The following is a 144,179-nucleotide window of genomic DNA, read 5'->3' as shown; positions in this document are numbered from 1 at the left end:
TGATAGCTTTACCTGTTGCTGGTACATAAGGGCTCGGATCTCTTTCTGGAGCACCCTCCTCTGCCTTGGTCTGGCAGTGTCAGCCATCTGTTGGAGCAAGAACACTTCTCCCAAACAGTTACTAACAATATTTGTGCCAAGTACCATATACAAGTCTGTATCATCAGGATTAGTCTCTACTACAATTAGTCCCTGGTCCTTCAGTTTCACTCTTCCCACCTTTACTGCCACATCCTTAACCCCGACTAGGTTAAAGGGGAGGCCATTAGAGGCATACACGGAAAGGTTTGGATCTGGCGGGTGAAGTTCGTCTAGGGACCAGAACCTTTTGTAGAGGACATCAGGCATGATGGTTACCTGAAATCCTGTGTCCAGCAGGGCAGGTGTCGCAATGCCATCCAGCACAATTGACAGGAAAGGTCTTCCTCCCTCGAACCGGCGGTACCAGTTTTATGGGCCTGGTTGGTCTACTCCTGGGTGTCGGCCCTCGGCCCCAGGGTTTCCTCGTTTAAATGGCAGGTCCGCGTGGTGTGGCCTGCTTTATGGCAGCGGTAGCAGATGAAGTCTTCTGGAGGACGCCGTTAGTCATTGGTCCTCCCACGGGGTGGCGTTGTCCTCCTCCGGGGTGGCGTTGTCCTCCTACATGGTGGCGTTGTCCTCCTTCTTCTTCTCATCCAGGGGACATCCTCAGGGCTGTCGGCTAGCAGGATCCTTCCTTCCGGCTCAGGCTCCGTCTGTAGCTGCAGGGTGCTCATGACAGTGGCCAGGGTTTTACTTAACTGGCGCACTTCAGAGCATAAGCTGTCCAGCTCGCTAGGGGGCACTGTTTGCATCCTTGTTTCAGCCGTCAATGAAGGAGCGGTGGGCTCTGCGGGCACTGGGGTGGCCCCACCCTGGTAACGCTGGATAGCAGTGTCTGTTGTTTCCAGGGGCTGCAGCCCCTTTATAGCCATGTCCTTAAGGGTGTCAAAGGTGGCATCTGGATGGTCTAAGGCCCACCACCGTACAGTTCTGCTCTCTTCCTGGGACTTCAACCCCCGGATGAATTGTTCCGTCAGCATTTTATTTTCCTCATGGATGCTGGCTGGATTAACCTGTTTCAGGGCCCACAGGGCCTCCTGTAAGCGCCATGCATAGTCCCGGATACTGTCCTGAGATTTCTGGACACACTGGTAGAACCTCATCCGGAGATCTGTCTCAGTGCAGTTTTCAAACGCTGTTTGCAATCTTTTAAAGATGATGGACACTGATTCTTGGTCTGCGCCTGGCCAGGTTTCAACTTCTCGCTCAGCGACACAAGTCAATTGTCCTAACACTACAGCGGCACTCTGCTTGTCCGTCATAGAATACATATCCAGTATGACGCATATTTTCCTCTTCAATCCGGACAGTGTGTCTGGCTTACCATTATACTGGGGGAACCACTTCGCTCCAGGGATATACGGCAGGGCCATAGGTATCAACGGAGTTACGACCCCTGCTGATGGAGCCACCGCTCCGGCCTGTGCGGCGCCGGGGCACAGATTGGGTCTCACGAGCGCTAACCGGCGCTGGGGCGGCTTGCTGGTCATCCGCCGTTGTTGCGCCCCCCTAGTGAACCGGAGCCTACCTTCTTCACTTTCTTTTCAGGTAGGTCGCAGCTCCGTGGACAGCGGTGTTCTTCCAGGACCTTGCGTCGCTCGCGTCTGACGTCAGGGCGTCCTCTGGCTCCATCCAGGACCTGACGCTTCCTGGTACGACGTCAGGGGCGCGGTGTGTCCTCAACTTTGCGCGCTTCTAGCAGTTACGCCTCCCAGGTTCCCGCGGTTATGCCCTTCTTCTTCCCGCGCTGCAGCGCGATAATGACGGCGTTCCTCACCGCAGTTTAACACACAGTTCAGTTCAATAAAAGCGCACACTACCCGGTGGCAATGGGCATGGAATCCTGTCCGTGATGCCAGAAGCTGACTCGCCCCCAGGGCCATGGGGTGCTCGGCAGCCGGGCCTCTGGCTACTTGCTGGGGATATCACGGTGGCTGGCCCGGTCCGTTGCCCAGGGCGGTCACTAAAAGAAGGGGGAATATTTGTAGGGGATTTGTTGTGATGCCACCTGTGGTGTCTGGTGAGGATCACCAGCGCTGCGACAGTCCTCTGAGGCAGGTGTTAGGGCAGCTTGAGATTGAACGGCTCCCCACAGGTGGAGCAGGCCTCAGGACAGTGAAGGGGATGTACTGGATGGTGTTGCAGGGGAGAGACGGCAGGTCGGTCCCGGAGGAAGGATGGACACTCACACAGGGGTAAGCTTCAGTACCTTTACTGGTGATGCTGCAGGCACGGTCCAGGGTACTCCAGGTGAAGGGCGCACTTCTGGACTCTCCCCAGTGAGCGGGTATAGGGAATCCTGATCCGTTGCTTTACTCTCTAGGCTTCTGGCCTGCATGGAACTAGGCCTAGCTCGGTTACTGTCTCTCTTAGCACCTGCTGACCTGGTGGTAGGGCCTTCTCTTTGGAGATCACTTTCCCTGGCCGTTGGGACCTCTGTGACTCCTGACTCTGGTATTACAATCAGCATTAGGTGGACCTGGGACCTGTAGTTCTCCAGGGGTTCAGGTGGTTCCTACTGGGTATAAGGAGTCCCTGTAGGCGCGGACCCGGTGTCCGGTATATATATCGGGGTGAGCTTACTATGCTCCTCTGCCCCCTGAGTTCCACTCTCCTTTTCTCCTCGCCGTCGACCACACTCAGGGCCCTCACTACTTGGCAGGTGGCGTGCTGCGTCTTCACCGCTCTCTAAGCGTCGGCACGCTCTCTGCTCACTCAGAGCTGTGTTCCTCTCTGAACACTCACTAAACACTGATCACTAACTGAGCTGCCTAGCTCCACCTACCCTACATATGTCCCTAACGGGCTCCCTCTGCTGGTCTGAGGTGGAAGGTGGAGGTGTATGAATGTAGTGAGGGCCTCTTGTGGAGAAGTCCATTCATGCACCCTTCTGGGTTCTGTGGCACCAATGCGCAGCAGGGCGCCACATGGACTGACTGACCACAGCATTCACATTAGGTGTGGACTGTCTGACTACAGCATTCACACTAGGTGTGGACTGCTTGACCACATTTACAGTACACAAGACTGTGGGCCAAACTCTGTCTTCTAAGGTGAGGAATCCCATAATCTATTTCATAGAATATCCTTGTAATTAGCGGTGTAACAATCAATACCACGATTATAAGGCACTGATCAAACTATTAAGACTACACTGTGGACTGAATGACCACAGCATTTAAAAGGACTGACAGTCCACAGCTTTTGAATTAGTTGTGGACTGACTGACAACAGCATTTACACTAGTCTAAGGATTGACTGGAAGACAGCAATCACTGGAAAAGGAAATCATACTTTGAAGTATAGAAGGAAGAAAGCAAAGAGTAAGACCAGCAACCAATCCAATGGATTGATTTTATCAAGATAATGGTGAAGAAGACCATAGTGAACCGATCTAGTCTTGCACAAGACTGATCTTCCTAAAGATCATTAATTCATCAAGTCGTCATGGCTCGAGTTTCAACCGAAGGCCGTTAATAATAATGAATGGACTGACTGACTGACTGACTGACCACAGCATATACACTAGATGTGGACTGCCTGACCACATTTACAGTAGACTGTGAACCGATTGAGCATAAAATTTAAAATAGACTGTGGACTGTCTGACTACAATTTTTATAATAAAATGCTGACCGACTGACCACAGTCTTTATCTTTGAAATAAGTAATTTTGGCCCTAGAGTGTTATACTTTTTGGTGTGTATAGCATGTAGCAGGAACATATTATCACTCTTTTGAATATTTACAGGTGACTGACGCCCATTGACATGGTGGGATTTGAAATGTTTCCTTGTGGACTCCAAGAAAAGAATGTGGAAAGTCACATAACAGGTAATTAATATTCATTTTAATTACTGATAATAGTCAGTCTAGGCATAAGTTCTAGACCTGCGGAGGTGTGACAACACCTTTCTGATACATGAGAATATACTGTTAGTGGTTTACATATGTATATTTTCTATACACAACTCCTAGTATAACACAACCATATCTTAGGTAGAGACATAAGGAACATTTCTTTTCCTTATCCTATGTCTTCTAAAGTGAGGAATCCGTTATTCTGTTTCATAGAATAGCCTTGTAATCAGCGGTGTAACAATCAATACTGTGATTACAAGAGACTGACCATAGAATTAAGACTACACTGTGGACCAATTGACCACAAAATTTACGAGGACTGACAGTCCGCAGCATTTAAATTAGGTGTGGACTGACTGACAACATCATTTACACTAGTCTATGGATTGACTGGAAGACAACAATTACTGGAAAGGGACATCATACTCGGAAGAATAGAAGGAAGAAGGCAAAGAGGAAGACCAGCAACCAATCCAAAGGATTGACCCTATCAAGATAATGGTGAAGGAAATCCAATGTACCCATCTAGTCTTGCGCAAAATTGATCTTCCCAAAGATCGCTAATTCATCCAGTCTTCATGGCTAGAGTTTCAGCCGAAGGCCGTTAATAATAAAAAATGGACTGACTGACCACAGCATTCACACTAGTTGTGGACTGCCTGATCATATTTACAGTAGACTGTGGGCCAACCTCTGGCTTCTAAAGTGAGGAATCCCCTATTCTATTTTGTGGAATAGCCTTGTAATCAGCCGTGTAACAATCATTACCGCGATTACAAGACATTGACCACACTATTAAGAATACACTGTGGACTGAATGACCACAACATTTAAAAGGACTGACAGTCCACAGCGTTTGAATTAGTTGTGGACTGACTGACAACAGCATTTACACTAGACTAAGGATTGAATGGAAGACAGCAATCACTGGAAAAGGACATCATAGTTTGAAGTATAGTAGGAAGAAAGCAAAGAGGAATACCAGCAACCAATCCAATGGATTGATACTATGCAGATAATGGTGAAGAAGACCCTAGTGGACGGATCTAGTCTTGCACAAAATTGATCTTTCTAAAGATCGTTAATTCATCCAGTCGTCATGGCTCAAGTTTCAATCGAAGGCCGTTAATAATAAAAAATGGGCTGACTGACCACAGCATTCACACTAGGTGTGGACTGCCTGACTACAGTATTCACATTAGGTGTGTATTGCTTGACCACATTTACAGTAGACTAGACTGTGGGCCAACCTCTGTCTTCTAAAGTGAGGAATCCCCTATCCTATTTCATAGAATAGCCTTGTAATTAGCGAAGTAACAATCAATACCGTGATTACAAGAGACTGACCGCAATATCAAAATTACACTGTGGACTGAATGACCACAACATTTAAAAGGACTGACAGTCCACAGCATTTGATTTAGTTGTGGACTGACTGACAACAGCATTTACACTAGTCTAAGGATTGAATGGAAGACAGAAATCACTGGAAAAAGACATCACACTTTGAAGTATAGAAGGAAGAAAGCAAAGAGGTAGACCAGCAACCAATCCAAAGGATTGACACTATCAAGATAATGGTGAAGAAAACCCTAGTGGGCCTATCTACTCTTGCACAAAATTGATCTTCCCAAAGATCGTTAATTCATCCAGTCGTCATGGCTAGTGTTTTAACCGAAGGCTGTTAATAATAAAAAATGGACTGACTGACCACAGCATTCACACTAGTTGTGGACTGCCTGATCATATTTACAGTAGACTGTGGGCAAACCTCTGTCTTCTAAAGTGAGGAATCCCCTATTCTATTTCATGGAATAGCCTTGTAATCAGCGGTGTAAATGATGCGCCCCCTGGGCCGTGTGTGGTTGGGGAAATACCCGGAACCGAGTCTGTGGGCAGACCGCTGAGGCTTATGTTGTGTGCGCAGCAGGAGGTAGCATAACTCAGCACGGGAGGAGTGTAGCCTCAGGGCAATGAGTGCAGATGGTGGGGGGTGATGGCGCGGGAGTAGCAGTAATGACTCAGAGTCCAGTGATGCAGTTCAGGGTCTTTACTCACAGTCTTACACTCCAAGCCACTTCTGGAGATGATGGCTGCCCACGTCGTGCTGTGCTCACCAGGTGAGGGGCTCGGCCAACTCCCAGGTACTTTTGGAATGCTTTCCATGACCCCCTTCGTGTGTCCTTTCTCTGGCCTGTCGTACCCCACAAGTGACCATGTGACGCCTCTACTCAGAAAGCCCGTGTTTTACCCTGGGTGTTGGGGGACTCGGTGTCGGGCCCTGCGTCGAAGAGATGGGATGCAGCTATGGCCCGGGCCCGACCCGTGCTCAGGGCCGTCACATTAGAAAGAGATGGTGTGGGCTATTCTGGGTTGAGTGGCTGATTAACGACTGCGCCACCTGTGGTGTCCGGTGAAGGGCCACCAGCGCCGCTAGCAGTCCGCTGAGGCCCGATGTCATGGCGGCCAAAGTTCTCGCTGCTCCCCACAGGCAGAGCAAGGCCTCAGGGCAGGCAAACAGGATGAAGGGGGGTAGCAGTAGCGCGGTGAGTACGGGCACCGCGTCGCGTGGTATGGCACGTAATGAACAGTCCGGAGGCCATAGGCATGAACATCCAAGGCTTTACTCACTCAGAGATGTCAGCGGGAAGGCGACTCCCTGCTCCTCGCGGAGTCCTGCGGCCACCAGGGACGGGGGTCCGACTACCTCCGAGGAAGTCCAGTGTTCGGTAGCGACCCTACACCAGAACGTTCCTGCACTGCAGACTTCACCCTTTCCCGTCTGTGCGTGTGTAGATAGGCCAGGTCTCCCTCTGAGCTCCTCTCAGGTGTAGGGGTTGGGTGGCAATTCCTCTCCATCCGACGCCCAGCGGGATCCTCAGGGCCTAACCGGGCTTTCCCGTCCTGGACATAGAGTACAAGGTCGGGTGTCGGGGGCCGGTACCCCTCTTGCAGCCGGAATCCCTCTGAATAGATCAGGTAGGCGAGGACAGGTGGCGTGCTCCGCTCCGTCTGCATCCTCCCTGGGACCCATTTGCTAGGGAGCCACACTCTAAAGCTCCCGGGCCTTCTTGATCCTGGTCCTCAGCCGGGTTGAAACATTCCTTGTCTGCAACCTACCTCTCGTCCCAAAGGTCGGGATACGAGGGCTGTGTCCCATGCCGGTGCAGGCCCACACAGGATCTGCGCTCCCGGAGGGAAGTCACATTACACACAGTATTTTGATAGCACAGTACGACCACTAGATCCTATGACTTAGGATTAGCAAGAAGGACCAGAGAAGAACTCTGAACAAAAAGGACCAGAAGAACCAAGATCAAAGATGGCATTCTATTATATACTAGATTTGAAGTGTCACTAACTAGTTGTTCCTCCACCCACACCCACTAACTGGTTCCTACCACTTTGTGTTCCCCAGTCTCCCTGTAACCAGGGGAGCAGCACCTAGTGCATACTAGCTCCCTCTGGTGGAAATGTGGTGTTGGATGCAAAAGGTTAGGTCACAACCATCACACTGGCCTTACCTCAGAGGAGGAACACCACACTCCATTGAAGAAGTGCAGCATTCCTGTGGCGGTCGAACCCTCAGGGGCGCCACAACCACGTTTCTGTCCAGCGGCCTCGGGCCTTGGCTGGCAAACGTATGTTCCTTTTCCCTGGGTCCTATGTGGTGCCTTCCTAACGGGTGTAGTGAGGGGCCGTGCATGTATAATGCCACGGCCTCCGGTTAATAGCTGAGGGTAGTTGCCCTCCTCCACTAGATTAGGGATCCGGTTCCCTTTTTTTTGGCCTGACCCTCCTACTCTGGTAGCGGCGGGCGTACGGCCAGCTTGCTGCATGGCCCGTACCCCTGAGGTCCCTTCACTCCACTCCTGAAGCCTTTCCTGCTCTCCTTCTTCTCCTCTCTGCTCTTTCTCCTCTCAGTCTGGGGCCTCACAGGCTAGGCCCGCCTCCTGGAGCAGAGCTCCACAGAGCCCTGCTCTGTCACTTCTCCCCTCTGACTGAACCCTGTTCTTAAGATGGCTGCCCTCTTTTATACCTCTCTCTCCAGTGCACCCAGGATCTACTATCCCCACCCACACACTACCGGGTTCCCCCTTTCTAGGTGTTCCCTCCCCCCACTCCAGCCAGGGACAGGGACTGCTGTGCTCACACCCGGGAGCATTGTCGCCCTGTCCCCCGGAAATGTGGTGCAGTGCATGTGGGTGTTAGGGTCCTGTGCCACACTCCATCCTTACCTGGAAGTGAGATACCACACCCCTGGGTGAGATGCAATACCTCTGTAGCGCCCGAACCCTCGGGGCGCTACATAATAATCAATACCGCGATTACTAGAGACTAACCACACTATTAAGAATACACTGTGGACTGAATGACCACAGCATTTAAAAGGACTGACAGTCCACAGCGTTTGAATTAGTTGTGGAGTGACTGACAACAGCATTTACACTAGTCTAAGGATTGCCTGGAAGACAGCAATCACTGGAAAAGGACATCATACTTTGAAGTATAGAAGGAAGAAAGCAAAGAGGAAGACCAGCAGCCAATCCAAAGGATTGACACTATCAAGATAACGGTGGAGAAGACCCTAGTGGGCCTATGTAGTCTTTCACAAAATTGATCTTCCTAAAGATCGTTAATTCATCCAGTCGTCATGGCTCGAGTTTCAACCGAAGGACGTTAATAATAAAAAATGGGCTGACTGACCACAGCATTCACACTAGGTGTGGACTGCCTGACTACAGCATTCACACTAGGTGTAGACTGCTTGACCACATTTACAGTAGACTAGAAAGTGGGCCAACCTCTGTCTTCTAAAGTGAGGAATCCCCAATCCTATTTCATAGAATAGCCTTGTAATCAGCGGTGTAACAATCAATACCGCGACTACAAGAGACTGACCACACTGTTAAAATTACACTGTGGACTGAATGACCACAACATTTAAAAGGACTGACAGTCCACAGCGTTTGAAGTAGTTGTGGACTGACTGACAACAGCATTTACACTAGTCTAAGGATTGAATGGAGGATAGCAATCAATGGAAAAGGACATCATACTTTGAAGTATAGAAGGAAGAAAGCAAAGAGCAAGACCAACAACCAATCCAATGGACTGATACTATCAAGATAATGGTGAAGAAGACCCTAGTGGACCTATCTAGTCTTGCACAAGATTGATCTTCCTAAAGATCATTAATTCATGAAGTCGTCATGGCTCGAGTTTCAACCGAAGGCCATTAATTATAAAGTATGGACTGACTGACTGACCACAGCATATACACTAGATGTGGCCTGCCTGACCACATTTACAGTAGACTGTGAACCGATTGAGCATAAAATTTAAAATAGACTGTGGACTGTCTGACTACAATTTTTATAATAAAATGCAGACCGACTGACCACAGTCTTTATCTTTGAAATATGTAATTTTGGCCCTAGAGCGTTATACTTTTTGGTGTGTATAGCATGTAGCAGGAACATATTATCACTCTTTTGAATATTTACAGGTGACTGACGCCCATTGACATGTTGGGATTTGAAATGTTTCCTTGTGGACTCCAAGAAAAGAATGTGGAAAGTCACATAACAGGTAATTAATATTCATATTAATTACTGATAATAGTCAGTCTAGGCATAAGTTCTAGACCTGCGGAGGTGTGACAACACTTTTCTGATACATGAGAATATACTGTTAGTGGTTTACCTATGTATATTTTCTATACACAGCTGCTAGTATAACACAACCATATCTTAGGTAGAGACATAAGGAACATTTCTTTTCCTTATCCTCTGTATTCTAAAGTGAGGAATCCCTTATTCTGTTTCATAGAATAGCCTTGTAATCAGCGGTGTAACAATCAATACCGCTATTACAAGAGACTGACCGTAGAATTAAGACTAAACTGTGGACCAATTGACCACAAAATTTACGAGGACTGATAGTCCACAGCATTTAAATTAGGTGTTGACTGACTGACAACAGCATTTACACTAGTCTATGGATTGACTGGAAGACAGCAACTACTGGAAAGGGACATCATACTCGGAAGTATAGAAGGAAGAAAGCAAAGAGGAAGACCAGCAACCAATCCAAAGGATTGACACTATCAAGATAATGGTGAAGAAAACCCTAGTGGACCTACCTAGGCTTGCACAAAATTGATCTTCCCAAAGATCGTTAATTCATCCAGTCGTCATTGCTAGAGTTTCAACCGAAGACCGTTAATAATAAAAAATGGACTGACTGACCACAGCATTCACATTAGTTGTGGACTGCCTGATCATATTTACAGTAGACTGTAGGCCAACCTCTGTCTTCTAAAGTGAGGAATTCGCTATTCTATTTCATAGAATAGCCTTGTAATCAGCGGTGTAACAATCAATACCGCGATTACAAGAGAGTAACCACACTATTAAGACTACACTGTGGACTGAATGACCACAGCATTTAAAAGGACTGACAGTCCACAGTGCTTGAATTAGTTGTGGACTGACTGACAACAGCATTTACACTAGTCTACGTGTGGCGCCCAGGGGATAGGGACTTCTCGGCGCCCGGGCCTTAATGCCTGGTCTTGGGGGATGTCGCGGTGGTCGGCTCCCGGGCCCGTACCCTGGGGTCTCTCTTAAAAAGGGGAAAATGAAATGTCAAAGTTGGTGACTCCACCTGTGGTGTCTGGTGAGGATCACCAGCGCTGTGGCAGTCCACTGAGGCCGGTGTTATGGCAGCGTTGATGGTGTAGCTCCCCACAGGTGGAGCTAGGCCTCAGGGCAGTGATGTTTCACGAGGTGCACGATATGGCGGTGACCTACCCGGGTCCAAGGAAGGACAGGGGACACACACACGGTTTGCTTCTGTACCTTTTACTGGTGGAAATGCAGGTACCATCCGGAGCACTGTAGGGTGAGGGGTGCACTGCAAGACTCTCCCTAGTGAGCAGGTGTAGGGCCTCCTGTTTCTTCGCCGCTTAGTGTTAGTCTCTGGCCTGCCTGGAGCTAGGCCTAACTTAGTCTCTGTTCTGCACCGGCTGATCCTGTGGTAGGGCCTTCTGTTGGAGTACACACTCCCTGGTATATGTGGCCTCAGTAACTCCTGACCCTGGTATAACAGTCAGCGTTTGGTATTCCTGGGACATGTAGTTCGCCAGGGGTTCTGGTTGTCTTCTGCTGGGTGTAAAGAATCCCTGCAGACTCGGACCCGGTGTCCGGTATGTGGTTTCTGGGGTGAGCTGGTAAAGCTCCTCTGCCCCCAATGCTACTCACTCATCTAGCCTTTGGCCTACTCTGGGCCCTCGCTTGGCTACACACACTGGCAGTTAGCTGGCTGTCTCTTCTGCTGCTCTCTGACGTCAGCAACGCTCCTAGCTTACTTAACTCGAGCTGCTTGAGTCTGACTGACCTCCACTGCAGACTGACCTGTTGCTCTGTGTCTCACTCTGCAGGAACTGGCTGTGGACTCCAGACTGTTCTGTCTCCACTCACTTCTTGAGGAGAACTAACTAACAGACTGACTCTGCCTAGCTGCACCCTCGGTATTTATATCCCTATCCGGGCTCCCTCTGGTGGTCTGAGGTAGGGTGGAGGTGTGTGTATGCTCTGAGGGCCTCTTGTGGAGAAATCCTGAAATGCACCCCTCCAGGATCTGTGGCTCCATGCACAGCAGGGCGTCACATTCCCCCCTAGTTGAACTCAGCTCTCCCGGGCTGAAGCACATTTTGTAACAACAACAATAACAAGCTTCCCTTTATGGGAGGTTAGGATACTTGAACGTTGCATAACCAGATCATGGATAAATATACATATATAGTTCAATAAACAGTAGGCAATGAGCAACCAGAAAGTCCAAGTCTCTTCCGGAGAGGTTGCTCAAAGGGGCACTCCAGGGAGCGCAAATATTTACAGCGCAAAGTCTTTGGGCTGCACATAATCCTCAGCCACAGAGTTCTTAGATACCCAAGTGGGTAATGGGAAGCAAATAAGTAAAGCGTCCGTTTCACTTGGATTGTCCATTAGAGGGGCAAAATATAAGTTAAAGGCCTGTAAAAGGCAATAAATACATAGCAATACATACACAGGATAATGCAATAATATACTGTATTATACAATACAATACAATACCCCAGGGGTAACTATCTACATCTGTCAGGGTTTAACTATTTTACTTAGCGTACCTGACAGGGAGTTGACCTTTCGTGCTACGTGTAGATCTGCGTAGTGCGGTGGTCTGTAGTGTAAGTGTTTCTCTCAGCTACCCTGTTTGTTCTACTAGCGATGGTATTGAAAAACTGCCTTAACCTAGCTACTGGGCTGGCAAGTTCACCATTGGCTGGGCCTTCTTGCTCTGCTTCTGCCGGGGATCCTTCTTCCTCAGCAGGCTCTTCTGCGGCACTAGCCTCTTCTGCTGCACTTACAGGTTCAACTTGCTGTGAAGGGTCTTCTGGCTGTTGGATGAATTGGAGTACTGGAATTATGACTGCTCCTCCGATTTGAGGCCAATCTGCTGGGAAGTCTTCTAAATCAGTATGTATTACTGCTTCATCAGGTTGCTCCGGGAAATGAGAGGCACTTCTTCTTGGGGTTTTAGCAGATCTGGACACAACTTCAGATGGTCCCTAGATACTGTTGCAGTTGTTCTTCCTTCATCTTTGCTGATCAGACACGTCTTCCTGTTGTCAAACCTTGAATTCAACACAGTGTAGGGTTCTCTTTCCCACTGGTCATCAAGCTTGTGGTTCCTCCGCTTCCTTTTCAATACCACTTCTCCTGGTGTGAAGGGTTCTGCTGGTGCACTTCTGTTGTATTGTGCTTCTTGTTTATCCCTCACCCGAGTGAGACTGTCTTCGACACAGGCTTGTACTCTTCTGTACTGCTCCTGTCTGGTCGTATCCCAGTCCTCAGTGGTCAAATCAGTCTCAGGTTCTACAACACCAAGCTCCATGTCCATGGGCAACTTCCCAGGTCTTGCCCTCATTAGATATGCCGGAGTGCAGTTGGTGGAACTTACTGGTATATGATTGTACAGGTCTACTAGGTCAGGTAGTAGGTCTGGCCACTGGTTTCTCTCCTCAAGTGGTATGGTCTCCTGCAGGTCGATGATGATGTTATTCATCTTTTCACAGAGACCGTTAGTTTGGGGGTGGTACGGCGTAGTCCTGATCTTTTTACACCTGTACAGATGGCAGAACTCTTTGAACAATTCAGCCTCAAAGGCCAGGCCTTGGTCAGTCAGTACCTGCTCAGGGTATCCATGGGGTCTGCAGAAGTACGCTTGGATCTTCGCTGCTGTCTCTGCTGTCAGGTCTTTGACAGGGGCGACCACCAGGAACCTGGAGTAGTGATCCACCATGGTCAGGGTATAGGTATATCCTGACCGGCTGGGTGACAACTTGACATGGTCCAGGGCCACGATCTCTAGGGGTCGAGTCGTCTTGATGGGTTGGAGGGGCGCCTTCTGGCTGCTGTAGTCTTTTCTTCTTAGGCTACAGGGTCCACAGTCTCTGCACCACCTCTCAATGGAGCTGCGCATTCCCACCCAGTAGAATCTACACTTCAACAGGGTCTCTAGCTTTTTCCAGCCAAAGTGCCCCGCCTGATCGTGGTAGGCCTCCAACACCATCTGGATGTCCGTCTTGGGGACCACTATCTGCCATACCATCTCGTGGGTCTTGGGATTGACGTACCTCCGGCACAACTTTTCATGGTAGATAAACAGCCGGCTTCTCTCATTCCACAGCTGCTTTGCTTGGAGAGACACATCCTTCTCCAGGGAGGAACCTTCTTGGGTTATCAGCTCCTTGATACAGCTGACAACCGGGTCGCTATCCTGGGTCTCCTTCCAGCTGTGGAGAGGCAGGGGGTTTAACGTCTTACCGCGTTGCCTCCTGGAGGCTCGTAGCTCGTGGATCATCCCATTCCGGTGGAAGGCAGGTAGTTCAATATCTTCCAGGTCATCCACTTCTTCTTCTGTGTCTGACTGGTGAGGCATCCTGGACAGGGCATCGGCATTGGCGTTCTTGCGGCCCGCCCGGTACTTAATTGTGAACTGGTAGTTTAACAGCCAAGCCATCCATCGTTGTTCCATGGCTCCCAGCTTGGCTGTTTCAAAATCAGTTAAGGGGTTATTGTCAGTGTAGGCAGTGAACTTGCTGGAGGCTAGGTAGTGCTTGAACCTTTCTGTGATGGCCCAGACCAAGGCCAGGAACTCTAACTTGAAGCTGCTATAGTTCTCTGGGTTCCTCTCGGTCGGGCGGAGCTTCCTGCTTGCATACGCGATGACTTTCTCCTGGCCATTCTGCTTCTGACTTAGGACAGCTCCCAACCCTTCATTGCTGGCATCAGTATACAGCAGGAATGGTTGGCTGTAGTCAGGGTAGGCTAGGATCTCATCACCTGTCAGGATCTCCTTCATTTCTTGAAATAATTCAGCCTGTTCTTTACCCCAGTGGAATTGGGGATTTCTGCCTTGGGGGACTGTCCTACCAGGAGGTCTTGGAGAGGCGCTGCTTTCTTAGTGTAATCTTTTACAAACCTCCGGTAGTATCCTACTAGTCCCAGGAAATGACGCACCTCCTTGAGGTTCTTCGGCTCCGGCCATTTCTGGATGGCAGTGACCTTCTCCGGGTCTGGTGCTACTCCCTCCGGACTGACGATGTGCCCCAGGTACTGTACCTTTCTCTTGAGCAGGTGGCACTTTGAGGGCTTCAACTTCATCCCATACAGGGACAGTGACTCAAAAACCTTCGCCAGGTGCTTCAAGTGGTCCTCATACGTTTTGGAGTACACAATCACATCATCCAGGTATAGTAACACGGTCTCGAAGTTGCGGTGTCCCAGGCAGCACTCCATCAATCTCTGGAACGTTTCGGGGACATTGCAGAGTCCAAACGGCATACTGTTGAACTCGCAGAGTCCCATCGGGGTGGTGAAGGCCGTCTTCTCCCGATCCTCCTCAGCCACAGCTACTTGCCAGTACCCACTAGTGAGGTCAAGGGTGGAAAAGTAATTTGCAGACTTCAAGGCAGCCAGGGATTCCTCAATACGTGGTAAATGGTATGCATCTTTATGTGTAATGCGATTTACTTGTCTGTAATCTACACACATTCTCATGCTTCCATCCTTCTTCCTGACTAGGACTAGGGGAGCTGCCCAGGGACTTCAACTATCCCTTACTACCCATGCCTTCTTCATGTTGTGCAACATCTCCTTAGCTTTCTGGTAGTGTGCTGGAGGTATAGGCCTGTACCGTTCCTTGATGGGGGGAAGGTTGCCTGTGGGGATGTGATGTTGTACCCCCTTAATCCTCCCAAAGTCAAGTGGGTGTTGTTATGATCTGCTACAAGCACTAAGGAAAGACAGGAGATCTGTCCCTACAATAGAACTAAGCTTGGTCCCTACGATGTAACGGGGAACCTGATCCTGTGATCAGACCAGCTAAAGTCCTAAGCTAGTCTGTACGAAGACCTATAGATGTGAGGAAGGGATCCCTGCAAGAACTAGGGACTGGGAGTAAGATGGACACCTTCTAGCAGAAATTGTAGCAGAAAAGGACAAACAAACAACATAGAAAATAGAGGTCAAGAGACCTAGCTAAACTGACGGAGTAAGGTAACAAAGCACCAGGCTAGCTTAAGAGTTGAAATTACAATGAAGTCCAGCAAGGCCAGAAGGGCGGAGCAGGATTAAATAGGCAAAAAATGTCATGTGACCAGCAAACTAGAAATAACCTAACAGGAGAGTTCTAACAGTACCCCCTCTTCTATGAGAATCCTCCAGATCCCCTAGGCCCAGGCTTATCAGGAAACCTCCTGTGAAATGCTCTGACAAGTCTGGAAGCAGAAACATCATCCGCCCTCACCCATGAGTTATCATCGGGACCGAAACCCTTCCAAGCGACGAGATACTGCAAACTCCCTCTATACCGTCTAGAATTAAGGATGCGGGAAATTTCATATTCCCCGTCCTCCACCACCGGAGGAACAGTGGCAGTGGCGTCTCTATCAGATACATCAGCTTTTTTCAATAGAGAAACATGGAACACCGGATTAATCTTCCAGGAGGTGGGAATCTCCAACCTAACAGCAGATTGGTTAACTACCTGAAGCACCTTAAAGGGCCCTACAAACTTGGGACCCAATTTTTTAGAAGGAATCCTCAACCGCAGATTCTTAGAGGACAACCAAACCATGTCACCAGCCGTAAACAAAACCTCTTGACATTTCCTGTCAAAGTACCTCTTAGATTTTTTGTTAGCCTCCTGCAGATTACCACGCACATCCGTCCAAACTCTTTCCAAATCACCGGAAAAACTCTCCTCCTCAGGCACAGCCGATACCAACTTAGAGAATGACCCAAAAGACGGATGTCTCCCAGAACAACAAAAAAAAGGCTAACACCCAGCAGAAGAGGATGTATGGTTGTTAAGAGCAAATTCAGCAAGCGGCAGAAACTCAGACCACCCTTCTTGATTGTCTGCCACAAAACAACGCAAGAACTGTTCAACATCCTGGTTCTTCCTTTCTGTCTGGCCATTAGACTCAGGATGATATCCAGATGAAAATGACAAATGAACTCCCAACTTGTCACAAAAGACACGCCAAAAACGAGCCACGAACTGAGGTCCCCTATCAGAAACAATGTCAGTAGGAAGACCATGGAGTCTGACAATCTCCTTGACAAAGGCCTTAGCGAGTGTCTTAGCGCAGGGCAGTTTGATGAAGGGAACCAAGTGACACATCTTGCTAAAATGGTCCACGACCACCCAGATGACCGTGAAACCCTCAGAGGGGGGAAGGTCAGTAATAAAGTCCATAGCCAGATGTGTCCAAGGTGCACTAGGAACCTCCAGAGGGCAAAGCAACCCCGCAGCAGGAGCATGCGAAGACTTAGCTCTAACACACACAGTACATTGACGCACCCACTTAATGACTTCCTTCTGCCATCCAGGCCACCAAAAACTGCGACCCACAAGTCTCTTGGTCTCAGAAATTCCTGGATGACCTGCCAACCGAGACTCTCAACAAATAAATCTCTCCTAAAGGTCCTAGGCACAAACAACCTCCCATGGGGAGTGTTAGATGGGGCATTCTCCTGTGCTTTAAGAATCTCATCTTCCAAAATGGAGTCCAATGCAGCAATCACAACACCTTCTTGTAAAATGCTCTCCTCCTCCTCAGCACCGACCATGGGAGAAAAGCTGCGAGACAAAGCATCAGCTTTAACATTCTTGGTACCCGGGATGTAAGTAACGGAAAAATTAAACCGCGAAAAAAAAAGTGCCCACCTAGCCTGACGGGCATTCAAGCGCTTGGCAGCATCAAGATAGATCAGATTGTTATGATCAGTGAAACCTGAATGGGAAATTTAGCACCTTCCAAGAGATGACGCCAGTGTTCAAATGCGAGTTTAATAGCCAGCAATTCCCGATTACCAATATCGTAATTAAGTTCCGTCTCAGAAATTTTTTTTGAAAAAAAGGCACAGGGATGTACTCCATCCTTGATTTCCTGAGACAACACCGCACCGACCCCCACAGAAGAAGCATCAACCTCAACCAAAAACGGCTTAGTCACATCAGGCTGCATAAGGATGGGGGCAGAGCTGAACCTCTCCTTTAGAAACACAAAAGCTTCAATGGCCTCAGTAGTCCACTGAACCGTATTAGCACCTTTCCTGGTGAGATCGGTCAGTGGTTTAACAATAATAGAAAAATTTTTAATGAATTTTCTGTATTAATTGGCGAAACCCAAAAACCTCTGTATCAATTTCAAACCAATAGGCCTAGGCCATTCCTGCACAGCCTGAACTTTCACCGGGTCCATCTCAAAACCCTCACTGGAGATAATGTAGCCCAAAAAACTAATTCTCTGTACAGCGAACTCACATTTCTCCAGCTTAGCAAAAAGCGAATTGTCAATCAATAACTGTAATACCTCACGTACGCTCTGCCAATGAGACTCCAGATCAGGCGAATAAATCAAAATGTCATCCAAATACACAACCACATTTTTGCCGATCAAAGGTCTAAGGATGTCATTAATAAGATTCTGAAAAAATGCTGGTGCATTGGTAAGACCAAAAGGCATCACCAGATTCTCAAAATGACCCACAGGAGTGTTAAAAGCAGTTTTCCATTCATCACCCTCCTTCATGCACAACAAATTGTATGCCCCCCGGAGATCAATTTTAGAGAACCATTTGGCCCCCACTAACTGGTTAAACAAATCAGGAATCAATGGCAGTGGGTAAGGATTGCGTACAGTTATTTTATTAATCTCGCGAAAGTCCAGACAAGGACCTAAACCGCCGTCCTTTTTTTTAACAAAAAAAAATCCAACAGCCACAGGTGACTTAGAGGGTCTGATATGACCGGCGGCCAAGCTCGTCTGTATGTATTCCTCCAAAGCCTTTCTCTCAGGAATAGTAAGATTAAATAAACGACTTTTAGGGAGAGTCACTCCAGGGACAAATTCAATGGTACAATCATAGTCTCTATGAGGGGCAAAATTTGCGACTTGCACGCAGTCTCCTGTTCACCCCTATAGCTAATTGCATTGCCTCCTGCAAGTTTCCAGGTGTAAGATAAGCAATCAGAAGATCCTTAACCCTTTCACCTAGCCCTGCAAGAAACAAACTTTTCAGAGCAGAATCGTTCCACCCCACCTGAGCAGACCACCGATGGAAGTGAGTACAATAATTTTCCACATTACCTGATCCCTGCCTCAAATGTCTCAATTCCGTCTCAGCTGATGAGACACGATCAGGATCATCATACAACAACACCAAAGCAGAAAAAAAACTATCCACTGATCTAAAGCACGAATCACTAGGTTGGAGAGAAAAGGCCCATCCCTGTGGTTCCTTGCGCAAAAGTGACATTATGAACCCTATGCGCTGTGATTCATCACCAGAGGATCTGGGTCTTAAATGAAAATACAATAAACAAGCATTTTTAAAGGAAAAAAAATCTTGTTGTTCACCAAAAAATAAATCAGGCAAACGTACCTTTGGCTCTACAAAATGCGCTCCAGCACAGCTACTCACGTGTTGTTGGAGCTCGGCCACCTCCAGAGAGAGTCCCTGCAAGCGTTGAGCCAAATCCTGAACAGACACCATGATGGAAACTGGAGGTCTTTCCTTAGAGAAATTTTTGGGCTGGACTTAGTGTTATGATCTGCTACAAGCACTAAGGAAAGACAGGAGATCTGTCCCTACAATAGAACTAAGCTTGATCCCTACGATGTAACGGGGAACCTGATCCTGCGATCAGACCCGCTAAAGTCCTAAGCTAGTCTGTACGAAGACCTATAGATGTGAGGAAGGGATCCCTACAAGAACTAGGGACTGGGAGTAAGATGGACACCTCCTAGCAGAAATTGTAGTAGAAAAGGACAAACAAACAACATAGAAAATAGAGGTCAAGAGACCTAGCTAAACTGACGGAGTAAGGTAACAAAGCACCAGGCTAGCTTAAGAGTTGAAATTGCAATGAAGTCCAGCAAGGCCAGAAGGGCGGAGCAGGATTAAATAGGCAAAATAGGTCATGTGACCAGCAAACTAGAAAAAACCTAACAGGAGAGTTCTAACAGGTGTTTGCTGAATACCTGCGCGTATTCCTGAACCACCCGGTGTACTCCCTGTTTCTGGTGGGCTGGAGTGGTGTCTGTCCCAACATGGATCTGCTGACACCAGTCCTCCACCTGGGTTGCAGGGTCATTATCCTCCATTTGGTCTGGGGAGGTTAAGGACTCCGCCGTGTGAATAGAGTTATTATTTACAGTGTATAGTTTGGCAACAGTGGCATAACGTGGTAATCTGACCTCGTCTTCCCCATAGTTGAGAAGACGGACGGGCACCCTACCATTGCGTACATCTACTACCCCCCTGGCAGTTAAGAGTGTAGGTCTGTGCTCTGAGCTAAGGGGTTCTACTACCGCGTGGTAGCTCTGTCCTTTAAGACCTATTGCTGCTCAACACCAGATAAGCATTTCACTCATTGGGGGAATCACAATGGGTATGGGGTCTGTTACCCGCACATTACCAATCTCACCACCGGTCAGCTTCACTTGCTGCTGGTACATCAGGGCTCGGATCTCCTTCTGGATCGCTCTCTTCTGCCCTGGTCTGGCAACGTCAGCGATCTATTGGAGTAAAAACACAACCTCCTCCAAACAGTTACCAACAATGTTAGTGCCTAGTACCACCTTCAGTCCATTTTCCTCATTGACAGTCTTCACTACAATGAGTCCCTGGTCCTTTAACTCCACTCTCCCCACTTTTACTGCTACATTCTTAACCCCAAGTAGGTCAAGAGGGAGGCCGTTAGAGGCATATACTGAAAAGTCTGGGTTTGGGGGTTGGAGACTGTCCATAGACCACTATTTGCTATAGAGGATATCAGGTATGATTGTTACCTGGGATCCGGTGGCAGGTATCGCAATGCCGTCCAGTATGATGGATAGGAAAGGTCTTCCTCCCACGAACCTGCGGTGCCAGTCTCAGGGGCCTGCTGAGTCTATTCCTGGGTGTTGGCCCTCGGATCCAGGGTTTGCTTGTTTAAAGGACACTGGTGCACTGTGTGACCTGCCTTCTGGCAGCGGTGGCACACAAACTCTTGGTGAGGATGGCGCTGGTTGTTGGTCCCTCCTGGGGGCGTCGTTGTCCTCCTCCGGGGTGGCGATGTCCTCCTACGGGGTGGCAACGTCCTCCTTCTCCTCCGGTTCATCCAGGGGACATCCTCAGGGCAGTCGGCTAGCAGGATCTTTCCCTCCATCTCTGGCTCCGTCCGTAGTTGCAGGGCACTCATTACAGTGGCCAGGTTTTTGGTCAGCTGGCGCACTTCTGGGCGCAGACAGTCCAGCTCAGTAGGGGGCGCTGCCTGCACTTTGGCTTCAGCAGCCAGCGGGGAAAAGGTGGATGCTGCTGGCATTAGAGTGGCCCCACCCTGGTAACGCTGGATAGACGTATCTGCTGTCTCCAGGGGTTGCAGTCCCTTCATAACCATATCCTTAAGGGTGTCAAAGGTAGCATCTGGATGATCCAAGGACCACCAAAGCACAGTCCTGCTCTCCACTTGGGACTTCAGCCCCCGGACAAATTGTTCTTTTAGCATTTTACTCTCATTAGGTATGCTAATTGGACTAATCTGTTTTAGAGCTCGCAGGGCCCCTTGTAAACGGCAGGCATAGTCCCGAACGCTGTCCTCCGGTTTCTGAGAGCATTGGTAGAACCTCATCCGGAGGTCTGCCTCAGTGCGGTCCTCAAAGGCAGTCTGTAACTTTTTGAAAATTGCGGACACTGATTCCTGGTCTGCGGCCGACCAAGTCTCTACTTCTCTCTCCGCAGCCCAAGTCAATTGTCCCACAACAACTGCAGCTCTTTGTTTGCCCGTCATAGAATACATGTTCAGGATGCTGCTTATTTTGCGCTTGAAGCCAGACTGGGGGAGCCACTTTGCTCCTGGCATGCATGGTAAAGTCAATGGTACGATAGGGGCTACAGGCCCTGGTGATGGAGCGGCTGCTCCGCCTTGCGCGGCGGCGGCCGCGGCGGCCGCGGGGGCATCATCAGGGTTGTCAGCCTGGGCCACGAGGTCGGGTTGTTGCTGCAACATCTTGGTGCCCCCCTAGTGAACCGTGGCCTACCTTCCTTCTGTAGGCCGTAGCTCCGCAGGTGACGGTCTTCTGGTAGGACCTTGCGTCACTTACATTCCACGTCAGAGTGTTCGCTGGGGCTTCCTGCCAGGACCTGATGCTGCGTCAGTGCGTGGGGCGTGTCCTCGACTTTGCGCTCTTCCAGCGGTTACGCCCCTCTTCTTCCCGCGCAGCGACCCGAAAGATGGCGGCCAGTGGCGGGAAACTTCAGAAAATGGCGGGAAAAGCTTCACCACTGTGAGTTTTACAGTTTCTTAAGGCGCACAGTACCCGGTGGCAACGGGCACGCAAACCTGTTCGTGACGCCAGTTAGAGAGATGTGGCACCCAGGGAATGGGGACTACTGAGCGCCCGGGCCTTAATGCCTGGATTTGGGGGATGTCGCGGTGGTCGGCTCCCGGGCCCGTACCCTGGGGTCTCTCTTAAAAAGGGGAAAATGAAATGTCAAAGTTGGTGACGCCACCTGTGGGGTCTGGTGAGGATCACCAGCGCTGCGGCAGTCCACTGAGGCCGGTGTTACGGCAGAGTTGATGGTGTAGCTCCCCACAGGTGGAGCTAGGCCTCAGGGCAGTGATGTTTCACGAGGTGCACGATATGGCGGTGACCCAGCCGGGTCCAAGGAAGGACACGGGACACACACACGGTTTGCTTCTGTACCTTTTACTGGTGGAAATGCAGGTACCATCCGGAGCACTGTAGGGTGAGGGGTGCACTGCAGGACTCTCCCCAGAGAGCAGGTGTAGGGCCTCCTGTTTCTTCGCCGCTTAGTGTTAGTCTCTGGCCTGCCTGGAGCTAGGCCTAACTTAGTCTCTGTTCTGCACCGGCTGATCCTGTGGTAGGGCCTTCTGTTGGAGTACACACTAATCACATTAGTAGACCAGTCCAATAAAGGATTGTGCAGTTTTAACCAAGGCAATCCTAGAACAACTGGAGAGGGTAAATTATCTAAAACAACCAAGTCCAAAATTTCTTGGTGAACTCCATTGATAGTGAGGGGAAATGCAGCAACCTTGTGAGTAATACATTTCAAGGGAGTGTTATCAACAGCAATCACAGAAATAGGTGATGACAAAGGTTTGGATTTCAATTTAAGGTTTTCCAAAAACCCTTTATCAATCACATTAAGTGTTGAACCACAATCCACAAATACCTGAAATTCAATCAAATCTCCCTGAAGTGTAGTACTCCCAGAAAGAAATACTCCTGCAGAGCGTAAACAAGCTATATGGGTGTAACTGACCTTTATTTTTTCTTTTCTTAAACGACGCTCACAGTACTTAATCAAATGGTCAGCTTTACCACAAAAAGACACAATCCCTCGGTAAACCTCCGGTCTCTTTCCTGAGAGCGGAGTGACATCGCCCCAACCTCCATCGGTTCTCCGCCGTCAGAGCAGATTTTCTGGGGACTAGGACCTGGCATTACAGGAGTCTTTACCTCATTGAGCCTGCACCTCAGTCTCCTGTCTATACGAACAGCTAACTGCATAGCATACTGCAGAGTCTCAGGTGCAGGGAATACAATTAGCAAATCCTTAACCCTTTCACTCAGACCAGCAAGAAATAAACATCTCAGCGCAGGATCATTCCACTTAACTTCTGAAGCCCATCTCCTGAAGTGTGTGCAATAATTTTCAACATCATCTGACCCCTGATTCAAACGCCTGAGTTCTGATTCAGCAGATGAGATTCGATCAGGATCGTCATATTATAGCCCCCATAGCAGAAAAAGATTCTTCAACAGACCTTAAACACGGATCATTAGGCTGGAGAGAAAAGGCCCACCCCTGTGGTTCATTGCACAAAAGTGACATAATAAAACTAATGCACTGTGATTCATTCCCAGAGGACCTTGGTCTCAAACAAAAATATAAGAAACAAGCATTTTTAAAGGAAAAAAAATCTTGCTGTTTGCCATAAAGACATCAGGCAGTACTACCTTGGGTTCAACAAAATGCGCTCCAGAACAGCTACTCACGTGTTGCTGAAGCTCGGCCACCTCCAGAGACAATCCCTGCAGGCATTGAGCCAAATCCTGGACGGAAACCATACTGATCCACGAATTTCTTGCCTTTTAGTTTTTTGGGCTAGACTTACTGTTATGATCTGCAACATGTATTAAGGAAAGATAGGGGAAAGCTGTCCCTACAGTAAGACTAAGCTGAATCCCTACGATGTAGCGGGCTGCCTGTTCCTAGTGAACAGACCAGCCTTAGTCTTTGACTAGTCTGAACGAAGACCTATAGAATTAAGGTAGGGGTCCCTAAAAGAACTGAGGACTGGGACAAAAATGGGACACCTCCTAAACAGAGAAGTTGTTGCAGAGCACAAAAAGACAAACTGACAAAAATGTACTAGAGGTCCCAGACGACCAAGCGAGCTTGACAGAGAAAGGCACCGAAGCACCAGGCTAGAGAAAAGGTCAAACACTGAAATCCAGCACAGCCACAAGGGCGGAGCTGGAATATAAAGGCAGATGGTCACGTGACTGCAAAACACAAGATGGAAAAAACAGACAGGAGGGTTCTAATAGTCATGGCTCGAGTTTCAACCGAAGGCCATTAATAATAAAGAATGGACTGAGTGACTGACCACAGCATATACACTAGATGTGGACTGCCTGACCACATTTACAGTAGACTGTGAACCGATTGAACATAAAATTTAAAATAGACTATGGACTGAGACTACAATTTTTATAATAAAATGCAGACCGACTGACCGCAGTCTATCTATGAAATAAGTAATTTTGGCCCTAGAGTGTTATACATTTTGGTGTGTATAGCATGTAGCAGGAACATATTATCACTCTTTTGAATATTTACAGGTGACTGACGCCCATTGACGTGATGGGATTTGAAATGTTTCCTTGTGGACTCCAAGAAAAGAATGTGGAAAGTCACATAACAGGTAATTAATATTCATATTAATTACTGATAATAATCAGTCTAGGCATAAGTTCTAGACCTGCGGAGGTGTGACAACACCTTTCTGATACATGAGAATATACTGTTAGTGGTTTACATATGTATATTTTCTATACACTACTCCTAGTATAATACAACCATATCTTATGTACAGACATTAGGAACATTTCTTTTCCTTATCCTCTGTCTTCTAAAGTGAGGAATCCCTTATTCTGTTTCATAGAATAGCCTTGTAATCAGCGGTGTAACAATCAATACCGCGATTACAAGAGACTGACCACAGTATTAAGACTACACTGTGGACCAATTGACCACAAAATTTACGAGGACTGACAGTCCACAGCATTTAAATTAGTTGTGGACTGACTGACAACAGCATTTACACTAGTCTGTGGATTGACTTGAAGACAGCAATTAGAGGAAAGGGACATCATACTCGGAAGAATAAAAGGAAGAAGGAAAAGAGGAAGACCAGCAACCAATCCAAAGGATTGACAATATCAAGATAACCGTGGAGAAGACCCTAGTGGACCTATGCAGTCTTTCACAAAATTGATCTTCCTAAAGATCGTTAATTCATCCAGTCGTCATGGCTCGAGTTTCAACTGAAGGCCGTTAATAATAAAAAATGGACTGTCTGACCACATCATTCACACTAGGTGTGGACTGCCTGACTACAGCATTCACACTAGTTGTGGACTGCCTGATCATATTTACAGTAGACTGTGGGCCAACCTCTGTCTTCTAAAGTGAGGAATCCCCTATTCTATTTCATAGAATAGCCTTGTAATTAGCGGTGTAACAATCAATACCACGATCACAAGAGATTGACCACACTATTAAAATTACACTGTGGACTTAATGACCACAATATTTAAAAGCACTGACAGTCCACAGCGTTTGAATTATTTGTGGACTGACTGACAACAGCATTTACACTAGTCTAAGGATTGAATGGAAGACAGCAATCAATGGAAAAGGAAATCATACTTTGAAGTATAGAAGGAAGAAAGTGTCGCACCCCCGTGGGCCTTACTGTTTTGGGGACAGTATATATCTATATCATGGTGGCTAGCCCAGGGCGAACAGTGCACAAAAATGGGTAACGATTATTAATAAAAGTTCTGAGAATTTCGTGACACAACCTGTGGTGTCTGGTGAAGGTCACCAGCGCTGCAGCAGTCCACTGAGTCAGGTGACAAGGCATCTAAAGATGGTACAGCTCCCCACAGGTGGAGGGGGCCTCAGGGCAGTGTAGATAGATAGATGGTGGGTGCGCTGGGCATTGTGGTGCAGGTAGAGATATAATGGAGCGGCCGGAGTAACGGACAGAGACAGGGGGTTTTGCTTCGTTACCTTTACTGGTACAGCTTGTAGATATAGTCCAGGGTACTCTATGTGAATGGCGCACTTTTGGACTTCTCCCTAGGGAGCGGGTATAAGGCCTCCTGATCCATGTCTGCCTCTGTATAAGCTTCTGGCCAGCCTGCAACTGTGCCTAGCTTATGTGTCTTGCTTTTTTTCTACCTACAAAAGACAAAAAATATATCTCATACCCTACCATCATTATATATAAATGTAAAGCAAAGTTGCATATGAAATATAGGGTACTTAGTGAACTATTTTTGATCAAAAAAAGTATACAATCCGTCCCACCAGCGACAAGGTGACCCTAAATTGGGACGGTCCTACACTATGCATTACTTCAACTTTGATATACAGTAAGGTTTTTAATATAGACAGTGTAGGACCATCCCAATTTAGGGTCACCTTGTCGCTGGTGGGACGGCTTGTATTCTTTTTTTGATCAAAAATAGTTCACTAAGTACCCTATATTTCATATGCAACTTTGCTTTACATTTATATATAATGATGGTAGGGTATGAGATATATTTTTTGTCTTTTGTAGGTTTTGCATCTTTTTGCTAGTGTGAACATGCTCCTATTTCTTGCATGTGTACCATCTTAGACCTCAGTTCACATTGTTTGGTTCTTTTTCTCTACCTGTTGCTCTGAAGTAGGACCTCCGGTTGGTAACCACTTTCCCTGGACGTCGGGGCCTTCGTGGTTCCTGGTCCTGTATGTGTCTAGCTCCGGGTTCGCCAGGGACTTGTAGTCCTCCTGGGATTCCGGTTAACCCTACTGGGTGTCCCTGTAGGCTCGGACCTGGTGTCCGGTGTATATACTGGGGTGAGCCTGGTATGCTCCTCTGCCCCCTTTATGACTCACTTCTTCCTCTCGCCTTCGGCCACACTCGGGGCCCTCACTAGGCTTCAGTACTGCTGGAGGCCTAGCTTGCCTCACACAGCAGCCTGCGTGCTCCTCTCTGAACACTAACTGTACTGAAAACTATTCTATTCTGAGCTGCCTGGCTCCACCTTCCCTTTATATATTCCTAACAGGGCTCCCTCTGCTGGTATGAGGTGGAAGGTGGAGGTGTTTGCATGTAGTGAGGGCCTCTTGTGGAGAAATCCGTACGTGCAGCCTTCTGGGTTCTGTGGCACCATGCGCAGCAGGGCGCCACATTCTCTCCTAGTAAAACTCGTTACTCCTGGACTGAAGCATTTTTGCAAAAAACAAGTTAAACAACAATAATAACAATTACATTAATATTTACAATAATAACAATATGGTTACAGCAAGTCCCGTAACCTGGTGTCATTTTTACCAAAAGTACATTGTAGCATGAGGGACCCATTCGCAAACCCTCCTTGCAGGCCCTGGGCGTGGCTGCAGGGCATAAGTGATCCAGTTGATGGACCACGTCTTCCACCACGCCAAACGGGTTTTTGTTCAGTGGTCTGTAACCAGGCACTCCAGGGAGTGCAATTATGTACATGAATAGTTTTTGGGCTGCTCACAGTCCTCAGCCACAGTCCTTTTATATATACCCTTACAGGTGACTAAATACAATAGAAAAGTGTCCATATCACCTAAATTGTCCATCACCAAGGCAAAACAAAACAATGATTAAATACATGGCAATTTCACAGTTATAATATACCCCAGGGGCAACTATTTATACTGCAGGTTTTTCTGCTTATTCGCTAAACCTAACAGGGGCCTGGCCTTTGGTGCTACGTGAGGATATACGTAGTACGGGAGTGTGGATGGTATCTGTGTTTGTTACCCTGTCAGTTCTATGTGTGGGTCGGTTGTAATACTGCCTTAACCTCTCCATGGGACTGGCAAGTGTACCATTGGCTGGGCCTTCTTGCTCTGCTCCAACCGGGGATCCTTCTTCCCGAGATTCTTCTTGAGCAGGCTCTTCTGGAGCACTTATAGGTTCTTCTTGCTGTGGAGGGTCTTCTGGCTGTTGGAATAAGGGGATTACAGTTATTATTACTGCTCCTCCTATTTGGGGCCAATCTGCCAGAAAATCTCCTAATTCAGTGTGTATCACTGCTTCTTTAGGCTCTTCCGGTTCAGTGAGAGGCACTTCCCCCTGGGGCTTTAGCAGACCTGGACACAACTTCAGGTGGACTCTTGATACCATTGTCGTCGTTCTTCCTCCGTCCTTGGTAATTAGACAGGTCTTCCTGCTATCAAATCTTGACTTTAACACAGTGTAGGGTTCTCTCTCCCACTGGTCATCAAGTTTATGGTTCCTTCTCTTTCTTTTTAACACCACTTCTCCTGGTGTGAAGGGTTCTGCTGGTGCACTTTTATTGTAGTGAGATTCCTTCTTATCTCTTACCCTATTCAGACTGTCTTCGACACAGGCCTGTACTCTTCTGTATTGCTCCTGTCTGGTCGTGTCACAGTCCTCAGTGGACATATCTGCTTCTGGTTCTACTATACCAAGCTCCAGGTCCATGGGCAACTTTCTGGGTCTTGCTCACATGAGATATGCTGGAGTACAATTGGTGGAACTCACAGGTATTTGGTTGTACAGATCTACCAGGTCAGGTAGCTTGTCTGGCCACTGGTTTCTCTCCTCTAATGGTAAGGTCTTCAGCAGGTCGATGACGATGTTATTCATCTTTTTACAGAGACCGTTGGTTTGGGGGTGGTACAGTGTAGTCCGGATCTTTTTACACCCGTACAGATGACAGAACTCCTTGAACAATTCGGCTTCAAAGGTTGAGCCTTGATCTGTCAGCACCTGCTCCGGGTTTCCATGGGGTCTGCAGAAGTACGCCTGAAACGTCTTTGCAGCAGTTTCTGCCGTCAGATCCTTGACGGGGGCGACCACCAGGAACCGGGAGTAGTGATCCACCATGGTCAGGGCATAAGAGTATCCTGACCTGCTGGGTGACAGCTTGACATGATCCAGGGCCACGATCTCCAAGGGCCGAGGTGTCTTGATGGGTTGCAGGGGTGCCTTCTGGCTGCTGTAGTCTTTCCTTCTGAGGTTACAGGGTCCACAGTCTCGGCACCATCTCTCTATGGAGCTCCGCATTCCAACCCAGTAAAACCGACCTTTTAGCAGGGTTTCTAGCTTCTTCCAGCCAAAGTGCCCCGCTTGATCGTGGTAGGCCTCCAACACCATCTGGATGTCTGTCCTGGGCACTACGATCTGCCACACCATCTCATGGATCCTCGGGTTGAAGTACCTTCGGCACAGCTTCTCCCTATAGATGAATAGCCGGCTTCTCTCACCCCACAGTTGCTTGGCTTGTAGAGACGCTTCCCTCTCCAGGGAGGAACCTTCCTTTGTTATCAGTTCCTTGATACGGCTGACAACCGGGTCGCTGTCCTGGGTCTCTTTCCAGCAGTGGTGAGGCAAAGGGTTTAGCATCTTACCGCGATGCCTCCTGGAGGCTCGGTGCTCGTGGACCATTCCATTACTGTGAAAGGCAGGTAGCTCAATCTCTTTCATCCACTTCTTCTTCAGTGTCCGACTGGTGAGGCATTCAGGACAGGGCATCGGCGTTGGCGTTCTTGCGGCGCGCCCGGTACTTCATAGTGAATTGGTAGTTTCACAGCTGAGCCATCCATTGTTGTTCCATGGCTCCTAACTTGGCTGTTTCCAGATGAGTCAAGGGTGTAACGGGTCTGGGAGGCGGAACCTCTGGGCTACTATACAAGGGAGCGGTCCTTGTAAGGGAGCGGGTGGCAACCAGGCAGGCAGTCACAGCAGGTGACCGGGACAGTCTCTGGGTGTACGGGCAGGAGGTCACGGCAAGTGATCAGGGCAGTCTCTGGAAGAACGGGCTGGAGTTCACGGCAAGTGACCGGGGCAGTCTCTGGAAGAACGGGCTGGAGGTCACGGCAAGTGACCGGGGCAGTCTCTAGGTAAAGGGTAGGTACGACCTGTGATGGCTGAACCTCCAGGTAGGCTAGCAAGGCAGATGGAGGATGTGTGCTCCCAGGTGAGCAAGTGAGAGTCTCTGGAATAGCAGGTGGTCACAGCACGTGACGGCGGAGCCTCCAGGTAGGCAAGCAGGCAGGTAGCGGAGAAGCGCTCCCAGGTGAGCGGGCAAGAGTCTCTGGAATAGCTGGTGGTCACAGCACGTGACAGCGGAGCCTCCGGGCAGGCAAGCAGGCAGGTAGCGGAGAAGCGCTCCCAGGTGAGCGGGCAAGCTGGTCCATAGACAGACTGACCGGAGTTGTAAGGCAGACCGTCGGACCTCAGGCAAGCAGGCAGGTAGCTGATGTGCGCTCCCAGGTGAGCGGGCAAGTTGGTCCTTAGACAGACTGACCGGAGTTGTAAGGCAGACCGTCGGACCTCAGGCAGGCAGGCAGGTAACAGGAAATCAGGCAGGATTAGGACAGCAAGCTGGCAGGAATCTGGCAGGTAACTGGCAGGTAACTGGCAACGGGACCTGAGGGCTGAAGCAGAGTAGAACGGTGCAACAACATTGCTCGGGCACCTCCATTTTGGAGGAGGTGCCTTATATATGGTAAAGTCCTCCGGCCATTGGCCGGGGACTCCTTAGGACGGCGCGCGCGGCCCCTTTAAGAGAGAGGGAGGGCGCGCGCGCTGCCAGCAGAGCGGGAGAGGGACGCCGGGCACGGAGCAGAGCGGTGAGGGGAACAGCGTCCCTGCCTAGCAGAGGGCAGGGACGCCGGCACTACAGTACCCCCCCCTTTAGGCCCCCCCTTTTTTAGGCCAGATAGAAATTTAGCTAGGATGAGAGGGCATGGATGTTCTCCCGGGGCTCCCACGTTCTCTCCTCAGGACCAAACCCCTTCCAATCTACCAGAAAAAAAGGTCTTTCCTCTTACCCTTTTGGTGGCAAGAATGTTCTCTACCTCAAACTCGTCCTCAGCAGAAACCGGAGCAGGAGGCGTACCTGTAGACTTGGAAAAAGAGTTAAGCACCACGGGTTTGAGGAGAGATACATGGAAGGAGTTAGGGATCCGTAAGTTGGCCGGGAGTTTCAATTTATAGGCCACCGGGTTGATCTGACTGATGACCTCCAGAGGACCGATGAACCGAGGCCCTAACTTGTAAGAAGGTATCTTGAGTCGAACATATTTAGATGAGAGCCAGACTTTAACTCCTGGACGAAATTGTGGAGGATCCAGGCGTTTTTTGTCAGCGTGTCTTTTCATACGCTCGGATGACAGAAGGAGTGCGGACCGGGTACTCTCCCATATGGAGGAAAATTTGCTAACGAGAGATTCCGCAGCCGGGTTGTCCACAGAGGTGGAGACAGGAAAAGGAATCCGAGGATGCTGACCAAAGACTACAAAAAACGGGGATTTGGAGGAGGATTCGCTCTCGTGATTATTATAAGAGAACTCGGCCCATGGTAGGAGATCCACCCAGTCAGAATGGTGGGCATTAACGAAGTGCCGGAGGTAACTGGTCAGGTTCTGATTGATCCGCTCCACTTGACCATTGGACTGTGGGTGGTAAGCGGAAGAGAAGTCCAGGGTGACGTCTAGTAGTTTACAAGTGGCTCTCCAGAAACGTGAGGTGAACTGTACCCCACGATCCGACACGATGTGGAGGGGCAGGCCATGAAGACGGAAGATGTGGCGGATAAAGTCTTTAGCCAGCTCGGGTGCAGACGGAAGGCCTGGCAGGGGAATAAAGTGAGCCATCTTGGAAAAGCGGTCAGCGACCACCCAAATGACCGTACAACCGGCAGAGACGGGGAGATCAGTTATAAAGTCCATTGCTATATGCTGCCAGGGGGCAGCAGGTACAGGAAGCGGAAGGAGGCGTCCGGCTGGCAGATGTCTCGGGACTTTGTTGCGGGCGCAGGACACACAGGCAGAAACAAAGTCTATTATGTCCTTGTGCAGGGTAGGCCACCAATAGTGCCGGGCAATAAGCTGGAGGGTCTTTTTCTGACCGGCGTGGCCAGCTAGTTTAGACGAATGGCCCCAGTGTAGGATCTTCTCCCGATCAGGTACTGAAACAAACGTCTTACCGGGAGGGAGACGATTTAGACTCACGGGAGCCACCTGCAATACTCTGGCGGGATCGATGATATGTTTAGGTTCTTCCTCGAGATTGGACACCAGAAAGGATCGGGACAAGGTGTCTGCTTTGACGTTTTTGTCAGCCGGGCGAAAATGAAGAACAAAATCAAAGCGAGCAAAAAACAAGGACCACCGGGCTTGGCGCGGGTTAAGTCTCTGGGCATGCTGGAGGTAAGCCAAGTTCTTGTGGTCAGTGTAAATTATTACCGGATGAAGAGCCCCCTCGAGTAGGTAACGCCACTCCTCCAACGCCAGCTTGATGGCCAATAACTCTCGGTCTCCTATGGAATAGTTGCGCTCAGAAGAGGAGAAGAGTTTGGAGAAGAAGCCACAAGTTACCATTCTCCCGGAAGATGATTTTTGAGTAAGTACCGCTCCGGCTCCAGAGGAGGAGGCGTCAACTTCCAGGAAGAACTGCTTGTTGCCGTCCGGGCGATGCAGCACCGGGGCGGAAGAGAAGGCCTGTTTTAGGGAAAGAAAGGCCTCCTCTGCTTCGGGCGGCCACTCTTTGGGATTAGTACCCTTACGGGTGAGCGCGGAAATTGGGGCAGTCCGGGAAGAGAAGTGCGGGATGAAGAGGCGGTAATAGTTGGCGAAGCCCAGGAACCGTTGAATAGCCTTCAACCCCTCTGGTCGGGGCCATTTCTCGATGGCAGACAGTTTCTCAGGATCCATTTGTAGGCCGGTCTGAGAGATAATGTAGCCCAGAAACGGAAGCGAGGTCTGCTCAAAGAGGCACTTCTCATATTTAGCGTAGAGATGGTTCTGCCTGAGCCTGAGCAGGACCTGACGAACATCCCTCCGGTGAGTCTGGAGATCCGGAGAGAAGACCAAGATGTCGTCCAGGTACACCACTACGCAGGAGTAGAGAAGGTCCCGGAAGATGTCATTGACCAACTCTTGAAAGACGGCAGGAGCGTTACAGAGGCCAAAGGGCATTACCAGATATTCATAGTGGCCGTCCCGGGTGTTGAATGCCGTCTTCCATTCATCCCCCTGACGGATACGAACCAGGTTGTACGCCCCACGGAGGTCCAGTTTGGTGAAGATTCTAGCCCCCCTCAGACGATCAAATAACTCCGGAATGAGCGGAAGGGGGTACTTATTCTTCACCGTGATCTGGTTAAGGCCTCTATAGTCTATACAGGGACGGAGAGAGCCGTCCTTCTTTTTGACGAAAAAGAAGCCTGCTCCCGCCGGGGAGGTAGATTTCCGGATGAATCCCCTGGCCAGATTCTCCTCAATATATTCGGACATCGACCGGGTCTCAGCAGCGGATAATGGATAAATACGCCCACGGGGAGGAGAAGTACCAGGTAACAGGTCGATAGGGCAGTCGTATGGTCTATGAGGGGGTAGTGTCTCTGCCTCCTTTTTATTAAAGACATCAGCATAAGACCAATAAGGAATCGGAAGTCCAGGTAGATTAGCTGGGGTAGGAGAAGGACGGACGGGATGAACGGGAACCAGACAGGTCTTATGGCAGCCCTGTCCCCAGCGAAGGACTTCTCCGGTCTGCCAGTCAAGAACGGGTGCATGTTTCTGGAGCCAAGGTAGGCCTAGCAAGAGGGCGTGAGAGAGTCCAGGCAGAACATGGAAGGAGATACTTTCAGAATGCAGCATTCCCACCTGCAGAGTAATGGATTCGGTGATGAGTTGGATGGGGCGTGGTAAGAGCCCCCCATCCACGGCAGCAACAGACAAGGGTACAGCCAGAGGTTTGGTGGGGATGCGGTATTTCTCTACCAGGGACTGTGAAATAAGATTCCCGGCTGCTCCAGAGTCCAGTTGGGCTAGTTCGAAATAACGGTTCTCCCCGTAGACGATTGAAACTGACAACAGCAGGGATGGAGAGGATTTATTCTTGTCTAGGTGGACCTCTCTGAGCGAACCTAGACACAGGCGTTTCCCGACCTCTCCGGGCAGGCACGGATCTGGTGCTCCTTACTGCCACAGTAGAAGCAGGTCCCCTCGGCACGGCGTAAGTCCTGACGGGTCTTGACCATCTTGGTCTGGTCGACCTGCATAGGCTCAGGAGGGTGTACCTGGTTAGAGACAGAAGGAGTGACGGGTTTCTGAAAAGTAGGAGCTAGACGTGGTAACCTCCTCTCACGGGTGACCTCTCTGGCACGCTCCTGGAACCGTAGGTCAATCCGGGTGGCAAGAGTTATTAAGTCATCGAGAGTGGTAGGAATGTCCCGACCGGCAAGTTCATCTTTAATACGGCCGGACAGACCCTCCCAGAAGACGGAAACCAGAGCGTCGTTATCCCAGGCCAGCTCCGAGGCAAGGGTACGGAACCGTATGGCATATTGGCCCACGGTGAGACTTTCCTGACGGAGGCGTAGCAACGATGATGCGGATGAGGTCTTCCGTCCGGGTTCGTCGAAGACTTTCCGGAAAGCCGTGAGAAAAGCAGGCAAGTTGGACACCAGGGGGTCTCCTCTCTCCCATAGAGGATTTAGCCAGGCCAGGGCCTCCCCGGTGAGATGGGACATGATGAATGCAATTTTGGCTCGGTCGGAGTTAAACTGGTGGGACAATAGTTCAAAGTGCAGGGTGCACTGATTTATGAAGCCCCGAGCCTGGCCTGATTCGCCTCCGAAGTGAGGAGGTGCAGAAAGCCGAGGTCCGGGGTAGGATATCATGGTGTTAGTGGACAGCGGAGCTGCCGGATTGCGAGACATGGCACTGGCGGAGGTTGTTGGTGGAACAGTCAGAGTGTCCAGGCGAGTATTGACATTCCGCAGGTGACCCAGGATGGACTCCTGTTGGGACCTTTGACGGGACAGTTCATGACACAGGTCCGAGAGCGAGGGAGCTTGGGTGCCACCGGGTTCCATGGCCCGAGCAAACTGTAACGGGTCTGGGAGGCGGAACCTCTGGGCTACTATACAAGGGAGCGGTCCTTGTAAGGGAGCGGGTGGCAACCAGGCAGGCAGTCACAGCAGGTGACCGGGACAGTCTCTGGGTGTACGGGCAGGAGGTCACGGCAAGTGATCAGGGCAGTCTCTGGAAGAACGGGCTGGAGGTCACGGCAAGTGACCGGGGCAGTCTCTGGAAGAACGGTCTGGAGGTCACGGCAAGTGACCGGGGCAGTCTCTAGGTAAAGGGTAGGTACGACCTGTGATGGCTGAACCTCCAGGTAGGCTAGCAAGGCAGATGGAGGATGTGTGCTCCCAGGTGAGCAAGCGAGAGTCTCTGGAATAGCAGGTGGTCACAGCACGTGACGGCGGAGCCTCCAGGTAGGCAAGCAGGCAGGTAGCGGAGAAGCGCTCCCAGGTGAGCGGGCAAGAGTCTCTGGAATAGCTGGTGGTCACAGCACGTGACAGCGGAGCCTCCGGGCAGGCAAGCAGGCAGGTAGCGGAGAAGCGCTCCCAGGTGAGCGGGCAAGCTGGTCCATAGACAGACTGACCGGAGTTGTAAGGCAGACCGTCGGACCTCAGGCAAGCAGGCAGGTAGCTGATGTGCGCTCCCAGGTGAGCGGGCAAGTTGGTCCTTAGACAGACTGACCGGAGTTGTAAGGCAGACCGTCGGACCTCAGGCAGGCAGGCAGGTAACAGGAAATCAGGCAGGATTAGGACAGCAAGCTGGCAGGAATCTGGCAGGTAACTGGCAGGTAACTGGCAACGGGACCTGAGGGCTGAAGCAGAGTAGAACGGTGCAACAACATTGCTCGGGCACCTCCATTTTGGATGAGGTGCCTTATATATGGTAAAGTCCTCCGGCCATTGGCCGGGGACTCCTTAGGACGGCGCGCGCGGCCCCTTTAAGAGGGAGGGAGGGCGCGCGCGCGCGCCCTAAGCACAGTGGCCGGGAAGGAGCGCGCGCTGCCAGCAGAGCGGGAGAGGGACGCCGGGCACGGAGCAGAGCGGTGAGGGGAACAGCGTCCCTGCCTAGCAGAGGGCAGGGACGCCGGCACTACAAAGGGGTTATTGTCTGTGTAGGCAGTGAACTTATTGGAGGCTAGGTAGTGCTTGAACCGCTCAGTGATGGCCCAGACCAGGGCCAGGAACTCCAACTTGAAGCTGCTATAGTTCTCTGGGTTCCTATCGGTCGGGCGGAGCTTCCTGCTTGCATAGGCGATCACCTTTTCTTGGCCATTCTGCTTCTGACTTAACACAGCTCCTAATCCCTCGTTGCTGGCATCAGTGGACAGCAGGAATGGTTGGCTGTAGTCAGGGTAGGCTAGGATCTCTTCGCCGGTCAGGATCTCCTTCATTACCTTAAAGAAATCAGCTTGCTCCGTACCCCACTGGAACGGGGGTTTCTGCCTCTCCCGGACTGTACTATCAGGAGATCTTGCAAAGGAGCCACTTTCTTGGTATAGTCCTTCACAAACCTCCGGTAATACCCGACTAGTCCCAGGAACTGACGTACCTCCTTGAGGCTCTTCGGCTCCGGCCATTTCTGGATGGCTGTGACCTTCTCTGGGTCTGGTGCTACTCCCTCTGGACTAACAATGTGCCCCAAGTACTATACCTTTCGCTTGAGCAGGTGGCACTTTGAGGGCTTCAGCTTCATCCCATACCGGGACAGTGACTCAAATACCTCTGCCAGGTGCTTCAAGTGGTCCTCATACGTTCTGGAGAACACTATCACGTCATCCAGGTATATTAGTACAGTCTCGAAGTTGGGGTGTCCTAGGCAGCACTCCATCAACCTCTGGAACATTCCGGGGGCGTTACAGAGTCCAAACGGCATACCGTTGAACTCGCAGAGTCCCATAAGGGTGGTGAAGGCCGTCTTCTCCCCATCCTCCTCAGCAACAGCTACTTGCCAGTACCCACTAGTGAGGTCAAGGGTGGAGAAGTACTTTGCCGACTTTAAGGCAGCCAGGGATTCCTCTATACGTGTTAAAGGGTATGCATTTTTATGTGTAATGCGATTTACTTGTCTGTAATCTACACACATTCTCATGCTCCTGTCCTTTTTCCTGACTAGAACTAGGGGAGCTGCCCAGGGACTACAACTATCCCTTACTACCCCTGCCTTCTTCATGTCGTGCAACATCTACTTCGCCTTCTGGTAGTGTGCTGGTGGTATAGGCCTGTAACGTTCTGTGATGGGTGGATGGTCACCTGTGGGTATATGGTGTTGTACCCCTTTAATCCTCCCAAAGTCAAGTGGATGTTTACTGAATACCTGCTCGTATTCATGAACCACACGGTGTACACCCTGCTTCTGATGGGCAGGAGTGGTGTCTGTCCCAACATGGAGCTGTTGACACCAATCCTCCACCTGGGTTCCCGTGTCATTATCCTCCACTTGGTCTGGTGATGTTAAGGACTCCGCCGTGTGTATGGAGTTGTTATCTACTGTGTACAGTTTGGCAACAGTGGCATAGCGTGGTAATCTAATCTCATCCTCCCCGTAGTTTAGAAGGCATAAGGGCACCCTCCCATTGCGTACATCCACTACCTTTCTGGCAGTCAAGAGTGTAGGTCTATGTTCTGAGCTAAGGGGCTCTACTACCGCCTGGTAGCTCCGTTCTTTGAGACCTATTGCTGCTCTACACCAACTCAGCATTTCACTAATTGGGAGAATCACAATGGGTATCGGGTCTGTCACCAGTACATTACCAATTTCACCACCTGATAGTTTTACCTGTTGCTGGTACATAAGGGCTCGGATCTCTTTCTGGAGCACCTTCCTCTGCCCTGGTCTGGCGGTGTCAGCCATCTGTTGGAGCAAGAACAACACTTCTCCCAAACAGTTACTAACAATATTTGTGCCAAGTACCATATACAAGTCTGTATCATCAGGATTAGTCTCTACTACAATTAGTCCCTGGTCCCTCAGTTCCACTCTTCCCACCTTTACTGCCACATCCTTAACCCCGACTAGGTTAAGGGGAAGGCTATTGGAGGCATACACGGAAAGGTTTGGAGCTGGCGGGCTCAGTTCATCTATGGACCAGAACCTTTTGTAGAGGACATCAGGCATAATGGTTACCTGAGATCCTGTGTCCAGCAGGGCAGGGGTCGCGATGCTCTCCAGCACAATGGAGAGGAAAGGTCTTCCTCCCACAAACCAGCGGTACCAGTTTGTTGGGCCTGGTTGGTCTACTCCTGGGTTTCGTCCGTCGGACCCAGGGTTTTCTCTTTTAAAGGACACCTCCGCGTGGTGTGGCCTGCTTTATGGCAGCGGTAGCAGATGAAGTCCTCTGGCGGGCGGCGTTGGTCGTTGGTCCTTCCACTGGGTGGCGTTGTCCCCCTCCGGGGTGGTGTTGTCCTCCTTCTTCTTCTCATCCAGGGGACGTCCTCAGGGCTGTGGGCTAGTGACATCTTTCCTTCCGGCTCAGGCTCCGTCCGCAGCTGCAGGGTGCTCATGACAGTGGCCAGGGTTTTACTTAGCTCGCGCACCTCAGAGTGTAGGCTGTCCAGCTCGCTAGGGGCACTGTTTGCATCCTTGTTTCAGCGGTTATTGAAGGAGTGGTGGGTGCTGCTGGCACTGGGGTGGCCTCACCCTGGTAACGCTGGATAGCAGTGTCTGTGTTTTCCAGGGGCTGCAGTTCCTTTATAGCCATGTCCTTAAGCGTGTCAAAGGTGGCATCTGGATGGTCTAAGGCCCACCACCGTACAGTTCTGCTCTCTTCTTGGGACTTTAACCCCCGGATGAACTGTTCCATCAGCATTTTATTTTCATCATGGATGCTTGCTGGACAAACCTGTTTCAGGGACTGCAGGGCCTCCTATAAGTGCCAGGCATAGTCCCGGATACTGTCCTCAGGTTTTTGGACACAATGGTAGAACCTCATCCGGAGATCTGTTTCAGTGCGGTTTTCAAACGCGGTTTGCAGTCTTTTAAAGATGGTGGACACTGATTCTTGGTCTGCGGCTGGCCAGGTTTCAACTTCTTGCTTAGCGGCACCAGTCAATTGTCCTAACACTACAACGGCTCTCTGCTTGCCAGTCATAGAATACATGTCCAGTATGCCACATATCTTCCTCTTGAACCCAGACAGGGTGTCCGGTTTGCCATTATACTAGGGGAACCACTTCGCTCCCGGGATATACGGCAGGGCCATAGGTATGACAGGGGTTACAGGCCCTGCGGGTGGAGCGGCCGCTTCAGCCTGCTCAGCGCCGAGCGCAAGTGGGACATCGGGGCGGATAACCGGTATTCCAGCACTCTGCTGGGCTTCTGACATCGTTGCGCCCCCCTAGTGAACCGGAGCCTACCTTCTGAAGTTTTCTTTTGGGTAGGCCACAGCTCCGCGAGCGACGGTCTTCTTTCAGGACCTTGCGTCGCTTGCTTCTGACGTCAGGGCGTCCTCTGGCTCCTTCCAGGACCTGACGCTTCCTGGTACGACGTCAGGGGCGGGGTGTGTTCTCGACTTCGCGCACTTCCAGCGGTTACGCCCCTCTTCTTCCCGCACGGCAACCCGAAAATGGCGGATAATGGCGGGAAACCACGGCAATTGGCGGGAAAAACTTCACCATGGTATGATTTACAGTCTTTTAAGGCGCACAGTACCCGGTGGCAACGGGAACGCAATCCTGTTCGTGATGCCAGTTGGGATGTCACTCCCCCGTGGGCCTTACTGTTTTGGGGACAGTATATATCTATATCACGGTGGCTGGCCCAGGGCGGACAGTGCACAAAAAGGGGTAGCGATTATTAATAAAAGTTCTGAGAATTTCGTGACGCCACCTGTGGTGTCTGGTGAAGGTCACCAGCGCTGCAGCAGTCCACTGAGGCAGGTGACAAGGCAGCTAAAGATGGTACAGCTCCCCTCAGGTGAGCGGGCCTCAGGGCAGTGTAGATAGATAGATGGTGGGTGCGCTGGGCGTTGTGGTACAGGTAGAGATATAATGGGGCGGCCGGAGTAACGGACAGAGACAGGGGTTTTGCTTCATTACCTTTACTGGTACAGCTGGTAGATATGGTCCAGGGTACTCTAGGTGAAGGGCGCACTTTTGGACTTCTCCCCAGGGAGCGGTTATAAGGCCTCCTGATCCGTGTCTGCCTCTGTGTAAGCTTCTAGTCAGCCTGCAACTGTGCCTAGCTTATGTGTCTTGCTTTTTCTGTACCTGTTGCTCTGAAGTAGGACCTCCGGTTGGTAACCACTTTCACTGGACGTCGGGGCCTTCGTGGTTCCTGTTCCTGTATGTGTCTAGCTTCATTTTCGTCAGGGACTTGTAGTCCTCCTGGGATTCCGGTTAACCCTACTGGGTGTAAAGGGTCCTTGTAGGCTCGGACCCGGTGTCCGGTGTATATACTGGGGTGAGCCTGGTAAGCTCCTCTGCCCCCTTTATGACTCCTTTCTTCCTCTCGCCTTCGGCCACGCTCGGGGCCCTCACTAGGCTTCAGTAATGCTGGAGGCCTAGCTTGCCTCACACAGCAGCCTGCGTGCTCCTCTCCGAAAACTAACTGTACTGAAAACTATTCTATTTTGAGCTGCCTGGCTCCACCTTCCCTATATATATCCCTAACAGGGCTCCCTCTGCTGGTATGAGGTCGAAGGTAGAGATGCTTGCATGTAGGGATGACCTCTTGTGGAGAAATCCGTCCATGCAGCCTTCTGGGTTCTGTGGCACCTTGCGCAGCAGGGCGCCACAAAAGCAAAGCGCAAGACCAGCAACCAATCCAATGGATTGATACTATCAAGATAATGGTGAAGAAGACCCTAGTGGACTGATCTAGTCTTGCACAAGATTGACCTTCCTAAAGATCGTTAATTCATCAAGTCATCATGGCTCGAGTTTCAACCGAAGGCCATTAATTATAAAGAATGGACTGACTGACTGACCACAGCATATACACTAGATGTGGACTGCCAGACCACATTTACAGTAGACTGTGAACCGATTGAGCATAAAATTTAAAATAGACTGTGGACTGTCTGAATACAATTTTTATAATAAAATGCAGACCAACTGACCACAGTCTTTATCTTTGTAATAAATAATTTTGGCCCTAGAGTGTTACACTTTTTGATGTGTATAGCATGTAGCAGGAACATATTATCACTCTTTTGAATATTTACAGGTGACTGACGCCCATTGACATGGTGGGATTTGAAATGTTTCCTTGTGGACTCCAAGAAAAGAATGTGGAAAGTCACATAACAGGTAATTAATATTCATATTAATTACTGATAATAGTCAGTCTAGGCATAAGTTCTAGACCTGCGGAGGTGTGACAACACCTTTCTGATATATATGAGAATATACTGTTAGTGGTTTACATATGTATATTTTCTATACACAACTCCTAGTATAACACAACCATATCTTAGGAGGAGGCATAAGGAACATTTTTTTTGCTTATCCTCTGTCTTCTAAAGTGAGGAATCCCTTATTCTGTTTCATAGAATAGCCTTGTAATTAGCGGTGTAACAATCAATACCGCGATTACAAGAGACTGACCACATTATTAAGACTACACTGTGGACTGATTGACCACAAAATTTACGAGGACTGACAGTCCACAGCATTTAAATTAGGTGTGTACTGACTGACAACAGCATTTACACTAGTCTATGGATTAATTGGAAGACAGCAATTACTTTAAAGGACATCATACTCGGTAGAATAGAAGGAAGGAGGCAAAGAGGAAGACTAGCAAACAATCCAAAGGATTGACAATATCAAGATAATGTTGAAGAAAACCCTAGTGGACCTATCTAGTCTTGCACAAAATTGATCTTCCTAAAGATCATTAATTCATCAAGTCGTCATGGCTCGAGTTTCAACTGAAGGCCATTAATTATAACGGATGGACTCACTGACCACAGCATATACACTAGATGTGGACTGCCAGACCACATTTACAGTAGACTGTGAACCGATTGAGCATAAAATTTAAAATAGACTGTGGACTGTCTGACTACAATTTTCATAATAAAATGCAGACCGACTGACCACAGTCTTTATCTTTGAAATAAGTAATTTTGGCCCTAGAGTGTTATACTTTTTGGTGTGTATAGCATGTAGCAGGAACATATTATCACTCTTTTGAACATTTACAGCTGACTGATGCCCATTGACATGCTGGGATGTGAAATGTTTCCTTGTGGACTCCAAGAAAAGAATGTGGAAAGTCACATAACAGGTAATTAATATTCATATTAATTACTGATAATAGTCAGTCTAGGCATAAGTTCTAGACCTGCGGAGGTTTGACAACACCTTTCTGATACATGAGAATATACTGTTAGTGGGTTACATATGTATATTTTCTATACACAACTCGTAGTATAACACAACCATATCTTAGGTAGAGACATAAGGAACATTTCTTTTCCTTATCCTCTGTCTTCTAAAGTGAGGAATCCCTTATTCTGTTTCATAGAATAGCCTTGTAATTAGCGGTGTAACAATCAATACCGGGATTACAAGAGACTGACCACAATATTAAGACTACACTGTGGACCAATTGACCACAAAATTTACGAGGACTGACAGTCCACAGCATTTAAATTAGGTGTAGACTGACTGACAACAGCATTTACACTAGTCTATGGATTGACTTGAAGACAGCAATTACTGGAAAGGGACATCATACTCGGAAGAATAGAAGGAAGAAGACAAAGTGGAAGACCAGCAACCAATCCAAAGGATTGACACTATCAAGATAATGGTGAAGAAAACCCTAGTGGACCTATCTAGTACAGATGAGCGTTGTTCTACTCGAACTGTTCGCCAATCTCAAATTCGAGCTGTTTTGGGCGGTGTTCGAGCCGGTCGGCGAACACGAACAATTTGAGAAAAATTCGGCTGTTCGAGGTTATGTTCGATAACTGTTCGTGCACCAAAATCATAACTGGATTTTTTCTCAGTAATGATGAAAATTAATGTTAATACGCAGTTTGAGTGTACAGCGGGGCGGGGGGAGGGGCAGGGGATGGATCTCTGCAGGAACAATGAAGATCTCCATTTTTTTTTCTCTTTCCCGCATTTGCAGTGGGGAGGTGCAATCTGTCAGCCTATCAGCAGCGCACACACGGAGCGAAGTGCTTTTTTTCACACAAGCAAGGGCATGTGTGATTGGCAGTGTATGTCACATGTCCTTGCCCTATAAGACCAAGCCATTTTCCCCGTCGCCACCATTTTCTCACTGCTGCAGCTGCGTGTTAGACGGCACCGCTGTTGCTGTGTGCGCTATACCTTGTTAATTTCAAGCCAATTTTCGCACAAATATACAGATAGCTTGGGAGTAGGGAATAGTTGTGATTGCAGTCCTTTTAAGGACTAGGTTACAGCATTTCCTACGACTTTTATCAGGCAGGTCTGTGCTCTTAAATAGATAGATTGTGGGAGTAAAGACTAATTGTAATTGGAGTCCTTTTCAGGACTAGGTTACATCAGTTCCTATCAGTTTTTGCCAGGCAGGTCTGTGCCAGTGCTGTGCAAGTTTTTTTCACAGCATTTGGCTGAATCTAGCAAAGCTAATCCTTTTTGGCCTATTGCAGAGTGTGTTAGTCAGTGGAGTAGCCTATCTGTGTTGCAAGATATACCACCTGTGTATAGAATACCAATTTTTTTACTGCACCTAGTGAAGTAAAATCTTTTGGGCATAGCATCATTCTATTAGTCCATCTATACTGACCTCCATCAGGTTGCAAACTGAATATAATTTTTTTCTGCATCTAGCTCTGAAAAAATATTTGGGCTTCTAGCAGTGTGTGGGACTTGGTCTATTAGTCCATCTATACTGACCTCCATCAGGTTGCAAATTAAAAATAATTTTTTTCTTCATTTAGCTCTGAAAAAATATTTGGGCTTCTAGCAGTGTGTGGGACTTGTTCTATTAGTCCTTCTATACTGACGTCCAGCAGGTTGCAAATTAAAAATAATTTTTTTCTGCATCTAGCTCTGAAAAAATATTTGGGCTTCTAGCAGTGTGTGGGACTTGGTCTATTAGTCCATCTATACTGACCTCCATCAGGTTGCAAATTAAAAATAATTTTTTTCTTCATTTATCTCTGAAAAAATATTTGGGCTTCTAGCAGCGTGTGGGACTTGTTCTATTAGTCCATCTATACTGACCTCCATCAGGTTGCAAATTAAAAATATTTTTTTTCTGCATCTAGCTCTGAAAAAATATTTGGGCTTCTAGCAGTGTGTGGGACTTGGTCTATTAGTCCATCTATACTGACCTCCATCAGGTTGCAAATTAAAAATAATTTTTTTCTGCATCTAGCTCTGAAAAAATATTTGGGCTTCTAGCAGTGTGTGGGACTTGGTCTATTAGTCCATCTATACTGACCTCCATCAGGTTGCAAATTGAATAAAAAAAATTTCTGCATCTAGCTCTGAAAAAATATTTGGGCTTCTAGCGGTGTGTGGGACTTGGTCTATTAGTCCATCTATACTGACCTCCATCAGGTTGCAAATTAAAAATAATTTTTTTCTGCATCTAGCTCTGAAAAAATATTTGGGCTTCTAGCAGTGTGTGGGACTTGGTCTATTAGTCCATCTATACTGACCTCCATCAGGTTGCAAATTAAAAATAATTTTTTTCTTCATTTAGCTCTGAAAAAATATTTGGGCTTCTAGCAGTGTGTGGGACTTGTTCTATTAGTCCTTCTATACTGACGTCCAGCAGGTTGCAAATTGAATATAATTTTTTTCTGCATCTAGCTCTGAAAAAATATTTGGGCTTCTAGCGGTGTGTGGGACTTGGTCTATTAGTCCATCTATACTGACCTCCATCAGGTTGCAAATTAAAAATAATTTTTTTCTGCATCTAGCTCTGAAAAAATATTTGGGCTTCTAGCAGTGTGTGGGACTTGGTCTATTAGTCCATCTATACTGACCTCCATCAGGTTGCAAATTAAAAATAATTTTTTTCTGCATCTAACCCAGCCAATAGTTTTGGCCTAATACCACAGTTTGGCCACTCAGCTCTGCTCGGTTACCATCCATTGTTTTTTTGTGCAAACAACTCCAGAGTTGTGAATTAGTTAACCACCAAAATGAGTGGAAAAAGGCCTGCTGCTGGTGGAAAGGGGAATAGGCGTGTTGGGAAGGGGAAAAAAGGTTGTGTCCGTGGGGTAGGTGCAGAAGAAAGACCATCTTCCAGCCAAACTAAAATGTCTACTTCTTTTAGCGGACAATGTGATAAGATCCCTTTCTTACGGCCACGCCAATCGCTACAAATTCCAGATGAGGCACAAAAACAGCAGGTGCTTCAACGGATATCAAGTGCTCCTTTAAGTGGGCTCTCCTCCACATCAACTTCAACATCACAAATACTCCAGTCCTCAAAGGTGTCACCCAAATCGCACTTGCTTCCTCACAGCTCCCAAATCTCCAGCTGCCCGTCTGAGTATGAGGTAGAACAGATGGTTGAGTCTGCAGAGCTGTTTACTCATACTATAGCCTGGGAATCAGAGGTCGACTCCAGCGCTTCTGTGAATCCAGACGAGGAAATGATCTGCACTGATGCCCAGAATCTTTATGAGTCGGATCCAGGACCAGACGCAGAAGGTTCTGACCATAATGTAGACCCTCATTCCCAAACTGTAACTCCTGTTGGTGGAGACAATGAGGAAGACGATGATAAGACTCAAATACCTGATTGGAGCGACAACTTTAGTTTTTTGTCAGGGCAGGAACAGGTTGGCTCTGAGGACGACGGGTGTGATAACGCACAGGGTGATGATGATGAGGTCGGAGATCCCACTTACTGTCAACCCACAGTCAGCCAAGAGATGAGGTCAGCAGAGGAGGTGGAGGAAGATGCTAGTGACGACGAGGTCAGGTTGCGCCTTCCTGGACAGAGACGTAGTACTGGAAGCACGTCAACAACTGCATCCTCAAACACAACTCTGCCTCTCACCACAAGTCGTGGTGGCTCTTCAGGTCGCATGGGTGCTAAGCCTTGCATAGCCTGGGCATTTTTTCAGATCGATAAAGATGACCCAACTCGTGTTATCTGAAACATTTGTCAGCAAAAGCTAAGTAGAGGCCAAAAAATACATAGTTTGAGTACTTCATGCATGAACCGGCACATGGACATGAAGCATAAGTTGCAGTGGGAAGCTCAGTGTGCTACAATGCGGTCTAGCCGGCCGGGCCAACCACCGTCTGCCATATCTTGTGCATCCGCGGCCTCTTCATCCTCTGTGACTGGGGGGACAGCAGTCACACCTGTTTTGGGGCGCAGACCTGCCACCTCTTTACCCGCAACAGCCAGCGTGATTGGCAGGTCATCATTTTCTTTGGAGGTGGTAACACCAGCTGGTCTTGAGCGCTGTCCGACATCGATAGCACCACCTTTGGATCAAGGCAACCTAACATGTCCGCCTGCATCTTCCTCACAGACCGGCAGTTTGCCGGGGACACCCTTATCAACCCCGTCTAAGCACAATAGCCAGCCCTCGGTCCCTCAGATGTGGACAAGTAAAAGACCATTTCCTCCTAGCCATGAGAAAGCTAAGAGGTTGAATTTCACCATCTGCAAGCTCTTGGCTACAGAAATGCTGCCTTTCCGCCTGGTGGACACAGAGGATTTTCGAGACCTTATGTCCGTCGCAGTGCCCCAGTACCAGATGCCCAGTCGGCACTACTTCTCAAAGAAAGGTGTGCCTGCGCTCCACCAGCATGTCGCACACAACATCACCGCTTCTTTGAGAAACTCTGTGTGTGACGGTGCATTTCACCACAGACACTTGGACGAGTAGGCATGGACAGGGGCGTTACATGTCGCTGACTGGGCACTGGGTAACTATGGTGACAGCAGGACAAGGGGCTGCTGTCCAAGTCTTGCCGTCCCCACGAGTTGTGCGTCAATCCTCTTTATGTCATTTTTCCTCCACTGCTTCTGCCTCCTCAACCTCCTCTCGGTCTTCCACCTGCACCCAAAGCCTGTCTGGTCATGCCACAAGCTTTCTAACTGCGCAGAAGGGATCCTGCACACCTCCTTACTATGCTGGCAGTAGGGCTCAACGTCATCAGGCGGTTTTTACATTGAAATGTCTGGGAAATGTGAGTCACACAGCTGAGGAGTTGTGGTCAGCTCTGGAGAACCAATTTCATGAATGGTTGTCTCCACTGGACCTGAAACCAGGGAAGGCCGTGTGCGACAATGCTGCAAACCTGGGTGCGGCCCTTCGCCGGGGCAATGTCACACACGTGCCTTGTATGGCTCACGTGTTGAACCTGGTTGTCCAGCAATTTTTAGCCCACTATCCCAGACTAGATGGCCTTCTGCAGAGGGCACGGTCGCTGTGTGCTCACTTCCGCCGTTCGCATCCCGCAGCTCAGCGACTTACATCTCTACAGAAGTCGTTGGGCCTGCCACTTCACCGGCTAAAATGCGATGTGCCTACCCGGTGGAATTCAACTCTGCACATGTTGCAGCGACTGTGGCAGCACCGACAAGCCCTGGTGCAATACGTTCTGACGTATAGCCTGGGCCAACGAGATTCAGAGGTGGGGCAAATCACGCTGGAGGAGTGGTCTCAGATCAGGGACCTATGCACCCTTCTGCACAGTTTTGAAATGGCGACGAAGATGTTTAGTGCTGACGATGCCATTATCAGCATGACTATTCCGGTGATTTACATGCTGGAGCACATGTTAAACAGAATTCGGAGTCAGGTGGTGGCACAAGAGGAGGTGGAGGAAGTAGAGGAGGAGGAGTTGTATGCGGAAGGGCTAACATCTGCAAGGTCCAGATGGTCGGCAGCACCAGGGCGGCAGGCATGTGAGGGTGGGGGAGATGATTTTACCAGGGCGCATGGTAGCAGCCAAACTAGTGAGGAAGGTGCAGGAGCCCAGGAAGAAGTGGAGGACGAACTGATGGAAGACTCATCAGATGAGGGAGACCTTGATCACATTTCTGTTGTGCGAGGTTGGGGGGAGAGGACAGAGGAAGGAAGCATGATTGTTACCTCGCCACCAACACAACAGGGACTTGGTGCTCCTGGATGCGCAACACACATGAGTGCCTTCTTGCTGCACTACCTGCAACATGACCCTCGAATTGTGAGAATTAGAAATAATCCTGACTACTGGGTTGCCACACTGTTAGATCCCCGGTACAAAAGTAAATTTGCAGAAATTATTCCTGCCATAGAAAGGGATGCACGCATGCAGGAGTATCAGCAGAGACTGTTGCAGAATCTTACATGTGCTTTTCCACAAAACACCAGTGGTTCACGTAGTGAATCTTACAGTTCTAACTTGCCAACCGTGGTCTGTATGGAATTGTTCAATAAAGGGCCCAAAATTAAGATAACATAGATGGGAGAGGTCTCTATGAATAGGAATTCCTAAGTATTTGATACCCTGTGAGGGCCAGGCAAAGGGAAAGTTGGACTGGATGGAATCCTATATGGATTTAGGGAGGGAGACATCGAGGGCCTCAGACTTCGCTGCATTGATTTTAAAATTTTACCATGTAACAAAGTAATCTATTTCAGCCATAACAGCAGGGATGGATATATGTGATTGAGTGATATATACTAGGACATCATCAGCAAATAGAGAGCACTTGTACTCGGTGCCTCCCACCTCAATCCACCTAATATTGGGGTTATGGCGAATTGATGAGAGCAGGTGCTCCGTCACTAGGATGTATAAGAGAGGGGACAGAGGACATCCCTGCCTTGTCCCATTGGTGATTGTGAAAGGTGATGAAAATGTTCTGACGCACCCCCTGGGCCTTGGGACACCCGGAGCCGGACCCTTTTTGGTGGATGCTGGTGGTTGTAGTCTTCGTGGCGGCGATCCGGTTCCGTGGCTCAGGGCGGTCAAACCAGTGGCGGAACTATTTATGTGGTTTTGATGTTTAAATGTCCGACTACGCCACCCGTGGATTGCGGTCAGAGTGAACCGCCGCTACAGGGCAGACCGCTAAGGCTGGTGTTGTGGGTGCAGCAGAGCGTAGCATAACTCCCCACGGGAGGAGTATAGCCTCAGGGCAGTGTATGCGGAGGATGGGGGTGATGGTGCAGGGCAGCAGCAGTAACGACACGGAGTCAGTGATGCAGTTCAGGGCCTTTACTCACAGTTCTTATTATCCAGACCACGTCTGCAGGTAACGGCTGCCCACGTCGTACTGTGCTCACCAGGTGAGGGGCTCAGACAACTCCCAGATAACTTTGGAGCGCTTCACAGGACCCCCTTTGTGTGTCCTTTGTCTGGCCTTTCTTACCAACACTTCTGTCCGGCTGCCTCGGGCCTCCTCTTGGTAAACTTGGCGCCAGTTTCCCTGACCCTATGTGGTGCCTTCCTAGCGGGTGGAGCAAGGGGCTGCGCCACATAAAATGTCAGAGCCTCCGGTTTCTAGCTGAGGGTCGTTTCCTGCCTCCACTAGTTCGGGGACCGGTCTCCCCCTTTGGCCTGACCCCTCCACGCAGGTGGATTCGGGCGTGCGGTGGCGACTCGCCCGTCCGCACCCCTGGGATCCCTTCATTCCTCGTTCCTGGAGCCTTCTCCGCTCCTCTTCCTTCCTTCTCCCTCTTGCAGGCCTGGGCCTCTGTTACTAGGCCCGCCTCCGGAGCAGAGCTCATGCAGAGCCCCTGCTCCCTGCCACTTCTGCTCAGACTTCTCTGCACTGAACTAAGATGGTGCCCACCTTTTATACTCCCTTCTCAATGCACCCAGGAACTGCTTCCTCCCTGCTCCTGCACTGCAGGGTTCCCCTTCCTCAGTGTTCCCTCCCCCCACTCCAGCCAGGGACAGGGACTGTCGTGCCCATCTCAGGGGCATATTGGTCGCCCTGCCCCACGGCAATGTGGTGTAATGCATGCAGGTGTCGGGTCCTGATCCACACTCCATCCTTATCTGAGAGTGAGATATCACACCTCTGGGTGAGGTGCAATACGTCTGTAGCAACCGAGCCCTCGGTGCTACAGTTCCATTTATCTTCAGCCTAGGTGACGTATTGTGATACAGGGCCGTGATTTTGGCTATAAAAGGGTCCCCTAGACCCCTACCCCAAGCTTTTTAAGAGAATCATATATGGCGTGCCAGGAGACTCTATGGAATGCTTTCTCAGCATCCAACGAGAGTATCTACTTACAAATTTTTAACTGCATCTAGCCCAGGAAATACTTTGTGCCTAGAAGCAGTGTCTGCTAGTCAGCGGATTATCCCGGCTGTTAAGCAAGCTACACCACCTGTAGTTTGGACACTTAATTTTTTCAAAGGAAATGCTTCGGGACCACGGGATACTTAGTGAAGAGCATCAGGAGGCACCCCAAGGCATAGGGGCTGGGACTGGCACTAGGATGCCTTGCGGTGGACAGCCGAGCTCGATCCTTATAAAAGCTTTTTAACTGCAGCAGCTTTAGTGGACGCTACTGGAGCTGGAATTATGCGGCTGCTGGCATGAGACTTGCCCTCCAATAGATCCTTGTAAATGGATTTAAAGTGTATTCATTCAAATTAGAGGGACAATTTAAATTAAAAAGCTTAGAGCTGCCTCCACCACAGGGGGGCTCTCTCGACCCACCAGCGGACAGGCACCAGTATTGGGAGAGGGGGGCTGGCCGTCAGGGTTCACCGCGGCTCTGGCACAAACCCGGCGACACGGAGGTGGCACGGGCAGGAGCGGACTGGCCGTCTCGGCTTCTCACTTTTTGGATTTTAGAAGGGCATGACATGCCTATATCTGTGTCTCCCCCTCCTTTTACTCCTCCACCTCTTTTCTTTTCGCATGACTATATGTACTTGTCACTTTTCCATGTGTTAGTTGTGTCTTCTGAGCAGTTTGTCAGCTTTTGGACACCTTTGAAGGTGTTTTCTATGTGTTTCTATGTGTTTTTGTTTGCCTGCCATTGGTTTTAACGGTGTTCGAAGGTGTTCGACGAACAGTTCGACGAACCGAACCGAACTCGAACACTACGGGGGTGGCTCAACACTACTATCTAGTCTTGCACAAAATTGATCTTCCCAAAGATCGTTAATTCATCCAGTCATCATGGCTAGAGTTTCAACAGAAGGCCGTTAATAATAAAAAATGGACTGACTGAGCACAGCATTCACACTAGTTGTGGACTGCCTGATCATATTTACAGTAGACTGTGGGACAACCTCTGTCTTCTAAAGTGAGGAATCTCTTATTCTGTTTCGTAGAATAGCCTTGTAATCAGCGGTGTAACAATCAATACCGCGATTACAAGAGATAGACCACACTATTAAAATTACACTGTGGACTGAATGACCACAACATTTAAAAGGACTGACAGTCCACAGCGTTTGAAATAGTTTTGGACTGACTAACAACAGCATTTACACTAGTCTAAGGATTGAATGGAAGACAGCAATCAATGGAAAAGGACATCATACTTTGAAGAATAGAAGGAATAAAGCAAAGAGCAAGACCAGCAACCAATCCAAAGGATTGATACTATCTAGATAATGGTGAAGAAGACCCTAGTGGACCTATCAAGTCTTGCACAAAATTGATCTTCCCAAAGATCGTTAATTCATCCACTCGTCATTGCTAGAGTTTCAACCGAAGGCCGTTAATAATAAAAAATCGACTGACTGACCACAGCATTCACACTAGTTGTGGACTGCATGATCATATTTACAGTAGACTAGACTGTGGACCAACCTCTGTCTTCTAAAGTGAGGAATCCCCTATCCTATTTCATAGAATAGCCTTGTGATCAGCGGTGTAACAATCAATACCGCAATTACAAGAGACTGATCACACTATTAAGACTAGACTGTGGACTGAATGACCACAGCACTTAAAATGACTGACAGTCCACAGCATTTGAATTAGTTGTGGACTGACTGACAACAGCATTTACACTAGTCTAAGGAATGACTGGAAGACAGCAATCACTGGAAAAGGACATCATACTTTGAAGTATAGAAGGAAGAAAGCAAAGAGGAAGACCAGCAGCCAATCCAAATGATTGACACTATCAAGATAACGGTGGAGAAGACCCTAGTGGACTTATGTAGTCTTTCACAAAATTGATCTTCCTAAAGATCGTTAATTCATCCAGTCGTCATGGCTCGAATTTCAACCGAAGGCCGTTAATAATAAAAAATGGGCTGACTGACCACAGCATTCACACTAGGTGTGGACTGCCTGACTACAGCATTCACACTAGGTGTGGACTGCTTGACCACATTTACAGTAGACTAGACTGTGGGCCAACCTCTGTCTTCTAAAGTGAGGAATCCCTTATTCTGTTTCATAGAATAGCCTTGTAATCAGCGGTGTAACAATCAATACTGCGATTACAAGAGACTGACCACACTATTAAAATTACACTGTGGACTGAATGACCTCAACATTTAAAAGACTGACAGTCCACAGCGTTTGAATTAGTTGTGGACTGACTAACAACAGCATTTACACTAGTCTAAGGATTGAATGGAAGAGAGCAATCAATGGAAAAGGACATCATACTTTGAGGTATAGAAGGAAGAAAGCAAAGAGCAAGACCAGCAACCAATCCAATGGATTGATATAATCAAGATAATGGTGAAGAAGACCCTAGTGGACCCATCTAGTCTTGCACAAGATTGATCTTCCTAAAGATCATTAATTCATCAAGTCGTCATGGTTCGAGTTTCAACTGAAGGCAATTAATTATAATGGATGGACTGACTGACTAACCACAGCATATACACTAGATGTGGACTGCCAGACCACATTTACAGTAGACTGTGAACCGATTGAGCATAAAATTTAAAATAGACTGTGGACTGTCTGACTACAATTTTCATAATAAAATGCAGACCGACTGACCACAGTCTTTTTCTTTGAAATAAGTAATTTTTTCCCTAGAGTGTTATACTTTTTGGTGTAAATAGCATGTAGCAGTAACATATTATAACTCTTTTGAATATTTACAGGTGACTGACGCCCATTGACATGGTGGGATTTGAAATGTTTACTTGTGGACTCCAAGAAAAGAATGTGGAAAGTCACATAACAGGTAATTAATATTCATATTAATTACTGATAATAGTCAGTCTAGGCATAATTTCTAGACCTGCGGAGGTTTGACAACACCTTTCTGATACATGAGGATATACTGTTAGTGGTCTACATATGTATATTTTCTATACACAACTCCTAGTATAACACAACCATATCTTAGGTAGAGACATAAGGAATATTTCTTTTCCTTATCCTCTGTCTTCTAAAGTGAGGAATCCCTTATTCTGTTTCATAGAATAGCCTTGTAATTAGCGGTATAACAATCAATTCCGGGATTACAAGAGACTGACCACAGTATTAAGACTACACTGTGGACCAATTGACCACAAAATTTACGAGGACAGACAGTCCACAGCATTTAAATTAGGTGTGTACTGACTGACAACAGCATTTACACTAGTCTATGGATTGACTTGAAGACAGCAATTGCTGGAAAGGTACATCATACTCGGAAGAATAGAAGGAAGAAGACAAAGTGGAAGACCAGCAACCAATCCAAAGGATTGACACTATCAAGATAATGGTGAAGAAAACCATAGTGGACCTATCTAGTCTTGCACAAAATTGATCTTTCCAAAGATCGTTAATTCATCCAGTCATCATGGCTAGAGTTTCAACAGAAGGCCGTTAATAATAAAAAATGGACTGACTGAGCACAGCATTCACACTAGTTGTGGACTGCCTGATCATATTTACAGTAGACTGTGGGACAACCTCTGTCTTCTAAAGTGAGGAATCTCTTATTCTGTTTCATAGAATAGCCTTGTAATCAGCGGTGTAACAATCAATACCGCGATTACAAGAGATAGACCACACTATTAAAATTACACTGTGGACTGAATGACCACAACATTTAAAAGGACTGACAGTCCACAGCGTTTGAAATAGTTTTGGACTGACTAACAACAGCATTTACACTAGTCTAAGGATTGAATGGAAGACAGCAATCAATGGAAAAGGACATCATACTTTGAAGAATAGAAGGAATAAAGCAAAGAGCAAGACCAGCAACCAATCCAAAGAATTGACACTATCTAGATAATGGTGAAGAAGACCCTAGTGGACCTATCAAGTCTTGCACAAAATTGATCTTCCCAAAGATCGTTAATTCATCCAGTCGTCATTGCTAGAGTTTCAACCGAAGGCCTTTAATAATAAAAAATCGACTGACTGACCACAGCATTCACACTAGTTGTGGACTGCATGATCATATTTACAGTAGACTAGACTGTGGACCAACCTCTGTCTTCTAAAGTGAGGAATCCCCTATTCTATTTCATAGAATAGCCTTGTGATCAGCGGTGTAACAATCAATACCGCAATTACAAGAGACTGACCACACTATTAAGACTAGACTGTGGACTGAATGACCACAGCATTTAAAATGACTGACAGTCCACAGCATTTGAATTAGTTGTGGACTGACTGACAACAGCATTTACACTAGTCTAAGGAATGACTGGAAGACAGCAATCACTGGAAAAGGACATCATACTTTGAAGTATAGAAGGAAGAAAGCAAAGAGGAAGACCAGCAGCCAATCCAAATGATTGACACTATCAAGATAATGGTGGAGAAGACCCTAGTGGGCCTATGTAGTCTTTCACAAAATTGATCTTCCTAAAGATCGTTAATTCATCCAGTCGTCATGGCTCGAATTTCAACCGAAGGCCGTTAATAATAAAAAGTGGGCTGACTGACCACAGCATTCACACTAGGTGTGGACTGCCTGACTACAGCATTCACACTAGGTGTGGACTGCTTGACCACATTTACAGTAGACTAGACTGTGGGCCAACCTCTGTCTTCTAAAGTGAGGAATCCCTTATTCTGTTTCATAGAATAGCCTTGTAATCAGCGGTGTAACAATCAATACTGCGATTACAAGAGACTGACCACACTATTAAAATTACACTGTGGACTGAATGACCACAACATTTAAAAGACTGACAGTCCACAGAGTTTGAATTAGTTGTGGACTGACTAACAACAGCATTTACACTAGTCTAAGGATTGAATGGAAGAGAGCAGTCAATGGAAAAGGACATCATACTTTGAGGTATAGAAGGAAGAAAGCAAAGAGCAAGACCAGCAACCAATCCAATGGATTGATATAATCAAGATAATGGTGAAGAAGACCCTAGTGGACCCATCTAGTCTTGCACAAGATTGATCTTCCTAAAGATCATTAATTCATCAAGTCGTCATGGCTCGAGTTTCAACTGAAGGCAATTAATTATAACGGATCGACTTGACGCACCCCTGGGCCTTCTGTGTCGTGCGGCATCGCGCGCACGGGGCTTACCCGGAGCCAGATCAGATGGGGGTAGTAGTCTCGTGGCGGTGACCCAGTCCGTGCCCAGGGAGTCAAACTAAGCGGCGAGTCTATTAGCAGTAGATGTTAGAATGTGTGTCGACTACGCCACCCGTTGATTTGCGGTCACAAGGCCGCCGCTGCAGAACAGTCCGCTGAGGCCGGTAGTATGTGTGCAGCAATGGTGGTATAACCCCCAATGGGAGGGGTATGGCCTCAGGGCAGCTGGTGCGGATGATGGAGGTAGTGGTAGTGCAGAAAGGAGAGTCAGAGACGTGAGATGCAGTTTCAGGGTTTTTACTCACTGATGTTGCTTTAGTCACTCTGGCCTTGAGTGACCACCCGAGCCGTGCTGCGTCCACCAGGTGCGGGGCTCGGCTAACCCCCAGGCAGTTCCGGAGCGTGGTCCTGAGCTCCCCTCTCTCTCTCTCTTTCTGCTGGCCGTCCCCACCAGGGATCCACCTTTGTCCGGTTCCCTTGGTCCTTCTGATGGCAAAACCTTCTCTGGCTTTCCTGACCCTACTCTTGGTGTACCTTCCTGGTGGATGTGGTGAGGGTCGTGGCAAAGCTTGCCCACGACCTCCGGTTCCTGGCTAAGGGTTACTTTTGCCTCCGCCAGCTTGGGATCCGGTGCCCTTTTCTGCCAACCCTTCACCCTTTTTGGTCTGATTCTGGGATCTTAGGGTTCCCTCTGGCTCTGCCTCCCTGGGTCCTTCTTCCTCCTCTTTCTTCATGCTTGGCCCTGGAGCTGGGCCCAGCCGGAGCCACAGCTCCCTGTCAGCCCTCCTGGCTGAGCTCCTCTGCTCTGCTTCTCCTCAGGCTGAACTTGACTAAAAAGACCCTGTCTCTAGATGGTGCCCACCTTATATACTCCCTCTATGTGTGAGCCCAGGTGACCAGCACCCAATGGGCTCCTAGCTTTACCCAGAGTACTCCCCCTATCTGCCCCTACACTACTGGGATGTTCCACCCCCCCTCCCACTCCAGCCAGGGACAGACGCTGTCGTACCTGCACATTTAACTGGTGGGAGTACCGTAGTTCTGTCCCCCGGAAATGGGATGTATGTAGTGCATGCAGCCTACTGAGCTCAGTCCCACACTCCATCCTTACCCGGGAGTGGAATACCACACCTCTGGAGTGAGGTGCAATACCCCTGTAGCAGCCGAGTCCTCAGGGTGCTACAGACTGACTGACTAACCACAGCATATACACTAGATGTGGACTGCCAGACCACATTTACAGTAGACTGTGAACCGATTGAGCATAAAATTTAAAATAGACTGTGGACTGTCTGACTACAATTTTCATTATAAAATGCAGACCGACTGACCACAGTCTTTTTCTTTGAAATAAGTAATTTTTGCCCTAGAGTGTTATACTTTTTGGTGTAAATAGCATGTAGCAGGAACATATTATAACTCTTTTGAATATTTACAGGTGACTGACGCCCATTGACATATTGGGATTTGAAATGTTTCCTTGTGGACTTTAAGAAAAGAATGTGGAAAGTCACATAACAGGTAATTAATATTCATATTAATTACTGATAATAGTCAGTCTAGGCATAAGTTGTAGAGCTGCGGAGGTTTGACAACACCTTTCTGATACATGAGAATATACTGTTAGTGGTTTACATATGTATATTTTCTATACACTACTCCTAGTATAACACAAACATATCTTAGGTAGAGACATAAGGAGCATTTCTTTTCCTTATCCTCTGTCTTCTAAAGTGAGGAATCCCTTATTCTGTTTCAAAGATTAGTCTTGTAATTAGCTGTGTAACAATCAATACCGGGATTACAAGAGACTGACCACAGTATTAAGACTACACTGTGGACAAATTGACCACAAAATTTACGAGGACTGACAGTCCACAGCATTTAAATTAGGTGTAGACTGACTGACAACAGCATTTACACTAGTCTATGGATTGACTTGAAGCCAGCAATTATTGGAAAGGGACATCATACTCGGAAGAATAGAAGAAAGAAGACAAAGTGGAAGACCAGCAGCCAATCCAAATGATTGACACTATCAAGATAACGGTGAAGAAGACCCTAGTGGACTTATGTAGTCTTTCACAAAATTGATCTTCCCAAAGATCGTTAATTCATCCAGTCATCATGGCTAGAGTTTCAACCGAAGGCCGTTAATAATAAAAAATGGGCTGACTGACCACAGCATTCACACTAGGTGTGGACTGCCTGACTACAGCACTCACACTAGGTGTGGACTGCTTGACCACATTTACAGTAGACTAGACTGTGGGCCAACCTCTGTCTTCTAAAGTGAGGAATCCCTTATTCTGTTTCATAGAATAGCCTTGTAATCAGCGGTGTAACAATCAATACTGCGATTACAAGATACTGACCACACTATTAAAATTACACTGTGGACTGAATGACCACAACATTTAAAAGGTCTGACAGTCCACAGCATTTGAAATTGTTTTGGACTGACTAACAACAGCATTTACACTAGACTAAGGATTGAATGGAAGACAGCAATCAATGGAAAAGGACATCATACTTTGAAGAATAGAAGGAATAAAGCAAAGAGCAAGACCAGCAACCAATCCAAAGGATTGACACTATCAAGATAATGGTGAAGAAGACCCTAGTGGACCTATCTAGTCTTGCACAAAATTGATCTTCCCAAAGATCGTTAATTCATCCAGTCGTCATTGCTAGAGTTTCAACCGAAGTCCGTTAATAATAAAAAATCGACTGACTGACCACAGCATTCACACTAGTGACAATCAATGCCGTGATTACAAGAGACTAACCATACTATTAAGACTACACTGTGGACTGAATGACCACAGCATTTAAAAGGACTGACAGCATTTGAATTAGTTGTGGACTGACTGACAACAGCATTTACACTAGTCTATGGATTGACTGGAAGACAGCAATCACTGGAAAAGGACATCACACTTTGAAGTATAGAAGGAAGAAAGCAAAGAGGAAGACCAGCAGCCAATCCAAAGGATTAACACTATCAAGATAAAGGTGGAGAAGACCCTAGTGGACCTATATAGTCTTTCACAAAATTGATTTTCCTAAGATCGTCAATTCATCCAGTCATCATGGCTCGAGTTTCAACCAAAGGCCGTCAATAATAAAAAATGGGCTGACTGACCACAGCATTCACACTAGGTGTGGACTGCCTGACTACAACTTTCAAACTAAGTGTGGACTGCTTGACCACATTTACAGTAGACTAGACTGTGGGCCAACCACTGTCTTCTAAAGTGAGGAATCCCCTATCCTATTTCATAGAATAGCCTTTGAATTGATGCGCCCAGGGGATGGGGACGGCTCGGCACCCGGGCCTTGCTGTTAGTTTTGGGGGATGCCGCGGTGGGCAGCTCCCAAGGCCTTACCCTGGGGTCACTCTATAAAAGGAAGAAGGAATGGTGGGAAAAAGTGTATGGGAAATGATAAAGTTTGTGACGCCAACCGTGGTGTCTGGTGAGGATTACCAGCGCTGCTACAGTCCTCTGAGGCCGGTGGTCCGGCAGCTTAGGTGTTGCGGCTCTCCACAGGTGGAGCGGGGCCTCATGCCAGCATAGGAGAAAGGATGCAGGACAGAGGGGACCCAGCCGGGTCAGAAGAAGAATAGGCACACACACGACAGTTCACTTCAGTACCTTTGTTTCAGGCATGGTCCAGGGCACTGTATGGTGAAGGGTGCATTTCAGGACTCTCCCCAGTGAGCGGGTGTGGGGCCTCCTGTTTCTTGCCTTTTCCTAGTAAGTTTATGACCTGCCTGGAGCTAGGCCTAACTTGGTCTCTGTCTTGCACCGGCTGACCTGGTGGTAGGGCCTTCTATTGGAGTTCACACTCCCTGGAATTTCGGGCCTCAGTGACTCCTGACCCTGGTATATCAGTCAGCTTTAGGTGTTCCTGGGACATATAGTTCTCCAGGGGTTCCGGTGGTTTCTGCTGGTCCTAGAGATCCTTGCAGACGCGGACCCATTGTCCTGTATGTGGTCTTGGGGTGAGCTGGCTAAGCTCCTCTGCCCCCTATGTAGCTCGCTACTCCACTTGCCTTCGGCCGCTCGGGGCCCTCACTAGGCTTCACACTGGCAGTAGGCCTCGCTACTCTTCACCGCTCTTATGGCGTCGGTGCGTCATTGGCTCACTAGTCTGAGCTCTCTCTAGACTGAGCTCCACTGCAGGCTGACCTCTCTCAGGCTCATCTACTGCCGGAACTGACTGCCTAGCTCGACCTTCCCTTTTTAAATCCTAATCCAGGCTCCGTCTGGTGGTCTGAGGTGGAAGGTGGAGGTGTGTGAATGCTATGAGGGCCTCTTGTGGAGGAATCCGTCCATGCACACCTCTAGGATCTGTGGCACCAATGCGCAACAGGGGCACCACATTATCAGCGGTGTAACAATCAATACCGCGATTACAAGAGATTGACCACACTAATAAAATTACACTGTGGACTGAATGACCACAACATTTAAAAGGACTGACAGTCCACAGCGTTTGAATTAGTTGTGGACTGACTGACAACAGCATTTACACTAGTCTAAGGATTGAATTGAAGACAGCAATCAATGGAAAAGGATATCATACTTTGAAGTATAGAAGGAAGAAAGCAAAGAGCAAGACCAGCAACCAATCCAATGGATTGATACTATCATGATAATGGTGAAGAAGATCCTAGTGGACCTATCTAGTCTTGCACAAGATTGACCTTCCTAAAGATCATTAATTCATCAAGTCGTCAAGACTCGAGTTTCAACTGAAGGCCATTAATTATAAAGAATGGACTGACTGACTGACCACAGCATATACACTAGATGTGGTCTGCCTGACCACATTTACAGTAGACTGTGAACCGATTGAGCATAAAATTTAAAATAGACTGTGGACTGTCTGACTACAATTTTTATAATAAAATGCAGACCGACTGACCACAGTCTTCATCTTTGAAATAAGTAATTTTGGCCCTAGAGTGTTATACTTTTTGGTGTGTATAGCATGTAGCAGGAACATATTATCACTCTTTTGAATATTTACAGGTGACTGACGCTCATTGACATGGTGGGATTTGAAATGTTTCATTGTGGTCTCCAAGAAAAGAATGTGGAAAGTCACATAACAGGTAATTAATATTCATATTAATTACTGATAATAGTCAGTCTAGGCATAAGTTCTAGACCTGCGGAGGTATGACAACACCTTTCTGATACATGAGAATATACTGTTAGTGGTTTACATATGTATATTTTCTATACACAACATCTAGTATAACACAGCCATATCTTAAGTAGAGACATAAGGAACATTTCTTTTCCTTATCCTCTGTATTCTAAAGTGAGGAATCCCTTATTCTGTTTCATAGAATAGCCTTGTAATCAGCGGTGTAACAATCAATACCGCGATTACAAGAGACTAACCACACTATTAAGACTACTCTGTGGACCAATTGACCACAGCATTTAAAAGAACTGACAGTCCACAGCGTTTGAATTAGTTGTGGACTGACTGATAACAGCATTTACACTAGTCTAAGGATTGACTGGAAGACAGCAATAACTGGAAAAGGACATCATACTTTGAAGTATATAAGGAAGAAAGCAAAGAGGAAGACCAGCAGCCAATCGAAAGGATTGACACTATCAAGATAACGGTGGAGAAGACCCTAGTGGACCTATGTAGTCTTTCACAAAATTAATCTTCCTAAAGATCAATAATTCATCCAGTCGTCATGGCTCGAGTTTCAACCGAAGGCTGTTAATAATAAAAAATGGGCTGACTGACCACAGGATTCACATTAGGTGTGGACTGCCTGACTACAGCATTCATACTAGGTGTGAACTGCTTGACCACAATTACAGTAGACTAGACTGTGGGCCAACCTCTGTCTTCTAAAGTGAGGAATCCCCTATCCTATTTCATAGAATAGCCTTTTAATCAGCGTTGTAACAATCAATACTGCGATTACAAGAGACTGACCACATTATTAAAATTTCACTGTGGACAGAATGTCCATAGCATTTAAAAGGACTGACAGTCAACAGCGTTTGAATTAGTTGTGGACTAACTGACAACAGCATTTACAATAGTCTAAGGATTGACTGGAAGTCAGCAATCACTGGAAAAGGACATCATACTTTGAAGTAGAGAAGGAAGAAAGCAAAGAGGAAGACCAGCAACCAATCCAATGGATTGATACTTTCAAGATAATGGTGTAGAAGACCCTAGTGGACCTATATAGTATTTCTCAAAATTGATCTTCCTAAAGATCGTTAATTCATCCAGTCGTCATGGCACGAATTTCAACCGAAGGCTGTTAATAATAAAAAATGGGCTGAATGACCACAGCATTCACACTAGGTGTGGACTGCCTGACTACAGCATTCACACTAGGTATGGACTGCTTGACCACATTTACAGTAGACTAGACTGTGGGCCAACCACTGTCTTCTAAAGTGAGAAATCCCCTATCCTATTTCATAGAATAGCCTTGTAATTGACGCGCCCAGGGGATGGGGACGACTCGGCGCCTGGGCCTTGCTGTTAGTTTTGGGGGATGCCATGGTGGCCGGCTCCCGAGGCCGTACTCTGAGATCACTCTTTAAAAGAAAGAACGAATGGTGGGAAAAGGTGTATGGGAAAGGACAAAGTTTGTGACGCCACCCGTGGTGTCTGGTAAGGATCACCAGCGCTGCTACAGTCCTCTGAGGCCAGTGGTCCGGCAGCTTAGTTGTGTGAAGGGTTCTGCGGGCGCACTTTTATTGTAGTGGGCTTCCTGCTTGTCCCTCACCCGAGTGAGACTGTCTTCGACACAGGCCTGTCCTCTTCTGTACTGCTCCTGCCTGGTTGAGTCCCAGTCCTCAGTGGACATATCTACTTCTGGTTCTACTACACCAAGCTCCAGGTCCATGGGCAACTTCCCAGGTCTTGCACACATGAGATATGCCGGAGTACAATTGGTGGAACGCACAGGTATGTGGTTGTACAAATCTACCAGGTCAGGTAGTAGGTCTGGCCACTGATTTCTCACCTCTAGTGGTATGGTCTTCAGCAGGTCAATGATGATGTTATTCATCTTTTCACAGAGACCGTTGGTTTGGGGATTGTACGGTGTAGTCCGGATCTTTTTACACCAGTACAAATGGCAGAACTCCTTGAACAATTCGGCCTCAAAGGCTGAGCCTTGGTCTGTCAGCACCTGCTCCGGGTACCCAGGGGGCCTGCAGAAGTACGCCTGAAATGTCTTCGCTGCAGTTTCTGTCATCAGATCCTTGACGGGGGCGACCACCAGGAACCGGGAGTAGTGATCCACCATGGTCAGGGCATAGGAATATCCTGACCTGCTGGGTGACAGCTTGACATGATCCAGGGCCACGATCTCCAAGGGACGAGTTGTCTTGATGGGTTGCAGGGGTGCCTTCTGGCTGCTGTAGTCTTTTCTTCTGATTCTACAGGGTCCACAAATATCCCAGCACCACCTCTCAATGGAACTGCGCATTCCTACCCAATAAAACCGACACTTCAGCAGGGTTTCTAGCTGATTCCAGAAAAAAGTGCCCCGCCTGATCGTGGTAGGCCTCCAACACCATCTGGATGTCTGTCTTGGGCACCACTATCTGCCATACCATCTCATGGGTTTTGGGGTTGACGTACCTCCGGCACAGCTTTTCTGTATAGATGATCAGCCGGCTCTTCTCATTCCACAGCTGCTTGGCTTGGAGAGACGCTTCCTTCTCCAGGGAGGAACCTTCCTGGCTTATCAGTTCTTTGATACGGCTGACAACCTATTCGCTGTCCTAGGTCTCCTTCCAGCTGTGGTGAGGCAGGGGGTTTAACGTTTTAACGCGAGGCCTCCTGGAGGCTCGTTGCTCATGGACCATCCCATTCCGATGAAAAGCAGGTAGTTCAATCTCCTCCAGATCATCCACTTCTTCTTCAATGTCCGACTGGTGAAGCATCCTGGACAGGGCATCGGCGTTGGCGTTCTTGCGGCCCGCCTGGTACTTAATAGTGAATTGGTAGTTTGACAACTGAGCCATCCATCGTTGTTCCATGGCTCCTAGCTTGGCTGTCTCCATATGAGTCAAGGGGTTATTGTCTGTGTAGGCAGTGAACTTACTGGAGGCTAGGTAGTGCTTGAACCGCTCGGTGATGGCCCAGACCAGGGCCAGGAACTCCAACTTGAAGCTGCTATAGTTCTCTGGGTTCCTCTCAGTCGGGCGGAGCTTCCTGCTTGCATAGACGATCACCTTTTCTTGGCCATTCTGCTTCTGACTTAACACAGCTCCTAATCCCTCGTTGATGGCATCTGTGTACAGCAGGAATGGTTGGCTGTAGTCAGGGTAGGCTAGTATCTCTTCGCCGGTCAGGATCTCCTTCATCACCTTAAAGGATTCAGCTTGCTCCGTACCCCACTGGACGGGGGGTTTCTGCCTCTCCCGGACTGTCCTACCAGGAGATCTTGGAAAGGCGCCGCTTTCTTGGTATAGTCCTTCACAAACCTCCGGTAATACCCGACTAATCCCAGGAACTGACGCACCTCCTTGAGGCTCTTCGGCTCCGGGCCATTTCTGGATAGCAGTGACCTTCTCCGGGTCTGGTGCTACTTCTTCTGGACTGACGATGTGCCCCAGGTACTGTACCTTTCGCTTGAGCAGGTGGCACTTTGACGGCTTCAACTTCATCCCATACCGGGACAGCGACTCAAATACCTCTGCCAGGTGCTTCAAGTGGTCCTCATACGTTCTGGAGTACACTATCACATCTAGGTATAGTAGTACAGTCTCGAAGTTGCGGTGTCCCAGGCAGCACTCCATCAACCTCTGGAACGCTCTTGGGGCGTTGCAGAGTCCGAACGGCATACTGTTGAACTCGCAGAGTCCCATCGGGGTGGTGAAAGCCGTCTTCTCCCGATCCTCCTCAGCAACAGCTACTTGCCAGTATCCACTAGTGAGGTCAAGGGTGGAGAAGTAATTTGCAGACTTTAAGGCAGCCAGGGATTCCTCTATATATGGCAAAGGGTATGCATCTTTATCTGTAATGCGATTTACTTGTCTGTAATCTACACACATTCTCATGCTTCCGTCCTTTTTCCTGACTAGAACTAGGGGAGCTGCCCAGGGACTACCACTATCCCTTACTACCCCTGCCTTCTTAATGTCGTGCAGCATCTACTTCGCCTTCTGGTAGTGTGCTGGTGGTATAGGCCTGTAACGTTCTTTGATGGGTGGATGGTCACCTGTGGGGATATGATGTTGTACCCCTTTAATCCTCCCAAAGTCAAGTGGGTGTTTACTGAACATCTGCTCGTATTCCTGAACCACCCGGTCTGTCCCAACATGGAGCTGTTGACACCAATCCTCCACCTGGGTTTCCGGGTCATTATCCTCCACTTGGTCTGGTGAGGTTAAGGACTCCGCCGTGTGTATGGAGTTGTTATCTACTGTGTACAGTTTAGCAACAGTGGCGTAGTGAGGTAATCTAATCTCGTCCTCCCCATAGTTTAGGAGGCATACGGGCACCCTCCCATTGCGTACATCCACTTCCCCTCTGGCAGTCAAGAGTGTAGGTTAATGTTCTCAGCTAAGGGGCTCTACTACCGCCTGGTAGCTCCGTCCTTTGAGACCTATTGCTGCTCTACACCAAATCAGCATTTCACTCATTGGGGTAATCACAATGGGTATCAGGTCTTTTACCCATACATTACCAATTTCACCACCTGATAGTTTCACCTGTTGCTGGTACATAAGGGCTCGGATCTCTTTCGGGAGCACCCTCCTCTGCTCTGGTCTGGCGGTGTCAGCCATTTGTTGGAGCAAGAGCAACACTTCTCCCAAACAGTTACTAACAATATTTGTGCCAAGTACCATATACAAGTCTGTATCATCAGGATTAGTCTTTACTACAATTAGTCCCTGGTCCTTCAGTTCCACTCCTCCCACCTTTACTGACACATCCTTAACCCCGACTAGGTTAAGGGGAAGGCCATTGGAGGCATACATGGAAAGGTTTGTAGCTGGCGGGCTCAGTTCGTCTATGGACCAGAACCTTTTGTAGAGGAAATCAGGCATGATGGTTACCTGAGATCCTGTGTCCAGCAGGGCAGGGGTTGCGATGCCGTCCAGCACAATGGACAGGAAAGGTCTTCCTCCCACGATCCGACGGTACCAGTTTGTTGGGCCTGATTGGCCTATTCCTGGGTGTCGGCCCTCGGCCCCAGGGTTTTCTCGTATAAAGGACACCTCCGCGTGGTGTGGCCTGCTTTATGGCAGCGGTAGCAGATGAAGTCTTCTGGAGGGCGGCGTTGGTCGTTGGTCCTCCCACGGGGTGGCGTTGTCCCCCTCTGGGGTGGTGTTGTCCTCCTTCTTCTTCTCATCCAGGGGATATCCTCAGGGCTGTCGACTAGCAAGATCCTTCCTTCCGGTTCAGGCTCTGTTCGCAGCTGCAGGGTGCTCATGACAGTGGCCAGGGTTTTACTTAGCTGGTGCACCTCAGAGCGTAGGCTGTCCAGCTCACTAGGGGGCACTGTTTGCAACCTTGTTTCAACCGTTAATGAAGGAGTGGTGGGTGCTGCAGGCACTGGGGTGGCCCCACCCTGGTAACTCTGGATAGCAGTGTCTGTGGTTTCCAGGGGCTGCAGTCCCTTTATAGCCATGTCCTTAAGGGTGTCAAAGGTGGCATCTGGATGGTCTAAGGCCCACCACCGTACAGTTCTGCTCTCCCCTTGGGACTTTAACCCCCGGATGATCTGTTCCATCAGCATTTTATTTTCATCATGGATGCTGGCTGGACTAACCTGTTTCAGGGACCGCAGGGCCTCCTGTAAGCGCCAGGCATAGTCCCGGACACTGTCCTCAGGTTTTTGGACACAATGGTAGAACCTCATCCAGAGATCTGTTTCAGTGCGGTTTTCAAACACGGTTTGTAGTCTCTTAAAGATGGTGGAGACTGATTCTCGGTCTGCGGCTGTCCAGGTTTCAACTTCTTGCTCAGTGGCACCAGTCAATTGTCCTAACACTACAGCGGCTCTCTGCTTGCCGGTCATAGAGTACATGTCCAGTATGCTTCATATTTTCCTCTTCGCGCGCTTCTAGCGATTACGCCCCTCTTCTTCCCGCGCAGCGACCCGAAAATGGCGGATAATGGCGGGAAACAGCGCAAGTTGGCGGGAAAAACTTCACCACAGTAAGATTTACAGTCTTTTAAAGGCGCACAGTACCCGGTGGCAAGGGGCTCGCAATCCTGTTCGTGATGCCAGTTGGGATGTCTCGCCCCCGTGGGCCTTACTGTTTGGTGACAGTATATATATCTATCACGGTGGCTGGCCCAGGGCGGACAGTGCACAAAAAGGGTAGCGATTATTAATAAAGTTCGGAGAAATTCGTGACGCCACCTGTGGTGTCTGGTGAAGGTCACCAGTTCTGCAGCAGTCCTCTGAGGCAGGTGACAAGGCAGCTAAAGATGGTACAGCTCCCCACAGGTGGAGCGGGCCTCAGGACAGTGTAGACGCTGGGCGTTGTTGTGCAGGTAGAGAACGCAGCCAGAGTAACGGACAGAGACAGGGGGTTTTGCTTCATTACCTTTCCTGGTACAGCTGGTAGATACGGTCCAGGTTCCTCTAGGTGAAGGGCGCACTTTTGGACTTCTCTCCAGGGAGCGGGTATAAGGCCTCCTGATCCCTGTCTGCCTCTGTGTAAGCTCCTGACCTGCCTGGAGCTAGGCCTGGCTTCTATGCTAGATCTCTCCTTCACCTGCTGACTTAGTAGTAGGACTTTCTTTCCCTGGACGCTGGGGCCTTCGAGATTCCAAGTCCTGTATATGAGTTCAGCTTGGTGTTCCTGGGACCTGTAGTTCTCCAGGGGTTCCGGTTGGCCCTACTGGGTGTGAAGGGTCCCTGGAGGCTTGGCCCGGTGTCCGGTGTATATACTGGGGTGAGCCTGGTGTGCTCCTCTGCCCCCTTTATCACTCCTTTCTTCCACTCGCCTTCGGCCACGCTCGGGGCCCTCACTAGGCTTCAGTACTGCTGGAGCCCTAGCTTGCCTCACACAGCAGCCTGTGTGCTCCTCTCACTCTGAGCACTCACTGTAAACTGATCTCAAAACTGACTGAGCTGCCTGGCTCCACCTTCCCTTTATATATCCCTATCAGGGCTCCCTGTGCTGGTATGAGGTGGAAGGTGGAGGTGTGTGCATGTAGTGAGGGCCTCTTGTGGAGAAATCCGTCCGTGCAGCCTTCTGGGTTCTGTGGCACCTTCCGCAGCAGGGCGCCACAACTGCCAGACCACATTTACAGTAGACTGTGAACCGATTGAGCATAAAATTTAAAATAGACTGTGGACTGTCTGACTACAATTTTTATAATAAAATGCAGACTATGAAATAAGTAATTTTGGCCCTAAAGTGTTATACTTTTTGGTGTGTATAGCATGTAGCAGGAACATATTATCACTCTTTACAATATTTACAGGTGACTGACGTCCATTGACATGGTGGGATTTCAAATGTTTCCTTGTGGACTCCAAGAAAAGAATGTGGAAAGTCACAAAACAGGTAATTAATATTCATATTAATTACTGATAATAGTCAGTCTAGGCATAAGTTCTAGACCTGCGGAGGTGTGACAACACCTTTCTGATACATGAGAATATACTGTTAGTGGTTTACATATGTATATTTTCTATACACAACTCCTAGTATAACACAACCATATCTTAGGTAGAGACATAAGGAACATTTCTTTCCTTATCCTCTGTATTCTAAAGTGAGGAATCCCCTAGTATAACACAACCATATCTTAGGTAGAGACATAAGGAACATTTCTTTTCCTTATCCTCTGTATTCTAAAGTGAGGAATTCGTTATTTTGTTTCATAGAATAGCCTTGTAATCAGCGGTATAACTATCAATACTGCGATTACAAGAGACTGACCACAGTATTAAGAATACACTGTGGACCAATTGACCACAAAATTTACGAGGACTGACAGTCCACAGCATTTAAATTTGGTGTGGACTGACTGACAACAGCATTTACAATAGTCTATGGATTGACTGGAAGACAGTAATTAGTGGAAAGGTACATCATACTCGGAAGATTAGAAGGAAGTAGGCAAAAAGGAAGACCAGCAACCAATCCAAAGGATTGACACTATCAAGATAATGGTGAAGAAAACCCTAGTGGACCTATCTAGTCTTGCACAAAGTTGATCTTCCCAAAGATCGTTAATTCATCCAGTCGTCATTGCTAGAGTTTCAACCGTTAATAATAAAAAATGGACTGACTGACCACAGCATTCACACTAGTTGTGGACTGCCTGATCATATTTACAGTAGACTGTAGGCCAACCTCTGTCTTCTAAAGTGAGGAATCTCCTATTCTATTTCATAGAATACCCTTGTAATCAGCGTTGTAACAATCCATACCGCGATTACAAGAGACTGACCACACTATTAAAATTTCACTGTGGACAGAATGTCCATAGCATTTTAAAGGACTGACAGTCAACAGCGTTTGAATTAGTTTTGGACTAACTGACAACAGCATTTACAATAGTCTAAGGATTGACTGGAAGTCAGCAATCACTGGAAAAGGTCATCATACTTTGAAGTATAGAAGGAAGAAAGCAAAGAGGAAGACCAGCAACCAATCCAATGGATTGATACTATCAAGATAATGGTGAAGAAGACCCTAGTGGACCTATATAGTATTTCTCAAAATTGATCTTCCTAAAGATCGTTAATTCATCCAGTCGTCATGGCTCGAATTTCAACCGAAGGCTGTTAATAATAAAAAATGGGCTGACTGACCACAGCATTCACACTAGGTGTGGACTGCCTGACTACAGCATTCACACTAGGTGTAGACTGCTTGACCACATTTACAGTAGACTAGACTGTGGGCCAACCACTGTCTTCTAAAGTGAGGAATCCCCTATCCTATTTCATAGAATAGCCTTGTAATTGACGCGCCCAGGGGATGGGGACCACTCGGCGCCTGGGCCTTGCTGTTAATTTTGGGGGATGCCATGGTGGCCAGCTCCCGAGGCCGTACCCTGGGGTCACTCTTTAAAAGAAAGAAGGAATGGTGGGAAAAGGTGTATGGGAAAGGAGAAAGTTCGTGACTCCACCCGTGGTGTCTGGTAAGGATCACCAGCGCTGCTACAGTCCTCTGAGGCCAGTGGTCCGGCAGCTTATTTGTTGCGGCTGCCCACAGGTGGAGCAGGGCCTCAGGGCAGCATAGGAGAAATTATGCAGGACAGAGGGGACCCAGCCGGGTCAGAAGAAGAATAGGCACACACACGACAGTTCACTCCAGTACCTTTACTGGTGGTGTTTCAGGCATGGTCCAGGGCACTGTATTGTGAAGGGTGCATTTCAGGACTCTCCCCAGTGAGCGGGTGTGGGGCCTCCTGTTTCTTGCCTTTTCCTAGTAAGTTTATGACCTGCCTGGGGCTAGCCCTAACTTGGTCTCTGTCTTGCACTGGCTGACCTGGTGGTAGTGCCTTCTGTTGGAGTTCACACTCCCTGGAATTTCGGGCCTCAGTGACTCCTGACCCTGGTATATCAGTCAGCTTTTGGTGTTCCTGGGACATATAGTTCTCCAGGGGTTCCGGTGGTTTTTGCTGGTCCTATAGATCCTTGCAGATGCAGAGCCCGGTGTCCGGTATATGGTCATGGGGTGAGCTGGCTAAGCTCCTCTGCCCACTATATAGCTTGCTACTCCACTTGCCTTTGGCCGCTCGGGGCCCTCACTAGGCTTCACAATGGCAGTAGGCCTCGCTACTCTTCACCGCTCTTATGGTGCCGGCGCTCCGTTGGCTCACTAGTCTGAGCTCTCTCAAGACTGAGCTCCACTGCAGGCTGACCTCTCTCAGGCTCATCTACTGCAGGATCTGACTGCCTAGCTCCACCTTCCCTTTTTATATCCCTACCAGGCTCCCTCTGGTGGTCTGAGGTGGAAGGTGGAGGTTTGTGAATGCTATGAGGGCCTCTTGTGGAGGAATCCGTCATGCACCCCTCTAGAATCTGTGGCACCAATGCGCAGCAGGGGCGCCACATTCCCCCCTAGCAAAGCTCAGTACTCCCGGACTGAAGTACTTTTTATAACAACAATAATAACAATCTTCCCTTTATGGGAGGCAATTTGGCTTGAACGTTGCATATAAAACATTATAAAGAACAAATATATGTATACAATTTAATAAGCAACCCCAGAATCCAAGTCTCTTGTGGTGAGGTTCCCAGACAGGATGTCCATCTCACAGGGCAGAGTACTTGGTAGCTTGAGGGACCTGTCCCAAACCCTCCACGTAGGCCCTGGGGTGGCTGCAGGGCATGGAGATCCTGAGTTGGACCTCCGTTAGTGCCACACCAGACAGGTTTTCCTTCTGAGGTCACCTAAAGGGGCACTCCAGGGAGTGCAATTATGTACAAGAGATAGTTTTTGGGCTGCACATAGTCCTCAGCCACAAAGTTCTTTTATGTACCCTGACGGGTAGTTAGAGGTAAACAAGAAATGTGTCCATTTCAGTAAGATTGTCCATTATAAGGCAAAACACAAGTTAATAAATACATATACATGAAAATACACAATATAATACAATACAATACAATATCCCAGGGGCAACTATCTACACTGTCAGAGTTTACTTCTTACTCTCTGTATCTGACAGGGGTCTGACCTTTGGTACAACGTGTGGACCTGCGTGGTACTGGGATACGTGAGGCACTAGTATTTGCACTACCTCCCATTCTGTCAGTACTAGGTGTGGAGCGGCTACAAGACTGCCTTGGCCTCTCTGCGGGACTGGCAAGTATACCATTAGCTGGGCCTTCTTGCTCTGCTGCAGCCGGGGATCCTTCTTCCGGGGACTCTTCTTGAGCAGGCTCTTCTGGGGCACCTACAGGTTCTTCTTGCTGTGGGTAGACGGTGATTACAGGTATGATTACTGCTCCTCCTAGTTGAGGCCAATCTGCCGGGAAATCTCCTAAGTAAGTATGGAGTACTGCTTCTTTAGACTCCTCCGGTACGGTGAGAGGCACTTCCTCCTGGTGTTTTAGCAGACCTGGACACAACTTCAGATGGTCCCTGGATACTGTTGCAGTCGTTCTTCCTCCGTCTCTACTAAATAAGCAGGTCTTCCTATTATCAAACCTTCAGTTTAACACAGCGTAGGGTTCTCTCTCCCACTGGTCATCAAGTTTGTGGTTTCTCCTTTTTTTTTTAACACCACTTCTCCTGGTGTGAAGGGTTCTGCGGGCGCACTTTTATTGTAGTGGGCTTCCTGCTTGTCCCTCACCCGAGTGAGACTGTCTTTGACACAGGCCTGTACTCTACTGTACTGCTCCTGCCTGGTTGTGTCCCAGTCCTCAGTGGACATATCTACTTCTGGTTCTACTACACCAAGCTCCAGGTCCATGGGCAACTTCCCAGGTCTTGCACACATGAGATATGCCGGAGTACAATTGGTGGAACGCACAGGTATGTGGTTGTACAAATCTACCAGGTCAGGTAGTAGGTCTGGCCACTGATTTCTCTCCTCTAGTGGTATGGTCTTCAGCAGGTCAAAGATGATGTTATTCATCTTTTCACAGAGACCGTTGGTTTGGGGGTGGTACGGTGTAGTCCGGATCTTTTTACACCCGTACAAATGGCAGAACCCCTTGAACAATTCGGCCTCAAAGGCTGAGCCTTGGTCTGTCAGCACCTGCTCCGGGTACCCAGGGGGCCTGCAGAAGTACGCCTGAAATGTCTTTGCCACAGTTTCTGCCATCAGATCCTTGACGGGGGCGACCAGCAGGAACCGGGAGTAGTGATCCACCATGGTCAGGGCATAGGAATATCCTGACCTGCTGGGTGACAGCTTGACATGATCCAGGGCCACGATCTCCAAGGGACGAGTTGTCTTGATGGGTTGCAGGGGTGCCATCTGGCTGCTGTAGTCTTTTCTTCTGAGGCTACAGGGTCCACAAAAATCCCAGCACCACCTCTCAATGGAACTGCGCATTCCTACCCAATAAAACCGACACTTCAGCAGGGTTTCTAGCTTCTTCCAGCCTAAGTGCCCCGCCTGATCGTGGTAGTCCTCCAACACCATCTGGATGTCTGTCTTGGGCACCACTATCTGCCATACCATCTCATGGGTTTTGGGGTTGACGTACCTCCGGCATAGCTTTTCTGTATAGATGAACAGCCGGCTCTTCTCATTCCACAGCTGCTTGGCTTGGAGAGACGCTTCCTTCTCCAAGGAGGAACCTTCCTGGGTTATCAGTTCTTTGATACGGCTGACAACCGGCTCGCTGTCCTGGGTCTCCTTCCAGCTGTGGTGAGGCAGGGGTTTTAATGCTTTACCGTGAGGCCTCCTGGAGGTTCGTTGCTCGTGGACCATCCCATTCCGATGAAAAGCAGGTAGTTCAATCTCCTCCAGGTCATCCACTTCTTCTTCAGTGTCCGACTGGTGAGGCATCCTGGACAGGGCATCGGCGTTGGCGTTCTTGCGGCCCGCCCGGTACTTAATAGTGAATTGGTAGTTTGACAACTGAGCCATCCATCATTGTTCCATGGCTCCTAGCTTGGCTGTCTCCATATGAGTCAAGGGGTTATTGTCTGTGTAGGCAGTGAACTTACTGGAGGCTAGGTAGTGCTTGAACCGCTCGGTGATGGCCCAGACCAGGGCCAGGAACTCCAACTTGAAGCTGCTATAGTTCTCTGGGTTCCTCTCAGTCGGGCGGAGCTTCCTGCTTGCATAGACGATCACCTTTTCTTGGCCATTCTGCTTCTGACATAACACAGCTCCTAATCCCTAGTTGATGGCATCTGTGTACAGCAGGAACGGTTGGCTGTAGTCAGGGTAGGCTAGTATCTCTTCGCCGGTCAGGATCTCCTTCATCACCTTAAAGAATTCAGCTTGCTCCGTACCCCACTGGACGGGGGGGTTTCTGCCTCTCCCGGACTGTCCTACCAGGCGCCGCTTTCTTGGTATAGTCCTTCACAAACCTCCGGTAATACCTGACTAGTCCCAGGAACTGACGCACCTCCTTGAGGCTCTTCGGCTCCGGGCCATTTCTGGATAGCAGTGACTTTCTCCGGGTCTGGTGCTACTCCTTCTGGACTGACGATGTGCCCCAGGTACTGTACCTTTCGCTTGAGCAGGTGGCACTTTGACGGCTTCAACTTCATCGCATACCGGGACAGCGACTCAAATACCTCTGCCAGGTGCTTCAAGTGGTCCTCTTACGTTCTGGAGTACACTATCACATCTAGGTATAGTAGTACAGTCTCGAAGTTGCGGTGTCCCAGGCAGCACTCCATCAACCTCTGGAACGTTCCGGGGGCGTTGCAGAGTCCGAACGGCATACTGTTGAACTCGCAGAGTCCCATCGGGGTGGTGAAGGCCGTCTTCTCCCGATCCTCCTCAGCAACAGCTTCTTGCCAGTATCCACTAGTGAGGTCAAGGGTGGAGAAGTAATTTGCAGACTTTAAGGCAGCCAGGGATTCCTCTATACGTGGTAAAGGGTATGCATCTTTATCTGTAATGCGATTTACTTGTCTGTAATCTACACACATTCTCATGCTTCCGTCCTTTTTCCTGACTAGAACTAGGGGAGCTGCCCAGGGACTACAACTATCCCTTACTACCCCTGCCTTCTTCATGTCGTGCAGCATCTACTTCGCCTTCTGGTAGTGTGCTGGTGGTATAGGCCTGTAAAGTTATTTGATGGGTGGATGGTCACCTGTGGGGATATGATGTTGTACCCCTTTAATCCTCCCAAAGTGAAGTGGGTGTTTACTGAACACCTGCTCGTATTCCTGAACCACCCGGTCTGTCCCAACATGGAGCTGTTGACACCAATCCTCCACCTGGGTTCCCGGGTCATTATCCTCCACTTGGTCTGGTGAGGTTAAGGACTCCGCCGTGTGTATGGAGTTGTTATCTACTGTGTACAGTTTAGCAACAGTGGCATAGCGTGGTAATCTAATCTTGTCCTCCCCATAGTTTAGCAGGCATACGGGCACCCTCCCATTGCGTACATCCACTACCCCTCTGGCAGTCAAGGGTGTAGGTCTATGTTCTGAGCTAAGGGGCTCTACTACCACCTGGTAGCTCCGTCCTTTGAGACCTATTGCTGCTCTACACCAAATCAGCATTTCATTCATTGGGTATCACAATGGGTATCAGGTCTTTTACTCATACATTACCAATTTCACCACCTGATAGTTTTACCTGTTGCTGGTACATTATTGCTCGGATCTCTTTCGGGAGCACCCTCCTCTGCCCTGGTCTGGCGGTGTCAGCCATTTGTTGGAGCAAGAGCAACACTTCTCCCAAACAGTTACTAACAATATTTGTGCCAAGTACCATATACAAGTCTGTATCATCAGGATTAGTCTTTACTACAATTAGTCCCTGGTCCTTCAGTTCCACTCTTCCCACATTTACTGACACATCCTTAACCCCGACTAGGTTAAGGGGAAGGCCATTGGAGGCATACATGGAAAGGTTTGTAGCTGGCGGGCTCAGTTCGTCTATGGACCAGAACCTTTTGTAGTGGACATCAAGCATGATGGTTACCTGAGATCCTGTGTCCAGCAGGGCAGGGGTTGTGATGCCGTCCAGCACAATGGACAGGAAAGGTCTTCCTCCCACGATCCGGCGGTACCAGTTTGTTGCGCCTGGTTGGCCTATTCCTGGGTGTCGGCCCTCGGCCCCAGGGTTTTCTCGTATAAAGGACACCTCCGCGTGGTGTGGCCTGCTTTATGGCAGCGGTAGCAGATGAAGTCTTCTGGAGGGCGGCGTTGGTCGTTGGTGCTTCCACTGGGTGGCGTTGTCCCCCTCCGGGGTGGTGTTGTCCTCCTTCTTCTTCTCATCCAGGGGACATCCTCAGGGCTGTCGGCAAGCAAGATCCTTCCTTCCGATTCAGGCTCCGTTCGCAGCTGCAGGGTGCTCATGACAGTGGCCAGGGTTTTACTTAGCTGGTGCACCTCAGAGCGTAGGCTGTCCAGCTCACTAGGGGGCACTGTTTGCAACCTTGTTTCAACTGTTAATGAAGGAGTGGTTGGTGCTGCAGGCACTGGGGTGGCCCCACCCTGGTAACTCTGGATAGCAGTGTCTGTGGTTTCCAGGGGCTGCAGTCCCTTTATAGCCATGTCCTTAAGGGTGTCAAAGGTGGCATCTGGATGGTCTAAGGCCCACCACCGTACAGTTCTGCTCTCCCCTTAGGACTTTAACCGCCGGATGAACTGTTCCATCAGCATTTTATTTTCATCATGGATGCTGGCTGGACTAACCTGTTTCAGGGACCGCAGGGCCTCCTGTAAGCGCCAGGCATAGTCCCGGACACTGTCCTCAGGTTTTAGGACACAATGGTAGAACCTCATCCAGAGATCTGTTTCAGTGCGGTTTTCAAACACGGTTTGTAGTCTCTTAAAGATGGTGGACACTGATTCTCGGTCTGCGGCTGTCCAGGTTTCAACTTCTTGCTCAGTGGCACCAGTCAATTGTCCTAACACTACAACGGCTCTCTGCTTGCCGGTCATAGAGTACATGTCCAGTATGCTTCATATTTTCCTCTTCGCGCGCTTCTAGATGTTACGCCCCTCTTCTTCCCGCGCAGCGACCCGAAAATGGCGGATAATGGCGGGAAACAGCGCAAGTTGGCGGGAAAAACTTCACCACAGTAAGATTTACAGTCTTTTAAAGGCGCACAGTACCCGGTGGCAAGGGGATCGCAATCCTGTTCGTGACGCCAGTTGGGATGTCTCGCCCCCGTGGGCCTTACTGTTTGGTGACAGTATATATATCTATCATGGTGGCTGGCCCAGGGCGGACAGTGCACAAAAAGGTTAGCGATTATTAATAAAGTTCGGAGATATTCGTGACTCCACCTGTGGTGTCTGGTGAAGGTCACCAGTTCTGCAGCAGTCCTCTGAGGCAGGTGACAAGGCAGCTAAAGATGGTACAGCTCCCCACAGGTGGAGCGGGCCTCAGGACAGTGTAGATAGATAGATGGTAGGTGCGCTGGGCGTTGTTGTGCAGGTAGAGAACGCAGCCAGAGTAACGGACAGAGACAGGGGGTTTTGCTTCATTACCTTTCCTGGTACAGCTGGTAGATACGGTCCAGGTTCCTCTAGGTGAAGGGCGCACTTTTGGACTTCTCCCCAGGGAGCGGGTATAAGGCCTCCTGATCCCTGTCTGCCTCTGTGTAAGCTCCTGACCTGCCTGGAGCTAGGCCTGGCTTCTATGCTAGATCTCTCCTTCACCTGCTGACTTGGTAGTAGGACTTTCTTTCCCTGGACGCTGGGGCCTTCGTGATTCCTAGTCCTGTATATGAGTTCAGCTTGGTGTTCCTGGGACCTGTAGTTCTCCAGGGGTTCCGGTTGGCCCTACTGGGTGTGAAGGTTCCCTGTAGGCTTGGACCCGGTGTCCGGTGTATATACTGGGGTGAGCCTGGTGTGCTCCTCTGCCCCCTTTATCACTCCTTTCTTCCACTCCCCTTCGGCCACGCTCGGGGCCCTCACTAGGCTTCAGTACTGCTGGAGGCCTAGCTTGCCTCACACAGCAGCCTGCGTGCTCCTCTCACTCTGAGCACTCACTGTAAACTTATCTCAAAACTCACTGAGCTGCCTGGTTCCACCTTCCCTTTATATATCCCTATCAGGGCTCCCTGTGCTGGTATGAGGTGGAAGATGGAGGTGTGTGCATGTAGTGAGGGCCTCTTGTGCAGAAATCCATCCGTGCAGCCTTCTGGGTTCTGTGGCACCTTGCGCAGCAGGGCGCCACAACTGCCAGACCACATTTACAGTAGACTGTGAACCGATTGAGCATAAAATTTAAAATAGACTGTGGACTGTCTGACTACAATTTTTATAATAAAATGCAGACTATGAAATAAGAAATTTTGGCCCTAAAGTGTTATACTTTTTGGTGTGTATAGCATGTAGCAGGAACATATTATCACTCTTTTGAATATTTACAGGTGACTGACGTCCATTGACATGGTGGGATTTGAAATTTTTCCTTGTGGACTCCAAGAAAAGAATGTGGAAAGTCACATAACAGGTAATTAATATTCATATTAATTACTGATAATAGTCAGTCTAGGCATAAGTTCTAGACCTGCGGAGGTGTGACAACACCTTTCTGATACATGAGAATATACTGTTAGTGGTTTACATATGTATATTTTCTATACACAACTCCTAGTATAACACAACCATATCTTAGGTAGAGACATAAGGAACATTTCTTTTCCTTATCCTCTGTATTCTAAAGTGAGGAATTCCTTATTCTGTTTCATAGAATAGCCTTGTAATCAGCAGTGTAACTATCAATACTGCGATTACAAGAGACTGACCACAGTATTAAGAATACACTGTGGACCAATTGACCACAAAATTTACGAGGACTGACAGTCCACAGCATTTAAATTTGGTGTGGACTGACTGACAACAGCATTTACACTAGTCTATGGATTAACTGGAAGACAGTAATTACTGGAAAGGTACATCATACTCGGAAGAATAGAAGGAAGTAGGCAAAAAGGAAGACCAGCAACCAATCCAAAGGATTGACACTATCAAGATAATGGTGAAGAAAACCCTAGTGGACCTATCTAGTCTTGCACAAAGTTGATCTTCCCAAAGATCGTTAATTCATCCAGTCGTCATTGCTGGAGTTTCAACCGTTAATAATGAAAAATGGACTGACTGACCACAGCATTCACACTAGTTGTGGACTGCCTGATCATATTTACAGTAGACTGTGGGCCAACCTCTGTCTTCTAAAGTGAGGAATCTCCTATTCTATCTCATAGAATAGCCTTGTAATCAGCGGTGTAACAATCAATACCGCGATTACAAGAGACTGACCATAGAATTAAGACTACACTGTGGACCAATTGCCCACAAAATTTACGAGGACTGACAGTCCAGTCCACAGCATTTAAATTAGGTGTTGACAGACTGACAACAGCATCTACACAAGTCTAAGGATTGACTGGAAGACAGCAACCACTGGAAAAGTACATCATTCTTTTAAGTATAGAAGGAAGAAAGCAAAGAGGTAGACCAGCAGCCAATCCAAAGGATTTACACTATCAAGATAACGGTGGAGAAGACCCTAGTGGACCTATGAAGTCTTTCACAAAATTGATCTTCCTAAAGATCGTTAATTCATCCAGTCTTCATGGCTCGAGTTTCAACCGAAGGCCGTTAATAATAAAAAATGGGCTGACTTACCACAGGATTCACACTAGGTGTGGACTGCCTGACTACAGCATTCACACTACGTGTGAACTGCTTGACCACATTTACAGTAGACTAGACTGTGGGCCAACCTCTGTCTTCTAAAGTGAGGAATTCCCTATCCTATTTCATAGAATAGAGTTGTAATAAGTGGTGTAACAATCAATACCGTGATTACAAGAGACTTACCAAGGTATTAAGACAACACTGTGGACCAATTGACCACAAAATTTGCGAGTACTGACAGTCCACAGCATTTAAATTAGGTGTGGACTGAATGACAACAGCATTTACACTAGTCTATGGCTTGACTGGAAGACAGCAATTCCTGAAAAGGGACATCATACTCGGAAGAATAGTAGGAAGAAGGCAAAGAGGAAGACCAGCAACCAATCCAAAGGATTGACACTATCAAGATAATGGTAAAGAAAACTTTAGTGGACCTTTCTAGTCTTGCACAAAATTTATCTTTCCAAAGATCGTTAATTCAACCAGTCGTCATGGCTCGAGTTTCAACCGAAGGCCGTTAATAATAAAAAATGTGCTGACTGACCACAGCATTCACACTAGGTGTGGACTGTCTGACTACAGCATTCACACTAGGTGTGGACTGCCTGCTCATATTTACAGTAGACTGTGGGCCAACCTCGGTCTTCCAAAGTGAGGAATCTCCTATTCTATTTCATAGAATAGCCTTGTAATCCGCAGTGTAACAATCAATACCGCGATTACAAGACACTGACCACACTATTAAGACTACACTGTGGACTGAATGACCACAGCATTTAAAAGGACTGACAGTCCACAGCGTTTGAATTAGTTGTGGACTGACTGACAACAGCATTTACACTAGTTCTAAGGTTTGAATGGATGAAAGCAATCAATGGAAAAGGACATCATACTTTGAAGTATAGAAGGAAGACAGTAAAGAGGAAGACCAGCAGCCAATCCAAAGGATTGACACTATCAAGATAATGGTGAAGAAAACCCTAGTGGACCTATCTAGTCTTGCACAAAATTGATCTTCCCAAAGATCGTTAATTCATCCAGTCGTCATTGCTAAAGTTTCAACCGAAGGCCGTTAATAATAAAAAATCGACTGAGAAACCACATCATTCACACTAGGTGTGGACTGCCTGACTACAGCATTCACACTAGGTGTGCATTGCTTGACCACATTTACAGTAGACTAGACTGTGGGCTAACCTCTGTCTTCTAATGTGAGGAATCCCCTATTCTATTTCATAGAATAGCCTTATAATTAGCGGTGTAACAATCAATACCACGATCACAAGAGATTGACCACACTATTAAAATTACACTGTGGACTTAATGACCACAATATTTAAAAGGACTGACAGTCCACAGCGTTTGAATTAGTTGTGGACTGACTAACAACAGCATTTACACTAGTCTAAGGATTGAATGGAAGACAGCAATCAATGGAAAAGGAAATCATACTTTGAAGTATAGAAGGAAGAAAAGTGTCGCATCCCCGTTGGCCTTACTGTTTTGGGGACAGTATATATCTATATCATGGTGGCTAGCCCAGGGCGAACAGTGCACAAAAATGGGTAACGATTATTAATGAAAGTTCTGAGAATTTCTTGACGCCACCTGTGGTGTCTGGTGAAGGTCACCAGCGCTGCAGCAGTCCACTGAGGCAGGTGACAAGGCAGCTTAAGATGGTACAGCTCCCCACAGGTGGAGCGGGCCTCAGGGCAGTGTAGATAGATGGTGGGTGCGCTGGGCATTGTGGTGCAGGTAGAGATATAATGGCGAGGCCGGAGTAACGGACAGAGACAGGGGGTTTTGCTTCATTACCTTTACTGGTACAGCTGGTAGTTATGGTCTAGGGTACTCTAGGTGAATGGCGCACTATTGGACTTCTCCCTAGGGAGCGGGTATAAGGCCTCCTGATCCGTGTCTGCCTCTGTGTAAGCTTCTGGCCAGCCTGCAACTGTGCCTAGCTTATGTGTCTTGCTTTTTCTCTACCTACAAAAGACAAAAAATATATCTCATACCCTACCATCATTATATATAAATGTAAAGCAAAGTTGCATATGAAATATAGGGTACTTAGTGAACTTTTTTGGATCAAAAAAAGTATACAAGCCGTCCCACCAGCGACAAGGTGACGCTAAATTGGGACGGTCCTACACTATGCATTACTTCAACTTTGATATACAGTAAGGTTTTTAATATAGACAGTGTAGGACCGTCCCAATTTAGGGTCACCTTGTCACTGGTGGGACGGCTTGCATAATTTTTTTGATCAAAAATAGTTCACTAAGTACCCTATATTTCATATGCAACTTTGCTTTACTTTTATATATAATGATGGTAGGGTATGAGATATATTTTTTGTCTTTTGTAGGTTTTGCATCTTTTTGCTAGTGTGAACATGCTCCTATTTCTTGCATGTGTACCATCTTAGACCTCAGTTCACATTGCTTGTTTTTTTGTCTTGTTTGTATTCTGTGCAAATTAGGGGTGTGTCATCCCCCTTGTTGAGCTGGTTAGTATATATGTAGCTTACCACGGGCTTAGGTGGTCTGATATTGGGACCCGGTTCTATTTGTCTACCCTTTTATATGCATTACTTCAACTTTGATATACAGTAAGGTTTTTAATATAGACAGTGTAGGACCGTCCCAATTTAGGGTCACCTAGTCGCTGGTAGGAAGGCTTGTAAACTTTTTTTGATCAAAAATAGTTCACTAAGTACCCTATATTTCATATGCAACTTTGCTTTACATTTATATATAATGATGGTAGGGTATGAGATATATATTTTGTCTTTTGTAGGTTTTGCATCTTTTTGCTAGTGTGAACATGCTCCTATTTCTTGCATGTGTACCATCTTAGACCTCAGTTCACATTGCTTGGTTCTTTTTCTCTACCTGTTGCTCTGAAGTAGGACCTCCGGTTGGTAACCACATTCCCTGGACGTCGGGGCCTTCGTGGTTCCTGGTCCTGTATGTGTCTAGCTTCGGGTTCGCCGGGGACTTGTAGTCCTCCTGGGATTCCGGTTAACCCTACTGGGTGTAAAGGGTCCCTGTAGGCTTGGACCCGGTGTCTGGTGTATATACTGGGGTGAGCCTGGTATGCTCCTCTGCCCCCTTTATGACTCCTTTCTTCCTCTCGCCTTCGGCCACACTCGGGGCCCTCACTAGGCTTCAGTACTGCTGGAGGCCTAGCTTGCCTCACACAGCAGCCTGCGTGCTCCTCTCTGAACACTAACTGTACTGAAAACTATTCTATTCTGAGCTGCCTAGCTCCACCTTCCCTTTATATATTCCTAACAGGGTTCCCTCTGCTGGTATGAGGTGGAAGGTGGAGGTGTTTGCATGGAGTGAGGGCCTCTTGTGGAGAAATCCGTCCGTGCAGCCTTCTGGGTTCTGTGGCACCATGCGCAGCAGGGCGCCACATTCCCCCCCTAGTAAAACTCAGTACTCCTGGACTGAAGCATTTTTGCAAAAACAAGTTAAACAACAATAATAACAATTACATTAATATTTACAATAATAACAATATGGTTACAGCAAGTTCCGTAACCTGGTGTCCTTTTTACCAAAAGTACATGGTAGCATGAGGGACACGTTCGCAAACCCTCCTTGTAGGCCCTGGGCGTGGCTGCCGGGCATAACTGATCCAGGTGATGGACCACGTCTTCCGCCGCGCCAAACGGGTTTTTGTTGAGTGGTCTGTAACAAGGCACTCCAGGGAGTGCAATTATGTACATGAATAGTTTTTGGACTGCTCACAGTCCTCAGCCACAGTCCTTTTATATATACCCTTACGAGTGACTAAATACATTAGAAAAGTGTCCATATCACCTAAATTGTCCATCAGCAAGGCAAAACAAAACAATGATTAAATACATGGCAATTTCACAGTTATAATATACCCCAGGGGCAACTATTTATACTGCAGGTTTTTCTGCTTATTCGCTAAACCTAACAGGGGCCTGGCCTTTGGTGCTACGTGAGGATATACGTAGTACGGGAGTGTGGATGGTATCTGTGTTTGTTACCCTGTCAGTTCTATGTGTGGGTAGGCTGTAATACTGCCTTAACCTCTCCATGGGACTGGCAAGTGTACCATTGGCTGGGCCTTCTTGCTCTGCTCCAACCGGGGATCCTTCTTCCCGGGATTCTTCTTGAGCAGGCTCTTCTGGAGCACTTATAGGTTCTTCTTGCTGTGGAGGGTCTTGTGGCTGTTGGAATAAGGGGATTACAGGTATTATCACTGCTCCTCCTATTTGGGGCCAATCTGCCAGGAAATCTCCTAATTCAGTGTGTATCACTGCTTCTTTAGGCTCTTCCGGTTCAGTGAGAGGCACTTCCCCCTGGGGCTTTAGCAGACCTGGATACAACTTCAGGTGGTCTCTTGATACCATTGCCGTCGTTCTTCCTCCGTCCGTGGTAATTAGACAGGTCTTCCTGCTATCAAATCTTGACTTTAACACAGTGTAGGGTTCTCTCTCCCACTGGTCATCAAGTTTATGGCTCCTTCTCTTTCTTTTTAACACCACTTCTCCTGGTGTGAAGGGTTCGGCTGGTGCACTTTTATTGTAGTGAGCTTCCTTCTTACCCCTTACCCTATTCAGACTGTCTTCGACACAGGCCTGTACTCTTCTGTACTGCTCCTGTCTGGTTGTGTCCCAGTCCTCAGTGGACATATCTGCTTCTGGTTCTACTATACCAAGCTCCAGGTCCATGGGCAACTTTCTGGGTCTTGCTCACATGAGATATGCTGGAGTACAATTGGTGGAACGCACAGGTATGTGGTTGTACAGATCTACCAGATCAGGTAGCTTGTCTGGCCACTGGTTTCTCTCCTCTAATGGTAAGGTCTTCAGCAGGTCGATGACGATGTTATTCATCTTTTTACAGAGACCGTTGGTTTGGGGGTGGTACAGTGTAGTACGGATCTTTTTACACACGTTCACATGACAGAACTCCTTGAACAATTCGGCTTCAAAGGCTGAGCCTTGATCTGTCAGCACCTGCTCCGGGTATCCATGGGGCCTGCAGAAGTACGCCTGAAACGTCTTTGCAGCAGTTTCTGCCGTCAGATCCTTGACGGGGGCACCACCAGGAACCGGGAGTAGTGATCCACCATGGTCAGGGCATAGGAGTATCCTGACCTGCTGGGTGACAGCTTGACATGATCCAGGGCCACGATCAAGGGCCGAGGTGTCTTGATGGGTTGCAGGGGTGCCTTCTGGCTGCTGTAGTCTTTCCTTCTGAGGCTACAGGGTCCACAGTCTCGGCACCATCTCTCTATGGAGCTCCGCATTCCAACCCAGTAAAACCGACCTTTTAGCAGGGTTTCTAGCTTCTTCCAGCCAAAGTGCCCCGCTTGATCGTGGTAGGCCTCCAACACCATCTTGATGTCTGTCCTGGGCACTACGATCTGCCACACCGTCTCATGGGTCCTCGGGTGGAAGTACCTTCAGCACAGCTTCTCCCTATAGATGAATAGCCGGCTTCTCTCACCCCACAGTTTCTTGGCTTGTAGAGACGCTTCCTTTTCCAGGGAGGAACCTTCCTGGGTTATCAGTTCCTTGATACGGCTGACAACCGGGTCGCTGTCCTGGGTTTCTTTCCAGCAGTGGTAAGGCAGAGGGTTTAGCGTCTTACCGCGATGCCTCCTGGAGGCTCGGTGCTCGTGGACCATTCCATTACGGTGAAAGGCAGGTAGCTCAATCTCTTTCATCCACTTCTTCTTCAGTGTCCGACTGGTGAGGCATCCAGGACAGGGCATCGGCATTGGTGTTCTTGCTGCGCGCCCGGTGCTTAATATTGAATTGGTAGTTTCACAGCCGAGCCATCCGTCGTTGTTCCATGGCTCCTAACTTGGCTGTTTCCAGATGAGTCAAGGGGTTATTGTCTGTGTAGGCAGTGAACTTATTGGAGGCTAGGTAGTGCTTGAACCGCTCAGTGATGGCCCAGACCAGGGCCAGGAACTCCAACTTAAAGCAGCTATAGTTCTCTTTGTTCCTCTCGGTCGGGCGGAGCTTCCTGCTTGCATAGGTGATCACCTTTTCTTGGCCATTCTGCTTCTGACTTAACACAGCTCCTAATCCCTCGTTGCTGGCATCAGTGGACAGCAGGAACGGTTGGCTGTAGTCAGGGTAGGCTAGGATCTCTTCGCCGGTCAGGATCTCCTTCATTACCTTAAAGGAATCAGCTTGCTCTGTACCCCACTGGAACGGGGGGTTTCTGCCTCTCCCGGACTGTCCTATCAGGAGATCTTGCAAAGGCTCCACTTTCTTGGTATAGTTCTTCAGAAACCTCCAGTAATACCCGACTTGTCCCAGGAACTGACGTACCTCCTTGAGGCTCTTCGGCTCCGGCCATTTCTGGATGGCAGTGACCTTCTCCGGGTCTGGAGCTACTCACTCTGGACTAACGATGTGCCCCAAGTACTGTACCTTTCGCTTGAGCAGGTGGCACTTTGAGGGCTTCAGCTTCATCCCATACCGGGACAGTGACTCAAATACCTCTGCCAGGTGCTTCAAGTGGTCCTCATACGTTCTGGAGAACACTATCACGTCATCCAGGTATATTAGTACAGTCTCGAAGTTGGGGTGTCCTAGGCCGCACTCCATCAACCTCTGGAACGTTCCGGGGGCGTTGCAGAGTCCGAACGGCATACTGTTGAATTCGCAGAGTCCCATAAGGGTGGTGAAGGCCGTCTTCTCCCGATACTCCTCAGCAACAGCTACTTGCCTGTACCCACTAGTGAGGTCAAGGGTGGAGAAGTAATTTGCAGACTTTAAGGCAGCCAGGGATTCCTCTATACGTGTTAAAGTGTATGCATCTTTATGTGTAATGCGATTTACTTGTCTGTAATCTACACACATTCTCATGCTCCCGTCCTTTTTGTTGACTAGAACTAGGGGAGCTGCCCAGGGACTACAACTATCCTTTACTCCCCCTGCCTTCTTCATGTCGTGCAACATCTCCTTCGCCTTCTGGTAGTGTGCTGGTGGTATAGGCCTGTAACGTTCTTTGATGGGTGGATGGTCACATGTGGGTATATGGTGTCGTACCCCTTTAATCCTCCCAAAGTCAAGTGAATGTTTACTGAATACCTGCTTGTATTCCTGAACCACACGGTGTACACCCTGCTTCTGATGGGCAGGAGTGGTGTCTGTCCCAACATGGAGCTGTTGACACCAATCCTCCACCTGGGTTCCCGAGTCATTATCCTCCACTTGGTCTGGTGATGTTAAGGACTCCGCCGTGTGTATGGAGTTGTTATCTACTGTGTACAGTTTGGCAACAGTGACATAGCGTGGTAATCTAATCTCGTCCTCCCCGTAGTTTAGGAGGCATAAGGGCACCCTCCCATTGCGTACATCCACTACCCCTCTGGCAGTCAAGAGTGTATGTTTATGTTCTGAGCTAAGGGGCTCTACTACCGCCTGGTAGCTCCGTTCTTTGAGACCTATTGCTGCTCTACACCAAATCAGCATTTCACTTATTGGGAGAATTGACTCACCCCCTGGGCCGTGGGGCACTCGGATCCGGGCAATAGGGGAACGATGGGCGTAGTAGTGGCAACCCGGTTCCGTGGCTCAGGGTGGTCAGGCCAGTGGTAGTCTGCTACGTGCTTCAGATAATGTCCGACTACGCCACCCGTGGATTGCGGTTATTAGGAACCGCCACTGCAAGGCAGTCCGCTGGGGCTGATGATGAATGCAGCTGGGATGGTGTGACTCCCCACGGGAAGAGTGCGGCCCCAGGGCAGTGTAGTGGATGGTGGGAGTGATGGTGGTGAGAGTCCCAGTACCGGTAGTGCTGGAGGCGCGAAGGAGCACACAGACAACAAGTTACAGTCCAGGGTCATTACTCACAGTTAATTTGTTCCGGGTCACTTCAGTCAGCAATGACCGCCCGAGCCGTGCTGCGTCCACCAGGTGTGGGGCTCGGTCAACTCCCAGGCAGTTCAGGAGCATGGCACAGGACCCTCTTTAATCCTTTCTCTGGCCTGCCTCACCAGTGACCCACTTTTGTCCAGCTGCCGCGGACTTGTGCGGTTAAACGTGGGCCCCGTCCTCCGCTGTCCTATATGGTGCCTTCCTAGCAGGTTTGATGAGGTGTCACACCAATAGATGATCACGACGACCGGTCTTTGGCTGAGGGTAGTTTCTCCTCCACCAACTTGGGATCCGGTACCCTTAATCTGCCTGACCCTTCACCCTGGATTCTCGTGGGTTCTTAGGGTCCCTTCCACCTTCTTGTTCCTGAGCCCTTCTGTTTCTCTGTCTCTCCTTCTCTTTCTCTGTTCCTTTCTGTTCCTTTCTCGTGGAGCTGGGATGAGACTTAATCACAGCTCCCTTTCACCTCCTCTCTCTCTCTCCCTCGGCCTCTCTCTAGGCCTGCTCCTGAGTGGGGAGCTCCTACAGAACCTCCACTCCCGGTCTTCTCCTCTGACTGAACGAACGAACCTAGATCTAAGATGGTGCCCACCTTTTATACCTCCCTCTGACCATGAGCCCAGGTGATCAGCAACCAATGGGCTCCTTCCTATGCTCAGGAACCAACCCCTATCTGCCCCTACAGCACTGGGTGTTCCACCCCCCTCCCCACTCCAGGCAGGGACATAGTCGGTCGTGCCTGCACTTCTGTCTAGTGGGAGCACCGTTGAGCTGTCCCTCGGAAATGGGGTGTGTGTGCTGTATGCAGCTAACTGAGCCCTGGTCCATACTCCATCCTTACCTGGGAGTGGAATATCACACATCTGGTCTGAGGTGCAATACCCCTGTAGCGGCCGAACCCTCGGGGCGCTACAGAATCACAATGGGTATCGGGTCTGTCACCCGTACATTACCAGTTTCACCACCTGATAGTTTTACCTGTTGCTGGTACATAAGGGCTCGGATCTCTTTCTGGAGCACCCTCCTCTGCCCTGGTCTGGCGGTGTCAGCCATCTGTTGGAGCAAGAACAACACTTCTCCCAAACAGTTACTAACAATATTTGTGCCAAGTACCATATACAAGTCTGTATCATCAGGATTAGTCTCTACTACAATTAGTCCCTGGTCCCTCAGTTCCACTCTTCCCACCTTTACTGCCACATCCTTAACCCCGACTAGGTTAAGGGGAAGGCTATTGGAGGCATACACGGAAAGGTTTGGACCTGGCTGGCTCAGTTCGTCTATGTACCAGAACCTTTTGTAGAGGACATCAGGCATAATGGTTACCTGAGATCCTGTGTCCAGCAGGGCAGGGGTCGCGATGCTCTCCAGCACAATGGACAGGAAAGGTCTTCCTCCCACAAACCGGCTGTACCAGTTTGTTGGGCCTGGTTGGTCTACTCCTGGGTTTCGACCGTCGGACCCAGGGTTTTCTCGTTTAAAGGACACCTCCGCGTGGTGTGGCCTGCTTTATGGCAGCGGTAGCAGATGAAGTCCTCTGGCGGGTGGCGTTGGTCGTTGGTCCTTCCACGGGGTGGCGTTGTCCCCCTCCGGGGTGGTGTTGTCCTCCTTCTTCTTCTCATCCAGGGGACGTCCTCAGGGCTGTCGGCTAGTGAGATCTTTCCTTCCGGCTCAGGCTCCGTCCGCAGCTGCAGGGTGCTCATGACAGTGGCCAGGGTTTTACTTAGCTGGCGCACCTCAGAGCGTAGGCTGTCCAGCTCGCTAGGGGCACTGTTTGCATCCTTGTTTCAGCGGTTAGTGATGGAGTGGTGGGTGCTGCTGGCACTGGGGTGGCCCCACCCTGGTAACGCTGGATAGCAGTGTCTGTGGTTTCCAGGGCTGCAGTTCCTTTATAGCCATGTCCTTAAGGGTGTCAAAGGTGGCATCTGGATGGTCTAAGGTCTAAGGCCCACCACCGTACAGTTCTGCTCTCTTAATAAGTAATTTTGGCCCTAGAGTGTTATACATTTTGGTGTGTATAGCATGTAGCAGGAACATATTATCACTCTTTTGAATATTTACAGGTGACTGACGCCCATTGACATGGTGGGATGTGAAATGTTTCCTTGTGGACTCCAAGAAAAGAATGTGGAAAGTCACATAACAGGTAATTAATATTCATATTAATTACTGATAATAGTCAGTCTAGGCATAAGTTCTAGACCTGCGGAGGTGTGACAGCACCTTTCTGATACATGAGAATATACTGTTAGTGGTTTACATATGTATATTTTCTATACACTACTCCTAGTATAACACAACCATATTTTAGGTAGAGACATAAGGAACATTTCGTTTCCTTATCCTCTGTCTTCTAAAGTGAGGAATCCCTTATTCTGTTTCATAGAATAGCCTTGTAATTAGCGGAATAACAATCAATAGCGGGATTACAAGAGACTGACCACAGTATTAAGACTACACTGTGGACCAATTGACCACAAAATTTACGAGGACTGACAGTCCACAGCATTTAAATTAGGTGTGTACTGACTGACAACAGCATTTACACTAGTCTATGGATTGACTTGAAGACAGCAATTACTGGAAAGGGACATCATACTCGGAAGAATAGAAGGAAGAAGACAAAGTGGAAAACCAGCAACCAATCCAGAGGATTGACACTATCAAGATAATGGTGAAGAAAACCCTAGTGGAGCTATCTAGTCTTGCACAAAATTGATCTGCCCAAAGATCGTTAATTCATCCAGTCATCATGGCTAGAGTTTCAACCAAAGGCCGTTAATAATAAAAAATGGACTGACTGACCCCAGCATTCACACTAGTTGTGGACTGCCTGATCATATTTACAGTAGACTGTGGGCCAACCTCTGTCTCCTAAAGTGAGGAATCCCTTATTCTGTTTCATAGAATAGCCTTGTAATCAGCGGTGTAACAATCAATACCGCGATTAGAAGAGATAGCCCACACTATTAAAATTACACTGTGGACTATATGACCACAACATTTAAAAGGACTGACAGTCCACAGCATTTGAAATAGTTTTGGACTGACTAACAACAGCATTTACACTAGTCTAAGGATTGAATGGAAGACAGCAATCAATGGAAACCACATCAAACTTTGAAGAATAGAAGGAATAAAGCAAAGAGCAAGACCAGCAACCAATCCAAAGGATTGACACTATCAAGATAATGGTGAAGAAGACCCTAATGGACCTATCTAGTCTTGCACAAAATTGATCTTCCCAAAGGTCATTAATTCATCCAGTCATCATTGCTAGAGTTTCAACCGAAGGCCGTTAATAATATAAAATCGACTGACTGACCACAGCATTCACACTAGTTGTGGACTGCATGATCATATTTACAGTAGACTAGACTGTGGGCAAACCTCTGTCTTCTAAAGTGAGGAATCCCCTATCCTATTTCATAGAATAGCATTGTAATCAGCGGTGTAACAATCAATACCGCGATTACAAGAGACTGACCACACTATTAAAATTACACTGTGGACTGAATGACCACAACATTTAAAAAGACTGACAGTCCACAGCGTTTGAATTAGTTGTGGACTGACTAACAACAGCATTTACACTAGTCTAAGGATTGAATGGAAGACAGCAGTCAATGGAATAGGACATCATACTTTGAAGTATAGAAGGAAGAAAGCAAAGAGCAAGACCAGCAACCAATCCAATGGATTGATACAATCAAGATAATGGTGAAAAAGACCCTAGTGGACCCATCTAGTCTTACACAAGATTGATCTTCCTAAAGATCATTAATTCATCAAGTCGTCATGGCTCGAGTTTCAACTGAAGGCCATTAATTATAACGGATGCACTGACTGACTAACCACAGCATATACACTAGATGTGGACTGCCAGACCACATTTACAGTAGACTGTGAACCGATTCAGCATAAAATTTAAAATAGACTGTGGACTGTCTGAGTACAATTTTCATAATAAAATGCAGACCGACTGACCACAGTCTTTATCTTTGAAATAAGTAATTTTGGCTCTAGGGTGTTATACTTTTTGGTGTGTATAGTATGTAGCAGGAACATATTATCACTCTATTGAATATTTACCGGTGACTGATGCCCATTGACATGGTGGGATTTGAAATGTTTCCTTGTGGACTCCAAGAAAAGAATGTGGAAAGTCACATAGCAGGTAATTAATATTCATATTAATTACTGATAATAGTCAGTCTAGGCATAAGTTCTAGACCTGCGGAGGTGTGACAACACCTTTATGATACGTGACAATATACTGTTAGTGGTTTACATATGTATATTTTCTATACACTACTCGTAGTATAACACAACCATATCTTAGGTACAGACATAAGGAACATTTCTTTTCCTTATCCTCTGTCTTCTAAAGTGAGGAATCCCTTATTCTGTTTCATAGAATAGCCTTGTAATTAGCGGTATAACAATCAATACCGGGATTACAAGAGACTGACCACAGTATTAAGACTACACTGTGGACCAATTGACCACAAAATTTACGAGGACTGACAGTCCACAGCATTTAAATTAGATGTGTACTGACTGACAACAGCATTTACACTAGTCTATGTATTGACTTGAAGACAGCAATTACTGGAAAGGGACATCATACTCGGAAGAATAGAAGGAAGAAGACAAAGTGGAAGACCAGCAACCAATCCAAAGGATTGACACTATCAAGATAATGGTGAAGAAAATTCTAGTGGACCCATCTAGTCTTGCACAAGATTGATCTTCCTAAAGATCATTAATTCATCTAGTCGTCATGTCACGAGTTCCAACTGAAGGCCATTAATTATAACGGATGAACTGACTGACTAACCACGGCATATACACTAGATGTGGACTGCCAGACCACATTTACAGTAGACTGTGAACCGATTGAGCATAAAACTTAAAATTGACTGTGGACCGTCTGACTACAATTTTCATAATAAAATGCAGACCGACTGACCACAATCTTTATCTTTGAAATAAGTAATTTTGGCCCTAGAGTGTTATACTTTTTGGTGTGTATAGCATGTAGCAGGAACATATTATCACTCTTTTGAATATTTACAGGTGACTGACGCCCATTGACATGGTGGGATTTGAAATGTTTCCTTGTGGACTCCAAGAAAAGAATGTGGAAAGTCACATAACAGGTAATTAATATTCATATTAATTACTGATAATAGTCAGTCTAGGCATAAGTTCTAGACCTGCGGAGGTTTGACAACACCTTTCTGATACATGATAATATACTGTTAGTGGTTTACATATGTATATTTTCTATACACAACTCCTAGTATAACACAACCATATCTTAGGTACAGACATAAGGAACATTTCTTTTCCTTATCCTCTGTCTTCTAAAGTGAGGAATCCCTTATTCTGTTTCATAGAATAGCCTTGTAATTAGCGTTATAACAATCAATACCGGGATTACTAGAGACTGACCACTGTATTAAGACTATACTGTGGACCAATTGACCACAAAATTTACGAGGACTCACAGTTCACAACATTTAAATTAGGTGTGGACTGACTGACAACAGCATTTACACTAGTCTATGGATTCACTTGAAGACAGCAATTACTGGAAAGGGTCATCATACTCGGAAGAATAGAAGGAAGAAGACAAAGTGGAAGGCCAGCAACCAATCCAAAGGATTGACACTATCAAGATAATGGTGAAGAAAACCCTAGTGGACCTATCTAGTCTTGCACAAAATTGATCTTCCCAAACATCGTTAATTCATCCAGGCATCATGGCTAGAGTTTCAACCGAAGGCCGTTAATAATAAAAAATGGACTGACTGACCACAGCATTCACACTGGTTGTGGACTGCCTGAACATATTTACAGTAGACTGTGGGTCAACCTCTGTCTTCTAAAGTGAGGAATCCCTTATTATGTTTCATAGAATAGCCTTGTAATCAGCGGTTTAACAATCAATACCGCGATTACAAGAGATAGACCACACTATTATAATTACACTGTGGACTATATGACCACAACATTTAAAAGGACTGACAGACCACAGCATTTGAAATAGCTTTGGACTGACTAACAACAGCATTTACACTAGTCTAAGGAAAGAATGCAAGACAGCAATCAATGGAAAAGGATATCATACTTTGAAGAATAGAAGGAATAAAGCAAAGAGGAAGACCAGCAACCAATCTAAAGGATTGACACTATCAAGATAATGGTGAAGAAGACCCTAGTGGACCTATCTAGTCTTGCACAAAATTGATCTTCCCAAAGATCATTAATTCATCCAGTCGTCATTGCTAGAGTTTCAACCGAAGGCCGTTAATAATAAAAAATCGACTGACTGACCACAGCATTCACACTAGTTGTGGACTGCATGATCATTTTTACAGTAGCCTAGACTGTGGGCCAACCTCTATCTTCTAAAGTGAGGAATCCCCTATTCTATTTCATAGAATAGCCTTGTGATTAGTGGTGTAACAATCAATACCGCAATTGCAAGAGACCGACCACACTATTAAAACTAGACTGTGGACTGACTGATCACAGCATTTAAAAGGACTGACAGTCCACAGCATTTGAATTAGTTGTGGACTGACTGACAACAGCATTTACACTAGTGTAAGGGTTGACTGGAAGACAGCAATCACTGGAAAAGGACATCATACTTTGAAGTATAGAAGGAAGAAAGCAAAGAGGAAGACCAGCAGCCAATCCAAAGGACTGACACTATTAAGATAACGGTGGAGAAGACCCTAGTGGACTTATGTAGTTTTTCACAAAATTGATCTTCCTAAAGATCGTTAATTCATCCAGTCGTCATGGCTCGAATTTCAACCGAAGGCCGTTAATAATAAAAAATCGACTGACTGCCCACAGCATTCACACTAGGTGTGGACTGCCTGACTACAACATTCACACTAGGTGTGGACTGCTTGACCACATTTACAGTAGACTAGACTGTGGGTCAACCTCTGTCTTCTAAAGTGAGGAATCCCCTATCCTATTTCATAGAATAGCCTTGTAATCAGCGGTGTAACAATCAATACCGCGATTACAAGAGATTGACCACACTATTAAAATTACACTGTGGACTGAATGACCACATCAGTTAAAAAGACTGACAGTCCACAGCATTTGAATTAGTTGTGGACTGACTAACAACAGCATTTACACTAGTCTAAGGATTGAATGGAAGACAGCAATCAATGGAAAAGGAAATCATACTTTGAAGTATAGAAAGAAGAAAGCAAAGAGCAAGACCAGCAACCAATCTAATGGATTGATATAATCAAGATAATGGTGAAGAAGACCCTAGTGGACCCATCTAGTCTTGCACAAGATTGATCTTCCTAAAGATCATTAATTCATCTAGTCGTCATGGCTCGAGTTCCAACTGAAGGCCATTAATTATAACGGATGGACTGACTGACTAACCACAGCATATACACTAGATGTGGACTGCCTGACCACATTTACAGTAGACTGTGAACCGATTGAGCATAAAATTTAAAATTGACTGTGGACCGTCTGACTACAATTTTCATAATAAAATGCAGACCGACTGACCACAGTCTTTATCTTTGAAATAAGTAATTTTGGCCCTAGAGTGTTATACTTTTTGGTGTGTATAGCATGTAGCAGGAACATATTATTACACTTTTGAATATTTACAGGTGACTGACGCCCATTGACATTGTGGGATTTGAAATGTTTCCTTGTGGACTTTAAGAAAAGAATGTGGAAAGTCACATAACAGGTAATTAATATTCATATTAATTACTGATAATAGTCAGTCTAGGCATAAGTTGTAGAGCTGCGGAGGTTTGACAACACCTTTCTGATACATGAGAATATACTGTTAGTGGTTCACATATGTATATTTTCTATACACTACTCCTAGTATAACACAACCATATCTTAGGTAGAGACATAAGGAACATTTCTTTTCCTTATCCTCTGTCTTCTAAAGTGAGGAATCCCTTATTTTGTTTCATAGAATAGCCTTGTAATTAGCGGTATAACAATCAATACCGAGATTATAAGAGGCTGACCACAGTATTAAGACTACACTGTGGACCAATTGACCACAAAATTTACGAGGACTGAAAGTCCACAGCATTTAAATTAGGTGTGGACTGACAGACAACAGCATTTACACTAGTCTATGGATTGACTTGAAGACAGCAATTACTGGAAAGGGACATCATACTCGGAAGAATAGAATGAAGAAGACAAAGTGGAAGACCAGCAACCAATCCAAAGGATTGACACTATCAAGATAATGGTGAAGAAAACCCTAGTGGATCTATCTAGTCTTGCACAAAATTGATCTTCCCAAAGATCGTTAATTCATCCTGTCATCATGGCTAGCGTTTCAACCGAAGGCCGTTAATAATAAAAAATGGACTGACTGACAACAGCATTCACACTAGTTGTGCACTGCCTGATCATATTTACAGTAGACTGTGGGCAAACCTCTGTCTTCTAAAGTGAGAAATCCCTTATTCTGTTTCATAGAACTGCGTTGTAAGCAGCGGTGTAGCAATCAATACAGCGATTACAAGAGATAGACCACACTATTAAAATTACACTGTGGACTGAATGACCACAACATTTAAAAGGACTGACAGTCCACAGCATTTGAAATAGTTTTGGACTGACTAACAACAGCATTTACACTAGTCTAAGGATTGAATGGAAGACAGCAATCAAAGGAAAAGGACATCATACTTTGAAGAATAGAAGGAATAAAGCAAAGTGGAAGACCAGCAGCCAATCCAAAGGATTGACACTATCAAGATAATGGTGAAGAAGACCCTAGTGGACCTATCTAGTCTTGCACAAAATTGATCTTCCCAAAGATCGTTAATTCATCCAGTCGTCATTGCTAGAGTTTCAACCGAAGGCCGTTAATAATAAAAATTCGACTGACTGACCACAGCATTCACACTCGTTGTGGACTGCATGATCATATTTACAGTAGACTAGACTGTGGAGCAACCTCTGTCTTCTAAAGTGAGGAATCCCCTATTCTATTTCATAGAATAGCCTTGTGATCAGCGGTGTAACAATCAATACCGCAATTACAAGAGACTGACCATACTATTAAGACTAGACTGTGGACTGAATGACCACAGCATTTAAAAGGACTGACAGTCCACAGCATTTGAATTAGTTCTGGACTGACTGATAACAGCATTTACACTAGTCTAAAGATTGACTGGAAGACAGCAATCACTGGAAAAGGACATCACACTTTGAAGTATAGAAGGAAGATAGCAAAGAGGAAGACCAGCAGCCAATCCAAAGGATTAACACCATCAAGATAAAGGTGGAGAAGACCCTAGTGAACCTATATAGTCTTTCACAAAATTGATCTTTCTAAAGATCGTTAATTCATCCAGTCATCATGGCTCGAGTTTGAACAAAAGGCCGTCAATAATAAATAATGGGCTGACTGACCACAGCATTCACACTAGGTGTGGACTGCCTGACTACAACATTCACACTAGGTGTTGACTGCTTGACCACATTTACAGTAGACTAGACTGTAGGCTAACCACTGTCTTCTAAAGTGAGTAATCCCCTATCTATTTCATAGAATAGCCTTGTAATTGACGCGCCCAGGGGAAGGGGACGGCTCGTCGCCCGGGCCTTGCTTTTAGTTTTGGGGGATCCCGCGGTGGCCAGCTCCCGAGGCCGTACCCTGGGGTCACTCTATAAAAGAAAGAAGGAATGGTGGGAAAAGGTGTATGGGAAATGATAAAGTTTGTGACGCCAACCGTGGTGTCTGGTGAGGATCACCAGCGCTGCTACAGTCCTCTGAGGCCGGTGGTCCGGCAGCTTAGCTGTTGCGGCTCTCCACAGGTGGAGCGGGGCCTCAGGGCAGCATAGGAGAAAGGATGCAGGACAGAGGGGACCCAGCCGGGTCAGAAGAAGAATAGGCACACACACGACAGTTCACTTCAGTACCTTTACTGGTGGTGTTTCAGGCATGGTCCAGGGCACTGTATGGTGAAGGGAGCATTTCAGGACTCTCCCCAGTGAGAGGGAGTGGGGCCTCCTGGTTCTTGCCTTTTCCTAGTAAGTTTATGACCTGCCTGGAGCTAGGCCTAACTTGGTCTCTGTCTTGCACCAGCTGACCTGGTGGTAGGGTCTTCTGTTGGAGTTCACACTCCCTGGAATTTTGGGCCTCAGTGACTCCTGACCCTGGTATATCAGTCAGCTTTTGGTGTTCCTGGGACATATAGTTCTCCAGGGGTTCCGGTGGTTTCTGCTGGTCCTAGAGATCCTTGCAGACGCGGACCCGGTGTCCGGTATGTGGTCTTGGGGTGAGCTGGCTAAGCTCCTCTGCCCCCTATTTAGCTCGCTACTCCACTTGCCTTCGGCCGCTCGGGGTCCTCACTAGGCTTCACACTGGCAGCAGGCCTCGCTACTCTTCACCGCTCTTATGGCGTCGGTGCGCCTTTGGCTCACTAGTCTGAGTTCTCTCTAGACTGAGCTCCACTGCAGGCTGACCTATCTCAGGCTCATCTACTGCAGGAACTGACTGCCTAGCTCCATCTTCCCTTTTTATATCCCTATCCGGGCTCCCTCTGGTGGTCTGAGGTGGAAGGTGGAGGTGTGTGAATGCTATGAGGGCCTCTTGTGAAGGAATCCGTCCATGCACCCCTCTAGGATCTGTGGCACCAATGCGCAACAGGGGCGCCACATTCCCCCCTAGCAAAGCTCAGTACTCCCGTACTGAAGTACTTTTTATAACAACAATAATAACAATCTTTCCTTTATGGGAGGCAATTTGGCTTGAACGTTGCATATAAAACATTATAAAGAACAAATATATGTATACAATTTAATAAGCAACCCCAGAATCCAAGTTTATTGTGGTGAGGTTCCCAGACAGGATTGCCATCTCACAGGGCAGAGTACTTGGTAGCTTGTGTGACCTATCCCAAACCCTCCACGTAGGCCCTGGGGTGGCTGCAGGGCATGGAGATCCTGAGTTGGTCCTCCGTTAGTGCCCCACCAGACAGGTTTTCCTTCTGAGGTAACCTAAAGGGGCACTCCAGGGAGTGCAATTATTTACAAGAGATAGTTTTTGAGCTGCACATAGTCCTCAGCCACAAAGTTCTTTTATGTACCCTGACGGGTAGTTAGAGGTAAACAAGAAAAGTGTCCATTTCAGTAAGATTGTCCATTATAAGGCAAAACACAAGTTAATAAATACATATACATGAAAATACACAATATAATACAATACAATACAATACCCCAGGGGCAACTATCTACACTGTCAGAGTTTCCTTCTTACTCTCTGTATCTGAGAGGGGTCTGACCTTTGGTACAACGTGTGGACCTGCGTGGTACTGGGATACATGAGGCACTAGTATTTGCACTACCTCCCATTCTGTCAGTACTAGGTGTGGAGGGGCTACAAGACTGCCTTGGCCTCTCTGCGAGACTGGCAAGTATACCATTAGCTGGGCCTTCTTGCTCTGCTCCAGCCGGGGATCCTTCTTCCGGGGACTATTCTTGAGCAGGCTCTTCTGGGGCACCTACAGGTTCTTCTTGCTGTGGGTAGACGGTGATTACAGGTATGATTACTGCTCCTCCTAGTTGAGGCCAATCTGCCGGGAAATCTCCTAAGTCAGTATGGAGTACTGCTTCTTTAGGCTCCTCCGGTACTGTGAGAGGCACTTCCTCCTGGTGTTTTAGCTGACCTGGACACAACTTCAGATGGTCCCTGGATACTGTTGCAGTCATTCTTCCTCCGTCTCTACTAATTAGGCAGGTCTTCCTATTATCAAACCTTGAGTTTAACACAGTGTAGGGTTCTCTCTCCCACTGGTCATCAAGTTTGTGGTTTCTCCTTTATCTTTTTAACACCACTTCTCCTGGTGTGAAGGGTTCTGCCGGCGCACTTTTATTGTAGTGGGCTTCCTGCTTGTCCCTCACCCGAGTGAGACTGTCTTCGACACAGGCCTGTACTCTTCTGTACTGCTCCTGCCCGGTCGTGTCCCAGTCCTCAGTGGACATATCTGCTTCTGCTTCTACTACACCAAGCTCCAGGTCCATGGGCAACTTCCCAGGTTTTGCACGCATGAGATATGCCAGAGTACAATTGGTGGAACTCACAGGTATGTGGTTGTACAAATCTACCAAGGTCAGGTAGTAGGTCTGGCCACTGATTTCTCTCCTCTAGTGGTATGGTCTTCAGCAGGTCGATGATGATGTTATTCATCTTTTCACAGAGACCGTTGGTTTGGGGGTGGTACGGTGTAGTCCGGATCTTTTTACACCCGTTCAAATGGCAGAACTCCTTGAACAATTCGACCTCAAAGGCTGAGCCTTGGTCTGTCAACACCTGCTCCGGGTACCCATGGGGCCAGCAGAAGTATGCCTGAAACGTCTTCGCCGCAGTTTCTGCCATCAGATCCTTGACGGGGGCGACCACCAGGAACCGGGAGTAGTGATCCACCATGGTCAGGGCATAGGAATATCCTGACCTGCTGGGTGACAGCTTGACATGAACCAGGGCCACGATCTCCAAGAGACGAGTTGTCTTCATAGGTTGCAGGGGTGCCTTCTGGCTGCTGTAGCCTTTTCTTCTGAGGCTACAGGGTCCACAATTACGGCACAACCTCTCAATAGAACTGTGCATTCCTTCCCAATAAAACCGACACTTCAGCAGGGTTTCTAGCTTCTTCCAGCCAAAGTGCCCCGCCTGATCGTGGTAGGCCTCCAACACCATCTGGATGTCTGCCTTGAGCACCAATATCTGCCATACCATCTTATGGGTTTTGGGGTTGACGTACCTCCGGCACAGCTTCTCTCTATAGATGAACAGCCGGCTCTTCTCATTCCACAGCTGCTTGGCTTGGAGAGACACTTCCTTCTCCAGGGAGGAACCTTCCTGGGTTATCAGTTCTTTGATACGGCTGACAACCGGGTCGCTGTCCTGGGTCTCGTTCCAGCTGTGGTGAGGCAGGGGGTTTAACGTTTTACCGCGTGGCCTCCTGGAGGCTCGTTGCTCGTGGACCATCCCATTCCGATGAAAAGCAGGTAGTTCAATCTCCTCCAGGTCATCCACTTCTTCTTCAGTGTCTGACTGGTGAGGCATCCTGGACAGGGCATCGGCGTTGGCGTTCTTGTGGCCCGCCTGGTACTTAATAGTGAATTGGTAGTTTGACAGCCGTGCCATCCATCGTTGTTCCATGGCTCCCAGCTTGGCTGTTTCCAGATGAGTCAAGGGGTTGTTATCAGTGAAGGCAGTGAACTTACTGGAGGCTAGGTAGTGCTTGAACCGCTCGGTGATGGCCCAGACCAGGGCCAGGAACTCCAACTTGAAGCTGCTATAGTTCTCCGGGTACCTCTCGGTCGGATGGAGCTTCCTGCTTGCATAGACGATCACCTTCTCTTTGCCATTCTGCTTCTGACTCAGTACAGCTCCTAATCCTTCGTTGCTGGCATCAGTGTACAGCAGGAACGATTGGCTGTAGTCAGGGTAGGCTTGGATCTCTTCGCTGGTCAGGATCTCCTTCATCACCTTAAAGGATTCAGCTTGCTCCGTACCCCACTGGAACGGGGGATTTCTGCCTCTGGGGGACTGTCCTACCAGGAGGTCTTGCAGAGGCGCCGCTTTCTTAGTATAGTCCTTCACAAACCTCCGGTAGTATCCAACTAGTCCCAGGAACTGACGTACCTCCTTGAGGCTCTTCGGCTCCGGCCATTTCTGGATGGCAGTGACCGTCTCCAGGTCTGGTGCTACTCCCTCTGGACTGACAATGTGCCCCAGGTACTGTACCTTTCTCTGGAGCAGGTGGCACTTTGAGGGCTTCAGCTTCATCCCATACTGGGAAAGTGACTCAAATACCTCCGCCAGGTGCTTCAAGTGGTCCTCATACGTTTTGGAGTACACTATCACGTCGTCCAGGTATAGTAGTACAGTCTCGAAGTTGCAGTGTCCCAGGCAGCACTCCATCAATCTTTGGAACGTTCCGGGGGCGTTGCAGAGTCCAAAAGGCATAGTATTGAACTCGCAGAGTCCCATCGGGGTGGTGAAGGCCGTCTTCTCCCGATCCTCCTCAGCAACAGCTACTTGCCAGTACCCACTAGTGAGGTCAAGGGTGGAGAAGTAATTTGCAGTTTTTACGGCAGCCAGGGATTCATCTATACGTGGTAAAGGGTATGCATCTTTATGTGCAATGCGATTTACTTGTCTGTAGTCTACACACTTTCTCATGCTTCCGTCCTTTTTCCTGACTAGAACTAGTGGAGCAGCCCATGGACTACAACTATCCTTACTACCCCTGCCTTCTTCATGTCGTGCAACATCTCCTTCGCCTTCTGGTAGTGTGCTGGTGGTATAGGCCTGTAACCTTCTTTGATGGGTTGATGATCACCAGTGAGGATATGGTGTTGAACCCCCTTAATCCTCCCAAAGTCAAGTGGGTGCTTACTGAATACCTGCTCATATTCCTGAACCACCCGGTGTACACCCTGCTTCTGATGGGCAGGAGTGGTGTCTGTCCCAACATGGAGCTGTTGACACCAATCCTCCACCTGGGTGCCCTGGTCATTATCCTCCACTTCGTCTGGTGAGGTTAAGGACTCCGCCGTGTGTATGGAGTTGTTATTTACTGTGTACAGTTTGGCAACAGTGGCGTAGCGTGGTAATCTAACCTCTTCCTCACCATAGTTTAGGAGGCGTACGGGCACACTCCCATTGCGTACATCCACTACCCCTCTAGCAGTCAAGAGTGTAGGCCTATGTTCCGAGCTAAGGGGCTCTACTACCGCCTGGTAACTCTGTCCTTTGAGACCTATTGCTGCTCTACACCAAGTCAGCATTTCACTCATAGGGGGAATCACAATGGGTACCGTGTCTGTTACCCGTACATTACCAATTTCGCCACCTTTTAGCTTTACCTGTTGCTGGTACATAAGGGCTCGGATCTCTTTCTGCAGCGCCCTTCTCTGCCCTCGTCTGGCAGTGTCAGCTATCTGTTGGAGCAAGAACACAACTTCTCCCAAACAGTTACTAACAATATTAGTGCCAAGTACCTTATACAAGTTTGTATCATCAGGATTAGTCTCTACTACAATTAGTCCCTGGTCCTTCAGTTCCACCAGGTTAAGGGGGAGGCCGTTTGAGGCATAAACGGAAAGGTTTGGAGCTGGTTGGCTTAGGTTATCCATGGACCAGAACCTTTTATAGAGGACATCAGGCATGATGGTTACCTGAGATCCTGTGGCCAGAAGAGCGGATGTTGCGATGCCATCCAGCACAACGGACAGGAAAGGTCTTCCTCCCACGAACCTGCTCTACCAGTCTGATGGGCCTGGGTAGTCTATTTCGGGGTGTCGTCCCTCAGCCCCAGGGTTTTCTCGTTTAAAGGACAGCTCTGGATGGTGTGACCTGACTTGTGGCAGCGGTGGCAGACAGGGTCCATCGGCGGGCGGCGTTGGTCACTTATCCTCCCAGGGGGTGGCATTGTCCTCCTCCTCCTTCTCATCCAGGGGACATCCTCAGGGCTGTCGGCTAGCAGGATCCTTCCTTCCTCCTCGGGCTCCGTCCGCAGCTGCAGGGCACTCAGTACAGTGGTCAGGGTTTTGCTCAACTGACGCACTTCAGAGCGCAGGCTGTCCAGCTCACTAGGGGACTTTGCTTGCACCTTGACTTCAGCAGCCACCGGGGAAAAGGTGGACACTGCAGGCACTGGGGTGGCCCCACCCTGGTAACATTGGATAGCAGTTGTTTCCAGGGGCTGCAGTCCTTTTATAGCCATGTCCTTAAGGGTGTCAAAGGTGGCATCTGGATGATCCAGGGACCACCAACGCACAGTCCTGCTCTCCTTTTGAGACCTCAGTCCCCGGATAAACTGTTCCTTCAGCATTTTATTTTCATCTTTGATGCTGGTTGGACTAACCTGTTTCAGAGCTCGCAGGGCCCCTTGTAAACGCCAGGCAAAGTCCCGAACACTGTCCTCTGGTTGCTGAGAGCAGTTTTAGAACCTCATCCGGAGGTCTGTCTCAGTACGATTCTCAAAGACAGTCTGTAACTTTTTAAAGATTGCGGACACTGACTCCTGGTCTGTGGCCGACCAGGACTCTACTTCTTGCTCCGCAGCACCAGTCAATTGTCCCAATACAACAGCGGGTCTTTGCTTGCCTGTCATAGAGTACATGTACAGTATACCGCATATTTTCCTTTTAAATCCAGACAGGGTATCTGGTTTGCCGCTGTACTGGGGGAGCCACTTCGCTCCAGGAATGTACGGTAGGGCCATGGGTATGACAGGGGTTACAAGCCCTGCTGGTGGAGCGGCTGCTCCGGCCTGCTCGGCGCCGAGCGCGGGTTGAACATCAAGGCGGTTAACCGGTACTCCGGCGTTGTGCTGTTCTTCGGACATTCTGGCGCCCCCCTAGCGAGCCGTGGCCTACCTTCTTTTCTTTTCTTCTGGTAGGCCGCAGCTCTACAGGTGACGGTCTTCTTCAGGACCTTGCGTCGCTTGCGTCCTACGTCAGAGAGCTCCCGTCGCTCCTTCCAAGACCTGGCGCTTCCTGGTCTGACTTCGAGGCATTGGGCGTGTCCGGGGCTTTGCGCGCTTTTGCAGGTACGCCTCTCAGTTTCCCGCGGTTACGCCCTTCTTCCCGCTCGGCGGCCCAACAATGTCGGCTATCTTCGCCACAGTTAAATACACAGTTTTTGATTAAAGGCGCACAGTACCCAGTGGCAACGGGCACAATACTCCGTCGTTGCAGAGGGCACGGAATCCTGTTCGTGATGCCAGGAAGAGATGATGCACCCAGGGGATGGGGACGACTCGGCGCCCGGGCCTTGCTGTTGGTTTTGGGGGGATGTCGTGGTGGCCGGCTTCCGAGGTCATACTGTGGGGTCACTCTTTAAAAGGAAGAAGGAATGGTGGGAAAAGGTGTATGGGAAAGGAGAAAGTTTGTGACGCCACCCGTGGTGTCTGGTGAGGATCACCAGCGCTGCTACAGTCCTCTGAAGCCGGTGGTCCGGCAGCTTAGTTGTTGCGGCACCCCACAGGTGGAGGGGGCCTCAGGGCAGCGTAGGAGAAAGGATGCAGGACAGAGGGGACCCAGCCGGGTCAGAAGAAGAATAGGCACACCCAAGACAGTTCACTTCAGTACCTTTACTGGTGGTATTTCAGGTACGATCCAGGGCACTGTAGAGTGAATGGTGCATTTCAGGACTCTCCCGAGTGAGCGGGTGTGGGGACTCCTGCTTCTTGACTTTTCCTAGAAAGTTTATGACCTGCCTGGAGCTAGGCCTAACTTGGTCTCTGTCTTGCACTGGCTGACCTGGTGGTAGGGCCTTCTGTTGGAGTTCAGACTCTCTGGAATTTCGGGCCTCAGTGACTCCTGACCCACGTATATCAGTCAGCTGTAGGTGTTCCTGGGACATATAGTTCTCCAGGGGTTCCGGTGGTTTCTGCTGGTCCTAGAGATCCTTGCAGACAAGGACCCGGTGTCCAGCATATGGTCTTGGGGTGAGCTGGTTAAGCTCCTCTGCCCCCTATGTAGCTCGCTACTACTCTTGCCTTCGGCCGCTCGGGGCCTTCACTAGGCTTCACACTGGCAGTAGACCTCGCTACTCTTCACCGCTCTTATGGCGTCGGCACGCCGTTAACTCACTAGTTTGAGCTCTCTCTAGACTGAGATCCACTGCAGGCTGACCTCTTTCAGGCTCATCTACTGCAGGAACTGACTGCCTAGCTCGACATTCCCTTTTTATATCCCTATCCAGGCTCCCTCTGGTGGTCTGAGGTGGAAGGTGGAGGTGTGTGAATGCTATGAGGGCCTCTTGTGGAGGAATCCATCCATGCACCCCTCTAGGATCTGTGGCACCAATGCGCAACAGGGGCACCACATTATCAGCGGTGTAACAATCAATACCGCGATTACAAGAGATTGACCACACTAATAAAATTACACTGTGGACTGAATGACCACAACATTTAAAAGGACTGACAGTCCACAGCGTTTGAATTAGTTGTGGACTGACTAACAACAGCATTTACACTAGTCTAAGGATTGAATGGAAGACAGCATTCAATGGAAAAGGACATCATACTTTGAAGTATAGAAGGAAGAAAGCAAAGAGAAAGACCAGCAACCATTCCAATGGATTGATACAATCAAGATAATGGTGAAGAAAACCCTAGTGGACCGATCTAGTCTTGCAAAAGATTGATCTTCATAAAGATCATTAATTCATCAAGTCGTCATGGCTTCAACCACAGGCCATTGATTATAAAGAATGGACTGACTGACCACAGCATATACACTAGATGTGGACTGCCAGACCACATTTACAGTAGACTGTGAACCGATTGAGCATAAAATTTAAAATAGACTGTGGACTGTCTGACTACAATTTTTATAATAAAATGCAGACTGACTGACCACAGTCTTTATCTTTGAAATAAGTAATTTTGTCCCTAGAGTGTTATACTTTTTGGTGTGTATAGCATGTAGCAGGAATATATTATCACTCTTTTGAATATTTACAGGTGACTGACGCCCATTGACATGGTGGGATTTCAAAGGTTTCCTTGTGGACTCCAAGAAAAGAATGTGGAAAGTCACATAACAGGTAATTAATATTCATATTAATTACTGATAATAGTCAGTCTAGGCATAAGTTCTAGACCTGCGGAGGTTTGACTACACCTTTCTGATACATGAGAATATACTGTTAGTGGTTTACTTATGTATATTTTCTATACACTACTCCTAGTATAACACAACCATATCTTAGGTAGAGACATAAGGAACATTTCTTTTCCTTATCCTCTGTCTTCTAAAGTGAGGAATCCCTTATTCTGTTTCATAGAATAGCCTTGTAATCAGCGGTGTAACAATCAATACCACGATTACAGGAGACTGACCAAAGTATTAAGACAACACTGTGGACCAATTGACCACAAAATTTACGAGGACTCACAGTACACAGCATTTAAATTAGGTGTGGACTGACTGACAACAGCATTTACACTAGTCTATGGATTGACTGGAAGATAGCAATTACTGCAAAGGGACATCATACTCGGAAGAATAGAAGGAAGAAGGCAAAGAGGAAGACCAGCGACCAATCCAAAAGATTGACACTATCAATATAATGGTGAAAAAAACCATAGTGGACCTATCTAGCCTTGCACAAAATTGATCTTATCAAAGATCGTTAATTCATCCAGACGTCATCACTAGAGTTTCAACCGAAGGGCGTTAATAATAAAAATTGGAATGACTGACCAGAGCATTCAAACTAGTTGTGGACTACCTGATCATATTTACAGTAGACTGTGTGCCAACCTCTGTCCTCTAAAGTGAGTAATCCCCTATTCTATTTCATAGAATAGCCTTGTAATCAGTGTTATAACAATCAATACCGCGATTACAAGAGACTAACCACACTATTAAGACTACACTGTGGACTGAATGACCACAGCATTTAAAAGCACTGACAGTCCACAGCGTTTGAATTAGTTGTGGACTGACTGACAACAGCATTTACAATAGTCTAAGGATTGAATGGAAGACAGCATTCAATGGAAAAGGACATCATACTTTGAAGTATAGAAGGAAGAAAGCAAAGAGAAAGACCAGCAACCATTCCAATGGATTGATACAATCAAGATAATGGTGAAGAAAACCCTAGTGGACCTATCTAGTCTTGCACAAGAATGACCTTCCTAAAGATCATTAATTCATAAAGTCATCATGGCTCGAGTTTCAACTGAAAGCCATTAATTATAAAGAATGGACTGACTCACTGACCACAGCATATACACTAGATGTGGACTGCCTGACTACATTTACAGTAGACTGTGAACCGATTGAGCATAAAATTTAAAATAGACTGTGGACTGTCTGACTACAATTTTTATAATAAAATGCAGACCGACTGACTACAGTCTTTATCTTTGAAATAAGTAATTTTGGCCCTAGAGTGTTATACTTTTTGGTGTGTATAGCATGTAGCAGGAACATATTATCACTCTTTTGAATATTTACAGGTGACTGACGCCCATTGACATGGTGGGATTTGAAATGTTTCCTTGTGGACTCCAAGAAAAGAATGTGGAAAGTCACATAACAGGTAATTATTATTCATATTAATTACTGATAATAGTCAGTCTAGGCATAAGTTCTAGACCTGCGGAGGTTTCACAACACCTTTCTGATACATGAGAATATACTGTTAGTGGTTTACATATGTATATTTTCTATACACAACTCCTAGTATAACACAACCATATCTTAGGTAGAGACATAAGGAACATTTCTTTTCCTAATCCTCTGTATTCTAAAGTGAGGAATCCCTTATTCTGTTTCATAGAATAGCCTTGTAATCAGCGGTGTAACAATCAATACCGCGATTACAAGAGACTGACCAAGGTATTAAGACTACACTGTGGACCAATGGACCACAAAATTTACGAGGACTGACAGTCCACACCATTTTTATGAGATGTGGACTGACTGACAACAGCATTTACACTAGTCTATGGATTGACTGGAAAGACAGCAATTTCTGGAAAGGGACATCATACTCGGAAGAATTGAAGGAAGAAGGCAAAGAGGAAGACCAGCTACCAATCCAAAGGATTGACACTATCAAGATAATGGTAAAGAAAACCCTAGTGTACCTATCTAGTCTTGCACAAAATTGATCTTCCCAAAGATCGTTAATTTATCCAGTCGTCATTGCTAGAGTTTAGACCGAAGGCCGTTAATAATAAAAAATGGACTGACTGACCACAGCATTCACACTAGTTGTGGACTGCCTGATCATATTTACAGTAGACTGTCGGCCAACCTCGGTCTTCTACAGTGAGTAATCCCCTATTCTATTTCATGGAATAGCCTTGTAATCAGCGGTGTAACAATCAATACCGCGATTACAAGACACTGACCACACTATTAAGACTACACTGTGGACTGAATGACCACAGCATTTAAAAGGACTGACAGTCCACAGCGTTTGATTTAATTGTGGACTGACTGACAACAGCATTTAAACTAGTCTAAGGATTGACTGGAAGACAGCAATCTCTGGAAAAGGACATCATACTTTGAAGTATAGAAGTAAGAAAGCAAAGAGGAAGACCAGCAGCCAATCCAAAGGATTGACACTATCAAGATAATGGTGAAGAAAACCCTAGTGGACCTATCTAGTCTTGCACAAAATTGATCTTCCCAAAGATCTTTAATTCATCAAGTCTTCATGGCTCGAGTTTCAAACGAAGGCCATTAATTATAAAGAATGGACTGACTGACTGACCACATCATATACACTAGATGTGGACTGTGTTGCGCCCCCTTGGGCCTTACTGTTTGGGGACAGTATATATATCTATCATGGTGGCTGGCCCAGGGTGCACAAAAGGGTTCGCGATTATAAATGAAGTTCGGAGAAATTCGTGCCGCCACCTGTGGTGTCTGGTGAAGGTCACCAGCGCTGCAGCTGTTCTCTGAGGCAGGTGACAAGGCAGCTAAAGATGGTACAGCTCCCCACAGGTGGAGCGGGCCTCAAGGCAGTGTAGATAGATAGATGGTGAGTGCGCTAGGCGTTGTTGTGCAGGTAGAGAGCGCAGCAGGAGTAACGGACAGAGACATTGGGTTTTGCTTCGTTACCTTTACTGGTACAGCTGGTAGATACGTTCCAGGTTCCTCTAGGTGAAGGGCGCACTTTTGAACTTCTTCCCAGGGAGCGGGTATAAGGCCTCCTGATCCCTGTTTGCCTCTGTGTAAGCTCCTGAACTGCCTGGAGCTAGGCCTGGCTTCTATGCTAGATCTCTCCTTCACCTGCTGACTTGGTAGTAGGACTTTCTTTTGGCAATCACTCTCCCTGGATGCTGGGGCCTTCGTGATCCCTAGTCCTGTATATGAGTTCAGCTTGGTGTTCCTGGGACCTGTAGTTCTCCAGGGGTTCCGGTTGGCCCTACTGGGTGTGAAGGGTCCCTGTAAGCTCGGACCCGGTGTCCGGTGTATATACTGGGGTGAGCCTGGTATGCTCCTCTGCCCCCTTTATCACTCCTTTCTTCCACTCGCCTTCAGCCACGCTCGGGACCCTCACTAGGCTTCAGTACTGCTGGAGGCCTAGCTTGCCTCACACAGCAGCCTGCGTGCTCCTCTCACTCTGAGCACTCACTGTAAACTTATCTCAAAACTGACTGAGCTGCCTGGCTCCACCTTCCCTTTATATATCCCTATCAGGGCTCCCTGGGCTGGTACGAGGTGGAAGGTGGAGGTGTGTGCATGTAGTGAGGGCCTCTTGTGGAGAAATCCGTCCGTGCAGACTTCTGGGTTCTGTGGCACCCTGCGCAGCAGGGCGCCACATTCTCCCCTAGTAAAACTCAGTACTCCTGGACTGAAGCATTTTTGCAAAAACAAGTTAAACAATAATAACAACAATTACATTAATATTTACAATAATAACAATTTGGTTACAGCAAGTCCCGTAACCTGGTGTCCTTTTCACCAAAAGTACATGGTAGCATGAGGGTCCCGTCCGCAAACCCTCCACGTAGGCCCTGGGCTTGGCTCCAGGGCTTAAGTGATCCAGGTGATGAACCACGTCTTCCGACACGCCAAACATTTTTTTTTTCAGTGGTCAGCAACAAGGCACTCCAGGGAGTGCAATTATGTACCTGAATAGTTTTTGGGCTGCTCACAGTCCTCAGCCACAGAGTCCTTTTATATATACCCTTACGGGTGACTAAATACAATAGAAAAGTGTCCATATCACGTAAATTGTCCATCAGCAAGGCAAAACACAACAATGATTAAATACATGGCAATTTCACAAGTATAATATACCCCAAGGGCAACTATTTATACTGTAGGTTTTTCTGCTTACTGTAGGTTTTTCTGCTTACTCGCTAAACCTTACAGGGGCCTAGCCTTTTGTGCTACGTGTAGATCTACGTAGTACGGGAGTGTGGATTGTATCTGTATTTGTTACTCTGTCAGCTCTATGTGTGGGTAGGTTGTAATACTGCCTTAACCTTTCCATGAGACTGGCAAGCATACCATTGGCTGGGCCTTCTTGCTCTGCTCCAACCGGAGATCCTTCTTCCGGGGATTCTTCTTGAGCAGGCTCTTCTGGAGCACTTATAGGTTCTTCTTGCTGTGGAGGGTCTTCTGGCTGTTGGAAGAAGGGGATCACAGGTATTATCACCGCTCCTCCTATTTGGGGCCAATCTGCCGGGAAATCTCCTAATTCAGTGTGTATCACTGCTTCTTTGAGCCTCTCCGGTTCAGTGAGAGGCACTTCCTCCTGAGGCTTTAGCAGACCTGGACATAACTTCAGGTGGTCTCTTGATACCATTGCAGTTGTTCTTCCTTTGTCCTTGGTAATTAGATAGGTCTTCCTGCTATCGAATGTTGACTGTAACACAGTGTAGGGTTCTCCCTCCCACTGGTCATCAAGTTTATGGTTCCTTTTCTTCTTCTTTAACACCACTTCTCCTGGTGTGAAGGGTTCTGCTGGTGCACTTTTATTGTAGTGAGCTTCCTGCCTGTCTCTTACCCTATTCAGACGGTCTTCGACACAGGCCTGTATGTGTCACCCTACCTGGATGCCACAAGTGTAATTAAAGCTGTGTCTGAGAGCAAGGGGGAGGTTCTCTGGTTAGGGGAACATTAGCATGCAATGCCTCCTGTCTCAGGCCAGTAGGGGGAGCAGGCTGCCCCTATAAAAGCTGGTACTGGGGACAGGGTTAGGGAGAACTGGATTGCCTGTCTCAGCTTTGAGACGTGTCCCAGAGTGGAGCAGGGACAGAAAGTTGATTGCACCTAAGAGGAAGTGTGGCAGTAGGAGAGAGCCACCAGCCAGAGACAAGAGGCGAAGAGAGCCTGTCTTGGCAGAGAAAGACTTAACTTTACCAGACTTTGGTGTCTGAGGCTGGAAGGATTCCACATCCCCCAGCAGAGAACCAGTCCGCAAGGGACTGTACATTTCTTGGCCTAAGAAGCCTGGAGGCCCTGCCACAACCGAAGGGACCAGTGAAGCCGTACAAGGCTGGGAGCAGAAAGGAACCCACGTCGCAGGCCATACAGGCGAGAAAGCACGGAAGCTCGGAAACGTGGGCTGTTACCCTATAACGAGGAGATAGCCAGAAGGAGCGCAGAAAGCACTGTAGGCCGACACCCTCACCCTGACCAGGGCCAATTTCCCCGTTGCTCTCAGACATCCAGGTCCCCTCCTAGCTGGGACTGTTTATGGGTCAGTTTGCCTGTTTCAGTAAAGACCCTGGACTGCAACCTGTTGTCTGTGTGCTCCTTGCTCCTCCAGCACTATCATCACTGGGACTCTCACTACCATCACTCCCACCATCCACTATACTGCCCTGGGGCCGCACTCTTCCCGTGGGGAGTCACACTACCCTAGCTGTACACCTCATCAGCCCCAGCGGTCTGCAAGCAGCGGCGGTTCCTAATAACCGCAATCCACGGGTGGCGTAGTCGGACATAATTAATAACACATAACGGACTACCACTGGCCTGACCACCCTGAGCCACGGAACCGGGTTGCCACTACTACTCCCATCGTTTCCCTAATTGCCCGGATCCGAGTGCCCCACGGCCCAGGGGGCGAGTCATGTACTCTTCTGTACTGCTCCTGTCTGGTTGTGTCCCAGTCCTCAGTAGACATATCTGCTTCGGGTTCTACTACACCAAGCTCCAGGTCCATGGGCAACTTTCCGGGTCTTGCTCGCATGAGATAAGCTGGAGTACAATTGGTGGAACTCACAGATATGTGGTTGTACAGATCTACCAAGGTCAGGTAGTAGGTCTGGCCACTGATTTCTCTCCTCTAGTGGTAACATCTTCAGTAGGTCGATGACGATGTTATTCATCTTTTCACAGAGATCGTTGGTTTGGGGGTAGAACGGTGTAGTCCGGATCTTTTTACAGCCGTACAGATGACAGAACTCTTTGAACAATTCGGCTTCAAAGGCTGAGCCTTGATCTGTCATCACCTGCTCCGGGTATCCATGGGGCCTGCAGAAGTACGCCTGAAACGTCTTTGCAGCAGTTTCTGCCATCAGATCCTTGACGGGGGTGACCACCAGGAACCGGGAGTAGTGATCCACCATGGTCAGGGCATAGGAGTATCCTGACCTGCTGGGTGACAGCTTGACATGATCCAGGTCCATGATAACTAAGGGCCGACTTGTCTTGATGGGTTGCAGGGGTGCCTTCTGGCTGCTGTAGTCTTTTCTTTTGAGGCTACAGGGTCCACAGTCTCGGCACCATCTCTCTATGGAGCTCCGCATTCCAACCCAGTAAAACCGACCTTTTAGCAGGGTTTCTAGCTACTTCCAGCCAAAGTGCCCCGCTTGATCATGGTAGGCCTCCAACACCATCTGGATGTCCATCCTGGGCACTACAATCTGCCACACCATCTCATGGGTCCTCGGGTTGACGTACCTTCGGCACAGCTTCTCCCTATAGATGAACAGCCGGCTTCTCTCACCCCACAGCTGCTTGGCTTGTAGAGACGCTTCCTTCTCCAGGGAGGAACCTTCCTGGGTTATCAGTTCTTTAATACGGCTGACAACCGGGTCGCTGTCCTGGGTCTCTTTCCATTTGTGGTGAGGCAGAGAGTTTAGCGTCTTACCGCGATGCCTCCTGGAGGCTCGGTGCTCATGGACCATTCCATTACGGTGAAAGGAAAGTAGCTCAATCTCTTCCAGGTCATCCACTTCTTCTTCAGTGTCCGACTGGTGAGGCATCCTTGACAGGGCATCGGCGTTGGCATTCTTGCGGGCCGCCCGGTACTTAATAGTGAATTGGTAGCTTGACAACTGAGCCATCCATCGTTGTTCCATGGCTCCTAGCTTGGCTGTCTCCATATGAGTCAAGGGGTTATTGTCTGTGTAGGCAGTGAACTTACTGGAGGCTAGGTAGTGCTTGAACCACTCGGTGATGGCCCAGACCAGGGCCAGGAACTCCAACTTGAAGCTGCTATAGTTCTCTGGGTTCCTCTCGGTCGGGCGGAGCTTCCTACTTGCATAGACGATCACCTTTTCTTGGCCATTCTGCTTCTGACTTAACACAGCTCCTAATCCCTCGTTGATGGCATCTGTGTACAGTAGGAACGGTTGGCTGTAGTCAGGGTAGGCTATGATCTCTTCGCCGGTCAGGATCTCCTTCATCACCTTAAAGGATTCAGCTTGCTCCGTACCCCACTGGACCGGGGGGGGTTCTGCCTCTCCCGGACTGTCCTACCAGGAGATCTTGCAAAGGCGCTGCTTTCTTAGTATAGTCCTTCACAAACCTCCGGAAATACCCGACTCGTCCCAGGAACTGACGCACCTCCTTGAGGCTCTTCGGCTTGGGCCATTTCTGGATGGCAGTGATCTTCTCCGGGTCTGGTGCTACTCCTTCTGGACTGAAGATGTGCCCCAGGTACTGTACCTTTCGCTTGAGCAGGTGGCACTTTGAGTGCTTCAGCTTCATCCCATACCGGGACAGCGACTCAAATACCTCTGCCAGGTGCTTCAAGTGGTCCTCATACGTTCTGGAGTACACTATCACATCCAGGTATAGTAGTACAGTCTCGAAGTTGCGGTGTCCCAGGCAGCACTCCATCAATCTCTGGAACGTTACGGGGGCGTTGCAGAGTCCGAACGGCATACTGTTGAACTCGCAGAGACCCATCGGGGTGATGAAGGCCGTCTTCTCCCGATCCTCCTCAGCAACAGCTACTTGCCAGTACCCACTAGTGAAGTCAAGTAATTTGCATACTTTAAGGCAGCCAGGGACTCCTCTATACGCGACAAAGGGTATGCATCTTTATGTGTAATGCGATTTACTTGTCTGTAATCTACACACATTCTCATGCTTCCATCCTTTTTCCTGACTAGAACTAGGGGAGCTGACCAGGGACTACAACTATCCCTTACTACCCCTGCCTTCTTCATGTCGTGCAGCATCTCCTTCGCCTTCTGGTAGTGTGCTGGTGGTATAGGCCTGTAACGTTCTTTGATGGGTGGATGGTCACCTGTGGGGATATGATGTTGTACCCCTTTAATCCTCCCAAAGTCAAGTGGGTGTTTACTGAACACCTGCTCGTATTCCTGAACCACCCGGTCTGTCCCAACATGGAGCTGTTGACACCAATCCTCCACCTGGGTTCCCGGGTCATTATCTTCAACTTGGTCTGGTGAGGTTAAGGACTCCGCCGTGTGTATGGAGTTGTTATCTACTGTGTACAGTTTGGCAACAGTGGCATAGCATGGTAATCTAATCTCGTCCTCCTCATAGTTTAGGAGGCGTACGGGCACCCTCCAATTGTGTACTTCCACTACCCCTCTGGCAGTCAAGAGTGTAGGTCTATGTTCTGAGCTAAGGGGCTCTACGTCCTTTGAGACCTATTGCTGCTCTACACCAAATAAGCATTTCACTCATTGGGGAAATCACAATGGGTATCAGTTATGTCACCCATACATTACCAATTTCACCACCTGATAGTTTTACCTGTTGCTGGTACATAAGGGCTCGGATCTCTTTCTGGAGCACCCTCCTCTGCCCTGGTCTGGCGTTGTCAGCCATTTGTTGGAGCAAAAGCAACACTTCTCCCAAACAGTTACTAACAATATTTGTGCCAAGTACCATATACAAGCCTGTATCATCAGGATTAGTCTCTACTACAATTAGTCCCTGGTCATTCAGTTCCACTCTTCCCACCTTTACTGCCACATCCTTAACCCCGACTAGGTTAAGGGGAAGGCCATTGGAGCCATACACGGAAAGATTTGGAGCTGGCGGGCTCAGTTCGTCTATGGACCTTTTGTAGAGGACATCAGGCATAATGGTTACCTGAGATCCTGTGTCCAGCAGGGCAGGGGTTGCGATGCCGTCCAGCACAATGGACAGGAAAGGTCTTCCTCCCACGAAACGGCGGTACCAGTTTGTTGGGCCTGGGTGGCCTACTCCTGGGTGTCGGCCCGAGGCCCCAGGGTTTTCTCGTTTAAAGGACACCTCCGCGTGGTGTGGCCTGCTTTATGGCAGCGGTAGCAGATGAAGTCTTCTGGAGGGCGGCGTTGGTCGTTGGTCCTCCCACGGTGTGGCGTTGTCCCCCTCCGGGGTGGTGTTTTCCTCCTTCTTCTTCTCATCCAGGGGACATCCTCAGGGCTGTCGGCTAGCAAGATCCTTCCTTCCGGCTCAGGCTCCGTTCACAACTGCAGGGTGCTCATGACAGTGGCCAGGGTTTTACTTAGCTGGCGCACTTCAGAGCGTAGGCTGTCCAGCTCGCTAGGGGGCACTGTTTACAACCTTGTTTCAACCATTAATGAAGGAGTGGTGGGTGCTGCAGGAACTGGGGTGGCCCCACCCTGGTAATGCTGGATAGCAGTGTCTGTGGTTTCCAGGGGCTGCAGTCCCTTTATAGCCATGTCCTTAAGGGTGTCAAAGGTGGCATCTGGATGGTCTAAGGCCCACCACCATACAGTTCTGCTCTCCTCTTGGGACTTTAACCCCCGGATGAACTGTTCCATCAGCATTTTATTTTCATCATGGATGCTGGCTGGACTAACCTGTTTCTGGGACCGCAGGGCCTCCTGTAAGCGCCAGGCATAGTCCCGGACACTGTCCTCAGGTTTTTGGACACAATGGTAGAACCTCATCCGGAGATCTGTTTCAGTGCGGTTTTCAAACGCGGTTTGCAGTCTCTTAAAGATGGTGGACACTGATTCTCGGTCTCCGGTTGTCCAGGTTTCAACTTCTTGCTCAGTGGCACCAGTAAATTGTCCTAACACTACAGCGGCTCTCTGCTTGCCGGTCATAGAGTACATGTCCAGTATGCTTCATATTTTCCTCTTCGCGCGTTTCTAGCGGTTACGCCCCTCTTCTTCCCGCGCAGCGACCCGAAAATGGCGGATAATGGCGGGAAACAGTGCAAGTTGGCGGGAAAAACTTCACCACACAAATATTTATAGTCTTTTAAAGGCGCACAGTACCCGGTGGCAACGGGCACGCCATCCTGTTCGTGACGCCAGTTGGGATGTCTCGCCCCCGTGGGCCTTACTGTTTGGTGACAGTATATATATCTATCACGGTGGCTGGCCCAGGGCGGACAGTGCACAAAAAGGGTAGCGATTATTAATAAAGTTCAGAGAAATTCGTGACGCCACCTGTGGTGTCTGGTGAAGGTCACCAGCGCTGCAGCAGTCCACTGAGGCAGGTGACAAGGCAGCTAAAGATGGTACAGCTCCCCACAGGTGGAGCGGGCCTCAGGGCAGTGTAGATAGATAGATGGTAGGTGCACTGGGCGTTGTTGTGCAGGTAGAGAACGCAGCAAGAGTAACGGACAGAGACAGGGGGTTTTGCTTCATTACCTTTACTGGTACAGCTGGTAGATATGGTCCAGGGTACTCTAGGTGAAGGGCGCACTTTTGGACTTCTCCCCAGGGAACGGGTATAAGGCCTCCTGATCCCTGTCTGCCTCTGTGTAAGCTCCTGAACTGCCTGGAGCTAGGCCTGGCTTCTATGCTAGATCTCTCCTTCAGCTGCTGACTTGGTAGTAGGACTTTCTTTTGGCAATCACTCTCCCTGGACGCTGGGGCCTTCGTGATTCTTAGTCCTGTATATGAGTTCAGCTTGGTGTTCCTGGGACCTGTAGTTCTCCAGGGGTTCCAGTTGGCCCTACTGGGTGTGAAGGGTCCCTGTAGGCTCGGACCCGGTGTCCGGTGTATATACTGGGGTAAGCCTGGTGTGCTCCTCTGCCCCCTTTATCACTCCTTTCTTCCACTCGCCTTCGACCACGCTCGGGGCCCTCACTAGGCTTCAGTACTGCTAGAGGCCTAGCTTGCTCACACAGCAGCCTGCGTGCTCCTCTCACTCTGAGCACTCACTGTAAACTTATCTCAAAACTGACTGAGCTGCCTGGCTCCACCTTCCCTTTTTATATCCCTATCAGGGCTCCCTATGCTGGTATAAGGTGGAAGGTGGAGGTGTGTGCATGTAGTGAGGGCCTCTTGTAGAGAAATCCATGCGCCAAGCCTTCTGGGTTCTGTGGCACCATGCGCAGCAGGGCGCCACAACTGCCAGACCAAATTTACTGTAGACTGTGAACCGATTGAGCATAAAATTTAAAATAGACTGTGGACTGTCTGACTACAATTTTTATAATAAAATGCAGACTTTGAAATAAGTAATTTTGGCCCTAAAGAGTTATACTTTTTGGTGTGTATAGCATGTAGCAGGAACATATTATCACTCTTTTGAATATTTACAGGTGGCTGACGCCCATTGACATGGTGAGATTTGAAATTTTTCCTTGTGGACTCCAAGAAAAGAATGTGGAAAGTCACATAACAGGTAATTAATATTCATATTAATTACTGATAATAGTCAGTCTAGGCATAAGTTCTAGACCTGCGGAGGTGTGACAACACCTTTCTGATACATGAGAATATACTGTTAGTGGTTTACATATGTATATTTTCTATACACAACTGCTAGTATAACACAACCATATCTTAGGTAGAGACAGAAGGAACATTTCTTTTCCTTATCCTCTGTTTTCTAAAAGTGAGGAATCCCTTATTCTGTTTCATAGAATAGCCTTGTAATCAGCGGTGTAACAATCAATACCACGATTACAAGAGACTGACCATAGAATTAAGAATACACTGTGGACCAATTGACCACAAAATTTACGAGGACTGAAAGTCCACAGCATTTAAATTAGGTGTTGACTGTCAGACAACAGCATTTACACTAGTCTATGGATTGACTGGAAGACAGCAACTACTGGAAAGGGACATCATACTCGGAAGTATAGAAGTAAGAAAGCAAAGAGGAAGACCAGCAACCAATCCAAAGGATTGACACTATCAAGATAACGGTGGAGAACACCCTAGTGGACCTACCTAGTCTTGCACAAAATTGATCTTCCCAAAGATCGTTAATTCATCCAGTCGTCATTCAACCGAAGGCCGTTATTAATAAAAAATGGGCTGACTGACCACAGCATTCACACTAGATGTGGACTGCCTGACTACAGCATTCACACTAGGTGTGGACTGCTTGACCACATTTACAGTAGACTAGACTGTGGGCCAACCTCTGACTTCTAAAGTGAAGAATGCCCTATTCTATTTCATAGAATAGCCTTGTAATCAGCGGTGTAACAATCAATACCGCGATTACTAGAGACTAGTGTTGAGCAAGCACTAAAATGCTCGGGTGCTCGAAGCTCGGGCCGAGCTCGCCGTGATACTCGGGTGCTCGACCCGAGCAACAAGCCCAATGTTAGTCTATGGGAGACTCGAGCATTTTTGCGGTGGCACCCCCGGCAGTCTTTTAAAAGCCTAACAAGTGCCCAAAACGATAGTGACAGTGCTCAAATGACATGGGGACAGCATGGGGATCGCCCCAGGAAGCATTTCTGACCACCAGGTCACTGCTGTCAACAACGTGGTCAGAGGTATTAAGCCACTTTTACGGGCTCACAATAAAACGTTCAAAAACGAAAGTGAAACTTTTTTCCTGTGAAATATGTTAAGGAACATCCTTTCCAGGGAAAAGACTTGTGTATAAGTTAAAATAAATGACCAAAAACAAAAATACTCCTCCACACCTTCGGCTATGTTCACAAGTAGCATTTTTTATGCGTTTTTGCACTTTTGTATTGCTTTGAACTATGACAAATGCATTCACCGGGACATGTCATTTTAACATTTTACAACCTTATCTGGCCATGTGCTGTGTGACACATGCATAAAGTGCTGAAAAGACATGGGAACAGCATGGGGAAGACCCCTGGAAGCATCTCTGACTCCCAGGTCACTGTCTAAAAGTGTGCCCATCATAAGTGATCCTTGCCGCATCAGAAGATGCTGACTTGCAACTATCCCCATGCAAGTTCTAGTCCCAGGGCAGTGTTGAATTGTACCTCCCCCATTCCTTGCAATACAAGTGCAAGTATGCAGCCTGCCACCCACCCACCCCCAGGCTGCAATACCATACTGCTTGCTTGCTTGAACTTGAAATTGGGCCTTTTAGTCATGTAGAGGCGGAATCTGGCCACCATGTCATGGCTGTGTTGGCGGCCTGGAATCCATACTCAGTCCCCAGCCACCCGGCGGCCGGGTGTCCATACTCGGTCCCCAGCCACCCCGCGGCCGGGTGTCCACACGCGGTCCCCAGCCGCCTGGGGGCAGCCGGGTGTCCATAAACGGTCCCCAGCCGCCCCTATTTCTCCTTGGAACATCCCCCCACACACTTTTCTTATCTCGGCCTGCTTTAGGCAGCATTGGACGAGCCCACCAGAGAACCAGACTCCTCCGGTGGGCCCTGACTTCTCCATCGGTGGAGTTGAGAGTGCCATGGTGAGGAGCATGATGATGATGACAGAAGTTAGCATCTGCTATGTTTTCTTTTAATGCAAGTGTAAGTGTGCAGCCTGCCACCCACCCACCCCCAGACTGCAATTCCATACTGCTAGCTTGCACTTGAAATGGGGCCTTTTAGTATGGAGGAGGCCGAAGCTGGCCACTACATAGTAACATAGTAACATAGTTTGTAAAGCCGAATAAAGACTTGCGTCCATCAAGTTCGACCTGTTAGTTCTGTAATTGCTAAAGTTGATCCAGAGGAGGGCAAAAACCCCAAATGATTTGGCCAATCTTCACCTGAGGAAAAATTCCCTCCCGACTCTGAAACCAGCAGTCAGAATAAATCCCTGTATCAACCTACTATTTTTATTTTATTTTTAAGTATATGCTGAAATCTGCCTGGTATCTAGAATTGCATCCAGTCCCCGCTTGAACTGGTGTAGTGAATCCGACATTACCGTCTCCTCACTCAGTGAATTCCATATTCTCACTGCTCTTACCGTAAAGAACCCCTTCCTATGCTGGTGCTGAAACCTTTTCTCTTCCAGTCTTAGTGAGTGCCCTCTTGTTACCGTAATATCCCTCCTTTTGAACAAATCCCGGGCAAGATCTCTATACTGTCCCCTAACATATTTGTACACATTTATTATGTCCCCCCTCAACCTTCTCTTTTCCAGGCTGAATAGTCCTAGTTTTGCCAACCTCTCTGGGTATTGCAGTCCCTCCATTCCCTTTATTAATTTTGTTGCCCTCCTTTGTACCTTTTCAAGCTCATTTATATCCTTTCTATATATTGGGGCCCATAACAGAGCACAGTATTCCAAGTGTGGTCTGACCAGTGCTTTGTACAGTGGAAGAACAATGTTCTCATCCTTTGCAGCTATACCTCTTCTGATACATCCCATTACCCTGTTTGCCCTTACAGCAGCGGCCTGACTTTGGGCACTCCAATTTAGTTTGCTATCAATCAAGATGCCCAAGTCCTTCTCCATCTCTGAATTCCCCAATGATTTCCCATTTAGTGAGTACTGGTGACTTCCATTTTTCCTTCCCATATGTATGACCTTACATTTCTCCTCGTTAAACCTCATTTGCCATTTAATGCTCCATCTACCCAGCTTATCCAAATCCCTCTGTAGGTCTGCACTGTCCTCTTTTGTATTAATTGTTTTACATAACTTTGTGTCATCTGCAAATATTGATATTTTACTATTTATCCCGTTGACTATGTCGTTAATAAAGATATTAAATAACATTGGGCCTAGTACAGACCCCTGTGGTACCCCACTAGTGACGCTTACCCAATCTGAGTATATTCCATTTATAACCACCCTCTGCCTTCTATCCTTTAGCCAGTTAGCTACCCACTTGCAGACATTTTCCCCCAGCCCCATCATTCTCATTTTGTATACCAACCTATTATGTGGCACGCTATCGAACGCTTTTGAGAAGTCGAGATACACGACATCCACTGGTTCCCCCTGATCTACTCGAGAGCTAACCTCCTCGTAGAAGTCAATCAGGTTTGTTTGGCAGGAGCAATTCCTCATGAATCCATGTTGGTTCGGGATTAAAAGATTATTAGCATCAAGATGCTCCGTAATTGCCTCTTTAATGAAGCTTTCAAAAATTTTGCCCACAACGGACGTCAGACTCACCGGCCGATAGTTTCCGTCGTCACTTTTCGCTCCCTTTTTGAATATTGGCACTACATTCGCCTGTCGCCAATCAAGTGGCACAGACCCAGTCTCAACAGAGTCCTTAAATATAAGATATAATGGTCTGTCTATCACATTACTTAGTTCCCTTAGTACCCGTGGGTGTATGCCATCAGGTCCTGGTGATTTGTTTATTTTAATGTTACTGAGGCGTTTCTGTACCCCAGCTTGGGTTAGATTTGTCATACTTAGTGGAGGATTAAGTTTGTCACTTCTCATTTCTCCTGTTATTTCGATTTCCTTTGTGAAAGTTGTCGAAAAAAAATTATTTAATAGATTAGCTTTATCCTCATCTTTCTCTATGATTTTGCCTTCCTCACTTTTTATCGGTCCAATATTATCCGATTTAATCCTTTTACTATTTATATACGTAAAGAACAGTTTGGGATTTGATCTACTTTCCCTAGCAATACGTCTCTCTATTTCCTCCTTCGCTATTTTTATTTGTTTTTTACAGGTTCTCGTTTTTTCCTTGTAACACATTAGTGCTTCCTTACTGTTTTCCTGTTTTAATCTCTTGAATGCCTCTTTTTTGCTATTTAACGCCCCTTTTACGTTCTTGTTCAACCATATTGGTTTCCTCTTATTTCTGGCCCTTTTATTCCCATACGGTATATATCTCTCGCACTGAGTATTCAGAATTCTTTTGAAGGTTTCCCATTTACTATTCGTATTCCTTTGATTAAGAACTTTGTCCCAGTCAATAAGTTGAAGGCTTTCTTTCAGCTGATCAAACTTCGCCCTCCTAAAGTTTAATGTTTTAGTTGTTCCCTTATTGATAACCCTACTGAAGGGCATTTTGAAGTCGATAATATTATGGTCGCTATTACCTAGGTGCCCCCCTATCTGTACCTCAGTTATTCTATCAGGCCTATTAGTCAATATTAAGTCCAACACGGCCTTCCCTCTCGTTGGTTCCTGCACTAGTTGGGAGAGATAATTATCCTTAATATTTGTCAAGAACCTTTTTCCTTTCTGAGATCTACAGGTTTCTGTTTCCCAGTCAATATCCGGGTAGTTGAAATCCCCCATTACAATCACTTCATTATGTTTTGCTACTTTGTCTATTTGTCCTAATAGCAGATTCTCATTCTCCTCTGTTATATTTGGTGGCTTATAGCAGACCCCCAGTAATATTTTATTATTATTTTTAGTTCCCTCTATCTCTACCCACATGGACTCGACCCCCTCTTCTCCCTCTCCTATATCTTCCCTTAGTCTGGGTTTTAGACATGACTTTACATATAAGCAGACTCCTCCGCCTTTCCCCTGTTTCCGGTCCCTTCTAAATAAACTATAATCTAATAAATTTACCGCCCAGTCGTAGCTATCGTCTAGCCAAGTCTCTGTTATACCTACGATGTCATACCTCTCCTCCGATATAAGCGCCTGCAGCTCATCTGCCTTATTGGTCAGGCTTCTTGCGTTGGTCAGCATGCAAGATAAAACTTTGGGGTTATTTAGCATCCTATTCTTCTCTAACGATCTAACTGTACTATCCCCACCCCCCTCTTCACCCTCATTATATTCACTTCTCCCCTTCCCCCTTGCTTGCCTCACATCCCACCTATTTACTTGGTTCCCCCCCCGTCTCTAGTTTAAAAACTCCTCCAACCTGTTAGCCATCTTCTTCCCCAGCACCGCTGCACCCTCCCCATTGAGGTGCAGCCCGTCCCTACGGTAGAGCCTGTAGCCGACCGCGAAGTCGGCCCAGTTCTCCATGAACCCAAACCCTTCTGCCTTGCACCAACTCTTTAGCCACTTATTCACCTCCCTAACTTCCCGTTGGCGCTCCTGTGTGGCTCGCGGGATTGGTAGTATTTCTGAGAAAACTACCTTGGAGGTCCTTGCCCTAAGCTTCCTACCTAGGTCCCTGAAATCATTTTTAAGGACCCTCCATCTACCACTCACTTTGTCATTGGTGCCGATGTGGACCATGACCGCTGGGTCTTCGCCAGCCCCACCCAGTAACCTGTCAACCCGATCCGCGATGTGCCGGACTCGAGCGCCAGGGAGGCAGCACACCGTTCGGCGATCCCGGTCTTTGTGACAGATTGCCCTGTCTGTCCCCCTAATAATAGAGTCACCCACTACCAGAACCTGTCTTGCCTGCCCTACACTTCCCCCCTCCCCCTCATTACTGGAGCATACACTCCCCCGGCGGTCAGAGGATCTGTCGTGCTCCAATAATGCCGGTTCTGAACCAGCCTTCCTATACTTCTTCCCTCTATCCCTCCTAACTGTTATCCAGCTCCCTGCCTGTTCAGCCTGCACTTCCCCTCTATGCTCCACCCCCAGTATTGACCCATTGAGTGTCTGCTCGGTGAGCAGCAAACTCCGTTCCATGTTGTCGATGCTCCTCAGTATCGCTATCTGAGCACTTAGATCCAGAATTTGGGCTTCCAAGTGCACGATATGCTCACATCTCTCGCAGCAGTATGGATCCTCGAGCGGTTGCTCACGGAATGCATACATTGCGCAAGATGTACACTGCACGGCTCCGGCCAACATGGACGTCATTCTAAATATGGGGATACAGTCAGTATATATATACAAGTACAAAACACAATTATTTATATATAGGTGTATGGACGGGGATCAATTAGGGATGTGCAAGTGTATCAATTAGATATCGGCGGGGGATCAGTTAAGTATCAAGTATGGACGGGGGAATCAGATAAGTAGGTCAGGTGGATTAATTAAGTAAAAAGTAAAGAAAGAATGAAATACAGTCAGCAATTCAGTCCTAAGTCCTCCCTTCCAAACTCCCTGAATCCAAAGTCACTGAAAAACAAGTCACACACTTACTTTCGTTCGCACTTACGCTCCGGACACACGCAGCTCGTTCACACTCGCAAACTAAGAGATTTAAAGAGGTTTTTTTTTGTTTTTTTTTCTTCCTTTTCCAGCAATGTACCCTTCACCTCAATGCACTTCCAAAGGCAGCGAGGTATCCATACTCAGTCCCCAGCCGCCCCTATTTGTCCTGGTGTGCCTTATACATAAGATTAAGCGCGTATACCAAAACATTACCTGTGCCCTCCCCAGTGCATTTAGTGGGAAGGAGAGCCTATTCCGCTGTAGTGTGTGCATGCCAAACCCCTGTTCATGGTACATGCGAAGATGCCTCCCACCTTGCACCTGTCGTTGCAGACTTGCAACTATCCCCATTCAAGTCCTTGTCCCAGGGCAGTGTTCAATTGTACCTCTCCCATTCCTTGCAATGCAAGCGCAAGTATGCAGCCTGCCACCCACCCACCCCCAGGCTGCAATACCATACTGCTTGCTTGCTTGCACTTTAAATTGGGCCTTTTAGGCATGTGGAGGCGGAATCTGGCCACCACGCCACGGCTGTGTCGGCGGCCTGGTATCCATACTCAGTCCCCAGCCGCCTGGTGGCCGGGTGTCCCCGCTTGCTCCCCAGCCTCCAGGGGGTGGCCGGGTGTCCATACTCGGTCCCCAGCCACCCCTATTTGTCCCGGTAACCTTTCCCACACTTTTCTTAGCTTGGCCTGCTTTAGGGCAGCATTGGCCAAGCCCACCGGACTATCAGACTCCTCGGGTGGGCCCTGGCTTCTCCATCAGGGGAGTTGAGAGTGCCAAGGTGAGGAGCATGATGAGGATGATAGAAGTTAGCATCTGCTTTGTTTTGTTGTAATGCAAGCGCATGTATGTAGTAGCGGCTAGGCCTGAGGTGGTCAGTGTTTTGGCGCATATCCTACCTCCTCCGAGGATTGCTGGATGTTTTCCTGCTACTATCCAAGTTCTATGACTCCCGTTAAAACAAAGCTTCAGGTGATAAATGATGGATGAGGTAGTGGCAAAGCTGAAAGAGCAGGAGGAACAGGGACCATTCACATCAATATCAGGCCAGTCAACCAGATATGTCTTGTAGGATATGTTTCTGTAACAAAAGGAGCGGTTCGGCTACACAGTTATAGGGCATACAGTGAGTGCAATGCCTACCAAAAATTTCGAGGCACTCCAATGCCCCTTGGAAATGACATGGAGGTCAGAGGGCGTTAACTAAACCTTTTTTTCCATTTATAGCAACTGGGTCTCCTGTGCACTGTTGGCCTAAGCAGTGAATGGAAGCCTTTCCAAAAATTATGAGGAACTGCAATGCCCCTTACAAGAGCCATGTGTGGCACCCCAGGGGTCTGGTCACCACCGTAATAAAGAGAGAGAGAGCAAGTGGGAGGTTTCCTGGTCAGGATCCCTTAAACATGCAACATCCTCCTGCCCCAGTCCTGGGAGGAGAGAATTCTGCCCTTATAAACTGGATCTGGGGCGGGGTTGAGTGAGTCAGAGAACAGAGAACAGTCAGAGTCAGAGTGAGAGGAAGGGAAAGTAACAGCAAGGAGCTCTGTAGGAGCTAGGAGCTAAAGACCAGGGGCTGGAAGCTGAGCAGAGCTCGCCCTGGCAGATGACAATAGGAACCGGACACAGGAGTCCGAGGCTGTGAGGACTTATATATCCAGCAGCAGAAACCAGCCGGCAGGGGATTTCAGGTCCTCTGGCCATAGAAGCCCGGAGGCTCAGTCACAAGCAAGGGACCAGCACTGCCGTCGTGGAGCGGAGGCTAACAGAAGGCCCCAAGTCACCAGCCATACGGGTGAGCACTACACGGTACACTCAGGGACGTGGGCTACTTCTACCCGCTTACAGCAAGGTAGCCAGGAAGAGTGCAGACAGACGGGGAGGCCTACAACTCCACCTGGCCAGGGGAACTCCTGCTTGCTCACAGACTGACCAGGCCTCTTATGCTAGCCAGTACTCCCGGGAGGGTCTACCTTATAATCATCAGTAAAGACCCTGAACTGCACTGCAAAGACTCTGAGTCGTTCCTGCTGCGCTCGTGCACCATCAACCCCATCATCCACACTCACTGCCCTGAGGCTATACTCCTCCCGAGGGGAATTATCCCATTCTCTGCTGCGCACACAAAACCTGCCTCAGCGGTCTGCCTCGCAGCGGTGGTACTCCCTGACCGCAATCCACGGGTGGCGCAGTCGGACAATTAACCTCAAAACCTAAGAAAGACTGCCACTGGTTTGACCAGCCTGAGCCACGGGACCGGGTCACCGCCACGGAGACTACAGACCCCAGAGACCCGGCACCGGGTATCCCACACACGTGTACACACGGCCCAGGGGGCGCGTCACATGCAGTACAGCATATTACAAACATAAGTCCCATTATTGGGGAGTGGGTGTCCCATAGTATTTGCTTATGCTTTCCAAGCAAAAGCTGCCAAAAATTAGGACGGAGCAACTTGCAATGCCCCTTACAAGAGCCATGCAGTACAGCATATTACAAACATAAGTCCCATTATTGGGGAGTGGGTGTCCCATAGTATTTGCTTATGCTTTCCAAGCAAAAGCTGCCAAAAATTAGGACAGAGCAACTTGCAATGCCCCTTACAAGAGCCATGCAGTACAGCATATTACAAACAGAAGTCCCATTATTGGGGAGTGGGTGTCCCATAGTATTTGCTTATGCTTTCCAAGCAAAAGCTGCCAAAAATTAGGACGGAGCAACTTGCAATGCCCCTTACAAGAGCCATGCAGTACAGCATATTACAAACATAAGTCCCATTATTGGGGAGTGGGTCTCCCATAGTATTTGCTTATGCCTTGCAAGCAAAAGCTGCTAAAAATTAGGACGGAGCAACATGCAATGCCCCTTACAAGAGCCATGCAGTACAGCATATTACAAACATAAGTCCCATTATTGGGGAGTGGGTCTCCCATAGTATTTGCTTATGCTTTCCAAGCAAAAGCTGCCAAAAATTAGGACGGAGCAACTTGCAATGCCCCTTACAAGAGCCATGCAGTACAGCATATTACAAACATAAGTCCCATTATTGGGGAGTGGGTGTCCCATAGTATTTGCTTATGCTTTCCAAGCAAAAGCTGCCAAAAATTAGGACGGAGCAACTTGCAATGCCCCTTACAAGAGCCATGCAGTACAGCATATTACAAACATAAGTCCAATTATTGGGGAGTGGGTGTCCCATAGTATTTGCTTATGCCTTGCAAGCAAAAGCTGCCAAAAATTAGGACGGAGCAACTTGCAATGGATCTTACAAGAGCCATGCAGTACAGCATATTACAAACATAAGTCCCATTATTGGGGATTGGGTGTCCCATAGTATTTGCTTATGCCATGCAAGCAAAAGCTGCCAAAAATAAGGACGGAGGAACTTGCCATGCTGGCACCCTGGTGGTATAGTGGTGATGGAGGCTGAGGATAAGGAGAAGAAGATAAAACAGCCGAAACGAGGAAGCGTATACCCATGTGTGGGTGTGAAGCGGTGCATGAGAATACACCTCCCGAAATAACACAGTGGATTTGACTTTATGTTACTCTGCTGTCATTTGGTGGTGATGAGAAGTCTGGCCCAATCCAGCCCTTGTTCATTTTGATAAGGGTCAGCTTGTCAGCATTGTCAGTTGACAGGCGAGTGCGCTTATCAGTTATAATTCCCCCAGCGGCACTAAAAACACGCTCCGATAACACGCTAGCGGCAGGGCAGGCCAGGACCACCAAGGCGTACAGAGCGAGTTCATTCCAAGTGTCCAGCTTGGATACCCAATAATTAAAAGGCACAGAGGAATCACGGAGGACGCTGGTACGGTCGGCAAGGTACTCCCTCACCATCTTTTGAAACTTTCCACTCCTTGTGAGAATACCCCGCGTCTCAGGGCCTGTAAGCTGGGCGGGTGTCAGAAAACTGTCCCAGAACGTTGACAGTGTTCCCCTGCCTCTGCTGGATTGGAGTTGCATCTCTCTCGCCTGTACGCCTTGGTTGGGCAACGAACTGTGACCTCTGCCGCTAGCGTGTTCAGATGGGAATTTTTTTAAGAGTTCTGCAGCAAGGGCCTTCTGGTACTGCCCCATTTTTGTAGACCTCTCCACCTCAGGAATAAGAGAGTGAAAATTCTCCTTGTAGCGGGGGTCTACAAGTGTCACCAACCAGTAATGACTGTCACCCAACATTTTGACAACGCGAGGGTCACGGTTAAGGCAGCGTAACATAAAGTCAGCCATGCGTGCCAGACTGGTAACGGGCAAGATTTCCGTGTCCTCTCCAAGATGACGACTGACCATGCTCTCCTCCTCCTCCTCCTCTTCCTCCTCCCCCCTGTCCTCAGGCCACCCACGCTGAACCGACAGTATGACACTTGTACAGATACTACCGTCTACAACGCATGATAGCAGCTCCTGTTCTTCCTCCTCCTCCTCCTCCTCTCCCTCATTGTCCCCCAATGCACATTGGGATGAGATGAGGCTGGGCTGTGTCTAATCGCCCGCTACGGCTTCTTGATCCATCTCATCATACTCTGGCTGCAATGCCTCCACTTTAATTCTCTGCAGAGAGCGTTGCAAAAGACAGACAAGTGGGATGCTGACACTAATGATGGCGTCATCGCCACTCACCATCTTGGTGGCCTTCTCAAAGTTTGTCAGGATGGTACATATGTCAGACATCCAGGTCCACTCCTGAGGTCTTATGTGTGGAGTCTGACCTGAATATCGACATCCTTGTTGCAGCTGGTACTCCAAAACTGCTCTCTTCTGCTCACAAATCCTTTGCAACATGTGGAGGGTAGAATTCCAACATGTGGGGACATCACACACCAGTCGGTGTGCCGGAAGCTGCAAACGCTGCTGCAACACAGCAAGGGCGGAGGAAGCTGTAGCCGACTTGCGAAAATGAGCTGACAGGCGGCGTACTTTCACGAGCAGATCTGGCAACTCGGGGTACGATTTAAGAAACCGCTGAACCACGAGGTTAAGCACATGAGCCAGGCATGGTACGTGTGTGATCTCACCTCGCCTCAGAGCCGCCACCAGGTTACAGCCATTGTCACACACGACCATGCCGGGATGTAGGTTCAGCGGTCTCAGCCACAGATCTGCCTGCTCTTTCACAGCTGTCCACAACTCACAAGCAGTGTGAGGTTTATCACCTAAGCTTATGAGTTTCAGCACAGCCTGTTGCCTCTTGGCGGAGGCAGTACTGTAATGCTTCCAGCTTGTAACTGATGTGGTGATATCTGAGATGGAGGCTGAACATGAGGAGGAGGAGGAGGAGGAGGATGCGCAGGAGCTGTACACTGTGGGGGCAACTCTGACTGACATAGGGCCCGTAATCCTCGGTGTGGGGAGGATGTGTTCCGTCCCAAGGTCCGACTGGGTCCCGGCTTCCACTATGTTTACCCAGTGTGCCGTCAGAGAGATGTACCGTCCCTGGCCACAAGCACTTGTCCACTTGTCAGGTGGACTCACCCAGTAACTGCGTTGTTGAGGGCACGGCAGATGCTTTGGGACACGTGCTTGTGTAGTGCGGGGATGGCACACCGGGCAAAATAGTGTCGGCTGGGGACCGAGTACCGAGGGACGGCCACCACCATAAGATTGCGGAAGGACTCCGTCTCCACCAGCCTAAAAGGCAACATTTCCAATGCAAGCAGTCGTGAAATGTACGAATTTAGGACTGTGGCCTGTGGGGCGTTAGCTGCAAATTTCCGCTTTCGTTCAAAGGTCTGGGATATGGACAATTGAACGCTGCGGTGGGACGTGGACGTGGACGTTGATGCTGTTTCTTGAGAAACTGCCATAACAAGTGAAGACTGAGAGGAGGGGGCATCTTTACATGCAGTATGGACAGGGGATTGCCTTGCACACACAACAGGGGGTTCTATTGCACGCACAACAGTGGAAGAAGCAGTGGTGACACCCGCTTACCCTAGTCGTGGACCCTGGGTTTCGCCCCACAAAGTCGGGTGCTTTGCTGCCATGTGCCTGATCATGCTGGTGGTGGTCAGGCTGGTAGTTTTGTCACCCCTGCTGATGCTGGCATGGCAGGTGGAACATATGGCCTTTTTGGGGTTATCAGCAGAGTCTTTAAAAAAATTCCAGACTCTGGAAGACCTACCGCTTGTACTGGCAACGTCCCTCGTGTTGGTGTTACGGGGAACGGTTGCCTGCCTTCTGTCTGCGGCCACCACACTGCTTCTTCCTGCCTGTTGGGGTACTCTGCCTCCCTAACATTGTGTGCTGCTGGCCTCACTCTGCATGTCCTCCTTCCACGTTGGGTCAGTTACTAGATCATCCACCACCTCCTCCTCTTCCACTTGCGCACCACGATCCTCCTCCTCACTTCCTGGCAATTGTGTCTCGTCATCGTCCACCTCTTGTGACAGATTGCCAATGTCGACTTCCTGTGGCCGTGGCTGTTCAAATATTTGGGCATCGCAACATGGGATCTCCTCTTCCACCACTTCAAGCATATCAGGCGAGGGGCCCAAATATGGAAATGGACCAGTGAACAGCTCTTCAGAGTGTCCAAGTGTGGGATCACTTGCTGTCTGACGACACTTGGCATGGTGGGAGGAAGGAGCATCAGGGTGAGGAGGAGTATGCGGTCGAGACTCACGGCTACTAAGAGTTGACCGTGTGGAAGACAGACCGGAGGTGGTGGTGCCCAGGTAACTGGAAGTATTATCTGCTATCCAATTAATAACCTGTTCTCACTGATCAGTTCTCAATACTGGTGTTGTTCTGTGCTTCAGTCAAGAAGTGGGAGCGAGAAGATGTGGCTGTTGGTTGTGGCACATTTTCACCTTGACCACGGCCCCGTCCTCTGCACGAACCATCACCAGAACGTCCACTTCCACGTCCCTTGCCACGCGCCTTGCCCATTGTAAATGAAGTAAAATAGCTTACACTTGCACTATCAATGGAAAAAGGGTAATAAAGAGTAGATTAGAACCGTGGAAGAGGAAAACCACAGTTATTGTTTACTGGGGTATACCACACTTTTTTAAATAGAGATATTTGCGGCTGAACAGTGAGCGACACACTCAAACTGTTTTTTTTTAGATACCAAAGGCCCAAAACTGGATAGTACAGCGATTTGACCCGTGGAACTGCGAAACCACACTGGGATGTCGGGCCTAAACAAGACTATTTTCAACAGATATATTTTTGTGTCACAACAGTCAGGAGACACTACTGTTTTTCTTTACGGAAAAAACTACCAAAAGCTGAATAATAGAGATTTTTTACCGTGGGATGGCAAAACCACAGTTATTGTTTACTGGGGTATACCACACTTTTTTAAATAGAGATATTTGCGGCTGAACAGTGAGCGACACACTCAAACTGCTTTTTTTTAGATACCAAAGACCCAAAACTGGATAGTACAGCGATTTGACCCGTGGAACTGCGAAACCACACTGGGATGTCGGGCCTACACAAGACTATTTTCAACAGATATATTTTTGTGTTACAACAGTCAGGAGACACTACTGTTTTTCTTTACGGAAAAACCTACCAAAAGCTGAATAATAGAGATTTTTTAACGTGGGATGGCAAAACCACAGTTATTGTTTACTGGGGTATACCACACTTTTTTAAATAGAGATATTTGCGGCTGAACAGTGAGCGACACACTCAAACAGTTTTTTTTTTTTTAGATACAAATGGCTCAAAATGGATAATACAGAGGTTTGAACCGTGGAAGTGCAAAACAACACTTCTGTTTCTCTAGCCTACACCAGACTATTTTCAACAGTTATATTTGTGTCTGAAAAATCAGAGACACGCTTTTTTTTTGGGGGGGGGCACACACCAAAAGGTTAATAAGACGGGTATTTGTACAGTGTGAAGGAGGAAAAAAAAAGGAGGATTTAGATGAAAAAAAAAAGGATTTTTCCTGGCCCCCGACACCTGGTTCTAAGTCCAGCAATTTCAGCAACAGGAGCACACAGGACTGTAATACAGCGTTTCTGGTATAACCACTGTGTCTCCTATACAGCCTGCCTGCCTGGTATCTGGGATGGATATTAGTCCTGAAAAGGACTGTTTGTTTGTTCTGGCAGCCTTTACAGACCCTACACTAACTATTTCGCAGTTTATATCTCTCCCTAAATCAGCAGCGCTGTCCCTACACTGTCTAATCCGGAGCGACTGTGTCCAAGATGGCGGCGCCCAGTTTTAAATACTCGAGGTGACGCTCTGCGGCCAGCCAATCACTGTAATGCCCACAACCAACATGGCTGCAGCATTACAGTGACTGGCTGGCAATCCCTGCATGTTCATTGGCTCTGTAAAGAGCGCCAAACATGCAGGGCGGAGACCCGAGTTCCCGCCCGAGTAACCCGGAAATGCTCGGTGCTCGCCGAACATCCCGAGTAGCGTGATGCTCGGGCGAGTACCGAGCAGTGTCGAACATGCTCGCTCAACACTACTAGAGACTAACCACATTATTAAGACTACACTGTGGACTGAATTACCACAGCATTTAAAAGGACTGACAGTCCACAGCATTTGAAATAGTTGTGGACTGACTGACAACAGCATTTACACTAGTCTGTGGATTGACTGGAAGACAGCAATTACTGGAAAGGGACATCATAGTCGGAAGAATAGAAGGAAGAAAGCAAAGAGGAAGACCAGCAGCCAATCCAAAGGATTTACAATATCAAGATAACGGTGAAGAAGACCCTAGTGGACCTATGTAGTCTTTCACAAAATTGATCTTCCTAAAGATCATTAATTCATTCAGTCGTCATGGCTCGAGTTTCAACCGAAGGCCGTTAATAATAAAAGATGGGCTGACTGACCACAGCATTCACACTAGGTGTGGACCGCCTGACTACAGCATTCACACTAGGTGTGGAGTGCTTGACCAAACTTACAGTAGACTAGACTGTTGGCCAACATCTGTCTTCTAAAGTGAGGAATCCCCTATGCTATTTCACAGAATAGCCTTGTAATCAGCGGTGTAACAATCAATACCGCAATTACAAGAGACTGACCACACTATTAAAATTACACTGTGGACTGAATGACTACAATATTTAAAAGGACTGACAGTCCACAGCATTTGAAATAGTTGTAGACTGACTGACAACAGCATTTACACTAGTCTAAGGATTGAATGGAGGACAGCAATCACTGGAAAAGGACATCATACTTTGAAGTATACAAGGAAGAAAGCAAAGAGCAAGACCAACAACCAATCCAATAGACTGATACTATCAAGATAATGGTGAAGAAGACCCTAGTGGACCTATCTAGTCTTGCACAAGATTGATCTTCATAAAGATCATTTATTCATCAAGTCGTCATTGCTCGAGTTTCAACCGAAGGCCATTAATTATAAAGAATGGACTGACTGACTTACCACAGCATATACACTGGATGTGGACTGCCTGACCACATTTATAGTAGACTGTGAACCGATTGAGCATAAAATTTAAAATAGACTGTGGACTGTCTGACTACAATTTTTATAATAAAATGCAGACCGACTGACCACAGTCTTTATCTTTGAAATAAGTAATTTTAGCCATAGAGTGTTATACTTTTTGGTGTGTATAACATGTAGCAGGAACATATTATTACTCTTTTGTATATTTACAGGTGACTGACACTCATTGACATGGCGGGATTTGAAATGTTTCCTTGTGGACTCCAAGAAAAGAATGTGGAAAGTCACATAACAGGTAATTAATATTCATATTAATTACTGATAATAATCAGTCTAGGCATAAGTTCTAGACTTGCGGAGGTGTGACAACACCTTTCTGATACATGAGAATATACTGTTAGTGGTTTACATATGTATATTTTCTATACACAACTCCTAGTATAACACAACCATATCTTAGGTAGAGACATAAGGAACATTTCTTTTCCTTATCCTCTGTATTCTAAAGTGAGGAATCCCTTATTCTGTTTCATAGAATAGCCTTGTAATCAGCAGTGTAACAATCAATACCGCAATTACAAGAGACTGACCTTAGTATTAAGACTACACTGTGGATGAATTGACCACAAAATTTAAGAGGACTGACAGTCCACAGCATTTAAATTAGGTGTGGACTGACTGACAACAGCATTTACACTAGTCTATGGATTGACTGGAAGACAGCAATTACTGGAAAGTGACATTATACTCAGAAGAAAAGAAGGAAGAAGGCAAAGAGGAAGACCAGCAACTAATCCAAAGGATTGACACTATCAAGATAATGGTGAAGAAAACCCTAGTGGACCTATCTAGTCTTGCACAAAATTGATCTTCCCAAAGATCATTAATTCATCCAGTCGTCATTGCTAGAGTTTCAACCGAAAGCCGTTATTAATAAAAAATGGGCTGACTGACCACAGCATTCACACTAGGTGTGAACTGCCTGACTACAGCATTCACACTAGGTGTGGACTGCTTGACCACATTTACAGTAGACTAGACTGTGGGCCAACCTCTGACTTCTAAAGTGAGGAATCCCCTATTCTATTTCATAGAATAGGCTTGTAATCAGCGGTGTAACAATCAATACCGCGATTACTAGAGACTAACCACACTATTAAGAATACACTGTGGACTGAATGACCTCAACATTTAAAAGGACTGACAGTCCACAGCATTTGAAATAGTTGTGGACTGACTGACAACAGCATTTACACTAGTCTAAGGATTGACTGGAAGACAGCAATCACTGGAAAAGGACATCATACTTTGAAGTATAGAAGGAAGAAAGCAAAGAGGAAGACCAGCAGTCAATCCAAAGGATTTACACTATCAAGATAACAGTGGAGAACACCCTAGTGGACCTATGTAGTCTTTCACAAAATTGATCTTCCTAAAGATCGTTAATTCATCCAGTCGTCATGGCTCGAGTTTCAACCGAAGGCCGTCAATAATAAAAAATGGGCTGACTGACCACAGCATTCACACTAGGTGTGGACTGCTTGACCACATTTACAGTAGACTAGACTGTGGGCCAACCACTGTCTTGTAAAGTGAGGAATCCCCTATCCTATTTCATAGAATAGCCTTGTAATTGACGCGCCCAGCGGATGGGGACGATTCGGCGCCTGGGCCTTGCTGTTAGTTTTGGGGGATGCTGTGGTGACCGGCTCCCGAGGCCGTACCCTGGGGTCACTCTTTAAAAGGAAGAAGGAATGGTGGGAAAAGGTGTATGGGAAAGGGGAAAGTTCATGACGCCACCCGTAGTGTCTGGTAAGGATCACCAGCGCTGCTACAGTCCTCTGAGGCCATTGGTCCGGCAGCTTAGTTGTTGCGGCTCCCCACAGGTGGAGCGGGGCCTCAGGGCAGCATAGGAGAAATGATGCAGGACAGAGGGGACCCAGCCGGGTCAGAAGAAGAATAGGCACACACACGACAGTTCACTTCAGTACCTTTACTGGTGGTGTTTCAGGCATGGTCCAGGGCACTGTATGGTGAAGGGTACATTTCAGGACTCTCCCGAGTGAGCGGGTGTGGGGCCTCCTGTTTCCTGCCCTTTCCTAGTAAGTTTATGACATGCCTGGAGCTAGGCCTAACTTCGTCTTTGTCTTGTACCGGCTGACCTGGTGGTGGGGCCTTCTGTTGGAGTTCACATTCCCTGGAATTTCGGGCCTCAGTGACTCCTCACCCTGGTATATCAGTCAGTTTTTGGTGTTCCTGGGACATATAGTACTCCAGGGGTTCATGTGGTTTGTGCTGGTCCTAGAGATCCTTGCAGACGCGGACCCGGTGTTCGGTATATGGTCTTGGGGTGAGCTGGCTAAGCTCCTCTGCCCCCTATGTAGCTCGCTACTCCACTTGCCTTCGGCCGCTCAGGGCCCTCACTAGGCTTCAAACTGGCAGTAGGCCTCGCTAATCTTCACCGCTCTTATGGCGTCAGTGTGCTGTTGACTGACTAGTCTGAGCTCTCTCTAGACTGAGCTCCACTGCAGGCTGACCTCTCGCAGGCTCATCTACTGCAGGAACTGACTGCCTAGCTCCACCTTCCCTTTTTATATCCTTATCCGGGCTCCCTCTGGTGGTCTGAGGTGGAAAGTGGAGGTGTGTGAATGCTATGAGGGCCTGTTGTGGAGGAATCCGTCCATGCACCCCTCTAGGATCTGTGGCACCAATGCGCAGCAGGGGCGCCACATTCCCCCCTAGCAAAGCTCAGTACTCCCGGACTGAAGTACTTTTTATAACAACAATAACAGTCTTCCCTTTATGGGAGGCAATTTGGCTTGAACGTTGCATATAAAACATTATAAAGAACAAATATGTGTATACAATTTAATAAGCAACCCCAGAATCCAAGTCTCTTGTGGTGAGGTTCCTAGACAGGATGTAGATCTCACAGGGCAGAGTACTTAGTAGCTTGAGGGACCTGTCCCAAACCCTCCACGTAGGCCCTGGAGTGGCTGCAGGTCATGGAGATCCTGAGTTGGACCTCCGTTAGTGCCACACCAGACAGGTTTTCCTTCTGAGGTCACCTAAAGGGGCACTCCAGGGAGTGCAATTATTTACAAGAGATAGTTTTTGGGCTGCACATAGTCCTCAGCCACAAAGTTCTTTTATGTACACTGACGGGTAGTTAGAGGTAAACAAGAAAAGTGTCCATTTCAGTAAGATTGTCCATTATAAGGCAAAACACAAGTTAATAAATACATATACATGAAAATACACAATATAATACAATACAATACAATGCAATACCCCAGGGGCAACTATCTACACTGTCAGAGTTTCCTTCTTACTCTCTGTATCTGACAGGGGTCTGACCTTTGGTACAACGTGTGGACCTGCGTGGTACTGGGATACGTGAGGCACTAGTATTTGCACTACCTCACATTCTGTCAGTACTAGGTGTGGAGGGGCTACAAGACTGCCTTGGCCTCTCTGCGGGACTGGCTTGTGTTAGAACTCTTCTGTTAGGTTTTTTCTAGTTTGCTGGTCACATGACCTTTTTTGCCTATTTAATCCTGCTCTGCCCTCCTGGCCTTGCTGAACTTCATTGTAATTTCTATTCTTGAGCTAGCTTGGTGCTCTGTTGCCTTTCTCAGTCAGTTTTGCTGGGTCTTCGGACCTCTATGTTCTATGTTGTTTGTTTGTCTTATTTCTGCTACAATTTCTGCTAGGAGGTGTCCATCTTTCTCCCAGTCCCTAGTTCTTGTAGGGATCCCTTCCTCACATCTATAGGTCTTCGTTCAGACTAGCCGAGGACTTTAGCGGGTCTGATCTCAGGATCAGGTTCCCCATTACATCGTAGGGATCCAGCTTAGTTCTATTGTAGGGACAGATCTCCTGTCTTTCCTTAGTGCTTGTAGCAGATCATAACAGCTAGTATACCATTAGCTGGGCCTTCTTGCTCTGCTCCAGCTGGGGATCCTTCTTCCGTGGACTCTTCTTGAGCATGCTCTTCTGGGGCACCTACAGGTTCTTCTTGCTGTGGGTAGAAGGTGATTACAGGTATGATTACTGCTCCTACTAGTTGAGGCCAATCTGCCGGGAAATCTCCTAAGTCAGTATGGAGTACTGCTTCTTTAGGCTCCCCCGGTACGGTGAGAGGCACTTCCTCCTGATGTTTTAGCAGACCTGGACACAACTTCAGATGGTCCCTGGATACTGTTGCAGTCGTTCTTCCTCCGTCTCTACTAATTAGGCAGGTCTTCCTATTATCACACCTTGAGTTTAACACAGTGTAGGGTTCTCTCTCCCACTGGTCATCAAGTTTCTGGTTTATCCTTTTTCTTTTTAACACCACATCTCCTGGTGTGAAGGGTTCTGCGGGCGCACTTTTATTGTTGTGGGCTTCCTGCTTGTCCCTCACCCGAGTGAGACTGTCTTCGACACAGGCCTGTACTCTTCTGTACTGCTCCTGCCTGGTCATGTCCCAGTCCTCAGTGGACATATCTGCTTCTGGTTCTACTACACCAAGCTCCAGGTCCATGGGCAACTTTCCAGGTCTTGCATGCATGAGATATGCTGGAGTACAATTGGTGGAACACACAGGTATGTGGTTGTACAAATCTACCAGGTCAGGTAGTAGGTCTGGCCACTGATTTCTCTCCTCTAGTGGTATGGTCTTCAGCAGGTCGATGATGATGTTATTCATCTTTTCACAGAGACCGTTGGTTTGGGGGTGGTACGGTGTAGTCCTGATCTTTTTACACCCGTACAAATGGCAGAACTCCTTGAACAATTCGGCCTCAAAGGCTGAGCCTTGGTCTGTCAGCACCTGCTCCGGGTACCCATGGGGCCAGCAGAAGTATGCCTGAAACGTCTTCGCCGCAGTTTCTGCCATCAGATCCTTGACGGGGGCGACCACCAGGAACCGGGGGTAGTGATCCACCATGGTCAAGGCATAGGAATATCCTGACCTGCTGGGTGACAGCTTGACATGATCCAGGGCCACGATCTCCAAGGGACGAGTTGTCTTTCTGGGTTGCAGGGGTGCCTTCTGGCTGCTGTAATCTTTTCTTCTGAGGCTAAAGGGTCCACAATTCCGGCACCACCTCTCAATGGAACTGCGCATTCCTACCCAATAAAACCGACACTTCAGCAGGGTTTCTAGCTTCTTCTAGCCAAAGTGCCCCGCCTGATCGTGGTAGGCCTCCAACACCATCTGGATGTCTGTCTTGGGCACCACTATCTGCTATACCATCTCATGGGTTTTGGGGTTAACGTACCTCCGGCACAGCTTCTCTCTATAGATGAACAGCCGGCTCTTCTCATTCCACAGCTGCTTGGCTTGGAGAGACCCTTCCTTCTCCAGGGAGGAACCTTCCTGGGTTATCAGTTCTTTGATACGGCTGACAACCAGATCGCTGTCCTGGGTCTCCTTCCAGCTGTGGTGAGGCAGGGGGTTTAACGTTTTACCGCGAGGCCTCCTGGAGGCTCGTTGCTCGTGGACCATCCCATTCCGATGAAAAGCAGGTAGTTCAATCTCCTCCAGGTCATCCACTTTTTCTTCAGTGTCTGACTGGTGAGGCATCCTGGACAGGGCATCGGCGTTGGCGTTCTTGCGGCCCGCCCGTTACTTAATAGTGAATTGATAGTTTGAAAGCCGTGCCATCCATCGTTGTTTCATGTTTCCTAGCTTGGCTGTTTCCAGATGAGTCAACAGGTTGTTATCAGTGAAGGCAGTGAACTTACTGGAGGCTAGGTAGTGCTTGAACCGCTCGGTGATGGCCCAGACCAGGGCCAGGAACTCCAACTTGAAGCTGCTATAGTTCTCCGGGTTCCTCTCGGGCAGGCGGAGCTTCCTGTTTGCATAAGCGATCACCTTCTCTTTGCCATTCTGCTTCTGACTCAGTACAGCTCCTAATCCTTCGTTGCTGGCATCAGTATACAGCAGGAACGGTTGGCTGTAGTCAGGGTAGGCTAGGATCTCTTCGCCGGTCAGGATCTCCTTCATCACCTTAAAGGATTCAGTTTGCTCCTTACCCCACTGGAACAGGGAATTTCTGCCTCTGGGGGACTGTCCTACCAGGAGGTCTTGCAGAGGCACCGTTTTCTTAGTATAGTCCTTCACAAACCTCCGGTAGTATCCAACTAGTCCCAGGAACTGACGTACCTCCTTGAGGCTCTTCGGCTCCGGCCATTTCTGGATGGCAGTGACCTTCTCCAGGTCTGGTGCTACTCCCTCTGGACTGACAATGTGCCCCAGGTACTGTACCTTTCTCTTGAGCAGGTGGCACTTTGAGGGCTTCAGCTTCATCCCATACCGGGAAAGTGACTCAAATACCTCCGCCAGGTGCTTCAAGTGGTCCTCATACGTTTTAGAGTACACTATCACGTCTTCGAGGTATAGTAGTACAGTCTCGAAGTTGCGGTGTCCCAGGCAGCACTCCATCAATCTTTGGAACGCTCCGGGGCGTTGCAGAGTCCAAAGGGCAAACTATTGAACTCGCAGAGTCCCATCGGGGTGGTGAAGGCCGTCTTCTCCCGATCCTCCTCGGCAACAGCTACTTGCCAGTACCCACTAGTGAGGTCAAGGGTGGAGAAGTAATTTGCAGACTTTAAGGCAGCCAGAGATTCCTCTATACTTGGTAAAGGGTATGCATCTTTATGTGTAATGCGATTTACTTGTGTGTAATCTACACACATTCTCATGCTTCCGTCCTTTTTCCTGACTAGAACTAGAGGAGCAGCCCATGGACTACAACTATCCCTTACTACCCCTGCCTTCTTCATGTCGTGCAACATCTCCTTTGCCTTCTGGTAGTGTGCTGGTGGTATAGGCCTGTAACCTTCTTTGATGGGTGGATGGTCACCTGTGGGGATATGGTGTTGAACCCCCTTAATCCTTCCAAAGCCAAGTGGGTGCTTACTGAATACCTGCTCGTATTCCTGAACCATCCAGTGTACACCCTGCTTCTTATGGACAGGAGAGGTGTCTGTCCCAACATGGAGCTGTTGACACTAATCCTCCACCTGGGTTCCCGGGTCATTATCCTCCACTTCGTCTGGTGAGTTTAAGGACTCCGCCGTGTGTATGGAGGTGTTATTTACTGTGTACAGTTTGGCAACAGTGGCGTAGCGTGGTAATCTAACCTCGTCCTCCCCATAGTTTAGGAGGCATACCGGCACCCTCCCATTGCGTACATCCACTACCCCTCTAGCAGTCAAGAGTGTAGGCCTATGTTCTGAGCTAAGGGCTCTACTACTGCCTGGTAACTCCGTCCTTTGAGACCTATTGCTGCTCTACACCAAATCAGCATTTCACTCATCGGGGGAATCACAATGGGTACCGGGTCTGTTACCCGTACATTACCAATTTCACCGCCTGTTAGCTTTACCTGTTGCTGGTACATAAGGGCTCGGATCTCTTTCTGCAGCGCCCTTCTCTGCCCTGGTCTGGCAGTGTCAGCTATCTGTTGGAGCAAGAACACAACTTCTCCCAAACAGCTACTAACAATGTTAGTGCCAAGTACCATATACAAGTTTGTATCATCAGGATTAGTCTCTACTACAATTAGTCCCTGGTCATTCAGTTCCACCAGGTTAAGGGGGAGGCCGTTTGAGGGATAAACGGAAAGGTTTGGAGCTGGTGGGCTTAGGTCATCCATGGACCAGAACCTTTTGTAGAGGACATCAGGCATGATGGTTACCTGAGATCCTGTGTCCAGCAGAGCGGATGTCGCGATGCCGTCCAGCACAACGGACAGGAAAGGTCTTCCTCCCACGAACCTGCTGTACCAGTCTGATGGGCATGGGGAGTCTACTCCGGGGTGTCGGCCCTCGGCCCCAGGGTTTTCTCGTTTAAAGGACAGCTCTGGATGGTGTGACCTGACTTGTGGCAGCGGTGGCAGACAGGGTCCCTCGGCGGGCGGCGTTGGTCACTTATCCTACCAGGGGGTGGCATTGTCCTCCTCCTCCTTCTCATCCAGGGGACATCCTCAGGGATGTCGGCTAGCAGGATCCTTCCTTCCTCCTCGGGCACTGTCCGCAGCTGCAGGGCACTCAGTACAGTGGTCAGGGTTTTTCTCAACTGATGCACTTCAGAGCGCAGGCTGTCTAGCTCACTAGGGGACTTTGCTTGCACCTTGGCTTCAGCAGCCACCGGGGAAAAGGTGGACGCTGCAGGCACTGGGGTAGCCCCACCCTGGTAACATTGGATAGCAGTTGTTTCCAGGGGCTGCAGTCCTTTTATAGCCATTTACTTAAGGGTGCCAAAGGTGGCATCTGGATGATCCAGGGACCACCAACGCACAGTCCTGCTCTCCTCTTGAGACCTCAGTCCCCGGATAAACTGTTCCTTCAGCATTTTATTTTCATCATTGATGCAGGTTGGACTAACCTGTTTCAGAGCTTTCAGGGCCCCTTGTAAATGCCAGGCATAGACCCGAACACTGTCCTCCGGTTGCTGAGAGCAGTTGTAGAACCTCATCCGGAGGTCTGTCTCAGTACGATTCTCAAAGACAGTCTGTAACTTTTTAAAGATTGCGGACACTGACTCCTGGTCTGTGACCGACCAGGTTTCTGCTTCTCGCTCCGCATCACCAGTCAATTGCCCCAATACAACAGCGGCTCTTTGCTTGCCTGTCATAGAGTACATGTCCAGTATACCACATATTTTCCATATTTTCCTTTTAAATCCAGACAGGGTATCTGGTTTGCGGCTGTACTGGGGGAGCCACTTCGTTCCAGGGATGTACAGTAGGGCCATGGGTATGACAGGGGTTACAAGCCCTGGTGGTGGAGCGGCTGCTACGGCCTGCTCGGCGCCGAGCGCGGGTTGAACATCAGGGCGGTTAACCGGTACTCCGGCGTTGTGCTGTTCTTCGGACATTCTGGCGCCCCCCTAGCAAACCGTGGCCAGCCTTCTTTTCTTTTCTTCTGGTAGGCCGCAGCTCCGCAGGTGACGGTCTTCTTCAGGACCTTGCGTCGCTTGCGTCCTACGTCAGAGCGCACACCAGCGCTCCTTCCAGGACCTGGCGCTTCCTGGTTTGACGTCGAGGCGTGGGCATGTCCGGGGCTTTGCGCGGTTTTGCAGGTACGCCTCTCACTTTCCCGCGGTTACGCCCTTCTTCCCCTCTCGGTGGACCAAAAATGGCGGCGATCTTCGCCACAGTTAAATACACAGTTTTTGATTAAAGGCGCACAGTAACCGGTGGCAACGGGCACAACACTCCGTCGTTGCAGCGGGCACGGAATCCTGTTCATGACGCCAGGAAGAGATGATGCACCCAGGGGATGGGGACGACTCGGCGCCCGGGCCTTGCTGTTAATTTTTGGGGGATGCCGTGGTGGCCGGCTCCCGAGGCCATACCCTGGGGTCACTCTTTAAAAGGAAGAATGAATGCTGGGAAAAGGTGTATGGGAAAGAGGAAAGTTCGTGACGCCACCCGTGGTGTCTGGTAAGGATCATCAGCGCTGCTACAGTCCTCTGAGGACGGTGATCCGGCAGCTTAGTTGTTGCGGCTCCCCACAGGTGGAGCGGGGCCTCAGGGCAGCGTAGGAGAAAGGATGCAGGACAGAGGGGACCCAGCCGGGTCAGAAGAAGAATAGGCACACACACGACAGTTCACTTCAGTACCTTTACTGGTGGTGTTTCAGGCACGATCCAGAGCACTGTAGAGTGAAGGGTGCATTTCAGGACTCTCCCCAGTGAGCGGGTGTGGTGTCTCCTGTTTTTTGCCTTTTCCTAGTAAGTTTATGACCTGCCTGGAGCTAGGCCTAACTTGGTCTCTGTCTTGCACCGGCTGACCTGGTGGTAGGGCCTTCTGTTGGAGTTCACACTTCCTAGAATTTCGGGCCTCAGTGACTTCTGACCCTGTTATATCAGTCAGCTTTTGGTGTTCCTGGGACATATAGTTCTCCAGGGGTTCCGGTGGTTTCTGTTGGTCCTAGAGATCCTTGCAGACCCGGACCCGGTGTCCGGTATATGGTATTGGGGTGAGCTGGCTAAGCTCCTCTGCCCCCTATGTATCTCGCTACTCCACTTGCCTTCGGCCGCTCGGGGCCCTCACTAGGCTTCACACTGGCAGTAGACCTCACTACTCTTCACCGCTCTTATGGCGTCGGCGCCTTTGGCTTACTAGTCTGAGCTCTCTCTAGACTGAGCTCCACTGCAGGCTGACCTCTCTCAGGCTCATCTACTGCAGGAACTGACTGCCTAGCTCCACCTTCCCTTTTTATATCCCTATCCGGACTCCCTCTGGTGGTCTGAGGTGGAAGGTGGAGGTGTGTGAATGCTATGAGGGCCTCTTGTGGAGGAATCCGTCCATGCACCCCTGTAGGATCTGTGGCACCAATGCGCAACAGGGGCACCACATTATCAGCGGTGTAACAATCAATACCGCGATTACAAGAGATTGACCACAGTATTAAGACTACACTGTGGACGAATTGACCACAAAATTTAAGAGTACTGACAGTCCACAGCATTTAAATTAGGTGTGGACTGACTGAAAACAGCATTTACACTAGTCTATGGATTGACTGAAAGACAGCAATTACTGGAAAGGGTCATCATACTTGGAAGAATAGAAGGAAGAAGGCCAAGAAGGCCAAGAGGAAGACCAGCAACCAATCCAAAGGATTGACACTATCAAGATAATGGTAAAGAAAACCTTAGTGGACCTTTCTAGTCTTGCACAAAATTGACCTTTCCAAAGATCGTTAATTCATCCAGTCGTCATGGCTAGAGTTTCAACCGAAGGCCGTTAATAATAAAAAATGGACAGACTGACCACAACATTCATAACAGGTGTGGACTACCTGATCATATTTACAGTAGACTGTGGGCCAACCTCTGTCTTGTAAAGTGAGGAATTCCCTATTCTATTTCAAAGAATAGCCTTCTGGTGTAACAATCAATACCGCAATTACAAGAGACTAACCACACTATTAAGACTACACTGTGGACTGAATGACCACAGCATTTAAAGGACTGACAGTCCACAGTGTTTGAATTAGTTGTGTACTGACTGACAACAGCATTTACACTAGTCTAAGGATTGGCTGGAAGACAGCAATCACTTGAAAAGGACATCATACTTTGAAGTATAGAAGGAAGAAAGCAAAGAGGAAGACCAGCAGCCAATCCAAAGAATTGACACTATCAAGATAACGCTGGAGAAGACCCTAGTGGACCTATGTAGTCTTTCACAAAATTGATCTTCCTAAATATCGTTAATTTATCCAGTCGTCATGGCTCGAGTTTCAACCGAACCCCGTTAATAATAAAAAATGGGCTGACTTGACCACAGCATTCACACTAGGTGTGGACTGCCTGACTACAGCATTCTCACTAGGTGTGAACTGCTTGACCACATTTACAGTAGACTAGACTGTGGGCCAACCTCTGTCTTCTAAAGTGAGGAATTCCCTATCCTATTTCATAGAATAGCCTTGTAATCAGCGGTGTAACAATCAATACCGCGATTACAAGAGACTGACCAAGGTATTAAGTGTAACATACCTGGCGGCGTCCTTGCATGGTGGTCCATCTCCCACTGTGCAAGAGCGCGCACTTGATCTCCAGTCCAGAATGTCTCTCTGGCTTCCCTCCATGCTGTCTGTTTGTGTCTGTTTCTGCTGCTTAAGGGCGGCGCCCGATCA

Source organism: Phyllobates terribilis, unplaced genomic scaffold (assembly GCF_046119375.1).
Source record: "Phyllobates terribilis strain yellow unplaced genomic scaffold, ASM4611937v1 Scaffold_4__5_contigs__length_816908805, whole genome shotgun sequence".
NCBI lineage: Eukaryota > Metazoa > Chordata > Amphibia > Anura > Dendrobatidae > Phyllobates > Phyllobates terribilis.
This window is presented reverse-complemented; position numbering follows the sequence as displayed.